Below are 144179 nucleotides of genomic sequence, written 5' to 3'. Positions count from 1 at the left end.
TGAGTGCGAAACTTGGTCACAATCGCATTAATTGTTTGCTCACTTGGTCGATTATGTAGACCATAAATCGGACGTAAAGCGCGAAACACATTTCGAACCGAACACTGATTTTGGTAATAAAATTCAATGATTTCCAAGCGTTGCTCGTTAGTAAGTCTATTCATGATGAAATGTCAAAGCATACTGAGCATCTTTCTCTTTGACACCATGTCTGAAATCCCACGTGATCTGTCAAATACTAATGCATGAAAATCCTAACCTCAAAAGAATCACCCTTTATATATATATATATATATATATATATATATATATATATATATATATATATATATATATATATATATATATATATATATATATATATATATATATATATATATATATATATATATATATATATATTATATATATATATATATATATATATATATATATATATATATATATATATATATATATATATATATTTATATATATATATATATATATATATATATATATACATATATATATATATATATATATATATATATATATATATATATATATATATATATATATATATATATATATATATATAAATATATATATTTACAGACCTTTTAAAACTTTTACGCACACAATGATTGTAATAAATTTAATGTTTGCTGCCAAAATATGCTTTTGACAACCCTGTTATTTTCATTAGAGGTGCGTACCAGCTTACGAAATTGAACGCTAACGAAAATTTCGTTAGCATAAATAGCAATGCATTTCTTATGGGAATGAAATTTTTCGCTAGAGGTGCATACCGGCCTTAAAAATAAGAAAAAAAGTGGGGACTAAGACCAAAAATTGTGCATTGGCTATACACGGCAGTAGTTAGACCTATAATGCTATATGGTGTTGTAGTCTGGTGGCCGGCACTTCAGAAACCGACTTCTTTAGATAAAGTTCAGCGTATGGCGAGCTTATGTATCTCAGGCGCATTTAGTAAGACCGGAACAGACTCCCTTAATGTCATGTTACATCTATTGCCTTTAGACATTTTGGCCATACAGACAGCTGCAACAACGGCTGTGCGGTTGCGCGAGCTATCGCTGTGGTCGGAAAAAATGTACGGTCATAGTTCGGTCCTCAAAATAATGCCAGATGTTCCTAACGTAGTGGATTATACCGTGGCAAAACCACTTTTCGACAAAAAGTTTGAAACTCTAATTCCCAACAGTGAGGCGTGGTGTACACAGACCCCGGGGAATAAAAGATATATAGATTTCTATACTGATGGCTCCAAATTGGATGGACAAGTGGGGTTCGGAGTATATTCTAATGACCTGGAACTTCGAATAGCGAAAAGATTACCTAATCACTGTAGTGTTTTTCAGGCTGAAATATTCGCAATAAGAGAGGTGGCGAATTGGCTGAGAAGTAATGTTCCAAAAAATGTGGGCATTAATATATACTCAGACAGTCAACCTGCAATAAAATCCTTGGACTCTGTGTTCCTCAACTCGAAAACGGCCATCGACTGCCGCAAATCTCTCAATGAGATGGCTGAGCAGTACAATATTCACCTAATATGGGTGCCTGGCCATGGGAACATACCGGGGAAATGCGAAGCGGATGAGTTGGCAAGGCTAGGGACTACCTTACATATTCCAGGGGAACTAGAATTTGTTGGTATGCCCCTAGCTACCTGCAAGCTCATGCTGCGTGAGAAGGCTGTTATGATGGCAAATGTTCGATGGGAGAATTGCAAGGGTTGTAACGACACCAAGCAAATATGGCCCCATTTCAACTTAAACCGCACACTAGATATGCTAATGTTCTCGAGACGTCAGATATCACTCCTGATATCTGCTATAACGGGTCGCTGCCTGATAGGCGATTTTGCAAAAATTATTGGCGCGAAGTATAATGACTATTGTATGAGCTGTCATGATGCGGAGGAAAAAGAATCAATTAAACACCTCTTGTGTGAGTGTCCTGTTTTTTGTGTAAGGCGTAAGCGAATTTTAGGAGCATATAGCTTCAGATTACTGGCGGATCTGGAAAACGTTAGCTTAAGCAGTCTGCTAATGTTTCTGAAACAATCTGGTTGGTTCAACAAAGAAAAATAATCAAGAAGGTTCAGCGGTTAAAACTAGAAGTGCCCATATGTAATAGGTACTTTTAGTTAATGTGGTATCACAATGGACTGAATAGTCTAAGTGAGCCTGAATCTTAATCGGGCTGCCACTTTAACCTAACCTAACCTAACCTAAACATCATATATTTTTACACACTCTATTTTATTTCAATTTCAACAATAAGTAATTATTCCATATTTACATCGTGCCCATCAAATGTACAAACGCAGACATCATGTAACTGCAAATAAAAATAAATGATACCATATAGCAAAATGCAGAACAAACAACAGGTACATTTTTTCAATTACACTTTCCTTTTTTGTCTTCACATAAAACCACGTTTCACTTCTGAATAAATGAATTAACACAAAACAGTAAATGCGTATTCTCCGTCGATTCCAAGAAACAATCAACACTCGATGACGCGCAAAATGAAAATCGTGTGTACCTGCTCAATGTTTTTATAAAATCTTTTTCGCTGCAACAAAATTAAAAAAAAAGTGGTCACGAAAACAATGTACATGGTCTTAAGGCCATGTAATGGTTCTAGAAATGTCTATACCTAACCTATAAAAATACTTTTATCGCTGCAAAAAGTCGAAAAATTGAATGGTTAGGTACATGAGTTTCCCGACCATGTAATGGTCTCAAATTCTATCATTATTTAAATGAAGAACATGTTTGCGGTATTTGAGAACAATTTAAATGCTTATTGTCAACATATATTTTTCTCCGCTCGAAAGTTATTTTTACAAAGACTCTAGATAAGCATTAAATGGATGCGGCAACCATGTCCAAACATGTTTTTTCTGCCTTGTGTCTGCAAATAAATGCCTTTCATAAGGCCTTATGAAGAGCGATTTCAGCCGCTGGGTACGTCCGCATTCACCAAAGCCAGAATTCCGACTAATTCGCCTACGCAAAACGAACTGCTTGTGTGTGACATATTTAATTTATCAACGTCAAAATTGCGAAAATTCTACCAGTATTTTCAAGAGTACATCGGACATTTACAAATGTGATTTTATGGCCCTTTTTGTTATTGTCTGCTACCATCATCTTTTGCTCATTAAAACTCTTTATCCAACCGTTTCCTTTCTCGACAATCCCATCGGCGGTCGCAATTCCCCGTATAGGCCTCAGTTGCATTTCTCTGTATATGCAGAGAAGGAATATGATCACCCCAGATATGCTTCAAGAGAGAAATGTTATTTTTGGACGGTGATATCGATGTCTAAATTTCTGGATTTATTTATAAGATGTTTTACTTAGCATAAGTATCTTTGAGGTACAACAACATATTAAAATATATAATAATAACAATTAAAGAAATTTCCTTGCAGTACAAATTTATTAATATTCCGGATGATGTAACAATGTGTCTTTACTTTACGGTGAGTTCACCGCGAACTTTTGAGCAGTACTTTTTATAGGACAGTATAAAATGAATTGGTTCACTCACTTTATGGTCAATATGGAAATGAATACAGTTAATATAGCTTTGGTGATTCTCCTTTGCATGCCGTACAGTGCCTCAAGTGACATTTACAAGGACTTTGTGTATAATGTGTATAATTATATATTTAATATGGTCGTAACTTCTCACAAGGTGCTATTTGCCTGCAATAATAAAGGTATTTATAAATTATAAATATTTAATATATTTTTTCTTCACCAAAAAAATTAGTCTAGTGCGATTTTATGTCAGACGGGTTGTTTCCTTTGTTTAGCCGATCCTAGTTAATGTTCAGCTACACACAAAAGAAAAAACTTTCCTTTGTCTAAATTTTCTCAGAAGAAACTCTTTCCAACTGAAAAAACAGTGAACCCTTTTCCATTGCAAAATGAACTAAACAATAGTAATATTGACCATGATTTAGCCCTTTTTTTCTGTTTGTCTAGTTTATAATTCTCTTCAATTTTAGTTCATCTATGGCATTGTATTTTAGTTCAATTTTACAACACCGTAATATTTATATACTCCTACCAAGTTAAAAAATCAGTATTATTTTGGTTAACTTGATTATTTTTTAGGAAATCCGATAATAAAATTTGGTTAACAGTCTCTTTAAAATGTCGACGACTAAATTGTTTTTAAATCAATCATTCCACAGTACAAAGAAATTAAATAATTAAGGGAACAACAAATCCTTTTACTATTATGAAAATGTTCATACATTAAAAGTAAACTTTCTTTAAGCAAAAGTACTTTATTATAAAAACTTATGGTGAAAGTTTTTAATACAATGGTTTTTGTGAATATAAATTACGGCCACTCTCAAACACTGAGAAAGATCTCTGTACTACTCTGTAGTTCATCGCATCTTTGTCAAGTCTAACCTTTTCTAAGGTGACGACATCAAAAGGAGGCAATCCCTCTCGAAAGAGATTCAAAGAACGAAGAAATGCTTTGTTTATCCTAAAGAAATTAGGATCAGTCGACCCAAGCACGTTGTCGGCTAAGCAAAGCGATTCCTTAAAATGGGCTCAAGGAATTCTTGAAGCTGGAAAAAGGGAACGATCACCGGATGAGCTGCCATCTTCTAAACGGGATCAAAGATCGTTTGCCTCAGTTGCAAAAGACAGCCTTGTGATGGCTATTATTAATAAAGGAGCATTGGACGGTATGATTCCAAGGCAAAAATGGGGGGAAATTGAGAACGCGATGTCTGGTGTCTACTCAGAGGTGCGAAAAAAGTTTCCCGGACCAAGTCCTCGACGGCAAGATGCTGGATGGTATCAAGGACGATATAAGTTAATAGCTTTTGCAAACCAGAGGTCTATGGATTGCTTTAAAGCTGCATTGATGCTAATTGGTGAAGTTTGGGAAGGAGCCGCTTTGGAGTTAGTCGGTAAAAAAGACATACCGGCTAAACCTAGAGCACATGCATGGATACCGGCAAACCCTCCTGATCCTGACTCAATACTAGAGAGACTAAAAGAATGTAACCCAGATCTTCCAACTGCCGATTGGAAGGTTGGGCGTTTGGATGATGTGGATGGTCCAAGACGACATGCGGTGTTTATATTAAACATAGAGTCGCTGCCACATCTAGCCCAGACCCAAGGACGCGTAAGTTATGGCTTTCATGATATCCATATGAAGGTATACAAAAGCGATCAGCCAAAGGATTCCGAAACGGACAAGCGTCCGGTAGAGTCAGCAGTGAAAAAATCTCCTAGCGAAGCCGAAGGAGACATAAAACCTGCAGACTATGGCGAAAATCATATGCGGGAAGTTTCTACAGGCTCAAGCCTCACCAAAGCTGAACCGCGGATTGTTGCGAGAGTCACCGAGATCTGTGAAGAGGAAGCCCTTGATGACTCAATTGAAGCGGCTGATGTGACGGTGGTTGAAAATTTGGATGGTTCTACGGCTCCTCCAGATAAATCTTCACCATTGTAAGGCCGCTTGTGCTGCCTTAAAAGTTCTCCTGATGAAAGGAGACATAGATATAGTTCTTATTCAAGAACCATACATATATAAGAACAAGATCTGTGAATTAAGCACTCCGGGTTTCAAACTTTTGCATAATACCGGTAACGATATAAATCGAGCATGTATAATTGCTAAAAACGAACTAAACTTGTTTCTGCTTCCTTCATTGAGCAATGCAGACACTGTCGTAGCCAGTCTAGAGATATCCACATGCAACTATTGGGATTCATCGGTCTACATGGGACATGATAGGGAGATGCCACTCTGTGCCGTTAAGACCTTAGTTGAGGAGTCACTAAAAACAAAGACAAAACTCATTATGGGATGCGATGCAAATGCACATCATAGTATTTGGGGAAGTTGTGATACTAATGCAAGGGGAGAGTCGCTAATAGAGTTTATTTTGCGTACTAATCTGGTAGTTTGCAATAAGGGAGATGCACCAACCTTCGTCACCAGGAACAGACAAGAGGTTTTGGACGTAACGTTGACCTCTCCGGAACTGAATGATAAGATATCTGAGTGGCAAGTTTTGAGGGAACATAGCTTCTCAGATCATCGCTACATCAGTTTCAGATTGGCTGTTCGTACTTCAAAGACCATATTTCCGCCAAATGTTAGGAAAGCTGATTGGAATAGGTATAGGGAATCGTTCAATTCGATGATACCGGAAATGCCGGAGACAAATATGAGCACTGTGCAAGATATCGAACACGCAGTGGAGCGGATTACTAAGGCCTTCAACATTTCACTGAAAGCTGCTTGCCCTAGAGGAAAGCCAAGGGGAAAAAATCGGTCGCCATGGTGGACTACGGAGTTAAGTAATATGAGGAAATCCTGCAGGAAGCTCTTTAACAAAGCAAAGTCCACAAGAGCTCCGGAGGATTGGGACACTTACAAGGTGAATCTGAGAGAATATAAACGAGAACTGAGAAGGTCTCAACAAAACTCTTGGGATGATTACTGTAGCAGTATTGAGAATACGTCAGAGGCTTCCAGACTACGGAAGGTACTAGCATCCGCTCACCGCTCCAGGTTTCATTAAAACATCGGAGGGAAATTGGACAACCTCCAGTGAGGAGACGTTGGAGGTACTTTTGGACACACACTTCCCTGGAAATCAGACGGTTGAACCATGTTCCGGCGGTGTAACAGAGGCTCAGCGATCATTTCCTATCGAGGAAATTGTGTCGGAATCTAGAATAAAATGGGCTTTAAATAGCTTTGGACAATTCAAATCCCCCGGACCTGATGGAATTACTCCGGCGGAGTTACAGGCAGTGGCTGAAAGAATTATCCCCTGGTTGACGGTGATATATAAACGATGTTAAACTTAGCATATATTCCAGAAAAGTGGAGGGAAACAAAAGTCGTCTTCATACCTAAAGCAGGAAAAGCTTCTCACTCGAGTGCGAAGGATTTTCGACCAATCAGCTTATCCTCATTCCTACTTAAGACCCTGGAGAGGATGATAGACATGTATCTTAGAACTAGCGTGGATTCAAGTTTGCTCTCGAAACGACAGCATGCATACTCGAAGGGCAGGTCTACGGAGACCGCATTGCATGAACTAGTCAGCTTTATTGAAAGCTCACTATCGTCAAAGAATACACAATCGTGGCGTTTCTAGACATAGAAGGGGAGTTCAATAATGTCTATCCGAGCTCGATATTAAATGGATTGACAACTCTGAATGTTGATCCAGGTATACTTAGGCTGTTAGACGAACTTCTAATAAAGAGACGTATTTCAGCCACACTAGGGGAAGCAAACATACAAAGGTATGTGAACAGAGTCACTCCCCAAGGAGGAGTTCTATCACCTCTTCTTTGGAATGTTGCTATAAACAACCTTCTGGTTTCCCTAGAAAAAGAAAGGATAAAAGTGGTGACATACGCAGATGATGTGGCGCTACCAGTCAGGGGAAAATTCCCATCCACAATCAGAGATATTATACAGAGAGCTCTCCGGATGACTGAGAAATGGGCGAAAGATAATGGTCTTGGTGTAAATCCAGCAAAGACAGAACTAGTCATGTACTGCAAAGATCGCAAAACTCCCACGGTTAGGCCCATTTCCTTAGGGGGTACTGAAATTCCCTTTGGTGAGTGTGCAAAATACCTTGGCGTTATTTTGGACAGGAAGCTGAATTTTAGGCTTAATATTGAAGAGAGGGCGAGAAAAGCCACGGTAGCTTTGTACTCGTGCAAAAAGGCAATATGGAAAAAGTGGGGACTAAGACCAAAAATTGTGCATTGGCTATACACGGCAGTAGTTAGACCTATAATGCTATATGGTGTTGTAGTCTGGTGGCCGGCACTTCAGAAACCGACTTCTTTAGATAAAGTTCAGCGTATGGCGAGCTTATGTATCTCAGGCGCATTTAGTAAGACCGGAACAGACTCCCTTAATGTCATGCTACATCTATTGCCTTTAGACATTTTGGCCAAACAGTCAGCTGCAACAACGGCTGTGCGGTTGCGCGAGCTATCGCTGTGGTCGGAAAAAATGTACGGTCATAGTTCGGTCCTCAAAATAATGCCAGATGTTCCTAACGTAGTGGATTATACCGTGGCAAAACCACTTTTCGACAAAAAGTTTGAAACTCTAATTCCCAACAGTGAGGCGTGGTGTACACAGACCCCGGGGAATAAAAGATATATAGATTTCTATACTGATGGCTCCAAATTGGATGGACAAGTGGGGTTCGGAGTATATTCTAATGACCTGGAACTTCGAATAGCGAAAAGATTACCTAATCACTGTAGTGTTTTTCAGGCTGAAATATTCGCAATAAGAGAGGTGGCGAATTGGCTGAGAAGTAATGTTCCAAAAAATGTGGGCATTAATATATACTCAGACAGTCAACCTGCAATAAAATCCTTGGACTCTGTGTTCCTCAACTCGAAAACGGCCATCGACTGCCGCAAATCTCTCAATGAGATGGCTGAGCAGTACAATATTCACCTAATATGGGTGCCTGGCCATGGGAACATACCGGGGAAATGCGAAGCGGATGAGTTGGCAAGGCTAGGGACTACCTTATTCCAGGGGAACTAGAATTTGTTGGTATGCCCCTAGCTACCTGCAAGCTCATGCTGCGTGAGAAGGCTGTTATGATGGCAAATGTTCGATGGGAGAATTGCAAGGGTTGTAACGACACCAAGCAAATATGGCCCCATTTCAACTTAAACCGCACACTAGATATGCTAATGTTCTCGAGACGTCAGATATCACTCCTGATATCTGCTATAACGGGTCGCTGCCTGATAGGCGATTTTGCAAAAATTATTGGCGCGAAGTATAATGACTATTGTATGAGCTGTCATGATGCGGAGGAAAAAGAATCAATTAAACACCTCTTGTGTGAGTGTCCTGTTTTTTGTGTAAGGCGTAAGCGAATTTTAGGAGCATATAGCTTCAGATTACTGGCGGATCTGGAAAACGTTAGCTTAAGCAGTCTGCTAATGTTTCTGAAACAATCTGGTTGGTTCAACAAAGAAAAATAATCAAGAAGGTTCAGCGGTTAAAACTAGAAGTGCCCATATGTAATAGGTACTTTTAGTTAATGTGGTATCACAATGGACTGAATAGTCTAAGTGAGCCTGAATCTTAATCGGGCTGCCACTTTAACCTAACCTAACCTAACCTAAACATCATATATTTTTACACACTCTATTTTATTTCAATTTCAACAATAAGTAATTATTCCATATTTACATCGTGCCCATCAAATGTACAAACGCAGACATCATGTAACTGCAAATAAAAATAAATGATACCATATAGCAAAATGCAGAACAAACAACAGGTACATTTTTTCAATTACACTTTCCTTTTTTGTCTTCACATAAAACCACGTTTCACTTCTGAATAAATGAATTAACACAAAACAGTAAATGCGTATTCTCCGTCGATTCCAAGAAACAATCAACACTCGATGACGCGCAAAATGAAAATCGTGTGTACCTGCTCAATGTTTTTATAAAATCTTTTTCGCTGCAACAAAATTAAAAAAAAAGTGGTCACGAAAACAATGTACATGGTCTTAAGGCCATGTAATGGTTCTAGAAATGTCTATACCTAACCTATAAAAATACTTTTATCCCTGCAAAAAGTCGAAAAATTGAATGGTTAGGTACATGAGTTTCCCGACCATGTAATGGTCTCAAATTCTATCATTATTTAAATGAAGAACATGTTTGCGGTATTTGAGAACAATTTAAATGCTTATTGTCAACATATATTTTTCTCCGCTCGAAAGTTATTTTTACAAAGACTCTAGATAAGCATTAAATGGATGCGGCAACCATGTCCAAACATGTTTTTTCTGCCTTGTGTCTGCAAATAAATGCCTTTCATAAGGCCTTATGAAGAGCGATTTCAGCCGCTGGGTACGTCCGCATTCACCAAAGCCAGAATTCCGACTAATTCGCCTACGCAAAACGAACTGCTTGTGTGTGACATATTTAATTTATCAACGTCAAAATTGCGAAAATTCTACCAGTATTTTCAAGAGTACATCGGACATTTACAAATGTGATGTTATGGCCCTTTTTGTTATTGTCTGCTACCATCATCTTTTGCTCATTAAAACTCTTTATCCAACCGTTTCCTTTCTCGACAATCCCATCGGCGGTCGCAATTCCCCGTATAGGCCTCAGTTGCATTTCTCTGTATATGCAGAGAAGGAATATGATCACCCCAGATATGCTTCAAGAGAGAAATGTTATTTTTGGACGGTGATATCGATGTCTAAATTTCTGGATTTATTTATAAGATGTTTTACTTAGCATAAGTATCTTTGAGGTACAACAACATATTAAAATATATAATAATAACAATTAAAGAAATTTCCTTGCAGTACAAATTTATTAATATTCCGGATGATGTAACAATGTGTCTTTACTTTACGGTGAGTTCACCGCGAACTTTTGAGCAGTACTTTTTATAGGACAGTATAAAATGAATTGGTTCACTCACTTTATGGTCAATATGGAAATGAATACAGTTAATATAGCTTTGGTGATTCTCCTTTGCATGCCGTACAGTGCCTCAAGTGACATTTACAAGGACTTTGTGTATAATGTGTATAATTATATATTTAATATGGTCGTAACTTCTCACAAGGTGCTATTTGCCTGCAATAATAAAGGTATTTATAAATTATAAATATTTAATATATTTTTTCTTCACCAAAAAAATTAGTCTAGTGCGATTTTATGTCAGACGGGTTGTTTCCTTTGTTTAGCCGATCCTAGTTAATGTTCAGCTACACACAAAAGAAAAAACTTTCCTTTGTCTAAATTTTCTCAGAAGAAACTCTTTCCAACTGAAAAAACAGTGAACCCTTTTCCATTGCAAAATGAACTAAACAATAGTAATATTGACCATGATTTAGCCCTTTTTTTCTGTTTGTCTAGTTTATAATTCTCTTCAATTTTAGTTCATCTATGGCATTGTATTTTAGTTCAATTTTACAACACCGTAATATTTATATACTCCTACCAAGTTAAAAAGTCAGTATTATTTTGGTTAACTTGATTATTTTTTAGGAAATCCGATAATAAAATTTGGTTAACAGTCTCTTTAAAATGTCGACGACTAAATTGTTTTTAAATCAATCATTCCACAGTACAAAGAAATTAAATAATTAAGGGAACAACAAATCCTTTTACTATTATGAAAATGTTCATACATTAAAAGTAAACTTTCTTTAAGCAAAAGTACTTTATTATAAAAACTTATGGTGAAAGTTTTTAATACAATGGTTTTTGTGAATATAAATTACGGCCACTCTCAAACACTGAGAAAGATCTCTGTACTACTCTGTAGTTCATCGCATCTTTGTCAAGTCTAACCTTTTCTAAGGTGACGACATCAAAAGGAGGCAATCCCTCTCGAAAGAGATTCAAAGAACGAAGAAATGCTTTGTTTATCCTAAAGAAATTAGGATCAGTCGACCCAAGCACGTTGTCGGCTAAGCAAAGCGATTCCTTAAAATGGGCTCAAGGAATTCTTGAAGCTGGAAAAAGGGAACGATCACCGGATGAGCTGCCATCTTCTAAACGGGATCAAAGATCGTTTGCCTCAGTTGCAAAAGACAGCCTTGTGATGGCTATTATTAATAAAGGAGCATTGGACGGTATGATTCCAAGGCAAAAATGGGGGGAAATTGAGAACGCGATGTCTGGTGTCTACTCAGAGGTGCGAAAAAAGTTTCCCGGACCAAGTCCTCGACGGCAAGATGCTGGATGGTATCAAGGACGATATAAGTTAATAGCTTTTGCAAACCAGAGGTCTATGGATTGCTTTAAAGCTGCATTGATGCTAATTGGTGAAGTTTGGGAAGGAGCCGCTTTGGAGTTAGTCGATAAAAAAGACATACCGGCTAAACCTAGAGCACATGCATGGATACCGGCAAACCCTCCTGATCCTGACTCAATACTAGAGAGACTAAAAGAATATAACCCAGATCTTCCAACTGCCGATTGGATGGTTGGGCGTTTGGATGATGTGGATGGTCCAAGACGACATGCGGTGTTTATATTAAACATAGAGTCGCTGCCACATCTAGCCCAGACCCAAGGACGCGTAAGTTATGGCTTTCATGATATCCATATGAAGGTATACAAAAGCGATCAGCCAAAGGATTCCGAAACGGACAAGCGTCCGGTAGAGTCAGCAGTGAAAAAATCTCCTAGCGAAGCCGAAGGAGACATAAAACCTGCAGACTATGGCGAAAATCATATGCGGGAAGTTTCTACAGGCTCAAGCCTCACCAAAGCTGAACCGCGGATTGTTGCGAGAGTCACCGAGATCTGTGAAGAGGAAGCCCTTGATGACTCAATTGAAGCGGCTGATGTGACGGTGGTTGAAAATTTGGATGGTTCTACGGCTCCTCCAGATAAATCTTCACCATTGTAAGGCCGCTTGTGCTGCCTTAAAAGTTCTCCTGATGAAAGGAGACATAGATATAGTTCTTATTCAAGAACCATACATATATAAGAACAAGATCTGTGAATTAAGCACTCCGGGTTTCAAACTTTTGCATAATACCGGTAACGATATAAATCGAGCATGTATAATTGCTAAAAACGAACTAAACTTGTTTCTGCTTCCTTCATTGAGCAATGCAGACACTGTCGTAGCCAGTCTAGAGATATCCACATGCAACTATTGGGATTCATCGGTCTACATGGGACATGATAGGGAGATGCCACTCTGTGCCGTTAAGACCTTAGTTGAGGAGTCACTAAAAACAAAGACAAAACTCATTATGGGATGCGATGCAAATGCACATCATAGTATTTGGGGAAGTTGTGATACTAATGCAAGGGGAGAGTCGCTAATAGAGTTTATTTTGCGTACTAATCTGGTAGTTTGCAATAAGGGAGATGCACCAACCTTCGTCACCAGGAACAGACAAGAGGTTTTGGACGTAACGTTGACCTCTCCGGAACTGAATGATAAGATATCTGAGTGGCAAGTTTTGAGGGAACATAGCTTCTCAGATCATCGCTACATCAGTTTCAGATTGGCTGTTCGTACTTCAAAGACCATATTTCCGCCAAATGTTAGGAAAGCTGATTGGAATAGGTATAGGGAATCGTTCAATTCGATGATACCGGAAATGCCGGAGACAAATATGAGCACTGTGCAAGATATCGAACACGCAGTGGAGCGGATTACTAAGGCCTTCAACATTTCACTGAAAGCTGCTTGCCCTAGAGGAAAGCCAAGGGGAAAAAATCGGTCGCCATGGTGGACTACGGTGTTAAGTAATATGAGGAAATCCTGCAGGAAGCTCTTTAACAAAGCAAAGTCCACAAGAGCTCCGGAGGATTGGGACACTTACAAGGTGAATCTGAGAGAATATAAACGAGAACTGAGAAGGTCTCAACAAAACTCTTGGGATGATTACTGTAGCAGTATTGAGAATACGTCAGAGGCTTCCAGACTACGGAAGGTACTAGCATCCGCTCACCGCTCCAGGTTTCATTAAAACATCGGAGGGAAATTGGACAACCTCCAGTGAGGAGACGTTGGAGGTACTTTTGGACACACACTTCCCTGGAAATCAGACGGTTGAACCATGTTCCGGCGGTGTAACAGAGGCTCAGCGATCATTTCCTATCGAGGAAATTGTGTCGGAATCTAGAATAAAATGGGCTTTAAATAGCTTTGGACCTGATGGAATTACTCCGGCGGAGTTACAGGCAGTGGCTGAAAGAATTATCCCCTGGTTGACGGTGATATATAAACGATGTTAAACTTAGCATATATTCCAGAAAAGTGGAGGGAAACAAAAGTCGTCTTCATACCTAAAGCAGGAAAAGCTTCTCACTCGAGTGCGAAGGATTTTCGACCAATCAGCTTATCCTCATTCCTACTTAAGACCCTGGAGAGGATGATAGACATGTATCTTAGAACTAGCGTGGATTCAAGTTTGCTCTCGAAACGACAGCATGCATACTCGAAGGGCAGGTCTACGGAGACCGCATTGCATGAACTAGTCAGCTTTATTGAAAGCTCACTATCGTCAAAGAATACACAATCGTGGCGTTTCTAGACATAGAAGGGGAGTTCAATAATGTCTATCCGAGCTCGATATTAAATGGATTGACAACTCTGAATGTTGATCCAGGTATACTTAGGCTGTTAGACGAACTTCTAATAAAGAGACGTATTTCAGCCACACTAGGGGAAGCAAACATACAAAGGTATGTGAACAGAGTCACTCCCCAAGGAGGAGTTCTATCACCTCTTCTTTGGAATGTTGCTATAAACAACCTTCTGGTTTCCCTAGAAAAAGAAAGGATAAAAGTGGTGACATACGCAGATGATGTGGCGCTACCAGTCAGGGGAAAATTCCCATCCACAATCAGAGATATTATACAGAGAGCTCTCCGGATGACTGAGAAATGGGCGAAAGATAATGGTCTTGGTGTAAATCCAGCAAAGACAGAACTAGTCATGTACTGCAAAGATCGCAAAACTCCCACGGTTAGGCCCATTTCCTTAGGGGGTACTGAAATTCCCTTTGGTGAGTGTGCAAAATACCTTGGCGTTATTTTGGACAGGAAGCTGAATTTTAGGCTTAATATTGAAGAGAGGGCGAGAAAAGCCACGGTAGCTTTGTACTCGTGCAAAAAGGCAATATGGAAAAAGTGGGGACTAAGACCAAAAATTGTGCATTGGCTATACACGGCAGTAGTTAGACCTATAATGCTATATGGTGTTGTAGTCTGGTGGCCGGCACTTCAGAAACCGACTTCTTTAGATAAAGTTCAGCGTATGGCGAGCTTATGTATCTCAGGCGCATTTAGTAAGACCGGAACAGACTCCCTTAATGTCATGTTACATCTATTGCCTTTAGACATTTTGGCCATACAGACAGCTGCAACAACGGCTGTGCGGTTGCGCGAGCTATCGCTGTGGTCGGAAAAAATGTACGGTCATAGTTCGGTCCTCAAAATAATGCCAGATGTTCCTAACGTAGTGGATTATACCGTGGCAAAACCACTTTTCGACAAAAAGTTTGAAACTCTAATTCCCAACAGTGAGGCGTGGTGTACACAGACCCCGGGGAATAAAAGATATATAGATTTCTATACTGATGGCTCCAAATTGGATGGACAAGTGGGGTTCGGAGTATATTCTAATGACATGGAACTTCGAATAGCGAAAAGATTACCTAATCACTGTAGTGTTTTTCAGGCTGAAATATTCGCAATAAGAGAGGTGGCGAATTGGCTGAGAAGTAATGTTCCAAAAAATGTGGGCATTAATATATACTCAGACAGTCAACCTGCAATAAAATCCTTGGACTCTGTGTTCCTCAACTCGAAAACGGCCATCGACTGCCGCAAATCTCTCAATGAGATGGCTGAGCAGTACAATATTCACCTAATATGGGTGCCTGGCCATGGGAACATACCGGGGAAATGCGAAGCGGATGAGTTGGCAAGGCTAGGGACTACCTTACATATTCCAGGGGAACTAGAATTTGTTGGTATGCCCCTAGCTACCTGCAAGCTCATGCTGCGTGAGAAGGCTGTTATGATGGCAAATGTTCGATGGGAGAATTGCAAGGGTTGTAACGACACCAAGCAAATATGGCCCCATTTCAACTTAAACCGCACACTAGATATGCTAATGTTCTCGAGACGTCAGATATCACTCCTGATATCTGCTATAACGGGTCGCTGCCTGATAGGCGATTTTGCAAAAATTATTGGCGCGAAGTATAATGACTATTGTATGAGCTGTCATGATGCGGAGGAAAAAGAATCAATTAAACACCTCTTGTGTGAGTGTCCTGTTTTTTGTGTAAGGCGTAAGCGAATTTTAGGAGCATATAGCTTCAGATTACTGGCGGATCTGGAAAACGTTAGCTTAAGCAGTCTGCTAATGTTTCTGAAACAATCTGGTTGGTTCAACAAAGAAAAATAATCAAGAAGGTTCAGCGGTTAAAACTAGAAGTGCCCATATGTAATAGGTACTTTTAGTTAATGTGGTATCACAATGGACTGAATAGTCTAAGTGAGCCTGAATCTTAATCGGGCTGCCACTTTAACCTAACCTAACCTAACCTAAACATCATATATTTTTACACACTCTATTTTATTTCAATTTCAACAATAAGTAATTATTCCATATTTACATCGTGCCCATCAAATGTACAAACGCAGACATCATGTAACTGCAAATAAAAATAAATGATACCATATAGCAAAATGCAGAACAAACAACAGGTACATTTTTTCAATTACACTTTCCTTTTTTGTCTTCACATAAAACCACGTTTCACTTCTGAATAAATGAATTAACACAAAACAGTAAATGCGTATTCTCCGTCGATTCCAAGAAACAATCAACACTCGATGACGCGCAAAATGAAAATCGTGTGTACCTGCTCAATGTTTTTATAAAATCTTTTTCGCTGCAACAAAATTAAAAAAAAAGTGGTCACGAAAACAATGTACATGGTCTTAAGGCCATGTAATGGTTCTAGAAATGTCTATACCTAACCTATAAAAATACTTTTATCCCTGCAAAAAGTCGAAAAATTGAATGGTTAGGTACATGAGTTTCCCGACCATGTAATGGTCTCAAATTCTATCATTATTTAAATGAAGAACATGTTTGCGGTATTTGAGAACAATTTAAATGCTTATTGTCAACATATATTTTTCTCCGCTCGAAAGTTATTTTTACAAAGACTCTAGATAAGCATTAAATGGATGCGGCAACCATGTCCAAACATGTTTTTTCTGCCTTGTGTCTGCAAATAAATGCCTTTCATAAGGCCTTATGAAGAGCGATTTCAGCCGCTGGGTACGTCCGCATTCACCAAAGCCAGAATTCCGACTAATTCGCCTACGCAAAACGAACTGCTTGTGTGTGACATATTTAATTTATCAACGTCAAAATTGCGAAAATTCTACCAGTATTTTCAAGAGTACATCGGACATTTACAAATGTGATGTTATGGCCCTTTTTGTTATTGTCTGCTACCATCATCTTTTGCTCATTAAAACTCTTTATCCAACCGTTTCCTTTCTCGACAATCCCATCGGCGGTCGCAATTCCCCGTATAGGCCTCAGTTGCATTTCTCTGTATATGCAGAGAAGGAATATGATCACCCCAGATATGCTTCAAGAGAGAAATGTTATTTTTGGACGGTGATATCGATGTCTAAATTTCTGGATTTATTTATAAGATGTTTTACTTAGCATAAGTATCTTTGAGGTACAACAACATATTAAAATATATAATAATAACAATTAAAGAAATTTCCTTGCAGTACAAATTTATTAATATTCCGGATGATGTAACAATGTGTCTTTACTTTACGGTGAGTTCACCGCGAACTTTTGAGCAGTACTTTTTATAGGACAGTATAAAATGAATTGGTTCACTCACTTTATGGTCAATATGGAAATGAATACAGTTAATATAGCTTTGGTGATTCTCCTTTGCATGCCGTACAGTGCCTCAAGTGACATTTACAAGGACTTTGTGTATAATGTGTATAATTATATATTTAATATGGTCGTAACTTCTCACAAGGTGCTATTTGCCTGCAATAATAAAGGTATTTATAAATTATAAATATTTAATATATTTTTTCTTCACCAAAAAAATTAGTCTAGTGCGATTTTATGTCAGACGGGTTGTTTCCTTTGTTTAGCCGATCCTAGTTAATGTTCAGCTACACACAAAAGAAAAAACTTTCCTTTGTCTAAATTTTCTCAGAAGAAACTCTTTCCAACTGAAAAAACAGTGAACCCTTTTCCATTGCAAAATGAACTAAACAATAGTAATATTGACCATGATTTAGCCCTTTTTTTCTGTTTGTCTAGTTTATAATTCTCTTCAAATTTAGTTCATCTATGGCATTGTATTTTAGTTCAATTTTACAACACCGTAATATTTATATACTCCTACCAAGTTAAAAAGTCAGTATTATTTTGGTTAACTTGATTATTTTTTAGGAAATCCGATAATAAAATTTGGTTAACAGTCTCTTTAAAATGTCGACGACTAAATTGTTTTTAAATCAATCATTCCACAGTACAAAGAAATTAAATAATTAAGGGAACAACAAATCCTTTTACTATTATGAAAATGTTCATACATTAAAAGTAAACTTTCTTTAAGCAAAAGTACTTTATTATAAAAACTTATGGTGAAAGTTTTTAATACAATGGTTTTTGTGAATATAAATTACGGCCACTCTCAAACACTGAGAAAGATCTCTGTACTACTCTGTAGTTCATCGCATCTTTGTCAAGTCTAACCTTTTCTAAGGTGACGACATCAAAAGGAGGCAATCCCTCTCGAAAGAGATTCAAAGAACGAAGAAATGCTTTGTTTATCCTAAAGAAATTAGGATCAGTCGACCCAAGCACGTTGTCGGCTAAGCAAAGCGATTCCTTAAAATGGGCTCAAGGAATTCTTGAAGCTGGAAAAAGGGAACGATCACCGGATGAGCTGCCATCTTCTAAACGGGATCAAAGATCGTTTGCCTCAGTTGCAAAAGACAGCCTTGTGATGGCTATTATTAATAAAGGAGCATTGGACGGTATGATTCCAAGGCAAAAATGGGGGGAAATTGAGAACGCGATGTCTGGTGTCTACTCAGAGGTGCGAAAAAAGTTTCCCGGACCAAGTCCTCGACGGCAAGATGCTGGATGGTATCAAGGACGATATAAGTTAATAGCTTTTTCAAACCAGAGGTCTATGGATTGCTTTAAAGCTGCATTGATGCTAATTGGTGAAGTTTGGGAAGGAGCCGCTTTGGAGTTAGTCGATAAAAAAGACATACCGGCTAAACCTAGAGCACATGCATGGATACCGGCAAACCCTCCTGATCCTGACTCAATACTAGAGAGACTAAAAGAATGTAACCCAGATCTTCCAACTGCCGATTGGAAGGTTGGGCGTTTGGATGATGTGGATGGTCCAAGACGACATGCGGTGTTTATATTAAACATAGAGTCGCTGCCACATCTAGCCCAGACCCAAGGACGCGTAAGTTATGGCTTTCATGATATCCATATGAAGGTATACAAAAGCGATCAGCCAAAGGATTCCGAAACGGACAAGCGTCCGGTAGAGTCAGCAGTGAAAAAATCTCCTAGCGAAGCCGAAGGAGACATAAAACCTGCAGACTATGGCGAAAATCATATGCGGGAAGTTTCTACAGGCTCAAGCCTCACCAAAGCTGAACCGCGGATTGTTGCGAGAGTCACCGAGATCTGTGAAGAGGAAGCCCTTGATGACTCAATTGAAGCGGCTGATGTGACGGTGGTTGAAAATTTGGATGGTTCTACGGCTCCTCCAGATAAATCTTCACCATTGTAAGGCCGCTTGTGCTGCCTTAAAAGTTCTCCTGATGAAAGGAGACATAGATATAGTTCTTATTCAAGAACCATACATATATAAGAACAAGATCTGTGAATTAAGCACTCCGGGTTTCAAACTTTTGCATAATACCGGTAACGATATAAATCGAGCATGTATAATTGCTAAAAACGAACTAAACTTGTTTCTGCTTCCTTCATTGAGCAATGCAGACACTGTCGTAGCCAGTCTAGAGATATCCACATGCAACTATTGGGATTCATCGGTCTACATGGGACATGATAGGGAGATGCCACTCTGTGCCGTTAAGACCTTAGTTGAGGAGTCACTAAAAACAAAGACAAAACTCATTATGGGATGCGATGCAAATGCACATCATAGTATTTGGGGAAGTTGTGATACTAATGCAAGGGGAGAGTCGCTAATAGAGTTTATTTTGCGTACTAATCTGGTAGTTTGCAATAAGGGAGATGCACCAACCTTCGTCACCAGGAACAGACAAGAGGTTTTGGACGTAACGTTGACCTCTCCGGAACTGAATGATAAGATATCTGAGTGGCAAGTTTTGAGGGAACATAGCTTCTCAGATCATCGCTACATCAGTTTCAGATTGGCTGTTCGTACTTCAAAGACCATATTTCCGCCAAATGTTAGGAAAGCTGATTGGAATAGGTATAGGGAATCGTTCAATTCGATGATACCGGAAATGCCGGAGACAAATATGAGCACTGTGCAAGATATCGAACACGCAGTGGAGCGGATTACTAAGGCCTTCAACATTTCACTGAAAGCTGCTTGCCCTAGAGGAAAGCCAAGGGAAAAAAATCGGTCGCCATGGTGGACTACGGAGTTAAGTAATATGAGGAAATCCTGCAGGAAGCTCTTTAACAAAGCAAAGTCCACAAGAGCTCCGGAGGATTGGGACACTTACAAGGTGAATCTGAGAGAATATAAACGAGAACTGAGAAGGTCTCAACAAAACTCTTGGGATGATTACTGTAGCAGTATTGAGAATACGTCAGAGGCTTCCAGACTACGGAAGGTACTAGCATCCGCTCACCGCTCCAGGTTTCATTAAAAAATCGGAGGGAAATTGGACAACCTCCAGTGAGGAGACGTTGGAGGTACTTTTGGACACACACTTCCCTGGAAATCAGACGGTTGAACCATGTTCCGGCGGTGTAACAGAGGCTCAGCGATCATTTCCTATCGAGGAAATTGTGTCGGAATCTAGAATAAAATGGGCTTTAAATAGCTTTGGACAATTCAAATCCCCCGGACCTGATGGAATTACTCCGGCGGAGTTACAGGCAGTGGCTGAAAGAATTATCCCCTGGTTGACGGTGATATATAAACGATGTTAAACTTAGCATATATTCCAGAAAAGTGGAGGGAAACAAAAGTCGTCTTCATACCTAAAGCAGGAAAAGCTTCTCACTCGAGTGCGAAGGATTTTCGACCAATCAGCTTATCCTCATTCCTACTTAAGACCCTGGAGAGGATGATAGACATGTATCTTAGAACTAGCGTGGATTCAAGTTTGCTCTCGAAACGACAGCATGCATACTCGAAGGGCAGGTCTACGGAGACCGCATTGCATGAACTAGTCAGCTTTATTGAAAGCTCACTATCGTCAAAGAATACACAATCGTGGCGTTTCTAGACATAGAAGGGGAGTTCAATAATGTCTATCCGAGCTCGATATTAAATGGATTGACAACTCTGAATGTTGATCCAGGTATACTTAGGCTGTTAGACGAACTTCTAATAAAGAGACGTATTTCAGCCACACTAGGGGAAGCAAACATACAAAGGTATGTGAACAGAGTCACTCCCCAAGGAGGAGTTCTATCACCTCTTCTTTGGAATGTTGCTATAAACAACCTTCTGGTTTCCCTAGAAAAAGAAAGGATAAAAGTGGTGACATACGCAGATGATGTGGCGCTACCAGTCAGGGGAAAATTCCCATCCACAATCAGAGATATTATACAGAGAGCTCTCCGGATGACTGAGAAATGGGCGAAAGATAATGGTCTTGGTGTAAATCCAGCAAAGACAGAACTAGTCATGTACTGCAAAGATCGCAAAACTCCCACGGTTAGGCCCATTTCCTTAGGGGGTACTGAAATTCCCTTTGGTGAGTGTGCAAAATACCTTGGCGTTATTTTGGACAGGAAGCTGAATTTTAGGCTTAATATTGAAGAGAGGGCGAGAAAAGCCACGGTAGCTTTGTACTCGTGCAAAAAGGCAATATGGAAAAAGTGGGGACTAAGACCAAAAATTGTGCATTGGCTATACACGGCAGTAGTTAGACCTATAATGCTATATGGTGTTGTAGTCTGGTGGCCGGCACTTCAGAAACCGACTTCTTTAGATAAAGTTCAGCGTATGGCGAGCTTATGTATCTCAGGCGCATTTAGTAAGACCGGAACAGACTCCCTTAATGTCATGCTACATCTATTGCCTTTAGACATTTTGGCCAAACAGTCAGCTGCAACAACGGCTGTGCGGTTGCGCGAGCTATCGCTGTGGTCGGAAAAAATGTACGGTCATAGTTCGGTCCTCAAAATAATGCCAGATGTTCCTAACGTAGTGGATTATACCGTGGCAAAACCACTTTTCGACAAAAAGTTTGAAACTCTAATTCCCAACAGTGAGGCGTGGTGTACACAGACCCCGGGGAATAAAAGATATATAGATTTCTATACTGATGGCTCCAAATTGGATGGACAAGTGGGGTTCGGAGTATATTCTAATGACCTGGAACTTCGAATAGCGAAAAGATTACCTAATCACTGTAGTGTTTTTCAGGCTGAAATATTCGCAATAAGAGAGGTGGCGAATTGGCTGAGAAGTAATGTTCCAAAAAATGTGGGCATTAATATATACTCAGACAGTCAACCTGCAATAAAATCCTTGGACTCTGTGTTCCTCAACTCAAAACGGCCATCGACTGCCGCAAATCTCTCAATGAGATGGCTGAGCAGTACAATATTCACCTAATATGGGTGCCTGGCCATGGGAACATACCGGGGAAATGCGAAGCGGATGAGTTGGCAAGGCTAGGGACTACCTTACATATTCCAGGGGAACTAGAATTTGTTGGTATGCCCCTAGCTACCTGCAAGCTCATGCTGCGTGAGAAGGCTGTTATGATGGCAAATGTTCGATGGGAGAATTGCAAGGGTTGTAACGACACCAAGCAAATATGGCCCCATTTCAACTTAAACCGCACACTAGATATGCTAATGTTCTCGAGACGTCAGATATCACTCCTGATATCTGCTATAACGGGTCGCTGCCTGATAGGCGATTTTGCAAAAATTATTGGCGCGAAGTATAATGACTATTGTATGAGCTGTCATGATGCGGAGGAAAAAGAATCAATTAAACACCTCTTGTGTGAGTGTCCTGTTTTTTGTGTAAGGCGTAAGCGAATTTTAGGAGCATATAGCTTCAGATTACTGGCGGATCTGGAAAACGTTAGCTTAAGCAGTCTGCTAATGTTTCTGAAACAATCTGGTTGGTTCAACAAAGAAAAATAATCAAGAAGGTTCAGCGGTTAAAACTAGAAGTGCCCATATGTAATAGGTACTTTTAGTTAATGTGGTATCACAATGGACTGAATAGTCTAAGTGAGCCTGAATCTTAATCGGGCTGCCACTTTAACCTAACCTAACCTAACCTAAACATCATATATTTTTACACACTCTATTTTATTTCAATTTCAACAATAAGTAATTATTCCATATTTACATCGTGCCCATCAAATGTACAAACGCAGACATCATGTAACTGCAAATAAAAATAAATGATACCATATAGCAAAATGCAGAACAAACAACAGGTACATTTTTTCAATTACACTTTCCTTTTTTGTCTTCACATAAAACCACGTTTCACTTCTGAATAAATGAATTAACACAAAACAGTAAATGCGTATTCTCCGTCGATTCCAAGAAACAATCAACACTCGATGACGCGCAAAATGAAAATCGTGTGTACCTGCTCAATGTTTTTATAAAATCTTTTTCGCTGCAACAAAATTAAAAAAAAAGTGGTCACGAAAACAATGTACATGGTCTTAAGGCCATGTAATGGTTCTAGAAATGTCTATACCTAACCTATAAAAATACTTTTATCCCTGCAAAAAGTCGAAAAATTGAATGGTTAGGTACATGAGTTTCCCGACCATGTAATGGTCTCAAATTCTATCATTATTTAAATGAAGAACATGTTTGCGGTATTTGAGAACAATTTAAATGCTTATTGTCAACATATATTTTTCTCCGCTCGAAAGTTATTTTTACAAAGACTCTAGATAAGCATTAAATGGATGCGGCAACCATGTCCAAACATGTTTTTTCTGCCTTGTGTCTGCAAATAAATGCCTTTCATAAGGCCTTATGAAGAGCGATTTCAGCCGCTGGGTACGTCCGCATTCACCAAAGCCAGAATTCCGACTAATTCGCCTACGCAAAACGAACTGCTTGTGTGTGACATATTTAATTTATCAACGTCAAAATTGCGAAAATTCTACCAGTATTTTCAAGAGTACATCGGACATTTACAAATGTGATTTTATGGCCCTTTTTGTTATTGTCTGCTACCATCATCTTTTGCTCATTAAAACTCTTTATCCAACCGTTTCCTTTCTCGACAATCCCATCGGCGGTCGCAATTCCCCGTATAGGCCTCAGTTGCATTTCTCTGTATATGCAGAGAAGGAATATGATCACCCCAGATATGCTTCAAGAGAGAAATGTTATTTTTGGACGGTGATATCGATGTCTAAATTTCTGGATTTATTTATAAGATGTTTTACTTAGCATAAGTATCTTTGAGGTACAACAACATATTAAAATATATAATAATAACAATTAAAGAAATTTCCTTGCAGTACAAATTTATTAATATTCCGGATGATGTAACAATGTGTCTTTACTTTACGGTGAGTTCACCGCGAACTTTTGAGCAGTACTTTTTATAGGACAGTATAAAATGAATTGGTTCACTCACTTTATGGTCAATATGGAAATGAATACAGTTAATATAGCTTTGGTGATTCTCCTTTGCATGCCGTACAGTGCCTCAAGTGACATTTACAAGGACTTTGTGTATAATGTGTATAATTATATATTTAATATGGTCGTAACTTCTCACAAGGTGCTATTTGCCTGCAATAATAAAGGTATTTATAAATTATAAATATTTAATACATTTTTTCTTCACCAAAAAAATTAGTCTAGTGCGATTTTATGTCAGACGGGTTGTTTCCTTTGTTTAGCCGATCCTAGTTAATGTTCAGCTACACACAAAGAAAAAACTTTCCTTTGTCAAAATTTTCTCAGAAGAAACTCTTTCCAACTGAAAAAACAGTGAACCCTTTTCCATTGCAAAATGAACTAAACAATAGTAATATTGACCATGATTTAGCCCTTTTTTCTGTTTGTCTAGTTTATAATTCTCTTCAATTTTAGTTCATCTATGGCATTGTATTTTAGTTCAATTTTACGACACCGTAATATTTATATACTCCTACCAAGTTAAAAAGTCAGTATTATTTTGGTTAACTTGATTATTTTTTAGGAAATCCGATAATAAAATTTGGTTAACAGTCTCTTTAAAATGTCGACGACTAAATTGTTTTTAAATCAATCATTCCACAGTACAAAGAAATTAAATAATTAAGGGAACAACAAATCCTTTTACTATTATGAAAATTTTCATACATTAAAAGTAAACTTTCTTTAAGCAAAAGTACTTTATTATAAAAACTTATGGTGAAAGTTTTTAATACAATGGTTTTTGTGAATATAAATTACGGCCACTCTCAAACACTGAGAAAGATCTCTGTACTACTCTGTAGTTCATCGCATCTACTGACAATTTACTCTAAGAACAGTATTCGTAAAGGCACATCTGTTTAAGAACGATGAAAAGTTTAACTTAAAATTAACAAAACCTTCTTGAATTATTATCAACCCATTTTTGACAAAAATGTCCATAAATTTAATTACATGTGAACTAAAAATATTACATTGAGAAATATTCTACCAACTATTATTAAATATAGGAATTGCCAGTAAGAAATTGCTATCCACTTTCAAGATAATTTTTCATAAAAAAATATTTTCTGATACAAAACAATCTTATAGTAAATTGCATTTATTTAGAAGGTACTTTACATTTCACAAGTAGTTTTATAGTATGACAATCGAATTTTTAACTACTAGTTAAGACAATTTTTAAGGAAATTTCCATCGTATGTTGTAGGCCATGAACTAAACGATTGCTACTTAAAATTTGTAAAATTTCTTTTCGAATACTTAATTTTCGTTGAAGATACGAAAAATGAACTAAAATTCTGGAAAATTCTTAAATTATTGTAAAAATCTTCTTAAATTTACGAGACATTTTATTTGTGTGCATACAGTTTACTTAATTCACATTATAAAATATACATTGTTTTCATCAATAAAGAAAATTAAGCATTTGTGATCTGAAACGCACACAGAGAAGAGCAAAATAATGTGATAGGCAACAAACCACTGCACTAATGCTGAAATCGCAATTTTAGCGGCAAAAAGTCCAATTTTCAACTTTAGATTTTTAATATTTTGTACACACAGAGAACATATTGGTTGGAAATCGATTGTTGTAATGAAAATTCTGCATTTAGAATAAAATCACAGTTGTGTCAATCTATTTACTTTATTTACAACCATTATTTGATTCCTTCTACCTTTTGGAGCTTATTATAGATTGTTGTTTGAAATACAAGTCAAATGGTTGTCTGAACTAATTGCCTCTCTATAGAAAAATTTTGATCGAATTCGATACGCACAACCTACCTTATAAAACCTTCATAACCGTCATTTAGTATTCAGCCCTTACAATTGATAGTCACAGCCGAATTCCGTTGGAAATATTTTTAAATGTCAATATTGTTATTATCAATTATTCAATGTGGAAGGAAAACGTGTTTTATTTTTAATTTAATCTTCAGGATATTCAATGCTACGAGTCAGATAAACAGTGCGCATCTTCAATTGGTTGGGATCAAATGGAGATCGAGTTATATAAAGTATTATATGTGGAACAATTTTCTTGTGTTAAAGGGCTAAAGTATAAATCATGCAATGACTTTAAAGGGCGTCTAATGGAAAAATCCATCTCCACGTCTTTATTTTATTTATGAAACCCCAGAGGAAGTGACCATGTAGAGTAGATTCTTATTAAATTTTTAAAACTCCACACTAATTTTCTAACTTAATTTGTTGTGTTTTTAGGCAAGCTATGTTGGCCCATTTTTATGCTATGTGCTCAGTTTGGACTCCATTTATAAGTACTAATGTACTAAGAGTCCCAGAGATTTAACTCCCATTGCCTTTCAATTCAACAATCCAAGCTGGCGGCGGGTACTTTTAAAGGTGACAATTTTTGTTAAATTGTTATCAATGTATTGTATTTAGGTATAGTGTGATTTTATGTACCTTTCCATCTTTTAAAAATGTGAAATACAATATTTTGCGGAAAAATTTATTTTCAATTCGGTTAAGGTGCTAATAAAGTTGGGGAATACAACCAAATAAAAAGGGTGTAACGATCAATTGCATCGTCTAGTACAACCAACTCCATATATGGTATTGGTTAGATTTCCCATAATCCGATTGAGTCGACCGAATTTATCGGGTATCACAACTGCCAGAAGATAGTTGATGCAACTGCCAAAAGGAGGTTGGCAATAAATTCGGTCATCACAACCAATATGTATTCTCTGTGTAGATGGGGTTTTTCTGACGAACATATTGATAGTAAAAAATCAAAATAAATTGTTACTTTTGGCAATCCTGTTTATGCACAAACAGCCGTTAATATTGACAAAACTTTTAATAGGTAGTAAAAAGAGTAAAGCAGCGCAATTTTCTTAAAATTAAAACTGTTTTTTAGATAAATATTTTTATAAAAAAATATATATATAAATAAGTATGAGTTCTAATACTCAAGGAGAGTAGTTTAACTATATACAAATAGAATTTGCTAAATGTTTGCATTTCGTAGTTATTTTGATGGTTTTTTGAGTGTACTTTTTTGTGAAATTTTGAAGAGTTTTATCGGTTTTCGTGTTTTGAAGTGTCATGGGAAATTTTTACATATGATTGTTTGTGGAAATCTCCAGTTTTATGCCATGACAAAACTGTCTGCATTTGAATTGGCTAATGAATGAATGAGACATTTTTTTTCAGAAACACTCAGGTTTAAAAAATTTTGAAATCTTTGAGTTTTTGTTGGCAAATAAGAGAAATGATTCGAATTATTTTATAGAAATTACATACATATTGAAGTCTGACGGTTTGAGATATGAATAAGTCATTTGCAGGCGTAGTCTTGGCAGCAAAACAAAACTCAAAATTAAAAGAAAAAGTTTTGGGTCTTCATGTCGAAAAGCCGAAATCAAATGCCAGTGGAAACGGCAAGGACCTTTTAACATCTTTTACTGGTATTAGTATTGGTTTTTAAAACATTTACAGTCAATCTTAATTGCTTTCTCCTCGGAATTTGAAAATGGTACTCAAAAGTCTCGTTGTCATTGCATAAAAATAGTGAAATATTTTTCACAAAATATGAATGGTCCCCGATGTCTGCCAAAATATACAAAATATAAGTATAACTGTAGATTTCCTTGCAGAAAATTAATCTGAGGCCGGAAACAAGTGTTGAAAAAAAGATCGAGCAGGTACCGCTCGTAAGGGTTCAGAGTGCAATATACTTCGCATGCATCTCTGAGCTATGGATAGCTCTGGCTCATGTATTTCTTGTTTACAAGAACCTACACATACCATAATTAAAAAAAAAAAAAACAAAACAAAACAAAAAACATCAAGTTACTCGGAAAGTCACTAAACGTTGTAAATGGTTTGGATTAAAAAAAAACACTAACATTACAAACAAATTTGTTAAGGAGTAATCGTATGAACTTCGTGTGAACTACAAAGTTATTCATAAATATATAGTCTACATTTCTTACATTGATTGTTTGGTAAAAATTTCAATAGTTCATGAGCTATAGTAGGAAAACCGAAAAAATCGGTGAAAACTTTGTATTTTTTTCGACATTTTTTGCGTTTTGAGCATGAAGAAGAAGATTTTTCCGGCTTAATATATTCAGCATTTTTATTTGCCTAGTCAAGAGCTACAATTTTGCTGAAGGACACAAAAACAAATAACACAATTTTACGAGGTATTTATAGCCATTACCATAAAAAGGGGGCGTGGCCCGCCCATTTTTTCTAAAATCCATAACTACAAATCTGCTCACCAAATTTTGTGAAGCTAACTTGGTGCGAAGTATTTTTTGCCGCTAAAATCATGATTTCGCTCATCGTGCACTGCAACGAATACACAAGCAATTACTTCAAACACACGCCACATAATTCGAGTAGTAACTCCATTGTCCATTTCTCAAACGAGTAAAATATAAACCTTGCAAATTGTGAAACAGAACAAATGGAACCCAATAAAACAAGTACCAAACAATGTTCTGAAGTATTCGAATGTAATAGGAATTCCATTCGTTTTATAATTTCCATTGCTGCGTAGATGAAGTTATTTCGTTCTCTCAACTAAAAGAGTATGCTACACATACACTCTACAGTTCAGTTGTAGTTACCGAAGTGCACGGACGCTAGTTAACAACGCGGATAACGAACATATGATTTTTTCGTTTTGTGAAATAATTTTTACAACAACAACAATGGAAAGCCAGAATTCAACAAAAAATATATGCAGCAATTGCAATGCCCCCATAAACCAAACCAATTTTGTCACTTGTCATAACTGCGAGAGAAAATTTCATTTTTCTCCATGCACGGTACTCTCCGAGAGTTCGTATTACTCGATGAGTTCAACAAAAAAACAAGAGTGGAAGTGCCAAGTGTGTAAACCTCGCGTTAGATCGCCCAACAAGATCTACCAAACTTATGTATACCCCTTCCCGACGTGTACGCTCAATTGTGCGGGTAAGTTTAAGTCTCTATAATTTCTTTAATATATGACGTACTGCGATAAGAGCGGCAAAAAATAATTGTGTATGCTCTCTCTTTGTCTAAGAATGTGAAGAAACGTTATAGATATTTGTTTTTCATATTAATTTTGTAGTTTCAGCAGTGTACTTTGCGCATTTATAAAAATGAGTGGAAGAGGTAAGTTTGCAAATAAATTAAAATTATTTAAGTTGTGGAATATTTCATCAAACAAGTGGTTTCAATAAGAAAACATATTAACCCCCATTTTCATGAAGATCCGTTAGTACTACGTTAGCTAACGAACTTTTAAACCGTACTCTGGACACATCTGTCATCTTGCCTATATACTCCATATGACAGTTAGGAACTTAACTGCTAAAAATTGTTCAGTTAAAGTTAACCGGAGAGAAGATATTTCCATTTTACTTTCTGTTAACTGGGAGTTAAAGTCTAACGGAGCTACATGAAAATGGCCGTAAATATTGTATGCAAACAATAACTTCGTGATTATTTTGTGTTTCTTGATATGTTTACGTCCGGACTTTTACCGGAATTTACCGGACTGCAACAATTATGCGTATCCTAAAAAAAGGATACAGGATCAAACTGAACAAACTTAATAATTTAAAATGTTCTATGTACACATAAATAACAGAATTCAAAAATTTAGGAAAATCTATCACGTGGATCGGCTGTAGGTCGGAAAGGGATACAAAGAAACAACAACGAAACCCAAGATTTATCAATGGAGAGTACTCAAAAACAACAAAGAGAGGAAGATGTAAATGTAAACGATACCGCAAAAAGGTTTAGGGAAGCGCTAACAAGCAATAACCCAACTATTACCATAAACAACCAAAACGAAATGGAAGAACTCAAATGCAGAATGATTGATTTGCAAAAAAATGCAAAACTCATTTGAGATGTTTTGCAACAACATAATGCAACAAATGAACGCGAACACTAATGCGTTGACGATTTCTTACAATGAAATCAAACAACAACTCTAAGAAACAACAACTTCTATTAACGAAGCACTCTCCCGATTGTCTGCACAAGTAATTGATTTACAAGAAAAGGATAGAGAAAAAATAAACAAATGAAGATTTGGAGAAGAAGGTACAACAATTAGAACAAAAAACACTCTGCAAGAACATTGAAATAAATAATGTCAACAATCCAAACCTAGAGCCGAATGAGGTAGTAAAAAAAATGCGGAACATGTAGGAATAAAGCTAACAGAAGCAGATATGACCTCTGTTCGACGCATAAAGAAGAACAACAAAATTGTTGTTGAATTCGCATCCATTAGAGTTAAAAAAGAACTCATGGAGAAGCTAAAGGGACATCGAATTGACTCAAGCGTTTTGAGCGATAACAACACAACAACCACAAAAACATACATATATTTTAATGTTGAGCTTACTGCGTATAATAGACAGAAAGTGGATGGAAATTTGTTTGAGTAAACAATGGATATATATTTGCTCGCAAATCCGAAAATATGCCATCAATCATCATAAGCAACGCATCTGATATTGAAAATTTGTCAAATTAATAAAATAAAAATATATATAATTTTTTCGAAAGACTTACAATAAAAAACAAAAGCCAAAAAACCTCTTTTTCATATTTTTTTCTCTTTTTTATTAAAAAATGAATACCTCCAACATGATTTTAAATAATTTCGATGAAATCGATATAAACAATCAACACAATCCATTTACAATTATACATATGAACATAAGATCGCTACGAAAAAATTTTCTAACCCCCTTAACACAGATTAAAAATATAATAAATAAAATTCACATAATCGTATTGAGTGAAACGAACATACAAAACGAAGAAAACAATCTCTACAACATTGCAGGCTTCATATATAGGGATGGAATGGGAGGGGAAATAGCAGTATTCATAAGAGAACACTTCATCTACGAAACAACAACAATTTCTACAATATAATTTGAAACATTGAAAATAGCAGTTAAAACAAACGCAGAAACTTATTTTACACTATTGCCCATGTACAGACCCCCGCAAGCAAAGCATATCTACGTTCATCACTGAACTAGAGCAATGCGTTGTGGACATAAACAAAAAGCAAGACATGATCGTCGTAGGTGATGCGAATATAAACATAAAGGCAACCAATATAACAACAACAAAATATTTGAATATGCTTTCGTCACACGGGTTACAATGTATGGTAAATGCGACAACAAGAGAAAATACAACAAAACACACAAGTACCCAGCAAAAAAAGAGCTTCCAAAAAAGTAGTTTGGATCCCCAATCTGTGATCCGGTAGTAGTACAAACTTGGATCATCTCCAATGAATTTTACATGGGCTTGTCATAGGATGGAAGTACTCCCTTTTTGGATCCTTTGCATTGCTTTAGAAGTTGTGCCCTGGAAGTTAATTTGAATGAAGAAATTTAAAAAGCGAAAAATTTTTTTTTCAACCAATTTCACTTTTTTTTTCATCCATATGTTTTATTACACTATTATTTTCCTATTATCTAATTTTTACAATTTGAAAAACTTTTTCGCTCCGACCAGGGATTGAACCTGGGTTTACTGGCACCATAACAGAACGCCTTAGCACACTCAGCCACAAACGCCATTGAACATAAAGCGTCGAAAGGTCAATTCAAATGTTTGTGATATGATCGTAATACGACACCAAGGAATAACATTCTAATTGCTTCTCGAGATGTTCTTTATTAGTATGAACGAAAAAATAAGAAACGTAGGTTCAAATCTCACCAGCAGCAATTTGTTTATCAAATATTTTTCTAAAAAAATATTTTTTATGTTATGTATCGTTTTTACTTTTTATTTTCGGCATATATTTTCGTATAAATATATTTTTTTCTATTAAAATCAATAAAAAAATTAAAACTTCTCGTAAATTGCAAACCCTTCTCAAAAGAACTTGCATGGAAGCGAAAAAGTCAAACGGCACAGGTTGAAATCCCAGCGGGGATGATTTTGTTTATTATTTTTTTACTTTTTTATGGATTTTCTAATTTTTTAATTTTTTTATTAGTTTTCTATTATTTTATAAAATTTAATTGTCCAAAATTTGCACTTAAAATAGCCTGATTGCGTTCTTTCTAATACTTGTCCACAAGGACTGCACCGGCAGTAGAAAAAAATCATTGGGGGATCCCAAGATGAGCTTTAGAAGAAATGTTTGTGTACATGTCCAAAAGGACTGCATCGGAAGTAGAAAAAAATCATTGGGGGATCCCAAGATGAGCCTTAGAAGAAATGTTTGTGTACATGTCCAAAAGGACTGCATCGGAAGTGGAAAAGAATCATTGGGGGATCCCGCGTTGCTCTTTAGAAGAAATGTTTGTGGACTTGTCCAAAAGGACTGCATCGGAAGTTGGAAAAACTCGATGGGGGATTCTGGGATGGGCTTTAAAAGAAATGTTTGTGGAACAACTTCCAATTTTTTTTGCTGGGTTGTGTAGTGGTCGGATATTGATGTTGCAACAACAACAGCATGTGTGTTATTTTTCGTAAGTAATTGTGAAAAAAATGACTATTTTAGCAGCTAAACTCGATCTTAATGTCCACCTTAACTTCTTAAAATTCAATTCACAAAAGTTCTATAATACATCTTCGGAAGTTTTTTTTTTAGTAGCATTTAATTTTCGATTTTGTGGTGGAAGGTGGTATGTTAGAATTTATAATATATTTTTGGTGCTTTTTGGCCTTGGGGAGTTGGCAACACTGAATGTAACAGAGAAGTTTGCCGAAAGCTTCGACAAAAATGTATCAAAAATATTACATTCATGTAACATTAAAACAATTCTCACGACACGACAAACACTAACAAATACAATGTACTTAAAATATACGAATGAAATAGAAATATTCAATATTCTACAAAGTTTAAACACAAGAAAAAGTGAAGGTGCAGATGGAATTCGAGCAATTGACATAAAAAATAATGCAGCAATACTTACACCTATAATGACAGCTTTAATAAATAATAGTTTACACAACGCAGAAGTCCCTGGTATATTAAAAACATCAATAATACGTCCAATTTATAAATCTGGCAAAAAGTCAGACTACAACAACTATCGACCAATTGCCATTTTATCAATAGTTGAAAAAATTCTAGAAGAAATAGTAGTTAGACGGCTGAAACAGTTTCTAACAAAATATAATGTAATACACGAATATCAGTTCGGATTTCAAAAAGGAAAAAACATTAATCAACTTTTGGGGTACTTCTCGAATCATATATACAAAAACTTAAACCATAATATTAGCAGCCTGGCACTTTTCATTGATTTTAGTAAAGCGTTTGATACGTTGTCACACGAAATTCTATTAAATGCGCTTGAACGAAATGGGATCCGCGGTAACAGTTTACAATGGTTTAGGAGCTACCCAAGTTATCGAAACTACAAAGTAAAAATAGAGAATGAGTTCAGCACAACTAGGCAAACGAAATACGGAGTACCACAAGGCTCAAAACGTGGTCTAATACTTTATATAGTATATGCAAACGACTTAATGAACACTGTTAAACAAAGTACTGCTTTCGCATATGCGGATGACACCGCGCTAGTAGTCTCGCACAAATGCATAAAAACTGCCACAACAATTTTGCAAGACGAGCTTAACACTGTAAACAAATGGTGCCATGATAATGGACTAATAATCAACGCCGGAAAAACAAAAATTATGCATTTTAGGCCACCACATGTTCCTCAATCTGATATTCAGATAACATTCCATGACACGATATGCCTCCATAATAACAAGATTAGAACAAACGATAACTGCAATAGCAATATTGAAGTTGTAACAACATACAAATATTTGGGAGTTTACTTGGACAGCAATTTCAAATGGAAAAATCATCAAGAACCACTGCAGAAGAAAATCCGGAAGTCGGCATATGCATTATATCATCTGAGTCTATGCTCCCCCTTTTATGTCCTTAAACAAGCCTATTTTGCTCTGACCGAATCGTATATTAGACATGGCATTACAGCATGGGGTAATAGCGCAAGTAGCAGCTCCAAGCATCGCAAGATAGGATCGTAAAACTATTATACCGTAACTTCAAAAACACAAACAAATCTCAAATACAAACTGTAAACAATACTAACAATATGAGACATAACAGCAGCACAAATTCTTCAAGAAGTCAACAGAATATCAGCCAAATGTATAGAGATCTTCAAATACTCAACATGAAGGGTTACTACAGAACTGCAATAATACATGAATTCTCTGCAAACACAAATCTACTACAACCAATAAATCATGAGCATTATACAAGAAGAAGACGCGAAGGGAGATACAAAGTACCAAAATATAGGAACAATTATGGAAAATCTTCACTAGATGTCGCTCTGCCAGAAACATTGAACTATTTACCCACAAATTTATTTAATATTACAAATAAGAAAACTAAAAAAAGAGAAATAAACATGGAATAAATTCTATCATAAATTTGTACAAAACAGTACCTGTGATCTAGATTCAAGATATATATAAGATATAAAAAGATATATAATATGCAAGAAAAAAAATCAAAGTCAGCTGAACTGAAATGAATTAATAATCATAATATATCAAATTACTTAAGTCTAGTTAGCCTACAAACAAGCCCTGTGGCTTCATAGAAATAAGTAATTTGTAAATGATTATGTTTGTTAATAAAGAATTTAATTGAATTGAAACATTCCTACTTTGTTTGTTGTTGGCACATATAATAAAATGCACAGACCCGCTCACAGCCTGCATTCACTGACTTCTGCCAATCAACTGATCGACGATTGTTTTTGTGTTTCTGTTGATAGTTACTTCGTGCCGCATACGAAGTTTCGTCTTTGCTAAAGCAAAGTATTCTATCTTCTCCAAAAATGTTATGTTTTACTCGTATCGTGACGATTACAACAAAACCAAAATATTGAAAAGAAATGCACAACGATTCCTTTTGAATGTGATTGTTCGGCAATGCTTGACACTGTAATCGCCTTACAGTGTTTCCCTCTAGTCACGAGAGTAACCAAATGCCACCAACATCTAGTTTCGAAATTAGCTTTTGGAAATGCCTTATTGAGCTGGCTCCATTTTATGCTAGAGGTAATTTAGAATCCAAAAAGGTATGAAGTTCACAAAACTGCTACTAGCTACAGAACTGGGCTCAAGTAATGCTATAGGGAATGCTTTAATGACGTAAACAAGAAATCCATGTACAAATTTCACAATTTTCTTCATGATTTTTTGCAAATAGAGAAACCAAAACAAAACAAAGTACAATTATTCTTGCGTTGAAGGGATGGCTGTTTTCAAAGTCAGTTGAGTTCTATTGGTCTGTTCGTTCGCACCAAAATAAGAGTGAGTAAAATAAAGGTGAAAATATCCAAAAATAGTTAAAAGATATGTACAGGTAGTAAAGAAATATTAATATATTAATGCAACAAAAAGACAATGTCTTCAAAAAAGTAAAAATATGTTCAGTAGATTAAATTGACATTTTTGTAAAAATATATTTTTTAGCTAACGTTTTCAACACATATAGTGTCTCATATTTTATTTCAATGGCAATCCTTTTATTCTATGTAATGGTATCTTGAATCTGTTATTAACAGAACCTTTAATTGCACTCGCTACACTTGATTCTCTCACTATAATATAATCTTTTAGCATAGAATAGTTCATTCGCAACTAATACTTCAATTGTGTAACATCATTCCATTGTATCTATTATTCAATAAGTACTTAATATTAGTAATATCCTTATTCAACGCGTGTTATATTAAATTTCAATGCACAACAACACAGTTTGCATTTTTAGGAGAGCTGGAATTGATGGTGGAATAACATATTTGGAAATCTATAACATATTTTAAGAAAAATTTTATATGTATTTTGTTAAATAAAAACCATTGTATTGACAATTATACTTTTTTTCTTTAGAATAAATACGTATTTCGAAAAAACCTGGTACAATAACTGGTTCCACCGCTGTACTTTAGTAGTTAGTGGTTAGGAAGTATCTCTGTATCTGGTCGTGTTTTACTTATCAGTAGGGAGTTCTTTATAACTAGTTGGGGAGCTAGTTAAATGTAATGCTAATTGGAGGCGACTGACAAGCCCATGTTAAATTCACCAGTTTTTTAAATCGAAAGTAGTCAAATGTGGAACCAGCTCTGCTTACTTGAGATTTAGTTTTTCTACAGGTTTGAAACTAACTCCCGTGCCTACAGAATTCTGTTCTATTCATTAATCGAAATATTCGAAGTATTCGTGGAGTGTATTGCCTTCACTGGAACATCGATTACTTCGAATAGGCTTGTGCAGGCCTTTGATAGGAAATAATATAAAGTAACATTTTCGACTGCAACCATATTGGCTCAAAGAATACAGTTCTAAGAAAAATATAATTGTCCTCATCTACAATATTATGTTATTGATAAATAGTTTTTTTTTTGTCAATTAAAATATCTAATATGTTATCGTATTCGTCAAAAATGTTTTTCTCCGACTTGAAAGAATATGGTCCCCACCTAAAATGTTATGATCTACAAAAAAATAGGTTTGTCCCAATTGAAAGGACATGGTCACAATCTAAAATGTTATGATCTTTACGAAAAAAACTTTTTTCGTTGGCGAACAAGGACGCCAAGAAAACACAGAAGTAATTTATGTTTTAACAAATTCTTTGTTTATTTGTACTTATTATGACGTCCAATCATTTTTTTTTAATTTCAAAGGCATGAATGTCCGACGAAAACAAATCGTGGTTATGTTTGCAGATTGGGCTATTGATTTTCCCAAATTGTAGTTATCCGAACAATTTTATGTAAAGTTGCGCCACACAATAGTTTGTTGTCTTAACAAATTTTGTCGGTTATATTCTGGTAGTAGATGGGACCGAACACACAAAATATTAGGAAAACAACTAACAATTTTGGTCAATTAAGAAATTTGTTAAATTAGCTGAATAAAAACTTTTAGCAATTTGAACCAGTGAAAATATTTGTTAGAATGTGTAATTTTTTTAATGTTCTTTTTAGTAGTTGATTTTAACTTAGAATACTGCTTCAAAATATTTAGTTAATTTAACAATGGCGACGGAAACTAATTTACAATCTTCGATAGTTGAATATTTTATAAAATTTTCGGGTTTATTTCAACAAAATGCACAATTAATCATTTTATTGGACATTTTTTTTAATATTCAAAGCAAATTGTAATATGAAATTTGATGAGCCTTTAAAAAAAAACAATTAGAAATTGTTACCTCTGACATTTTAGTTAATTTAATGTTGTGTTCTGTTGAGGAAAATAGTTGCGGATTTTTCTTCTAGCATTTTAATTTCTTCTTGAAGGTAAGTATACTGAAATATACCATCATAAGCTACGTTTACAATCTACATCTTAAAAGCATTACTGGAATTAAGAATGATTGACAGCAAGCACTTTTCTTTTCTGGCTTAATGTCTCACATAAGACACAGTTTGAGGTTTCGAACATCACTTCCAACTCGTGCGAAAATTGTTGGAATATATTTAAATCTACATTATTACCGTTTCCAAGTGCTTTAGGTTTATTTATTAACTCAGCTAATGGCAGCCGGGACTTTACAAAATATACTTTGAATTATTAATCAATGTAATGTAATGGGCCTGTAGGGACCCTTAAGGTCAGTAAGGACCACAGCGAGTCAGTAGGGACCCCGTTGAGCCAGACAAGGTTTAAATTTGCAGATATCAGAGACAGTAAGGGCGCATCATGTGTTCTGCAATCGGCAATCGGAAGAATATAGCAGGATCAAATGTATAACAATACAGACTTAAAATGGGCCAGAAAGGACCCCCTGGGCCACAGCGAGACTATAGGGACCCCCGCAGTCGGATGATAGTTTCCTTTATGGCTGGAATCGATTCAGATAACGAGAGCAATGTATACACCGAGTTATAGTTTCTACACAAAACGTTAAGTGTATTAAATAATTCATAGTTCTGTCTACAAAAGTCTGTCTTTAAGAGTACAAAGTTACTTGTTAAACGATTAGGAACATTATAGCAAATTTTCGAGGTTACGTAGTATGAATCAATACCTCCATTAATAAGTTTAGTGAGAAATACAATACATTGCATAAAACTTCTACGCTCAAGAGAATGAAGGTCAATCTACATAAATTATAAATTATTCTAACCAAGCCCTCTCAAAGCAAAAATAAGAAATTGCTTCTGGACAGATTCAATACGATCAATAGAACAGCGATAACAGCGATTGGTGACTAGACAACAAATGTATACTCAAATATCGGCCGAACCAGAGTCGTAAAGAGTCTTTTTGTCAAATGAGGATCAACAAACTACTTAGACCATCTCTTAATGAAACCCAAAACCCTCGTAGCCTTATTTACACATTCCTCAATATGAGGACCAAAGTCAAGCCTGGAATAAACGCCTAAATCATTAAATCTAAGCACATTCTCTAGCTTATAGTTCCCAATACAGTACTCAGTCTGTTCACAAACTCTACGAGAAAAGGTCATCTTCTTACACTTTACAAGATTAAGTATCATACAATTAGAAGCACACCATTCGACCAACCTATCAATACAGTACTCAGTCTGTTCACAATACAGTACTCAGTCTGTTCACAAACTCTACGAGAAAAGGTCATCTTCTTACACTTTACAAGATTAAGTATCATACAATTAGAAGCACACCATTCGACCAACCTATCAATGTCATCCTGAAGAAGGAAAGAATCTCTAGAAGAATCAAGTAAAAGAAACAACTTAACATCATCTGCGTACATCAAAATCCTCGATGATACGATAACAGACGGAAGATCGTTCAAATATAGATTAAACAGAACTGGTCCTAAGTGGCTACCTTGAGGAACGCCATATGTCACATGTGTAAGCGTAGATAAACTATCCTTAAATGAAACTCTCTTAGTTCTACCATGTAAATAAGAATCTATCCAGCGGAGAAGAATATGTGAAGATCCCAAAACATCCAATTTGTATAGTAACAGCCTATGATTCACCATGTCGAACGCCTTGCTGAAATCCGCATAGATTACATCCAGTTGACGTCTCTGAGAGAATGATTCGAAGACATGGCCAACAAATTCCAATAAATTAGTTACAGTAGACTTCTCATAAAACCATGTTGGGATTCTGAAATAATATTGGAAAGGGAGTACGAAATTCTCTGTCAGTTCTAAAGGGTGATTTGTTAAGAGCTTGATAACTTTTTTTTTTTTTAAAACGCATAAAATTTGCAAAATCTCATCGGTTCTTTATTTGAAACGTTAGATTGGTCCATGACATTTACTTTTTGAAGATAATTTCATTTAAATGTTGACCGCGGCTGCGTCTTAGGTGGTCCATTCGGAAAGTCCAATTTTGGGCAACTTTTTCGAGCATTTCGGCCGGAATAGCCCGAATTTCTTCGGAAATGTTGTCTTCCAAAGCTGGAATAGTTGCTGGCTTATTTCTGTAGACTTTAGACTTGACGTAGCCCCACAAAAAATAGTCTAAAGGCGTCAAATCGCATGATCTTGGTGGCCAACTTACCGGTCCATTTCTTGAGATGAATTGTTCTCCGAAGTTTTCCCTCAAAATGGCCATAGAATCGCGAGCTGTGTGGCATGTAGCGCCATCTTGTTGAAACCACATGTCAACCAAGTTCAGTTCTTCCATTTTTGGCAACAAAAAGTTTGTTAGCATCGAACGATAGCGATCGCCATTCACCGTAACGTTGCGTCCAACAGCATCTTTGAAAAAATACGGTCCAATGATTCCACCAGCGTACAAACCACACCAAACAGTGCATTTTTCGGGATGCATGGGCAGTTCTTGAACGGCTTCTGGTTGCTCTTCACTCAAAATGCGGCAATTTTGCTTATTTACGTAGCCATTCAACCAGTCGATTATGTAGACCATAAATCGGACGTAAAGCGCGAAACACATTTCGAACCGAACACTGATTTTGGTAATAAAATTCAATGATTTGCAAGCGTTGCTCGTTAGTAAGTCTATTCACGATGAAATGTCAAAGCATACTGAGCATCTTTCTCTTTGACACCATGTCTGAAAACCCACGTGATCTGTCAAATACTAATGCATGAAAATCCTAACCTCAAAAGAATCACCCTTTACTACCTTTCTTGAACAAGAGAATGACATGACTAATCTTCCATATGTTTGGGAAACTGCCAGCTCTCAAGATCCATGCATCCATGAAAGAAGGTATACCATGAGGTCCAGGGCAATACCTTGTAAATAAGGACCTTAATCCGTTGAGAACTAATAAAGGGTGATTCTTTTGAGGTTAGGATTTTCATGCATTAGTATTTGACAGATCACGTGGGTTTTCAGACATGGTGTCAAAGAGAAAGATGCTCAGTATGCTTTGACATTTCATCATGAATAGACTTACTAACGAGCAACGCTTGCAAATCATTGAATTTTATTACCAAAATCAGTGTTCGGTTCGAAATGTGTTTCGCGCTTTACGTCCGATTTATGGTCTACATAATCGACTGGTTGAATGGCTACGTAAATAAGCAAAATTGCCGCATTTGGAGTGAAGAGCAACCAGAAGCCGTTCAAGAACTGCCCATGCATCCCGAAAAATGCACTGTTTGGTGTGGTTTGTACGCTGGTGGAATCATTGGACCGTATTTTTTCAAAGATGCTGTTGGACGCAACGTTACGGTGAATGGCGATCGCTATCGTTCGATGCTAACAAACTTTTTGTTGCCAAAAATGGAAGAACTGAACTTGGTTGACATGTGGTTTCAACAAGATGGCGCTACATGCCACACAGCTCGCGATTCTATGGCCATTTTGAGGGAAAACTTCGGAGAACAATTCATCTCAAGAAATGGACCGGTAAGTTGGCCACCAAGATCATGCGATTTGACGCCTTTAGACTATTTTTTGTGGGGCTACGTCAAGTCTAAAGTCTACAGAAATAAGCCAGCAACTATTCCAGCTTTGGAAGACAACATTTCCGAAGAAATTCGGGCTATTCCGGCCGAAATGCTCGAAAAAGTTGCCCAAAATTGGACTTTCCGAATGGACCACCTAAGACGCAGCCGCGGTCAACATTTAAATGAAATTATCTTCAAAAAGTAAATGTCATAGACCAATCTAACGTTTCAAATAAAGAACCGATGAGATTTTGCAAATTTTATGCGTTTTTTAAAAAAAAAAAGTTATCAAGCTCTTAACAAATCACCCTTTAGAAGTGTTAATAATCAGTTTTTTGGAATTGATTGCAGTTCAATATTGGATCTAATATGCACAGGATCGAAACGTCTAGGCCTGCCTCTAGTGATGAATTCTTTTACCAAAACACCAGAGGGCCAAAATTCACTAGCAAGAATAGTATCAAACAATATTTGTGGAACGGTAATTTTAAACGATGAGATATGACTGGGAGAATTGAAATTAAATTTAAACACATTACAATCGTTTTCATTAAATTTAACACCTTTAGAACGAATGTAAGAAACAATATCAGACTCAGATGTAACAGGCGAAAGTCTAGAAATAAAGAAAGATCTACGCAATCAACTACACAATAATGGGACCACTCACATTCAAATTATCTAAAGGAGTACGACGGCTATCCGGCGCTCCCGGAGAGGGTATATTAACCGGACAAGTCACAGATGTTGAAGAGTGAGAATTGCAGAAATTAAGGAAGTCTGTGCGTGAGAATCTAGATCTGGACCAGATACACACTCGTTAATAGACGGAGTCTTCGGCGAGGGCACATCAATGGTGTCGCGAGGGCTAGGCAATGAAGGTGTAACCTGTACAAGAGCTGGGGGAGAAAGAAAAGAGCCGAGCAAATCACGCAAATCGAGCGAGTGAACATTCACGTCAGATGGAGCCGAAAGAGATGAAGGCTTCTTCCTCTTACTTTGTGGGGATTCCATGAGATGGTCAGGCAATTTCAAGTCAGAAAACGGTTTCTCAAAATTCCTAAATCTCGTAAGAATATATAATAAATCATGAAAAATCTGCGAGAACCCTTTCTTCGATTCCCTATACAATCTATGAAAATCAACATCAATCTTCCTACAATTAATACATGACCAACGTAGTCCACTCGAGACATCAGTAATCTTATCGTAATCCCTTCCATTAAATCCAGCACACTTAAAATGAGATGTACCTTCACATAACCAGCAAGATATAAAACGTTCGTTTACATTTGATACCTTGCAATTAGCAAAACTACACTCCATTTTAACAAGCGCCTAAAAGTAAACTTCGAAAACCGAGGAAAATAGATAATTCTGACCAATATTTGTAGATCCTAAAAATATGCTTTAAATGTCGTATATAATACGCGTAAAATAGAATAACCGTACTAATATTATGTTAGAATATAAATATGCTTCAGATGCCGATTGTTGCCGATAGATGATAATTGAAGCAAACAATGCAAAGTAAACAAAGTATAACCATAGACCAAGAAAATATAGAGACATACTTTGATAATTCGCCATGGTTTTGTTTATTTGCAGTGCGCAGTCATTCCACTCAATTGCGCAGTCAAGTGACTCAATTACTTTTTGGAAAACGAGAATTACCGTACAAATCAGTCAATTTGCATTACAAAACCGGTTTGGATGTATAGAATTTTATATCCTTTTACAATATTTGGTGTTTCATCAAGAAAACAACAATAAAGCCAAATTAAAAAACCACTCAATTGCAGACGTCTACACCCTCAAAAAAAATCGCTTCTTTAGCATATGTTCCAAACATATTTTGCAGGAAGCACATATATTATTGGATACTGCCGAAATATTAATATGTTTGTTTTATGTGAACATATTATATGTTTGGAAGCATTTTGAGCCCAAAAATATTATATGCTTGGAAGAATTTTCCCCAAAGAAGATTGTGATCATTCCCTCACATAATTTTCACTTCCACGAAATTTTTAGTTCTTGGCACCTTTTTCTGTAATACAAATAATGTTGAAGAAATTATTCAATTTTATATTTTTTTTTTTTTAATTTTACCTTTCGCCTGGGCGGAGAATCGAACCGAGGCCCATACAGTTTGTAAGCCAACACACTATCCACTGGGCTACGTAGTAGTTATAGTCACCAGTAGACAATTATCGTTACAAGTTACATTTATATAGCATACTTTGCAGCGCCCACGAGCCCATGCAAACATAACATTATTTAAAAAAACATACATTTGTTGGCCACGTGGAGCAGTGGTTAGCCAGTGTCTGCCTTGCATGCAAAGGGTCGTGGGTTCAATTCTTGCTCCGACCGAACCAATTTTTTTTTTTGCAATTTAGACATTTATACTATATTAAATTTTTATAATGAAACTTCGAAATGTGGGTTATTAAAAATTTACAGTCCCCACATACATAAAATTCTCCTCTCAAGGCGAAAACACATGCTGTTTTTTTTTCAAATCTCTATGCTCTTGGTTCCGAATGTCTATTCTCTTTACTCCGAATACTCATTCTAATATTCAAATTAAATAATATTTAGACTTAAGCATATAAAATTTTTGGCCTTATCATAAAGCAGTTTTCCGAAACAACATACAACCGTTTCACAGAAATTGTAAACATATATATGTTTGCTCGAAATTTGTAAATTTATATATGTTTACATTCACACATATTATTTTTATGAAACATTCATATCCCAAACATAATATATTTTAACATATTAACATATGTGTCCCAAACATTTAGTGTTAGTTTAGGAACATTACATGTTGGCACTTAAATATATTGTGTTTAAAAATTGTGCCCGAAACACATTTTGTTTATATCGAAACATATGAAAAACATATTTTTCTAACAGTGTATGCACACAAAAAATTATCACCAACATTTTTTCAATTAAACACTTAATTGAATTTGGAAACGAATTCAATTAATATTTTAATTGATTCAATTAATTATTTAATCAAATTCGAATAAAAACCAATTAAAAAAATGATTGATATTTGTTAAGTTTCCAATTAAAATATTGATTCGATCAATTTGTTAATCAATTCGGAAATAATTTTCAATTACAAACGTGATCGAAATTTTTTCCGTTTCCAATTACACATGTGATTGATCCAATCACCTTTGTGATTGAAACTGAATAATTTTGAGCAATGGAAAGAGCGAAAAGAAAACAAGAGAATGGGTATTTATTCAACAATGTATGATGGAGTGATCAGTCTGTGGAAGTAACTCTTAACGAACGGTTGGGTTTTTGTTTTTTGCGTAAATTGAAAAAACATGATTGGCGACATTCTGTCTGCTGCATTCAAAATGTGTGCATAAATATGTTGAACGCAACAACAAATCATAGCAAAGGGTTGAAATAAATAAAGTGTTCAACAACAAATGGTCACGTGGTAAAGGTTTGAAAAAATATATGACGAGAACGCATTTGAAATTACCTGTGTTTGTGGTAGTGTGAAAATGGAAAACAATCTACGTTTATTGAAGGTAAGAAATTGTGAAATGTGAATACGGTTTTCCATTGAAGCCTGTTTACATTAAACGGACTAAAATAATATATTTTTATTCATTTCTTTTAGTGACCAATTTTATTTCGTGAAATTTACCAATCAATGCCATCAACTCTATCATTTTACCAAATATATAAGAATATGTTTGCAATAAAAAAGTGGGTACCGTATTGATCTTTTAAAATTATAAATTTGTTTCACGCATAGTTTTCTTAAAACCAAAAGCGGTATGGGTTTGTTGGAAGATTCGCCTTGAAGTTGCGAAGTGGCGTTGGCATTAAATGGCAGTTTTGTTTTGCCTGCCTTTTCCAGTTTGAACCCAAGTAAAGAGCAGTATATCTGATATATAAACTAATGAGCTGAATTATATAATGGTAAAAAAGTTCTTTCTTTTGGATTTAAAAATATGAAAAATATCCGAAAATAATAAAAATATGTATTTTCCATTTATATTTTTTTCTATTTCCAGAATTTGCAAAGTATAATCAATATAATACCAAATATTACTTTGCTTTCCCTTTATTTTTGTCTTTGATTGGTTCAAAATTTAATAGACGATTTCAATGTGTGGAAATTTTGGAAAGGAATTGTTACTAAAATTAAATTACCGAGCACCGAGCGAAAGAAGATTATAAATCTGCAACCTGGAAATAAGAATTGAACTTGATATTCTATGCAGGTAATGTCGAATTATTCTGTTTACTTTCAGAAAAACTAATTTAGCTTACACGCTGCTGATTTATTGGAAATCTAGGCGCATCTACATATTAGAAGGAACATGCTGACATGGTTATTATTATAAGGAAGATAATGATTTATATCATTTATTTTTTAACCCTATAGTTGTTATTGATAGTAATTGTATTTTTAAGTTATGTTAGAACAAAACACAAGAACCACATTTATTTGTCTATTGCATAATTCAAAAAATAATAAAATATTAAATATGTTTTATAAGAAACACATACTTTCTTTTATTTCAAATAAAACTAAATACGATTTTGGGGTCGTAATATATAAATTTTTTGATTGAAATTTATAGTCAATTTTAATTAATTATTTAATTGAATGAATCAAATAGCTGCCCTACATGCCCTAAGTAGTACATGTAGACGACAGACAGAGCATTCTCAATTTCCCTCCATTTTTGCTTTGGAACCATACCGTCCAATGCTTCTTTATTAATGATAGCCATCACAAGGCAGTCTTTAGCAATTGAGCCAAATGATCTTTGATCCCTTTTGGAGGATGGTAGCTCATCCGGCGATCGTTCTCTTTTTCCAGTCTCAAGAATTCCTTGAGCCCATTTTAAGGAATCGCTTTTTTTAGCCGACGGCGTGCTTGGGTCGACTGATCCTAACTTCTTTAGGATAAACAAAGCATTTCTGCGTTCCTTGAATCTCTTTCGTGAGGGATTACCTCCTTTTGATGTCGTTACCTTAGAAAAAGTTCGACTTGTCAGAGTGTCGCCACCTGTCGACCCGTCTACAGGTCGACTAATTGGGCCTAACTCTTGGTCATTGCCCAGATTTATAACTCAAGTCGATACCCGTCCACTGGGCCCTGAAGTTAGCAACGCAGTGGATGACTTGGAATTTCGCTGCATGGTGGCTTAATATCTTAGTAGGTACCTGATATTCTTACTAGGTACCTATTACGATGAGTTTATCCGCTATTAAAAAAACACGTCCGTTCCGTTCGACGGTTGAATAGAAAACTGTGACCGTGACGTTTTTTCCGACGACAGCGATAGCTCGCGCAACCGCACAGCCGTTGTTGCAGCTGACTGTTTGGCCATAATGTCTAAAGGCAATAGATGCAGTATGGCATTACGGGAATTTCTTCCTGTCTTGCTGAATGCTCCTGAGATACACAAGCACGCCATACGCTGAACTTTATCTAAACAAGTCGGTTTCTGAAGTGCCGGCCACCAGACAACAACACCATATAGCGTTATAGGTCTAACCACTGCCGTGTATAGCCGATGCACAATTTTTGGTTTTAGTCCCCACTTTTTCCCTATTGCCTTTGTGCACGAGTATAAAGCTACCGTATCATCCTCGCCCTTTCTTCTATATTAAGCTTAAAGTTCAGCTTCCTGTCCAAAATAACGCCAAGGTATTTTGCACACTCACCAAAGGGAATTTCAATACCCCCAAAGGAAATGGGCTTAACCGTGGGAGTTTTGCGATCTTTGCAGTACATGACTAATTCTGTCTTTGCAGGATTTACCCAAAGACCATTGTCTTTCGCCCATTTCTCAGTCATCCGGAGAGCCCTCTGAATAACATCACTGATTGCGGATGGGAATTTTCCCCTGACTGCTAGGGCCACATCATCTGCGTATGCAACCACTTTTATCCTTTCTTTTTCTAGGATAATCAGAAGGTTATTTATAGCAACATTCCAAAGAAGAGGTGATAGAACTCCTCCTTGGGGAGTGCCTCTGTTCACATACCTTTGTATGTTTGCTTGTCCTAGTGTGGCTGAAATACGTTTCTTCATTAGCAGTTCGTCTAACAGCCTGAGTATACATGGATCAACATTCAGAGTTGTCAGTCCATTTAATGTCGAGCTCGGATGGACATTATTGAACGCCCCTTCGATTTCTAGAAACGCCACGATTGTGTATTCTTTGACAGATAGTGAGCTTTCAATAAAGCTGACTAGTTCATGTAGTGCGGTCTCAGTAGACCTGCCCTTCGAGTATGCATGCTGTCGTTTCGAGAACAAACTTGAATCGACGCTAGTTCTAAGATAAATATCTATCATCCTCTCCAGAGTCTTAAGTAGGAATGAGGATAAGCTAATTGGTCGGAAATACTTCGCCCTCGAATGAGAGGCTTTTCCCGCTTTAGGTATGAAAACGACTTTTGTTTCCCTCCACTTTCCAGGAATATATATTATAAGTTGATACATCCTTTATATATCGCCGACAACCAGGGGATAATTTTGTCAGTTACTGCTTGTAACTCCGCCGGAGTAATTCCATCAGGTCCGGGGGATTTGAATGGTCCAAAGCTATTTAGCGCCCATCTTATTCTAGTTTCCGATACAATTTCCTCGACAGGAAACGACCGCTGAGCAACTGTGGCAACGCCAGTGCATGGTTCAACCGTCTGATTTCCAGGAAAATGTGTGTCCAATAGTACCTCCAGCGTCTCCTCACTGGACGTTGTCCAATTGCCCTCCGATGTTTTAATGAAACCTGGAGGGGAGTTGGTGGATGCTAGAACCTTCCGTAGTCTGGAAGCCTCGGACGTATTCTCAATACTGCTGCAGTAATCATTCCAAGTGTTATGCTGAGCCTTTCTCAGTTCTCGCTTGTATCCACTCAGATTCTTCTTGTAAGCGTTCCAGTCCTCAGGGGCTCTGGTGGACTTTGCCTTGTTAAGGAGCTTCCTGCAAGATTTCCTCATATTACTTAATTCCGTAGACCACCATGGTGGTCGATTTTCCCCCCTTGGCTTCCCTCTAGGGCATGCAGCTTTCAGTGAGATGTTGAAGGCCTTAGTAATCCACTCCACTGCGTGTTCGATATCTTGCACATTTCTCATATTTGTCTCTGTTATTTCCGGTATCATCATATTGAACGATTCCCTATACCTATTCCAGTCAGCTTTCCTAACATTTGGCGAAATATGGTCTTGGTGATATGAACATCAAATTTGAAACTGATGTAGCGATGATCTGAGAAGCTGTGTTCACTTAAAACCTGCCACTCAGATATCATTTCATTCAGTTCTTGCGAGGCCAAGGTGATGTCCAAAACCTCTTGACTGTTTTTAGTGACAAAGGTTGGGGCATCTCCCTTGTTGCAAACTACCAGATTAGTACGCAAAATAAACTCTATTAGCGACTCTCCCCTTGCATTAGTATCACTACTTCCCCATATACTATGATGTGCATTCGCGTCGCATCCCATAATGAGTTTCGTCTTTGTTTTCAGTGACTCCTCCACTAAAGTCTTAACGTCCTCCATGTGCCATCATCCCTCCCTGTCATGTCCCATCTAGACCGAAGATACCCAATATTTGCATTTGGCTATTTCTAAACTGGCAACGACAGTGTCTGTATTGCACATTGAAGGAAGCAGAAACAAGTTGAGCTCGTTTTTAGCAATTATACAGGCTCGATTTACATCATTACCAGTATACTGCAATAGTTTGAACCCCGGAGTACTTAATTCACATATTTTGTTTCTATAAACATATGGTACTTGAATAAGAACTATGTCTGTGTCCCCTTTCATCAGGAGAACTTTTAAGGCAGTACATGCAGCCTTACAATGATGAAGATTTACCTGGAGGATCTGTAGGACCATCGAGATTTTCAACAACCGTCACATCAGCCGCTTCAATCGAGTCATCAAGAATGTCCTCTTCAGAAATCTCGGTGACTCTCGCAATAACCATAGGTTCAACTTTGGTGAGTTCTGAGGCAGTAGAAACCTCCTCACGCATACGGTATCTATCCATGTCTTCAACTTTGGTATCTCCCTCGACTTCGCAAGAGGATCCGCTTACTTCTGATTCAGAAGAGGCTTGTCCATTTCTGAATCCTTTAGCTGATCGTTGTTATACACCTTCATTTGGATATAATGAAAGCCATAACATACACGGCCCTGGGACTTTGCTAGATGTGGCAAAGACTGAGTGTTCAATATAAACACGTCTTGGTCCATCCACTTCATCCAAACGGCCAACCTTCCAATCAGCTGTTGGAAGATCTGGATTGCATCGCTTCAGCCTATTTAAAATAAATTCAGGGTCAGAAGGGTTTGCAGGTATCCACGCATGTGCTCTAGGTCTAGCCTGTATGTCTTTCTTCTCGACTAACTCTAGAGCAGCTCCTTCCCAAACTTCACCAATTAGTATCAGAGCAGCTTTAAAACATTCTATAGATCTCTGGTCCTCAAATGCGACTAGCTTAAATCGTCCTTGATACCAACCAGCCTCTTGGTGTCGAAGATCTGGGAGGGGAACTTTTCCAGCACCTGTGAGTAGACGACAGACAGAGCATTCTCAATTTCCCCCCATTTTTGCTTTGGAACCATAACGTCCAATGGTCCTTTATTAATGATAGCCATCACAAGGCGGTCTTTAGCAACTGAGGCAAACGATCTTTGATCCCTTTTGGAGGATGGCAGCTCATCCGGCGATCGTTCCCTTTTTTCCAGTCTCAAGAATTCCTTGAGCCCATTTTAAGGAATCGCTTTGTTTAGCCGACAGCGTGCTTGGGTCGACTGATCCTAACTTCTTTAGGATAAACAAAGCATTTCTGCGTTCCTTGAATCTCTTTCGTGAGGGATTACCTCCTTTTGATGTCTTTACCTTAGAAAAAGTTCGAGTTGTCAGCGTGTCGCCACCTGTCGACCCGTCTACAGGTCGACTAATTGGGCCTAACTCTTGGTCACTGCCCAAATTTATAACCAGCCGATACCCGTCCACTGGGCCCTGAAGTTAGCAACCCAGTAGATGACTTTGAATTTCGCTGCATGGTGGCTTAATATCCCACCACACTTGAAATTTTTAGTAGGTACCTATTACAATGAGTTTATCCGCTATTAAAAAACACGTCCGTTCCGTTCGACGTTTGAATAATAATTTATTACAAGGTAATAGAACATGTTTCGGCTGGTCCGGAGGTCATATCTGGGGATCGGTTTATATGGGGGCAATATATAATTATGTGCCGATATGGACCAATGGTTGTTAGAGACTATATACTAACACCACGTACCAAATTTCAACTGGATAGGATGCTCCTCCAAGAGGCTCCGGAGTTCAAATCTGGGGATCGGTTTATATGGGGGCTATATATCCTTATGTGGATAATCATAATATTCGACTTTTAATGTATGCCGACGATATCGCAATTTTAGCAGACGAGATAGAAGTACTGCAAGGGATGATACAAAAATTTGAGGAGTATTGTAAACTTTGGAACACGGAATTTAATATGGAGGAGTCAAAAATAATGATATTTCGCAGAGGAGGAAGGATATCTACAAAAGAAGAATGGTATTTTGAAGGCAATTAAATTATAAACACCTCAGAGTATTCCTACTCAGGATTAACATTCACTCCAAAACTCTCACTCAGAAAACATACACTGGAGAGGAATCTGTTGGCACAAAATAGCATCAATGCTACATGGAACTGCTTTTTATCAAGAAAAAATGTATCTTTGTGAACATAATGGAAAATTTTTATGGCTATATGTAGATCTAACAATCATACGGATCTCAATTATGGGGCTTTACGCATTTTGATGAGGTGGATAAACTTGCTCTATGCTTTTTAAAGAAAATACTAGAAATACCCATCTTCACACCCACTTATGTACTTATGTTAGAAACCGGAATAGAATGTGGCCATCTGTACACCCTACAAAGTCATCTGAATTATGTAACACGAATTTTGTATGATTATGCAGAGAATAGACTACCGAATTTACTAGCGAGAAAGGTGATAGAACATGGAATATTTTGGAAAATATCCATGGATACTTTAACGATGGAAAATAGTTTGGATCCTTTTACACTCCAATTAACAAAACAAAATTGGGTACAAAACACTCAACGGCTTGTACAAAGTCTACATACCAAGCAATTTAATAATTCAGTTGCAAAATCAAACAATACCGACAGATTTTACAATAAGTTACAACCTACACTTGGTGGAACATATCTCGTAGAACCTCTGTCACAGGACGAAATGATGTGGATATTTAAAGCCAGAAGTGACATGATTGTACTTAATTCCAACAGTTTCCAATCACACACAAATCCCAAATGTTCCATGTGTAAAATTGATGAAATCGAAAATCTACAGCATTCCTTCGCCGATGTCCAGCACTAAAAGAATTCCGATTGATGTTTTTCCATAAGCAGTCGCTAAATGAATATGAACTAATAAATATTCTTACGGGTGTGTCATTAATTGGAAAAGTTTAGCTTGTTTTTTGAAAATATGTATGCAATATAGAAATCAGTTACAGTCTAAATTCAATTTATTATGTTATAGCATAACATTACACCAAGTTAATGTCATAACAAACTAACTTATTTATTCTTAATCAAATGCTTTATTTATAATGCAATTTTTTTTTCTTAAGACAATGAAATATAAAGAATACAATACAATACAATTTATCGTTATGGACCGGATCGGATGAAATTTGATTCTCTAAGAGGCTCCGCAAGCCAAATCTGGGGGTCGGTTTATATGGAGGCTATGCGTAAAAGTGGTCCAATATGGCCATTTGCAATAACATCCGACCTACATCAATAACAATTACGTATGCCAAGTTTCATGTCGATACTTGTTTCGTTCGGAAGTTAGCGTGATTTCAACAGACGGACGGACATGCTTGGATCGACTCAGAATTTCACAACGACCCAGAATAACATATATATACTTTATGGGGTCTTAGAGTAATATTACGATGTTTTACATACGGAATGACAAAGTTATTTATAGCTCCCATCCTATGGTGGAGGTTATAAAAAGTTGTTGTCGCTAACGAATGAGATGTAACATAGTATTTAAAAAATGTCTGCTGATGATAGAATGTTAGGTTAAGGTAGGTATGTGGCAGCCTGATATTTCAGTATAAAAAAGGAAGGAGTGGTAAGAAAGACAATTGCATTTGTTGCAACTACTGACTTTAGTATAGCACAAAGTTGTTCATAAATGTCGACACAATAGACCCGAATTATTTTTTAAAGTTTATTTATCTAACTATTATAATATATAATATATAAAAATTGACTGAATAGTCTAAGTGAGCCTAAAACTAACCTTAAGTTTATAAGTTTGTTGTATAATTTTTAAAATACACTAAAAAAAGTAAACCCTCTATTTCACAAAAGCCAATTTAACATTATTTTAGTTCATGGAATTATTATGTTTGGACAAAGTTTCCTTGAGTTTTATAATTTTTTGCGTACGTCCGTCAAATGAACTAAAAACGGGAAAAATCATACACAAATGAAGCATAAAGATTAACGAAATTTTTACTTCTCACAAAATAGTTCGTTATTTCTTTAAATTTTTAAATTTTACTACACCGAAAAAAAGTTTACTATTTTTTATGAAAAATGAACTAATCCATAGTAAGAATGACCATGATTTGGCGCCAAAGATTTTTTTCATCGAGATAAGTTCATGATTTTCTTATAAATTAGTTCATGTATTACATCGTATTTTAGTTCATTATTACTATGCTGTGGGAAGAATATAGTTAAACTCATTCAAAATATTCCTGCTATCCGGAAAAATTAACAATTTTTTGGGAAACCTGTATTAAGAAATTGGTTTGAAATAAACTGTTTGTCGGTATAATTTTTAAAAAAGTAGAGAAATTGAGGAATCAAAGGTACAACAAGCCTGTATACAACTAAGAAATTTTTCGTACAAAACAAGTAAATTTTCTATAACCACCAGTATTTTATTTCAAAAAATTATTATTATATTACACAAAACTATGGCTTATGATATACAATAAAGGAAATATTTTTATTAGTACGTTGGACGCATTTACTTGTCGGTAGTTAGTAATTGCTTCTTCAAAAGAGTAACATTCTATGTTATTAGGACTAAACTAATTAATTTAAATTTCCATGTTTTCTATCCATATGAAAGATATATGTGGCATAAGTTGCTATATTCAATTGAATTGTCCAATTTCATCGATTTTGGCTAACTTTTGTTGGGCGGATCTGGCTTATAAGCATCTGAAATTGCAAATTTATACAAAATATAAGAAAAATATTATTAATTAATTAATTCTATCGTTCATATTGATCTTTAACTTACGGTTTTCAAGAGTATTTCCTAGAGCCAATAAGGATATCAGCTTAATTAGTATTAAACAGTAAGAATATTCAAAAAATTACCATTACGAGACCTGTCTACCTGCAAGTGAAAAAAATAATTTTTAATAAATTGAAATTTTGGTTTTATTAAAAACGGACAAAATACCGTTTATAGAATAACTTACCACATTGAAAAATCCATCCAGTAGGTACACTATTGGAATCATATCCATGGACAAATGGGACGTTATTGAAATTATTCTCAGAATATATTTGAAATAAAAAATATTATAAAATTAGACATAATTTCCACTTGTCAGTAAAGCATTTAGTATTTAAGATGGATATTAAGTTCGAGTTTAGCGGCTAAAATTGCAATTTCCATGATAAGTTTTCTTTAATAATCCATTATAAAAAATAATTTTTATAAAAAACTTGATTTGGGCTATTCTCCATCAAGTTATATTTAAATTTGTATCGAAGACGTATAATTTTATACTTTGCTTAGTGATTTATTTTTAATTTTAGCGGCTAAACTCGAACTTAGTACTCACCTGTAGGAATTGCTGTAACATAAAAAATATACAGTATGTCAAGAAAGTGTTTTGACAATAGGATAAAAATTATGTTTTGTTCCAAAATTAAATATAATTTAATTTTAAAAAATATTTTATTATGTATTTTGCAAAGTATACATATTTTATTTTTCTCAAAACGAATTAACAACTCGATTTTTACTTCAATTATTTCTGGAATTTTAAATATTTGGCAATGTCAAAAGACTTTCTTGACATACTGTAGATTCAAAAAAATGGTTTCTTCTCAACCTGTGATCCAGATGTAGAATAAATATAAATCATCCTATTACCACTCATGTTGTATATTTTTTATGTAAATCAAATTAAAATCCGCACTAATTTTAAACTAACATATTAACAGAAATATACAGTTCCTTAATCTGTTATTTGTTTTTTATCAATAAAAAGCGTTTTTGATTCTTCTAACATCACACCATTCACTTCTCAGTTTCTAAAATGTTTCGAAATAAATGTATTTTCATTAATAAACACCAATACCGCACGTACAATTTTGCAAAATTAAATCCACGTGTGCACTTCATAAATGCATCAACATAACTGAATGCAACAATAACACTCAAAGACACAAATAGTCATAAGGGATACATACCTGCCGTAAAGAAAAACAACTCCACACACACACACACGATCCCTTTCTGATCTTGCTATTGCAAAAAAACAACTCTCACCACAAAAGATACCAACAACACACAAGGAACATTCCATTGTCTCTAGAATCAAAACAACCAACAACAGCATAAATGACGCAATAACAAACACAAACAATCATACGAGATATACACAAAATGTCTCTAAAAACTCCCTCGCATGATGCACTCACATTTTCCAGTAGCACGTATATTGATTAGTTGGAATTCTATCTATAAGTTAAGGTAAAATATATACCAAATCTATGAGGAATCTATAAAAAATTATATACACCCGTCAAGGTTTATATTAACTACTTTTTATTATACTTTATCTAAAATTTTCAATGTGAGTAAAAACACTCCAACATATAATAAAAAGGGAAATAATCTGTAGGTAGCCATCGTACGAATCGGTAATGTCGTTAAGTTAATTTTTACTACAAAAATTTTTTTCCATAAAAAATTTTTTCTTAGTAAATTGTCCACATTTCGTAGTAAAATTTTTATATTGCCCATGTATTTTTATAATAGAATCAACGATGCATTAACTACTGTGTTGGAAATTTATTTAAGGAAAAATCCTTCCCATTTCGTAGTTAGTGAACTAAAAAACATTTACTGAATTTTTATAAGTTTTGCTTTAGCTAAGTTAATTTTCGTTGTGGTTACGAAAAATGAACTATATTACAGTAAATTTGTTGAACTATGTGGAAGTCAAAATGGTCCTTAAATTTACAAGACACTTTTTTTTCTGTGTACAAATGGGCCCATCTTGAACTTCGTATGGCACTAAAGACATTCTTGCAATTTTGAACAAAATATGAACAAGTGAACAAAGTTAATAATGTCTACTAAATTTTCTTGAATTTGTCAAAAAATATTTACTTATTTTGTGATGGCAGCGTTTGCAATACTATTTAGTTAATATTTTCTAGAAATAATTAAAATTGTCTAACATTACCGAAAATTTTCTTCCTGGTGGGTTAATTGCTTTTTCAGTGCAGTTATGATAAATCGTTTTCATGAACTATTGATAATTCAAAAGTTTTTTTTTCCTCAATTATTCAACCGTCGAACTGAACGGACGTGTTTTTTAAAAGCGGATTATTTCATCGTCATAAGTACTTATTACGAATTTCACGTGTGGTGGAAAATCAAACCACCATGCAGCGAAATTCAAAGTCATCCACTGGTTTCCTAACTTCAGGGCCCAGTGGACTTGTATCGACTGAAGTTATAAATTTGGGCAGTGACCAAGAGTCAGGCCCAATTAGGCGACCTGTAGACGGGTCGACAGGTGGCGACAAGTCGAACCTTTTCTAAGATAACGACATCAAAAGGAGGTAATCCCTCACGAAGGAGATTCAAAGAACGCAGAAATGTTTTGTTTATCCTAAAGAAATTAGGAGCTGTCGACCCAAGCACGTTGTCGGCTAAGCAAAGCGATTCCATAAAATGGGCTCAAGGAATTCTTGAAGTTGCAAAAAGGGAACGATCACTGGATGAACTGTCATCCTCTAAACGTGTTCAAAGATCGTTTGCTTCAGTTGCAAAAGACAGCCTTTTTATGGCCATCATTAATAAAGGAGCATTGGACGGTATAGTTCCACAGCAAAAATGGGGGGAAATTGAGAACGCGATGTGTGGTGTCTACTTAGTTGTGCGAAAAAAGTTTCCGGGACCAAGTCCTCGACGGCAAGATGCTGGATGGTACCAAGGACGATATAAGTTAATAGCATTTGCGGACCAGAGGTCTATGGATGGCTTTAAAACTGCTTTGATGCTAATTGGTGAAGTTTGGGAAGGAACCGCTTTGGAGTTAGTCGATAAAAAAGACATACCGGCTAAACCTAGGGCACATGAATGGATACCTGCAAACACTCCTGATCCTGAGTCGATACTAAACAGACTAAGGGGATGTAACCCAGATCTTTCAACCGCCGATTAGAAGGTTGGTCGTTTGGATGAGGTGGATGGACTAAGACGACATGCGGTGATTATATTGAACATTGAGTCGCTGAGACCCAAGGACGTATTAGTTATGGCTTTCATGATATCCATATGAAGGTATACAAAATCGATCAGCCAAAGGATTCCGAAACGGATAAGCCTCCGGTATAGTCAGAAGTGAAAAAATCTTGCGAAGCCGAAGGAGACATAAAAACTGCAGACATTGACGAACATCGTATGCGAGAATGAGATCTGTGAAGAGGAAGCCCTCGATGACTCAATTGAAGCGGCTGATGTGACGGTGGTTGAATATTTGGATGGTTCTACGGTTCCTCCAGATAAATCTTCACCATTGTAAGGCCGCTTGTGCTGCCTTAAAAGTTCTCCTGGTGAAAGGAGAGATAGATATAGTTCTTATTCAAGAACCATACATATTTAAGAATAAGATCTTCGAATTATGCACTCCGGGTTTCAAACTTTTGCATAATACCGGTAAAGATAAAAATCGAGCATGTAAATTGCTAAGAACGAACTAAACTCGTTTCTGCTTCCTTCATTGAGCAATGCAGACACTGTCGTAGCCAGTCTAGAGATATCCAAATGCAAATACTGGGTATCTTCGGCCTACATGGGATATGATAGGGAGATGCCTCCATGTGCCGTTAAGACCTTAGTTGAGGAGTCACTGAAAACAAAGACAAAACTCATTATGGGATGCGATGCAAATGCACATCATACTATTTGGGGAAGTAGTGATACTAATGCAAGGGGAGAGTCGCTAATAGAGTTTATTTTGCGTACTAACCTGGTAGTTTACAATAAGGGAGACGCACCAACCTTCGTCACTAAAAACAGGCAAGAGGTTTTGCAAGTCACATTGGTTTCTCCGGAACTGAATGATAAGATATCTGAATGGCAAGTTTTGAGGGAACATAGCTTCTCAGATCATCGCTACATCAGTTTCAGATTGGCTGTTCGTACTTCAAAGACCATATTTCCGCCAAATGTTAGGAAAGCTGATTGGAATAGGTATAGGGAATCGTTAAATATGATGATACCGGAAATACCAGAGACAAATACGAGCACTGTGCAAGATATCGAGGACGCAGTGGAGCGGATTACTAAGGCCTTCAACATCTCACTGAAAGCTGCATGCCCTAGAGGGAAGCCAAGGGGAAAAATCGACCACCATGGTGGTCTACGGAGTTATGTAATATGAGGAAATCCTGCAGGAAGCTCTTTAGTAGCATCCACCAACTTCGCTCCAGGTTTCATTAAAACATCGGAGGGCAATTGGACAATGTCCAGTCAGGAGACGCTGGAGGTACTATTGGACACACATTTTCCTGGAAATCAGACGGTTGGACCATGTCTGGCGGTGCTGAGCGGTCATTTCCTATCGGCGAAATTGTATCGGAATCTAGAATAAAATGGGCATTAAATAGCTTTGGGTCATGCAAATCCCCCGCACCTGATGGAATTACTCCGGAGGAGTTACAAGCAGTGACTGACAGAATTATCCCTTGGTTGCCGGTGATATATAAAGGATGTATAAACTTAGCATATATTCCAGAAAAGTGGAGGGAAACAAAAGTCATACCTAAAGCAGGAAAAGCCTCTCACTCGAGTGCGAAGGATTTCCGGCCAATCAGCTTATCCTCATTCCTACTTAAGACTCTGGAGAGGATGAGAGACATCTATCTTAAAACTAGCGTCGATTCAAGTTTGCTCTCGAATCGACAGCAGGCATACTCGAAGGGCAGGTCTACTGGGACCGCTTTGCATGAACTAGTCAGCTTTATTGAAAGCTCACTATCTGTCAATGAATACACAATCGTAGCGTTTCTAGACATCGAGGGGGTAATCAATAACATCCATTCGAGCCCGATATAAATGGACTGGTAACTCTGAATGTTGATCCTCATTAGCTAAGCGAACTGCTAATGACGAGACGTATTTCAGCCACACTAGGACAAGCAACCATACAAAGGTATGTGAACAGGGGCACTCTCCAAGGAGGAGTTCTATCACCTCTTCTTTGGAATGTTGCTATAAACAAACTTCTGGTTTTCCTAGAAAAAGTAAGGATAAAAGTGCTAGAAAGGATAAAAGAACTAGAATCTGTTGGTATGTCTCTGGCAACCTGCAAGCTCTTACTGCGTGAGAAGGCTGTCATGATGGCAAATGTTCGATGGGAGTATTGAAAGGGTTGTAACCAGGGATCCGGAGAAGGCTGTCTTGATGGCAAATGTTCGATGGGAGTATTGAAAGGGTTGTAACCAGGGATCCGGAGCGGTCCATTTTTTTCGCTCCGCTCCCGCTCCGGAGAAAAGAAAAACGCTCCGCTCCACGCTCCGCTCCGAGAAAAAAAATCGCTCCGCTCCGCTCCTCTTCGAGAAAATTATAGTATATTATATAATTATATAATCTGAACCAATTTGCATAATATTTTGCGGGTTTAATTAATACCACAAAAGGTTACCTTGTGCAAAATTTGAGAAAGATCAGTTAAGAAATGAGGCCTCTACGGTCATAAATAAGGTTATTAGGGGTGAATTTTTCAAAATCGGGCGATACATACATGGGAGCTATACCTACATCTGAACCGATTTCGATGAAATTTTGAACATACCGTTAGTACTATAATAAACTTTGAGTAAGATCGGTTAGTAAATAAGGTTTCTATGGCCAAATTTGGGAAAATCGGGCTATACATATATATGAGAGTTATATCTAAATCAGAACCGATTTCGATGATATTTCGCACATATAGTAAGTGCTATAGAAGATTACATTTAGCAAACTTTGAGTAAGATCGGTTGATAAATAAGGGTTTTAATGCCAAATTTAGAAAAATCTGGCGGTACATATATATGGGAGCTATAGCTAAATCTGGGAAAATCGGGCGATACATATATATGACAGCTATATCTAAATCTGAATCGATTTGGATGAAATTTTGCAGACTTGAAGGGCGATGAAAAAGATTACCTTTTGCCAAATTTGGCGACGATCCGTTTGAAAAAAGCACAGCGTGACCCCATTTGCCGAAATAGGGCGATACATATATATGGGAGCTATATCTAAATTTTATCCGATTTCTTCCAAATTCAATAGCGTTCGTCCTTGTGCCCAAAAAACTCCCTGTACCAAATTTCATCATAATCGGTTAATAATTGTGACCGGAATTTTGTGAACAACAAATACATGGACAGACGGACGGACGAACGGACACCAAGCGCTAGATCGACTCAGGAGGTGATTCCGAGTCGATCGGTATATATTTTATGGGGTTTAAAATCAATATTTCTGGTAAGCACATTTTTTGGCAGATCAAACTTATTATACCCTAACCACTATGTGGTTTAGGGTATAATGACTTTAAAACAATGTGTTGAAACATATTATTAATTTTGAAGATTTTTTTCAGAAATATTAAATCCATTTTGACTTCATTAAAACGGAATTTTCATTCATGTTAGGATACACATTTTTATGTCGAATCACTTAGCTATAAGGACAAACAGACTTCATTGAAAAGTTTAGAGACTTTTAGACAAGGAAAAAACTTTATTTCAGAGAAATACGTCTTGTATTCTAAGCAAAATTAGTATTCGTATTTTAAGCATGTGAAATATTTGGCCTCCCGACAATATTCTTTGCGGTGCACCATCTACTATTTAATATGTGATAGAAACATGGACCAAATTCTGTTTGGTCCGACCATCGGACCAAATTTAAAAATTAGAAATCTTTTGGACCAATTTTGGTCCGATCGGACCAAAACGGCAACGCTGATTGGAATTGAAAGTCTATACACAGAGTAGAAGTAACTACTCTCCGAAAGAGGTTTTGTTATATTTGTAATGTGTGTGTGTGTATGTTTATGTTTGCAACAACCTCCATCGAAATCAGTCCGTGGTATACCTACGAATATTCTTACTCAGATCTAGTGTTACCTAATTTCGCTTTTTTTCCCTTTATTGTAAAAATACATTTTCGAACAGCGTTTTTAAGAAATGTTCGTTCTCAAAAAAAGTAGATAACATGCAATAATACAAATCAAGTCATTAGTTTTCAATGTGAGAAAAAGTTAAAATAAATGTATATGCGCACATTTTTTAACCAAAATTGAAACTATCCATGATTTTAATTAAATTTTCGAGAACTAATATCAGAAATAAGAGAATGCTAGGATATAGTACAATAGTAAAGCAAATATGAATGTCCTTACACTGAAAAAAAACATGCCCGGTTCCAAAGATTTTGTCTTTACTTTAACAGTCTGGGTATTAATTCCGAGCCAAAGAAGCGGAGAATACAAGTAAGGATACTTTAAAGACGCAGTTCTCTTTTAAATTTGGGGGTTATGTCTTGCTTCTAGGAAGCAAATGTTAATTTATCATTTTTTTAGATTTTTTTTGTCAGTTGTTATCAAAATCCTTTAAAAACGAGTTAACGACAATTTTATTTTCCATATTAAGACTCGACTTCCAGTAGAAATTATGCTATGTTTCAAGTAAAAAGCGTCTTTAAAATAAAGTGTTGAAAAACATGTCTTATTTTTTAACGATTTTTTGCTTTGTAGGCAAGATGCAAAAAGGAAACAAATTTAAAGACAATTTTATTAATTTTAAAGAATTTTTCTTAATTATTAAAGTCACGTTGGCCTTACCTCAAAAATTTTATCTTTCATGTTATGATACACATTTTTAAGTAAAATCACTTAATTATAAGGACATTACAACTTCATTCAAAAGTTTATTGACATTTGGACAAGGAAAAAACTTTATTTTAAAGAAATGCGTCTTCCATGCTAAGCAAAATTTGCATTCTTATTCTAAGGACATGAAATCTTTGGCTTCACGACAATATTTTTTTCAGTGTAGAAAACTAAAAAATTAAATAAGATCGTTTAATTGCATTTATTTGACGTTCATTACAAACATCATTGTAGTAATACGGGATGAAATAGATCGAAAGTACTGTTGTTACTTTTACAACACATACTAGAGATATATTTTGACATTTGCCGTTTTTGAAAACAATTACTAAAAAAACACGTTGTGTTCTCCCCAATGTACGTACGTACAAAAATACATATCGTACATTTTAAACCTTTACTCACACTACGCTAATTTGAAATTACCTACACAGTGTAATTTCAAAGTTACACATTTCATTCAAGTTATATTTTATTCGGAGCGGAGCGGTTTTTCCTTTGGAAACCGCTCCGCTCCCCTCCGGATTTTAGAAAAGGCGCTCCCGCTCCGGCAAAAAAGGGCTTGCTCCGCTCTGCTCCGGATCCCTGGTTGTAACGATACCAAGCAAATATGGCCCCATTTAAACTTGAACCGCACACTAGATATGCTAGTGTTCTCAAGACGTCAGATATCACTCCTGATATCTGCTATAACGGGTCGCTGCCTTATAGGTGAATTTGCAAAAACTATTGGTGCGAAGTATAATGACTATTGTATGAGCTTTTATGATGCGGAGGAAAAGGAATCAATTAAACACTTCTTGTGTGAGTGTCCTGCATTTTGTGTAAGGCGTAAGCAAATTTTAGGGGCATATAGCGTTAGATTACTGGGGAAAATTGTGGACAGTGAAAACGAGGGAACTAATTCTATGTTAAAAATATATCAACTCTTGAAAGAAAACAACATTGACGACACATTTCCAAATGTAGAAATCGCAATGAGAATCTTTGCATGATGGTTACTAACTGCAGTGGGGAAAGTTCCTTCTCCAAACTAAAAATAATTAAAAATGAATTGAGAAGTACAATGCTTCAAGAGGGATTAAGATTAGGGAGATCGCTGATGTCCATAGAATCCCAGCAAAAAAAGCGTCGCCAAAAAGTAGTGAAAGTGTGCTTTTTGGATCCGGAAGTGATGAAAAATTGGCACAGAAGCGATGAATTTAACACGGGCTTGTCATAGGACGGATGTCCACCATTTCCACAGTCTGCGTTTGCTTCACTTCTAAAGGTGCAACCAGAGATATGTTTGGTTGCAATTCGATCATTACAATGAGAAGATAATGACAGTAATTTTTTTTACAAGAACAATGTTTTGATTATTTCCCCCATTATATGTTATATCTAACACAACTGTAAAAAAGTTCACAAAATGAAACAGGAATTCCCATAACCATTCAATTGGTTACAATAACCAATGCCGATCAATTTAGTTTTATGTTTCATAAAATTGTTGACCTATCACCAGCATAGTGAGGCCTACAACATGGGAATCAACAAATGGTTAGTATAACCAAAAGTTGAGTATACTAATAGAATTTTAGTTCAATGATGGGACGCACGTAAGGTAGTTGTTGCAACAAATAAATAGTAATGTCAAATTGCAAATTTAGATGGTATGACGCTACAAAAGTTGCAAACGGGGAACAGCGTCACTAAAGTTACTTATTAATAGTCCGCAATAAATTGAATATAATTTCCCGCATTAACAAGTGTAGACAAGAATTTGGGTTATGGTATGTGTTTAAATCTGCAAGCCTTTTTGCAGACTACTCCCAAAATTTTCCAAATAAAAAATTGTACAAAAATATTTTCGAATCAATTGATTTAGGTTAGGTTAGGTTAGGTTAAAGTGGCAGCCCGATTAAGATTCAGGCTCACTTAGACTATTCAGTCCATTGTGATACCACATTAACTAAAAGTACCTATTACATATGGGCACTTCTAGTTTTAACCGCTGAACCTTCTTGATTATTTTTCTTTGTTGAACCAACCAGATTGTTCCAAAAACATTAGCAGACTGCTTAAGTTAACGTTTTCCAGATCCGCCAGTAATCTGAAGCTATATGCTCCTAAAAGTTGCTTGCGCTTTACACAAAATGCAGGACACTCACACAAGAGGTGTTTAATTGATTCTTTTTCCTCCGCATCATGACAGCTCATACAATAGTCATTATACTTCGCGCCAATAGTTTTTGCAAAATCTCCTATCAGGCAGCGACCCGTTATAGCAGATATCAGGAGTGATATCTGACGTCTCGAGAACATTAGCATATCTAGTGTGCGGTTTAAGTTGAAATGGGGCCATATTTGCTTGGTGTCGTTACAACCCTTGCAATTCTCCCATCGAACATTTGCCATCATAACAGCCTTCTCACGCAGCATGAGCTTGCAGGTAGCTAGGGGCATACCAACAAATTCTAGTTCCCCTGGAATATGTAAGGTAGTCCCTAGCCTTGCCAACTCATCGGCTTCGCAGTTCCCCGGTATGTTCCTATGGCCAGGCACCCATATTAGGTGAATATTGTACTGCTCAGACATCTCATTGAGAGATTTGCGGCAATCGATGGCCGTTTTCGAGTTGAGGAACACAGAGTCCAAGGATTTTATTGCAGGTTGACTGTCTGAGTATATATTAATGCCCACATTTTTTGGAACATTACTTCTCAGCCAATTCGCCACCTCTCTTATTGCTAATATTTCAGCCTGAAAAACACTACAGTGATTAGGTAATCTTTTCGCTATTTGAAGTTCCAAATCATTAGAATATACTCCGAAACCCACTTGTCCATCCAATTTGGAGCCATCAGTGTAGAAATCTATATATTCTTTATTCCCCGGGGTCTGTGTGCACCACGCCTCACTGTTGGGGATTAGAGTCTCAAACTTTTTGTCGAAAAGTGGACTCGCCAAAGTGTAATCCACTACGTTAGGCACATCTGACATAGTTTTGAGGACAGAACTGTGACCGTAACCTTTTTCCGACCACAGCGATAGTTCGCGCAACCGCACAGCCGTTGTTGCAGCTGACTGTTTGGCCAAAATGTCTAAAGGCAATAGATGCAGCATGACATTAAGGGAATTTGTTCCTGTCTTGCTGAATGCGCCTGAAATACACAAACACGCCATACGCTGAACTTCATCTAAACCAGTCGGTTTCTGAAGTGCCGGCCACCAGACTACAACACCATATAGCATTATAGGTCTAACCACTGCCGTGTATAGCCAATGCACAATTTTTGGTTTTAGTCCCCACTTTTTTCCTATTGCCTTTTTGCACGAGTACAAAGCTACAGTTGCCTTCCTCGCCCTTTCTTCAATATTAAGCTTAAAGTTCAGCTTCCTGTCCAAAATAACGCCAAGGTATTTTGCACAATCACCAAAGGGAATTTCAATACCCCCTAAGGAAATAGGCCTAACCGTGGGAGTTTTGCGATCTTTGCAGTACATGACTAATTCTGTCTTTGCGGGATTTACCCCAAGACCATTGTCTTTCGCCCATTTTCAGTCATCCGGAGGGCCCTCTGAATAATATCTCTGATTGTGGATGGGAATTTTCCCCTGACTGCCAGAGCTACATCATCTGCGTATGCCACCACTTTTATCCTTTCTTTTTCTAGAGTAACCAGAAGGCTATTTATAGCAACATTCCAAAGAAGAGGTGATAGAACTCCTCCTTGGGGAGTGCCTCTGTTCACATACTTTTGTATGTTTGCTTGTCCTAGTGTGGCTGAAATACGTCTCTTCATTAGCAGTTCGTCTAACAGCCTGAGTATACATGGATCAACATTCAGAGTTGTCAGTCCATTTAATATCGAGCTCGGATGGACATTATTGAACGCCCCTTCGATGTCTAGAAACGCCACGATTGTGTATTCTTTGACAGATAGTGAGCTTTCAATAAAGCTGACTAGTTCATGTAGTGCGGTCTCAGTAGACCTGCCCTTCGAGTATGCATGCTGTCGTTTCGAGAACAAACTTGAATCGATGCTAGTTCTAAGATAAATATCTATCATCCTCTCCAGAGTCTTAAGTAGGAATGAGGATAAGCTGATTGGTCGGAAATCCTTCGCCCTCGAGTGAGAGGCTTTTCCCGCTTTAGGTATGAAGACGACTTTTGTTTCCCTCCACTTTCCTGGGATATATGATAAGTTGATACATCCTTTATATATCACCGACAACCAGGGGATAATTTTGTCAGTTACAGCTTGTAACTCCGCCGGAGTAATTCCATCAGGTCCAGGGGATTTGAATGGTCCAAAGCTATTTAGCGCCCATCTTATTCTAGTTTCCGATACAATTTCCTCGACAGGAAACGACCGCTGAGCAACTGTGGCACCGCCAGTACATGGTTCAACCGTCTGATTTCCAGGAAAATGTGTGTCCAATAGTACCTCCAGCGTCTCCTCACTGGACGTTGTCCAATTGCCCTCCGATGTTTTAATGAAACCTGGAGCGGAGTTGGTGGATGCTAGAACCTTCCGTAGTCTGGAAGCCTCGGACGTATTCTCAATACTGCTGCAGTAATCATTCCAAGAGTTATGCTGAGCCTTTCTCAGTTCTCGCTTGTATCCTCTCAGAATCTTCTTGTAAGCGTCCCAGTCCTCAGAAGCTCTGGTGGACTTTGCCTTGTTAAAGTGCTTCCTGCAGGATTTCCTCATATTATTTAATTCCGTAGACCACCATGGTGGTCGATGTTTCCCCCTTGGCTTTCCTCTAGGGCATGCAGCTTTCAGTGAGATGTTGAAGGCCTTAGTAATCCGCTCCACTGCGTATTCGATATCTTGCACATTTCTCATATTTGTCTCTGTTATTTCCGGTATCATCATATTGAACGATTCCCTATACCTATTCCAGTCAGCTTTCCTAACATTTGGCGGAAATATGATCTTGGTGATATGAACATCAAATCTGAAACTGATGTAGCGATGATCTGAGAAGCTGTGTTCACTTAAAACCTGCCACTCAGATATCATTTCATTCAGTTCTTGCGAGGCCAAGGTGATGTCCAAAACCTCTTGCCTGTTTGTAGTGACAAAGGTTGGGGCATCTCCCTTGTTGCAAACTACCAGATTAGTACGCAAAATAAACTCTATTAGCGACTCTCCCCTTGCATTAGTATCACTACTTCCCCATATACTATGATGTGCATTCGCATCGCATCCCATAATGAGTTTCGTCTTTGTTTTCAGTGACTCTTCCACTAAGGTCTTAACGGCATATGGAGGCATCTCCCTGTCATGTCCCATGTAGACCGAAGATACCCAATATTTGCATTTGGCTATTTCTAAACTTGCAACGACAGTGTCTGTATTGCACATTGAAGGAAGCAGAAACAAGTTGAGCTCGTTTTTAGCCATTATACAGGCTCGATTTACATCATTACCAGTATACTGCAATAGTTTGAACCCCGGGGTACTTAATTCACATATTTTGTTTTTATAAACATATGGTTCTTGAATAAGAACTATATCTATGTCCCCTTTCATCAGGAGAACTTTTAAGGCAGCACATGCAGCCTTACAATGATGAAGATTTATCTGGAGGATCCGTAGGACCATCGAGATTTTCAACAACCGTCACATCAGCCGCTTCAATCGAGTCATCAAGAATGTCCTCTTCAGAGATATCGGTGACTCTCGCAATAACCATAGGTTCAACTTTGGTGAGTTCTGAGGCAGTAGAAGCCTCCTCACGCATACGGTATCTGTCCATGTATTCAAATGTCTTGGTATCCCCCTCGACTTCGCAAGAGGATCCGCTTACTTCTGATTCAGACAGAGGCTTGTCCATTTCTGAATCCTTTAGCTGATCGTTTTTATACACCTTCATTTGGATATAATGAAAGCCATAACATACACGGCCCTGGGACTTTGCTAGATGTGGCAAAGACTGAGTGTTCAATATAAACACTGCATGCCGTCTTGGCCCATCCACTTCATCCAAACGGCCAACCTTCCAATCAGCTGTTGGAAGATCTGGATTGCATTGTTTCAGTCTATTTAAAATAGATTCAGGGTCAGGAGGGTTTGCAGGTATCCACGCATGTGCTCTTGGTCTAGCCGGTATGTCTTTCTTCTCGACTAACTCTAGAGCAGCTCCTTCCCAAACTTCACCAATTAGTATCAGAGCAGCTTTAAAACATTCTATAGACCTCTGGTCCTCAAATGCGACTAGCTTAAATCGTCCTTGATACCAACCAGCCTCTTGGTGTCGAGGATCTGGGCCGGGAAACTTTTCCAGCACCTGTGAGTAGACGCCAGACAAAGCATTCTCAATTTCCCCCCATTTTTGCTTTGGAACCATACCGTCCAATGCTCCTTTATTAATGATAGCCATCACAAGGCTGTCTTTAGCAACTGAGGCAAACGATCGTTGATCCCTTTTGGAGGATGGCAGCTCATCCGGTGATCGTTCCCTTTTTCCAGTCTCAAGAATTCCTTGAGCCCATTTTAAGGAATCGCTTTGTTTAGCCGACAACGTGCTTGGGTCGACTGATCCTAATTTCTTTAGGATAAACAAAGCATTTCTGCGTTCTTTGAATCTCTTTCGTGAGGGATTACCTCCTTTTGATGCCGTTACCTTGGAAAAGGTCCGACTTGTCAAATTGTCGCCACCTGTCGACCCGTCTACAGGTCGACTAATTTGGGTCATTGCCCAAATCTATCAATTGATTTATTCAAAGGTTCTTACGCAACTAACAAGAAAGAATGCAGTAATACTTCATGCAAAGCGGCAAGGGAAAAAAGACAAAAAAAAATAGAAAAACATTTTGAAACAGTTATGAGTGAAGTTGGTATACAAAAGTCAACGAATATTTGCATATTAGATGTGTTATTGTAATTCTATAGCCAGTAATGAGAGTTGTGCTAACGATAGGAAATGATGAGAGCAATAGGAAGTACTGTATGCAATATGTTTTGGTTTGATTGCCAACAGCGACTATGACTGCACTGTACATCCTCCCCCCGTTGGAAGATTCAGTCTTTCAACTCTCTCTTTCAATAGGTAAAACTGCCAATTTTGTTACAGCTCGTTTACATTCACCAGTGCTGGTTTTTATTACTGCGACTCTTGCTGTACCATCTTTTCCATGAATTAGTTCTGAAACACGGCCAAGTTGCCACTTTAGTGGTGGTAAGTTTTCATCTTTTATTAGAACCATATCTCCGTGAGTTAAATTAGTAGTAGTTGCTCGCCATTTAGATCTCTCTTGTAACAGAGAAAGATACGAAGAGTGCCACTTCTTCCAAAAGGTTTGTTGCATGAATGAAACTTTTTGCCACCTGTTCAATATGTTTATATTTAAATCGGTTAAATCAGTTTCAGCGAAAGCTACAAGTGGTCCGCCGACTAAAAAATGCACTGGTGTCAAAACTTCGAGGTCATTAGGATTCTCTGACAATGGACATAAAGGTCTGGAATTAAGAATTGCTGATATCTGGTATACTAAAGTCCTCATCTCATCAAATGTTAATATCGATATTCCAGCAACTCGATAGAAATGGTACTTTACAGTTTTGACCGCCGCTTCCCAGAGGCCCCCAAAGTGCGGCGATCTCGGCGGGATAAATTTCCATTCAATTCCATCGTCTATGCATTGTCGGTTTATCATATCAATATTTGACTGGTCAAAAAATAATCCTTTTAGTTCTGCGAGCTCATTTTTTGCCCCCACAAAGTTGGTCGCATTGTCGGACCAAATACTTCTAGGCTTTCCCCGTAAAGAAATAAACCTTTTCAGGGCCATTAAAAACGCAGGAGTTGACAAATCTTGGACAAGCTCCATATGACAAGCTTTCGTTGAAAAACAAATAAAAATACATATGTAGGTCTTTACTGGGGGCCTATTTCGAACATCGGTTTTATAAAATAATGGACCGCAAAAATCGATTCCCGTTGTGTGAAATGGCTTACTGGCTCGTACTCGATCTTGCGGCAAATTACCCATAATATGCTCGGAAAGTTTGGGTTTTAGACGAAAGCATCTGACACATTTGGAGATTACAGAACTTACTATTTTTCGTCCGCCTAGTGGCCAATACTGTTGTCTTATAGCTGCGAGGAGACACTGTGGTCCAGCATGCAAACACTTCTCATGAAAATATAAAATCATTGATTTAGTTATTGGGTGATTTTTAGGCAAAATTATCGGATGCCTGTCATCAAAATCAAGAAAAGAATTTTCCAGTCGACCACCGACACGAATCAAGCCGAACGAGTCCAATATTGGCGCAAGTGAAAATAGTTTACTTGGTAGTACATTCGAATTTGATAAAAGCGATTTGTATTCATTAGCAAAATAAATACGTTGAATATTTCTTATTAGAAGATGGGTGCCCATTTTTATGTCGTCTATTGTTGAATTATCATAGTTTGTTTTATTTTTGGATGACCCTTTGTTGATGAAACGATACACATAACTGAATATTCTTTGCATCTTTGAAAATGAATTGTAAAATTTACAATTTAGTGACAAATCAACAATTGATGATGTGGTCAATACGATGCGGCCACGCTCTGGCAATTCCGAAATAAAATTTAATTGATGGGGCCAATTAGATGGGCTTTTACGTAAAAAATCTGGTCCATATTTCCATAAATTTGATTTTAAAAGTTCTTCGGGACTGGCTCCCCTTGACAAAATGTCCGATGGATTTAGGGCAGTTGGTACATAGTGCCATCTCATTGATTCTGTTATGCTTTGTATTCGACTTACCCGATTCGAAACAAATACGTTTGATGGGTGTTCGCGTAGCCAAGACAACGTAACCATTGAATCCGACCAGCAATGATATTCGATGTTAGTTGGTAGTGTTTTTGAAATGCTCTCCAATAAATCTGCTAACAGCGCAGCTGCCGACAACTCCAACTTTGGCACGGTGAGCACTTTAAGTGGCGCAACTCGGGATTTAGAACACAACAAGTGGGTGGTAATTTCTCCTTCGCACTCTGCTCTCACGTAAACACAAGCCCCGTATGCTGAGAGACTGGCATCACAAAAAGCATGGATTTGCACAGATGAATTCAGTGCTGAAACGAATCGAGGGAACATAAATTTATGAAGAAGGGAAAATTGAGATAAAAAATTTAACCATGATGAATGAAGCACTTGTGGCAAGCTCTCATCCCAATTTAAATCATGTTTCTATAATGTTTGCATGATGATTTTTGCTTTCGTGATAACAGGTCCAATAAGACCCAAGGGGTCATAAATTCTGGCAATCGATGATAAAATTGTTCGTTTTGTCACCGTTTTAGCTTCTGTAATCGGAATGAATGAAAAGATAAAATTGTCACTTTTTGGATCCCACATCAGACCTAACGTTTTAGTTATGTCAGTACCATCATGAAATTTTAGGAACTGCTCGCAATCGGATGACGGGATTTCTTTCAATACTGTTGGGTCGTTTGAACACCACTTCCGAATTTTAAAATTTCCCTTTGCTAGTAATTCCGTCACTTGCTTTCGAATTTCATTCACTTCTTTTATTGAGCTGCCACCAGAAATTAGGTCGTCAACATAAAAATCTCTTCTTATTATTTGAGATCCTAATGGATGCGATTTTTCTTCATCAAACGAAAGTTGATGCATGGCCCGAATAGCCAAAAATGCCGTAGGCTTTGTCCCATAAGTGACCGTGTCTAATTTATAAATCTTAATATCGTCGGCCGGATCACTTCTCCACAAAATACATTGTAAATAATTATCCGGATCGCTCATTCGTACACATTGGTACATTTTTGAAATGTCCCCACTCAGAGCTATTTTGAATAACCGAAAACGCAGCAATGTGTGGAATAATTTTTGTTGAATGGTGGGACCTACAAAGAGTACGTCATTTAATGATACTCCTGTTGTTGTCTTTGCAGACCCATCAAACACAACTCGCAGCTTTGTTTTTGTACTGTGCTCTTTTAAAACACAGTGGTGAGGCAGAAAATAAACCAGAGAATTTTTAGGTAGTGTTGGAACTTGGGACATATGTTTTAAAGCAAAATACTCATTCATGAATTGAACATATTGTTTTTTCAATTCTGGTTGCCTGTTTAATTTCTTCTCCAGTCCTCTAAAACGCTGCAAAGCATGTTCATATGATTTTCCAAGATCACAAAGATTTTCTCTTTTTGGCAATCGTACAGAATATTCTCCCGTTTGTAAGCGAACAGTAGTTTGCTGAAAATAATTTTCACAAAAGGCATCTTCTTGATTTATAAGGGGAATATCTTCGAAATTATTTTCTACATTCCAGAAACTTTTTAGTACTTTTTCCAAACATTCATTATTGTCGCATTTAGAAACAACAGCTAGGGATGAATATTTAGACGAATTTGTAACTCCGCCTGAAACAACCCATCCAAAATGTGTTTTTTGCAGCATCGGCAAACTGTTGCCCAAACGAATTTGTCCAACACACATTAATTCAAAAAATAGGCCTGCTCCAATAAGTATATCCATACGGCCTCGTTGCCAAAAGTTAGGATCGGCAAGCTTTACGTTTTGGAGAATTTTCCAACTACTTACGTTTAAATTTAAATTGGGTTGGTAATCAGTTATGGTAGGTACGACAACTGCTGTGAAAGAAGTTGAATAATCCCCGTGGCAAGACTTGATGGATAGATTTACCGATTTGTCTGCCACGAAACTTCCGTCCCCAATACCAGAGATGGTGACTGTAGATTTATTTACCTTTAGCTGCAGCTCGATATGTAATAAAATTCAGCTGTGATGCAGAATCTAAAATTGCGCGAAAAGGCATCATAGTTCCATATCGATTCTTTACCATAATGATTGCTGTGGCCAATAATATACTCGTACTTGATAGCGTGTCTGAGGGAGCGGAGCATGAAGACGATGATGACACAAGCGCAGATTGCGGTGATGGCGATGTAATTTCATCTGCTGAAGAAAAGACTGTATATGGCATAGGAGAATTAGTAGCATTTTCAATATGCAAGAGAGAGTGATGTTTTGATGAACAATGTTGGCATGGTCGTGATTTACATTTCTTCGTCATGTGGCCTTTTTTTAAACAATTTAAACAGAGATGCAGCCGTTTGGCCTCCTTGAATCGTGCCAGCGGCTGAAGTTTTTCGAAGCTTGGACAATTAGTGATAAAATGACCTTGAATGTCACACAATGCGCAATTTGTTGGGGATGTTGAAGTGACAAGCGCATTACGACCAGAAGAATTAAATTTTTTGCTCACCTGTTGTTTGGAATTTTGTATACACATGGAGCTCTCTAAATTTTCTAGCATTCTACACCTCCGTTCCAAAAATGAAGCCATTGAACACCATTTTGGTAAAGTGTTTACCGGTAAGTCTTCTTCCCATTTTGCTTGAGAATTAGCATCCAACTTCGAAGTAACCAGATATATCAAAAAGCCGTCGGCAAGCTCCTCCGGTTTACATAACGTTTGTAAAGCTCTCATATGAGAATTCAGCTTATCGCTCAACTGACGAAGACCTGCGGCTGATCCCTTATCAACCACCTTTAGACCAAAAATCTCCCTAATATGCATCTGGAAATTTAATAATTTATTATCAAATCTGGTTTTAAGAAGTTCAAGAGCCTTGTCGTAGTTCTCTTCTGTAAGGTCCAGAGATGAAATTGTGTCTAAAGCGGGACTGCACACACTTACGCGAAGATGCTGAAATTTTTCGATTTTACTCAAATCGCCATCATTATCAATTACCGTCTTAAACATGGCAAAAAATCCTGGCCAATCTGTACACTGTTAGAAAAATATGTTTTTCATATGTTTCGATATAAACAAAATGTGTTTCGGGCACAATTTTTAAACACAATATATTTAAGTGCAAACATGTAATGTTCTCAAACTAACACTAAATGTTTGGAACACATATGTTAATATGTTAGAATATATAATGTTTGGGGCATGCATGTTTCATAAAAATTATATGTGTGAATGTAAACATATATAAATTTACAAATTTCGATTAAACATATATATGTTGTGATATTTTATTCAGAGAGCGAAAGAGAGAGAGTATAGAGAAAGAAATAGAGATAAAAACCGGGAGGGTTGACGAAAGATATCAAATTAACACAGCGAGAGAATCGAAAGAGAGCAATTTCTGTGAAACCGCTTATATGTTGTTTCGGAAACTGCTTTATGATAAGGCCAAAAATTTTATACGCTTAAGTCTAAATATTATTTAATTTTAGTCTAAATATTATTTAATTTGTGTATATTATAAAATTATTTATGTATGTTTATACTCGACCCCACGTTCTTCCTTTGTTAGAGTTTTTGAATTCCTTCCAAAATATCAAACTTTTATACCAAAACCAGTTTTTTATTACAAAATTGTTATTTTTGCAATAAAAAAATAATATTTTATCCAAAAGCTCAGTCCATTTCGTTTATATCAAGCACTGTTTCAGACTGTAAATCTTTAATAACCCACATTTCGAAGTTTCATTATAAAAATTTAATATAGTATAAATATAAATGCGTAAATTAAAAAAAAGAAAAACAATTGGTGTTTGGTCGGAGCAGGGATTGAACCCACGACCCTTTGCATGTACGGCAGACATGCTAACCACTGCTCCACGTTGCCAACACATGTATGTTTCTGTTAAATAATGTTATGTTTGCATGGGCTCGTGGGCGCTGCAAACTATGCTATATAAATGTAACTTATAACGATAATTGTCTTCTGGTGACTATAACAGCTACGTAGCTCAGTGGTAGTGTGTTGGCTTACAAACTGTATGGTCCTCGGTTCGATTCTCCGTCCAGGCGAAAGGTAAAATTTAAAAAAATTATAAAATTGAATAATTTCTTCAACATTATTTGTATTACAGAAAAAGGTGCCAAGAACTAAAAAATTTCGTGGAAGTGAAAATTATGTTAGGGAATGAGCACAATCTTCTTTGTGGAAAATTCTTCCAAGCATATAATATTTTTGGCTCAAAATGCTTCCAAAAATAGAATATGTTCACATAAAACAAACATATTAATGTTTCGGCAGTATCCAATAATATATGTGCTTCCTGCAAAATATGTTTGGAACATATGTTAGAGAGGCGATTTTTTTTTTGAGGGTGTATAAGACCCATTAAATTGTGGAATTTTGAGTTCTGGCAAACGAAGTTTACGTTGAGAGAAACTTTCCTCCATCGAAAATTGACGAACTGTTGACGAAAGTTGAGGATTCCTTTTATTAGCCATGCACCTTGATAAATTTGCCTTAACCTCGAAAAATTGTGCAAGAAATATAAAGCCAATATCATCATCAAAGGCACTACTTTCAGATGCAATAAGAGCTGCTTGTGCACTCTCGAAAGTGGCATGCAGGCCCTCTACATAATCTAGGCGTACAGAAATGTCCGTGGCATCCATTACTGCCAAACGTTCATTGGTTAGCGAGAGTTTTAACATAGTTAATTGCTTTTGAAGAGCCTCCACTTTTCTCTTGAATTTGGATACCTCAGATTCCCTTTCAGTTTGTGATGAGTTGTCGCCTTCAGGCATTTTAGCCGATTTTACAACAATTCTTGTGGCCACGAAATATGATCAAAATGTAATTTTTGCACAAACGAAATTGTTATAGTTTTTGGGAAAAATGACGTTTTAATATCCGAATTGATATTAAATAGAAGACTGTGATGCTTTGTGATCACGTCGGGGTCACCAATGTTTAAATCTGCAAGCCTTTTTGCAGACTTCTCCCAAAATTTTCCAAATAAAAAATTGTACAAAAATATTTTCGAATCAATTGATTTATTCAAAGGTTCTTACGCAACTAACAAGAAAAAATGCAGTAATACTTCATGCAAAGCGGCAAGGGCAAAAAGACAAAAAAAAAATAGAAAAACATTTTGAAACAGTTATGAGTGAAGTTGGTATACAAAAGTCAACGAATATTTGCATATTAGATGTGTTATTGTAATTCTATAGCCAGTAATGAGAGTTGTGCTAACGATAGGAAATGATGAGAGCAATAGGAAGTACTGTATGCAATATTTTTTGGTTTGATTGCCAACAGCGACTATGACTGCACCGTACAGTATGTATAGTACCGATTTAGTAAAAACAGAATTTTATAAAAGTTTCCATAAAATTTGCAGGCTTCATACACCAACAAATACAAATACTTTTTATGGCAAGAGAGCTTTTTTATTGTATTAAGCACATAAAATTCTAGAACGAGTAAACGGCGGTTCTAAGTCGATCTGTATCTATATCTAGAGGCTTAGGGAGGAAATCTCTGGTAAGTATATATTGAATTAGGTTTTGTAGTTTGACCACATAATAACCATCTGCCATTAATGTACAAAAATACCCCTATAAAAATAAACAAGCTTTATTTCGTCCATCTAGGGAGGAAATCTCTGGTAAGTATATATTGAATTAGGTTTTGTAGTTTGACCACATAATAACCATCTGCCATTGATGTACAAAAATACCCCTATAAAAATAAACAAGCTTTATTTCGTCCATCTGTAAATTGATCTCACACATAGGTCAAAAACAGCTGGCACTAAATCTTTATTATATTTATTTTAATAATTTATTATGATTGTAAATCTTGTAATAAATAAATAAAATCTCAATATAATCTGCGCTTTTCTGTCTGCACTGTTAGAAAAATATGTTTTTCATATGTTCCGATATAAACAAAATGTGTTTCGGGCACGATTTTAAACCACAATATATTTAAGTGCGAACATGTAATGTTCCTAAACTAACACTAAATGTTTGGGACATCTATGTTAATATGTTAGAATATATTATGTTTGGGGCATGAATGTTTCATAAAAATCATATGTGTGAATACAAACATATATAAATTTACAAATTTCGACTAAACATACATATTTTGTGATATTTTATTCAAAGCGACAGAGATAGTATAGAGAGAAATAGAGATGGAAACCGGGAGAGTTGACGAAAGATATCAATATAACACAGCAAAAGAGTCAAAAGAGAACAATTTCTGTGAAACCGCTTGTATGTTGTTTCGGAAAACTGTTTTATGATAAGGCCAAAAATTTTATATGCTTAAGTCTAAATATTATTTAATTTGAATAAAGAGAATAGACATTCGGAACCAAGAGAATAGATATTAAAAAAAAAAAACAGCATGTGTTTTCGCCGTGAGAGCAGCATTTTATGTATGTGTGGACATGTGTTTTGTTTATCATTTTGGCATTATGGGCACAATTTTTTTCTTGGTTCGTTAAAAGAAATCAGGGGTCTTCATAAAAATAGCGAAAGGGCACTATACACTTTTTAGAGTTGGGACAGTAAAATGAAATAAGGAGGAAATAGTGAAAAATTACACAGTAAAATGTAAAAAAAAACAAACTTTAGTTCCTCTTTAGTAGTCCACGAGGAGTTGACGGACACCATCAAATATAAAAGCGGGCATTAAGTTCGAGTTTTACAGCTAAAACAATTTAAAAAGTTTATTTTCTTTAAAATGAATTATTAAAGAAAAATAAAAGGAATTTTAGAGCGATGGTGTTAAATGCTAGTAAAAAACTGTTCACTCCTAAATAAATGTATGTTTATATTATAAAATTATGTATGTATGTTTATACTCGACTCCACGTTCTTCTTTTGTTAGTTTTTGAATTCCTTCCAAATTTTAAAGTTTTGTCCAAAAACAGTTTTTTATTACAATATTGTTATTTTTGCAATAAAAAATAATATTTTATCCAAAAATCAGTCAATTTCGTTTATATCAAGCACTGTTACTGACTATAAATCTTTAATAACGCACATTTCGAAGTTTCATTTAAAAAAATTTAATATAGTATAAATATAAATGTGTAAATTAAAAAAAAAAAAAAAAAAATGTTCGGTCGGAGCAGGGATTGAACCCACGACCCTTTGCATGCAAGGCAGACATGCTAACCACTGCTCCACGTGGCAAACAAATGTATGTTTCTGTTAAATAATGTTATGTTTGCATGGGCTCGTGGGCGCTGCAAACTATGCTATATAAATGTAACTTAAAACGATAATTATCTACTGGTGACTATAACAGCTACGTAGCCCAGTGGATAGTGTGTTGGCTTACAAACTGTATGGTCCTCGGTTCGATTCTCCGTGCAGGCGAAAGGTAAAATTTAAAAAATTTATAAAAGTGAATAATTTCTTCAACATTATTTGTATTACAGAAAAAGGTGCCAATAACTAAAAAATTTGAAAATTACGAGTATGTTAGGGAATGAGCACAATCGTGTTTGGGAAAAATTCTTCCAAGCATATAATATTTGTGGCTCAAAATGCTTCCAAACATATAATATGTTCACATAAAACAAACATATTAATTTTTCGGCAGTATGCAATAATATATGTGCTTCCTGCAAAATATGTTTGGAACATATGTTAAAGAAGCGATTTTTTTTGAGGGTGTAACAATTGGTTAGGGTAATAATAAATAACATCGAGGGTGGTTGCACCAACAAACCAAACAAATAATATGAGATTGCGACAACCAATGCAAAGTTGGTCCATGCAGTAACAATTGTCAAATGTTAGTTGTTCTGACAGATATCATTGATAGTTGATGGAACCAACCGCTTTCGGTTATCAAATAATTCGGTTGAGGTAACGAATTTGTTTTCTGGGTGTGTTATCCGAATTCAGTGTTTTAGTACATCCAATTAAAAAAATGTGATACTTTGCCAAAAAAAAAACAATTTTTTTATATTTTTTTATGATTTTTAATGCATTCTAACCTTTGTTCGAAAATTTTGACCTCCAATATTTCCAAAAATTCGAAATTTTTATAAAATGCATTTTTTTTTGACAAAATTTAAATAATTTGTACCATTTTATAAATCCTTACTCTGTTTTTAACCTATTTGAAATAAAAAAAGTTTAAATTACCCTTTAAAAATATAAAAAAGCGAGTTATAAAAAATTGAATTAAAAGAACTTCCTGAGTAGTTAAAATAAAGAACATCTTTGGAGGACGTTTTTTGAAAGTGTTTTTAAAGAAGTACTTCCATTTTTTTCTGGGATGTGATGTGCTAAAAAGCATAGAATTTGAAGAAGTGACTAACGATTTTTCCTTATCAAAATGGACTGAATAATCTAAGTGAGCCTGAAACTTAATCGCATCCTCACAAAAAATCGCTTCATTAACATATGTTCCAAACATATTTTGCCGGAAGCACATATATTATTGGATACTGCCGAAACATTAATATGTTTGTTTTATGTGAGCATATTATATGTTTGGAAGCATTTTGAGCCAAAAATATTATGTGCTTGGAAGAATTTTTCCCAAACACGATTGTGCTCATTCCCTAACATACTCGTAATTTTCACTTCCACGAAATTTTTTAGTTCTTGGCACCTTTTTCTGTAATACAAATAATGTTGAAGAAATTATTCACTTTAATAAATTTTTTAAATTTTACCTTTCGCCTGCACGGAGAATCGAAACGAGGACCATTCCGTTTGTAAGCCAACACACTATCCACTGGGCTACGTAGCTGTTATAGTCACCATTAGATAATTATCGTTATAAGTTACATTTATATAGCATAGTTTGCAGCGCCCACGAGCCCATGTAAACATAACATTATTTAACAGAAACATACATTTGTGTGCCACGTGGAGCAGTGGTTAGCATGTCTGCCTTGCATGCAAAGGGTCGTGGGTTCAATTCCTGCTCCGACCGAACACTTTTTTTATTTACACATGTATATTTATACTATATTAAATTTTTATAATGAAACTTCGAAACTTAAAGATTTATACTCAGTAACAGTGCTTGATATAAACGAAATTGACTGATTTTTGGATAAAATATTATTTTTTATTGCAAAAATAACAACAAAAACTGTTTTTGGTACAAAACTTTAAAATTGGGAAGGAATTCAAAAACTCTAACAAAAAAAGAACGTGGAGTCGAGTATAAACATACATAAATAATTTTATAATATAAACATAAATTTATTTAGGCGTGAACAGTTTTTTACTAGCATTTAACACCATCGCTCTAAAATGCCTTTTATTTTTCTTTAATAATTCATTCTAAAGACAATAAACTTTTTGAATTGTTTTAGCTGTAAAACTCGAACTTAATGCCCGCTTTTATATTTGAAGGTGTTCGTCAACTCCTCGTGGACTAATTATTAATAAAGAGGAACTAAACTTTGTTTTTATACATTTTACTGTGTAATTTTTCACTATTTCATCCTTATTTCATTTTACTGTCCCAACTCTAAAAGGAGTATAGTGCCCTTTCGTTATTTTTATGAAGACCCCTGATTTCCTTTAACGAACCAAAAAAAATTGTGCCCATAATGCCAAAATGATAAACAAAACACATGTCCACACATACATAAAATGGTGCGCTCAAGGCGAAAACATATGCTGTTTGTTTTTCAAATGTCTATTCTCTTGGTTACGAATGTCTATTCTCTTTATTCAAATTACGCCTATTTTCATGTAGCTCCGTTAGGGTTTAACTGCCAGTTAACAGAAAATAAAATGGAAATATCTTCTAGGCAAGATGACAGATATGTCCATAACACGGTTTAAACGTTTGTTAGCTAACGGGACAATAACGGAGCTTCATGAAAATGGGGGTTAACTAATATTTAGACTTAAGCATATCAAATTTTCGGTTTCACAGAAATTGTTCTCTTTTGATTCTTTTGCTGTGTTATGTTGATATCTTTCGTCAACGCTCCCGGTTTCCATCTCTATTTCTTTCTCTATACTCTCTCTGTCGCTTTGAATAAAATATCACAACATATGTATGTTTAGTCGAAATTTGTAAATTTATATATGTTTGCATTCACGCATATGATTTTTATGAAACATTCATGCCCCAAACATAATATATTCTAACATATTAACATAGATGTCCCAAACATTTAGTGTTAGTTTAGGAACATTACATGTTCGCACTTAAATATATTGTGTTTTAAAATTGTGCCCGAAACACATTTTGTTTATATCGGAACATATGAAAAACATATTTTTCTAACTGTGCGGACTGCCACTTTGACCTAACCAAACGATTTTGCCTGTAACTATAAAACTAATCGATTATGTTTTATAGTTACAGTTGCCGGTTTAAAGTGCCATCAACCATCGATCGATTATTATTTAAAATTTTTAATTCTACCTTTGCTCCTAATTTTTCGTATTTTTTAAAAGAGAATTTATAGACTGAAATTTTTTGAATTGTAATATAATTGAATTCTTAAAAGAGTTTTAATCACTAACACTAGGTAACAAATAACAAAATTTTCTCTGTGATTTGTTTCTAGCATATTTTTGCTTATTGATTTCGACCTACGAAACACGAAAATTAATTTTTTTTTTTAATTTTTGGAGGTACACCTGCAATTTTGAGCATATCTTTCGTCTTATTTGACCTATTTGATCCTAGTGCTACTCAAATTAAAGAAAATTAAGCCGTCATTCTCAGAAAATTTTCAAATCGGGTAAGTAGTTTGGATGTTGGCGGCTTAAAAAAGTTAAAAACGGCGTTTTTTTAGTAAAAATGTGGCAGAAAAAAACATATAAAAATTCATATAAAAAAACACGATGCTAACAGCAATTTTGGTTTTTTGCGTATAGCTGAAATTTTTACAAAGAAAATAAGCCCTTACGTAACAAAATCTAACAACAAATAGCGGACTTATAATTTTGGTAAAGTAAAGTGGTAAAAGACCGAAAAGACCAAATCAACGCCCAAAAAAAAAAATGAGTAGAAACAAAGATATAACTGTACTTTTTATGCCATGTGGAAAACAGCGTTGATACGTTGATTTGGTCTTTTCGATCTTTTACCAAAAAAATTATAAGTCCGCTATTTGTTGTAAGATTTTGTTAAGTATATTTTATATGAATTTTTATATGGTTTTTTCTGCCACATTTTTACTAAAAAAACGCCGTTTTTTAACCTTTTTAATCCGCCAACATCCAAACTTCTTACCCGATTTCTGAGAATGAGTTGTAGACGGCTCAATTTTCTTTAATTTTGAGTAGTATTAGGATCAAAAAGGTCAAAGAAAACGAATGATATGCTCAAAATTGTAGGTGTACCTCCAAAAATTTAAAAAAAATTAAAAAAAATTGTATCTCTAAAACCAATCGACAGAAAATTTTTTAAAACGCATTTTCGTGTTTCGTAGGTCAAAATCAATAAGAAAAAATGTGCTAGAAACAAATCACAAAACGACTGTTGGCTAGTGTAATCTGTGAATGCTACGGGAGTTACGTTTGTGGCAAATATTACATTTATCTATTCGCTTAATGCGAGTAGCAATAAAAACCTTGTTTATCTATTTTTTTGTTTATTATAACAAAATAATGATCTCTAAATTTTCCCATATGATTAAGCTATCAGACTTAAGGTGATTTTCCGCAAATAAAAAAGTCTTTTTTTGGCATTGTTCCCAACGTTTCGACAATTTTTGTTGTCTTCATCATAATAATAAATAATGTTCTGTCAAAGTCATAGGGGCCCCATTATACTAATATGTCCAGGACCTCTAAAAGGTTAAAGACGGTCCTGATTTTTGTAGATGTACTTAATAGTTTAATTAATTAATTGATCCAATTAATTTTTTAATTAAAATGTCTTCAATCACAGAAATTATAGCATCAATTAAAAAATTAATTGAAGGTCAATTAAAAAATTAATTGATCCAATTAAAAATTGTTGATTCGATGAGCTACCATCCTCCAAAAGGGATCAACGATCGCTTGCCTCAGTTGCTAAAGACAGCCTTGTGATGGCTATCATAAATAAAGGAGCATTGGACGGTATGGTTCCAAAGCAAAAATGGGGGGAAATTGAGAATGCTTTGTCTGGCGTCTACTCACAGGTGCTGGAAAAGTTTCCCGGCCCAGATCCTCGACACCAAGAGGCTGGTTGGTATCAAGGACGATTTAAGCTAGTCGCATTTGAGGACCAGAGGTCTATAGAATGTTTTAAAGCTGCTCTGATACTAATTGGTGAAGTTTGGGAAGGAGCTGCTCTAGAGTTAGTCGAGAAGAAAGACATACCGGCTAGACCAAGAGCACATGCGTGGATACCTGCAAACCCTCCTGACCCTGAATCAATTTTAAATAGACTGAAATAATGCAATCCAGATCTTCCAACAGCTGATTGGAAGGTTGGCCGTTTGGATGAAGTGGATGGGCCAAGACGGCATGCAGTGTTTATATTGAACACTCAGTCTTTGCCACATCTAGCAAAGTCTCAGGGCCGTGTATGTTATGGCTTTCATTATATCCAAATGAAGGTGTATAAAAACGATCAGCTAAAGGATTCAGAAATGGACAAGCCTCTGTCTGAATCAGAAGTAAGCGGATCCTCTTGCGAAGTCGAGGGAGATACCAAAGTTGAAGACAGGGATAGATACCGTATGCGTGAGGAGGCTTCTACTGCCTCAGAACTCACCAAAGTTGAACCTATGGTTATTGCGAGAGTCACCGATATCTCTGAAGAGGACATTCTTGATGACTCGATTGAAGCGGCTGATGTGACGGTTGTTGAAAATCTCGATGGTCCTACGGATCCTCCAGATAAATCTTCATCATTGTAAGGCTGCATGTGCTGCCTTAAAAGTTCTCCTGATGAAAGGGGACATAGACATAGTTCTTATTCAAGAACCATATGTTTATAGAAACAAAATATGTGAATTAAGTACTCCGGGGTTCAAACTATTGCAATATACTGGTAATGATGTAATTGGAGCCTGTATAATTGCTAAAAACGAGCTTAACTTGTTTCTGCTTCCTTCAATGTGCAATACAGACACTGTCGTTGCCAATTTAGAAATAGCCAAATGCAAATATTGGGTATCTTCGGTCTATATGGGACATGACAAGGAGATGCCTCCATGTGCCGTTAAGACCTTAGTTGAGGAGTCACTGAAAACAAAGACGAAACTCATTATGGGATGCGATGCGAATGCGCATCATAGTATATGGGGAAGTAGTGATACTAATGTAAGGGGAGAGTCGCTAATAGAGTTTATTTTGCGTACTAATCTGGTAGTTTGCAACAAGGGAGATGCCCCAACCTTTGTCACTACAAACAGGCAAGAGGTTTTGGACATCACCTTGGCCTCGCAAGAACTGAATGAAATGATATCTGAGTGGCATGTTTTAAGTGAACACAGCTTCTCAGATCATCGATACATCAGTTTCAAATTTGATGTTCATACCACCAAGACCATATTTCCGCCAAATGTTAGGAAAGCTGACTGGAATAGGTATAGGGAATCGTTCAATATGATGATACCGGAAATACCAGAGACAAATATGAGCACTGTGCAAGTTATCGAACACGCAGTGGAAAGGATTACTAAGGCCTTCAACATTTCACTGAAAGCTGCATGCCCTAAAGGGAAGCCAAGGGGGAAAAATCGACCACCATGGTGGTCTACCGAGTTAGGTAATATGAGGAAATCGTGCAGGAAGCTCTTTAACAAAGCAAAGTCCACCAGAGCTCCTGTGTATTGGGACGCTTACAAGAAGAATCTGAGAGGATACAAGCGAGAACTGAGAAAGGCTCAGCATAACTCTTGGAATGATTACTGCAGCAGCATTGGGAATACGTCCAAGGCTTCCAGACTACGGAAGGTTCTAGCATCCACGAGCTCCGCTCCTGGTTTCATTAAAACATCGGAGGGCAATTGGACAACGTCCAGTGAGGAGACGCTGGAGGTACTATTGGACACACATTTTCCCGGAAATCAGACGGTTGAACCATGCACTGGCGGTGCCACAGTGGCTCAGCGGTCGTTTCCTATCGAGGAAATTGTATCAGAATCTGGAATAAAATGGGCGTTAAATAGCTTTGGATCATTCAAATCCCCCGGACCTGATGGAATTACTCCGGCGGAGTTAAAAGCGGTGGCTGACAGAATTATCCCCTGGTTCTCGGCGATATATATAGGATCTATCAACTTAGCATATATTCCACGAAAGTGGAGAGAATCAAAAGTCGTCTTCACACCTAAAGCGGGAAAAGCCTCTCACTCGTATGCGAAGGATTTCCGACCACTCAGCTTATCATCATTCCTACTTAAGACTCTGGAGAGGATGATAGATATTTATCTTAGAACTAGCGTCGATTCAAGTTTGCTCTCGAAACGACAATATGCATACTCGAAAGGCAGGTCTACTGAGACCGCATTACATGAACTAGTCAGCTTTATTGAAAGCTCACTATCTGTCAAAGAATACACAATCGTGGCATTTCTAGACATCGAAGGGGCGTTCAATAACGTCCATCCGAGCTCGATATTAAATGGACTGACTCTGAATGTTGATCCAGGTATACTTAGGCTGTTAGACGAACTTCTAAGGAAGAGAAGCATTTCAGCCACACTAGGACAAGCAAACATACAAAGGTATGTGAACAGAGGCACTCCTCAAGGAGGAGTTCTATCACCTCTTCTTTGGAATGTTGCTATAAACGACCTTCTGGTTTCCCTAGAAAAAGAAAGGATACAAGTGGTGGCCTACGCAGATGATGTGGCGCTAGCAGTCAGGGGAAAATTCCCATCAACAGTTAGAGATATTACACAGAGAGGCCTCCGGATGACTGAGAAATGGGCGAAAGATAATGGTCTTGGGGTAAATCCTGCAAAGACAGAAATAGTCATGTACTGCAAAGATCGCAAAACTCCCACGGTTAGGCCCATTTCCTTAGGGGGTATTGAAATTCCCTTTAGGGAGTGTGCAAAATACCTTGGCGTTATTTTGGACAGGAAGCTGAACTTTAAGCATAATATTGAAGAAAGGGCGAGGAAAGCAACGGTAGCTTTATACTCGTGCAAAAAGGCAATAGGGAAAAAGTGGGGACTAAAACCAAAAAGTGTACATTGGCTATACACGGCAGTGGTGAGACCTATAATGCTATATGGTGTTGTAGTCTGGTGGCCGGCACTTCACCAGCCGACAAGTTTAGACAAAGTTCAGCGTATGGTGTGCTTGTGTATCTCAGGTGCATTCAGCAAGACAGGAACAAACTCCCTTAATGTCATACTGCATCTATTGCCTTTAGACATTTTGGCCAAACAGTCAGCTGCAACAACGGCTGTGTGGTTGCGCGAGCTATCGCTGTAGTCGGAAAAAAGTTACGGCCACAGTTCGGTCCTCAAAATAATGCCAGATGTGCCTAACGTAGTGGATTACACTTTGGCGAGTCCACTTTCCGACAAAATGTTTGAGACTCTAATTCCCAACAGTGAGGCGTGGTGTACACGGACCCCGGGGAATAAAAGATATATAGATTTCTACACTGATGGCTCCAAATTGGATGGCCAAGTGGGTTTCGGAGTATATTCTAAAGATCTGGAACTTCGAATAGCGAAAAGATTACCTGATCACTGTAGTGTTTTTCAGGCTGAAATATTAGCAATAAGAGAAGTGGTGAATTGGCTGAGAAGTAATGCTCCAAGCAATATTGGCATTAATATATACTCAGACAGTCAACCTGCAATAAAATCCTTGGACTCTGTGTTCCTCAACTCGAAAACGGCCATCGACTGCCGCAAATCTCTCAATGAGATGGCTGAGCAGCACAATATTCACCTAATATGGGTGCCTGGCCACAGGAACATACCGGGGAACTGCGAAGCAGATGAGCTAGCAAGGCTAGGAACTACCTTACATATTCCAGGGGAATTAGAATTTTGGTGTGCCTCTGGCTACCTGCAAGCTCTTACTGCGTGAGAAGGCTGTCATGATGGCAAATGTTCGATGGGAGAATTGTAAGGGTTGTAACGACACCAAGCAAATATGGCCCCATTTAAACTTAATCCGCACACTAGATATGCTAGTGTTCTCGAGACGCCAGATATCACTCCTGATATCTGCTATAACGGGTCGCTGCCTGATAGGCGATTTTGCAAAAACTATTGGTGCGAAGTATAATGACTATTGTATGAGCTGTCATGATGCGGAGGAAAAGGAATCAATAAAACACCTCTTGTGTGAGTGTCCTGCATTTTGTGTAAGGCGTAAGCAAATTTTAGGGGCATATAGCTTCAGATTACTAGCGGACCTGGAAAACGTTAACTTAAGCAGTCTGTTAATGTTTTTGGAACAATGTGGTTGGTTCAACAGAAGAAAATAATCGAGAAGTTTCAACGGTTAAAACTAGAAGTGCCCATATGTAATAGGTACTTTTAGTTAATGTGGTATCACAATGGACTGAATAGTCTAAGTGAGCCTGAATCTTAATCGGGCTGCCACTTTAACCTAACCTAACCTTGGGCATACACTGGTAGTAAAAAATTTTAATGAAATTTACTTTGTGTGGATATATTTTTAAGGCGCCAATTGGTTACTTCCATTATTTTACTTGCAGCATACTCTCTAGGTCTCTCTTTCTTTATAGGCTATTTCCAAATTAATATATATTTGCATCTAAGCATATTATATTTACAAATATTTTATGTCCCAAACATAATATGTTTAAACATATTAACATATATGTCCCAAACATGTTATGCTAGTTTATGAACATTATATGCTTGCACTTAAAAATATTGTGTTAAAAAATATGAGTTCCAAACATATAATTTTTAAACCCAAACATATGAAAAACAGTCTTTTTCGTCTGTGCAATTGCGCTTATTTCAGCACCTGTATATCTTCGCATATTTTTGTGGGGCGCTCAATCGAGCGATATAAATTAAGAACATTCTTGTCGACTTGTTCAGGAGAAATAGCGCAAAATTCCGCGCAGCATAGAAGTGCCTACCGTCTCCATCTTTATTTGTCCTCTCTCGCTCTGTCTGACGTTTCTAAATATATATATGTTTACACGAAATTTCTAAATTATTATATGGTTGCTTCCAGAAACATTAAAATTAAGAAATTGTGATGTTCCAAACATAATATATTCTAAAGTGTTAACATATATGTCCCTGGGATAAAACATTTTTGTCGATATATGGTAATATTTTAGATGTCTGTGCAATTGCGCTTATTTCAGCACCTGTATATCTTCGCATATTTTTGTGGGGCGCTCAATCGAGCGATATAAATTAAGAACATTCTTGTCGACTTGTTCAGGAGAAATAGCGCAAAATTCCGCGCAGCATAGAAGTGCCTACCGTCTCCATCTTTATTTGTCCTCTCTCGCTCTGTCTGATGTTTCTAAATATATATATGTTTACACGAAATTTCTAAATTATTATATGGTTGCTTCCAGAAACATTAAAATTAAGAAATTGTGATGTTCCAAACATAATATATTCTAAAGTATTAACATATATGTCCCTGGGATAAAACATTTTTGTCGATATATGGTAATATTTTAGATGTGTTTTTTATTATTTAAAATAAAAATGAAAAAATCTAAATTTGATTCGTTTTTGTCCAAATTCAATAGCATTCGTGCTTGTGCAAAAAAAAAAAAATAAAAACACTATGTACCAATTGTCATCGATATCGGATAATAAATGCGACCGGAATCCTGCGAACACCAAATACAGATCGAAGATCGACTCAGAAGGTGATTCTGAGTTGATCGGTATATATGTATCTTATTGTGTCTAAAATCAACATTTTTGGCAGACCAAAGTTATTATACCCTGACCACTATATGGTTTAGGGTATAATTATTTATAAGCTTAAGACCCTAGCAGCCAAAGCTTACTATTTTATTAATAATTTTTATTGTAAATGTAATTAATCGACAAATAGCTAACTAATTATTTATGTGGCAATAATAATAAATAAATAAATATTTACATCCAAAACATTCAACGTCAAACTGAACGGATGTTTGTTTTAAATATCGGATTAATAACATTAACATTAAGCCACCATGCAGCGAAAATCAAAGTCATCCACTGGGTTGCTAACTTCAGAGCTTCGACCCAATTAGAAGACAAGTGGACGGGTCGACAATTTGGCAAGTCGAACTTTTTCTAAGGTAACGACCCTTACACCAGATCCTGTCTACCATTGACCCATGCTACCATTTATTCCGGCCATACTCAGTGGATGGGGGTTGTTCTTGTCCTGGTAGATAAATCTCGGTCCGTTACAAAATCAATAAAATTTTAAAGGTAGCAAATTAAAGAAACGACCGACGGTTGTGCATTAAAGAAATAAGGAAGGATATTTGTCAGCCCTGTAAGCATTCTCTACGCTGCGATCTTCAGTTTCGAAAGAGAAAACACCCGCTTAGAATTTCATTATGTACAAGTAGATATATTCAACAGATATTTAAATAATAACAACGCGAAAACAGGACAATTAGGATGTGAATAGGTCAATATGTAAGTTTAATATATAGAACTAAAAATTATTATTCAAATAATGGAAATATGAAAATATCGAATGTATATAATTATACATTCGATAATGCAAATTCTTTTGTGTACAGTAGTTTTAAATTTAATAGTGAAATAGATATCATCTATATAATTTTAATCATTTAATACTCACAGATTTCCGGTATCGACAAGCGCTTGTGGACCTATCTTCTCTGTAAATGCAAACTGCATAATTGTTTTTTCTTTCTTTTTTTATATATTGATGATACTTTCCGTAGAGTAGTTGATGTGTTTCGTATTATATGTAATAAAAAATTGATGTACGTATATTAATGCGAGAATTGCCGGTTGTTTGTCTTCATCACAAGCGCTTATTTGTTAAAATATTTTTTGATCAGCTTCCATCAATTATTCGGTTTCTTTATACGTATATGGATCGCTGTAATTCTATATATTCTTCATGTTTGATGAAATTTATAATACATTTGTAGCTTGACTTTTTTCCGAATTTTGGTGTTTTTTTCGATGGCAAAACAGCATCTTAAATTTATTTTATCTTGCTCTGGAATCTGTTTTCTGACAGTGGGATAAAAATCCCACCGACAGCGAAATTGTGTTATCGAACACTAGATGGTAGCTGCCGAGATCTGATATATAAACACCGTTTATTTCAGCTTATCTCAATCAATTAAACTGAACTTACCGTGAGATAAAGCAGAGATATTCTTGAATTCTTTATTTTTTTTCTTTTAATATAAATGAATCCAAAAGAAAAAATTTTGAAATGTATAATTTTTTTTTTTGATTTTTCCTTCTTGTTTGAAAATTTTTTCAGAATAACTCAATTCGATTGACATAGAAATAATATGTAGCTTTTTGTTATACACAACAAATTATAAATACCTATTATACTAACCACTACTAACTAACCAAAAAAAAACATTTTTACTTCCAGATGTCCTTGGCGTGATATATCCCACTGCCACTTCCGTCCTCGTCCTGTAGTTCATAATACACATTACTTAATCTTTTGTTTACTATCGCCTTTTTGCCAATTGGAGCCAGTTTTGAGCTAAAACCATCCACCTTCGAACTTTGGACAAAATTCCTTCTTATGACCTCTTGTCCCACCTCAAATTCCTTCGGTCTTGTTCGTAAATTGTATAGTCTACAATTTTTCTTGTAAGCCTTCTCTAAATGTTTTCTCATCGAATCCCTAATAAGCGCAAAATTATCGTGTCTTTCTATGTGTATATCGCTCTCAGCTAATAAGTTTAAATTTCTTAGAATGGAGTAATATTTGCCATGTGTCAACATTGCCTTCCAAATACGATTTCATATGGCGTTCTACCAATACTTTCGTGATAACTATTTCGTAGGGCACAGTTAACACTACTCAAGTATTTATCCCATTCCCTTTGGTCGGATCTCACGTATGATCGTAAAGCTTCATTCACTACACGGTTCACTCCTTCGCTTGCATTAGCCAGTGGGCTGTATACGGCAGTATACACTCACGCAGTAACTTCTCAAAATTCCTGCTTCGAAATTGGGACCCATTATCGGTCACGATAACCTCAGAAACTCCAAAGCGGGTAAAAATATCTGATCTTAAGTATTCTATCATAGGCTTAGTCTCAAATTTCTTTAATGGTTTCAAGAAAGTATATTTTGAAAAATGGTCCAAAATTATTAATATGTCGTTGTAGCCAGACTTGGATCTTGGTAAAGGTCCAATGAGATCCATGTATAGTCTTTGGAATGGCCTTTCTGTTTCAATCATTTGACCTAATGGAGGTCTTAATGTAGTGGTTGGCGTTGTAGGGGTTTTGCACTGTTCACAATTTTGAATATAATGTTTGACATCCTTAACAAGACCTGACCAATACATGTAACGCATAATTCTTTCTAGTGTCCGAGATATGCCAGAATGTGCCGAATTTGGAACATGATGGGCCGTATATATAACTTTGGTCAGCTGGAACCAAAAGTGTCCATCTATTTGTTTAGTTTTTAGTCTCTCATCGCTCTCAAAATTAATTCTTTTATGAATGTATTTTCCTACCACTTTGAAGTATACGAAGCTGAGTATACGAATGTCCATCGAATGCCTCTGAGTTTAAGCCAATTGCCGGCAAAGTCTCTATATTTATTGCTTCTATGGCCACTTCTCCGTCGTAAATTCGTGACAGAGTATCAGGTACTATACTCTTTACGATGTCCAATGGTAAATTTAAAACCCTGTAAATTTAGAGACCATCGCGCTAGGCGTCCTGACAAGTCCTTTTGGCTCTTAAGCCACTTTAGGCTTGTGTGACCCGCTATCACTGTTGAAGCCACTTCAACAACATATTTATTTTCGAATTTATTATTTAATATTGAAGTTTGTGTATAATGAATTGAATACTTTGAATTATCATTGAATTAAAGTTTATCTTATATATTTCCTAAGTATAGTATTACTGGAAAGCGGCAACCCTAAATTTACGAAAAGAAAGCTTTCACACAATTTAAATCCTAGAGATATTTGTGTCCCTTTCTATTTATTAAATGAATTGCTGAATTTATAATTGAATTATTAATATGTCTGACGGTTGCCCGCTGTACTTTGTAACATTACTTGTGCTGCGACATTGAGCTTGGTAAGCTGCAACTCTCCCAATAAACTCGTCCACAGACTTCTAATTCTTGCGTTTTTATTTGCTCTTGTCTTTCCTTTTTACTGATTTACAATTCCTGGAGCCTTTTAACTGAAACTCAAATACAGTCCATTGCAGAAAAGCCTGCTAGGAAATTGTATATGGTCCTTCTAAACCTCTAAGGAAACCAGAACAAAATACCTGAGGAACAATCTGGATCACGTCTATATTGCTTCGCGTGTGACATTATTTACCACGTAAAAATGGAAACCAGGTATGTAAGATTTATTGTGTTGTGAACGGATGAGGACAAGTAGTTTAAGAAGTGTTTGGCGAAAACTCGGTTACTTGGAAATTTGGGAAGAAATTGACATTGTGAAAGTTGGCAGTTGGCGTTCTGTTGGTGTATTGCTCTTTACATTGTGTTGCAGGCACAAAGTCAAAATTACTCTTCATTTCATAAGCTTTTCACGAAAGCACTTTGCCCATATTGCGACCATACGAATGTCTTTTTGTGAATTGTTAGGTGCTTCACGAGTGCCGCAATAGTTTATTTCTTTCTTTGTGAAGATCAGACATTCTGACAAATAGGAAACGTACACACGTACATATTGACGTTAGTCTTGTTCTTCGGACATAGATTTTGTAAGAAGGACTTGGATAAGTCTCTCACAACAACACGACATTGTCACATAAACGTTTGTATTCATATGATTTGCAAATAATAATACAAAACGACTAGTTCTGATTCCACTTATACCATCCATCAGTACGGAATTTGGAAGTTAAATGTTACAGTGTCAGGACTATTGAGACACACGATGATCATTGTTTTGTTACTCTTCATCGCTGTTGATTGAAATTTGTCAAATTCCGTAGTCATAACGATATTATACCACAACATTGTTTTATATTGTCTGTGGCTGCTTTGGTAGCCACGCGAGGAATCTTGGTTCTCTTTGTTAAGAGTGGATGCAAAATATAAATGCTTATGACAGTCGTTTTTATTGGACTTTGAATAATAAGAGCATACTTTCTCTTAACATTTATATTGGACACTGTACACTGTAATTCTCTTGTAGAATTTCAGTCCTACTGCCTGTATTGGGTCCTCTCTCTTCACAGTATAGAGCTCTGCCATAGAGGTGTGCACGTGACACGAAATTGTCGTGACTCACGAAAATTGCGATCGGAACGTTTGTAGTACAGCAAGGCCACTGTGAGGAATTTTGTTGTGGATGCCCAATGCCCGAGGAAAGTGGTTGTTTTGGGATTTATGTGTCGTGGACAAACGTGGAGCACTAGAGGACATACGTTCCCCACTATCAGTGTGACCAGCATGACACGAGTCGTTGCGATAACGGCAACCAGATTCCAAAGGGGACGAGGCACTGGCAAAGATTCTTTGTGAGGGGCAGTGATGCCAGGAAGTTTTTTGAAAATTCCCTACGCGGCTCCTAAATATTCCCTTTTTTCCCTACGCCCAAAAATGTTTTCCCTGCATTTTTTGCTACGGTAAAAAATTGACTAAATTCAAACAAATATGACAAATTGGGGAAGCCATCTCCTGCTTATGTATCTAAGGGAGCCACCGTGGTGCAATGGTTAACATGCCCGCCTTGCATACACAAGGTCGTGGGTTCGATTCCTGCTACGACCGAACACCAAAAAGTTTTTCAGCGGTGGGTTATCCCACCTCAGTAATGCTAGTGACATTTCTGAGGGTTTCAAAGCTTCTCTAAGTGGTGTCATTGGAATGTTGAACGCCGTTCGGACTCGGCTATAAAAAGGAGGTCCCTTGTCATTGAGCTTAACATGGAATCGGGCAGCACTCAGTGCTAAGAGAGAAGTTCACCACTGTGGTATCACAATGCACTATGGGCGGAAATCGCAAAACAGCGGCAAAAAGTCAAATTTTCAAAATGAAAAATTATTGGATGTTCCAATCGAAATTACTATAGAACATATTGGAAAGTACAAATCGAAAGTTAATTTGAAACTTGTCAACCCTGTTCAGAAGAAAAAAGCTGTCAATGCTTACCAAAATTTATGCAAGTTGCGTGTAATCAAGAAGAGCAAAAAATTAAAAATTTCACGCTTAAGTTTTTCCAAATAAAAATGAAAAAAAGAAAACTTTAAATGTGGATTCTAAGAGGGGATTAGTAGTTCAAGATGTTGTAAACACTTTAAAAAATATTCTTGTTTTTCAACTTGAATTTGTGGATTCAACAGTGCTGTTATATGTGAAAATTTTAGTACATACGTATATTTGCGAGGAATAGAACTAGAAATGTTAACGATTGTTAATGAAAATCTTTGCTTATCATTGTCCGTGAGGAAGTATACTTTTACGTGCTGTAAAGTTTGTCTGCCCAAACTTGTCCATACTAAAATAAATGTTATTTTTCTAGGAAATAGTGATGATAAAAATAGCGAATTATTCTCATTTTGTCTGAAAAACAAACAAGATAAAAATGCTATCTTTTCTTTCTGGAAAACTAAAATACCACATAAAATCGACGAAGAATTAAGCAAATTAATTAAAACACATATAAGTACATCAAAATGAAGTGTGAAAACCACAAGATAACCAAAATAAAGATCCTATGGCCAAAATTGGGAAAATTGAGCAATACGTGTATATGGGAGTTATATCTAAATCTGAACCGATTTCGATGATTTTTTGCAGGTATAGTTAGTACTACAGAAGATTACATTCTGCCAAATTTGAGTAAGATTGGTTAATAAATATGGATTTTATAGTCAAAATTTGGAAACATATATATGGGAGCTATATCTAAATCTGAACCGAATTTGATGAAATTTTGCTCACTTTAAGGGTACTAAAAAAAATTACTTTGTGTTAAATTTGAAGACAATCGGGTAGTAAATAAGCACAGTACGATCTCATTTGTCGTAATCGGGCGATACATATATATGGGGGTTATATCTAACTTTGATCCATTTTTTTCCAAATTCAACAGTGTTTGTCCTTTTACTAAGAAAACATGTTATACAAAATTTTATCAAAATGGGTTAATAATTGCAACCGGAATCCTGTGAATAACAAATACAGACGGACGGAATTAGACTTAGATAACAAAGAACGTGATATTTCTTTAATCTTAATAAAATTAATTTAATAAAATGACAACTGGTTTTTACTTTTTACAACAAGTTCTGAGGAGAAGGCGCTTTCTTAATAAGGAAAATAAGCAAGTATAAATTAAACTCCATCTATGAGTATACGTATTCCATAGTATTCCAAGTGAAATTAGAATTTCGACCCCTCTACACACAAAAAAATATTTTTCTGATTCAATCACGAAATTAATTGATCCAATTAATTTTTTAATTGAAATGTCTTCAATCACGAAAATGATAGTATCAATCACAGTTTTAATTGGGCATAGAAAAAATCCTTGATTAAAAAATTAATTGATGTCATTAGCAATTTTCAATAAATTTTTTAATTGATTCAATTAAAAATTTAATTGATTTTGAATGCAAACCCCAATTAATTTTTTATTTAAAAAGGTAACTAGTTTCAACTACTTTCTGAATTGGCTTAGAGTTTTTATTTTGATTAAGAAATGTTCATCACTTTTTTTTAACTGACTTAGTCTTCTGAATTTGATTAAAAAGTTAATTCTATCAATTAATTTTTTAATTTAAAATTTTCAATCATTGACTTAATTAAGCTAATGTTTCTATCTTGAATAAAAAGTTAATTGTATCAATGAATTTATTAATTGAAAAAATATTCAACTTCAATTAACTTTTTAATTGGAAATATTCTGGTGATATTTTTTTTCTGTGTATAGTAACGCACCTGGAATAAGGGGTTTGACTCCCTTTTTGTTGGTAACATTTGATTTTGATAAGAAATATCGTTATACCATGTATGAAGATACTAGATTGATTGTAAATAATTTTTGCCGCAAATTTTCAATTTCCGCCAATAGTGCAATGGACTGAATAGTCTAAGTGAGCCTGATACATCGGACTGCCACATAACCTAACCTAACCTAACATATGTACCTAAATGGAAGCGTTCATTCCTGCAAAAGTAAATCTATTTCATGTTATAAAGTACCAATGCAAAAAAATCTTAACGATACCGCTGACCTTTTCTAAATAATATCTTTACAATAACATCGCTGACGGTGAATTACGTATTCAATTAGTTGATGCCTTGACTACCATATATTTTGGATCTTATATATATTTGAAATATTAAGCAAAAGTACTCTTCTTGTTGCGAAGTACAGTAAAATCTGAAAATTAGAAACATTCCCTACATTTGTATAAAAAATTAAAAATCTGTCCTTTTTTTCCTACAGTTATAATTTTAGGAAAAAATCCCTACAAAAAAGGATTTTTCCCAACACATGGCATCACTGGTACTGTAAAAACTTTAGCTTACGACTGACTTGACTACTCTCTCCGCTAGGGGTTTATATACCGAGATATGACGATTTCGAATGTTCTCGCTAATTGGCATACAACCTTCTGGATTAATCTACTACCTGGTAGATGTCGCACGGGCGACATCACACATATTTATCGACTTATGTTCATTGTCTCTGCTATCTAGAACTTTCTATGGGGCGTTATTGTACAGGTGATATGGCACACATACTTTTAGGCTTATTCTCATCTTGGCTAGTGCATTCTACCTTCTGGTATATGTCGTGCAGGCATAAGGGATTATGGACATATTACCGATAATTATAACAGTAGAACAAAAGGCGTTACTTTTACAATGAACGAAAAGATGTTTAGGAAAGTAATAGAAAATAAAGAAATGACTCTAACAAGTTATGACGTAATTTTATCGTTACAATTTGAAATTTAAATTAACGGAAACTAATTTAAATAAACTTAAATCTAGAAATATCAAATTCGTAACAGTATTATTTTTTGTGTGTAACTGTCAATGAATACACAATTGTGGCAATCAATAACGTCCATCCGAGCTCGATATTAAATGGATTGACAACTCTGAATGTTGATCAAGGAATACTTAGGCTGTTAGACCAACTTCTACCGAAGAGACGTATTTAAGCCACACTAGGACATCTTGTTCTTCTGGTTTCCCTAGAAAAAGAAAGGATAAAACAGATGATGTTGGTCTAGCAGTCAGGGTAAAATTCCTATCCACAATTAGAGATATTATACAAAGAGCCCTCCGGATGACTGAGAAATGGGCGAAAGAGAATGGTCTTGAGGTAAATCCTGCAAAGACAGAATTGGTCATGTACTGCAAAGAACTCAAACTTTCCACGGTTAAGGTCATCTCCTTAGGAGGTATTGAAATTCTCTTTGGTGAGTGTGCAAAATACCTTGGGGTTATTTTGGACAGGAAGCTGAACTTTTAGCTAAACATTGAAGAATAGCTAGAAAAGCCACGGTAGCTTTGTATTTGAAAAAAGGAATAGGACGAAAGTGGTGACTAAAACAGAAAATTGTGCATTGGCTATATACGGCAGTTGTTAGGCCTATAAAGCTATATGATGCTGTGGTCTAATAGCCTGGACTTAAACCGCCGGCAGGTTTAGATAAAGTTCAGCAAATGGCGTGTGTGCATCTCAGGCGCATTCAGTAAGACAGGAACAGATTCCCGTAACGTCATGATGCATCTATTTCGGCCAAAAAGTCAGCTGCAACAACGACTGTTCAACGACTCTATTTTAAGAAATAATTTTTCAACGATGCGATAGCACTTGGTACTATTTACCAATGAAATTTCTAATGAGTTTACAAAATACGACGCTGTCTGCAATCAGAAGGCATCGGTTGACGTTAGCGAAGTGTTGTATACATTTTTATTAATGTAATTTCTGCATTGCATAGTAGTTAGCTTAAAGTTGGTCTATACAAGCGAACATAAAGTTAGTGTTTTTGTAGTCAGCTACTCATTTGAAGGCAGGGTGGCCACAGGAACATACAGCGTAGCGGATGAGTTAGCAAGGCTAGGAACTACCTTACATATTCCAGTGGAACTAGAATCTGCAAGCTCTTATGAAATGGGAGAATTGCAAGGGTTGTAACGACACAAAGCAAATATGACCCCATTTAAATTGAAACCCAAATTTAATATGCTAGTGTTCTCAAGGGGTCAGATATCACTCTCCTATAATGGGTCGCTGCACATTGATTCCAAATCGCTTTTTATACCCTAAACCACATAGTGGTCGGGGTATAATAACTTTGATCTGCCAAAAAAATGTGCCTACCACAAATATTGATTTTAGACCCTATAAAATATATACCGAACGACCCAGAATCACCTCCTGAGTCCTTCTCGTCCCTGGTGTCCGTCGGTCCTTGTGCCAAAAAAACGCCACATACCAAATTTCATCAAAATCGGTTCAGATTTAGATATAGCTACCATATATATGTATCGCCCTATTTTCTCAAATTTGGTCATAAGTCCCTTATTTATCAACCAATCTTACTGAAAGTTGGCCAAATCTCTAAAGTACTTACTATATGTGCAAAAAATCATCGAAATCGGTCCAGATTTAGCTATAGGTCCCATATATATGACCATAGTGGACTCATTTATTAATCGATCTTACTCAAATTTAGCACAAGGTCACCTTCTGGGGTTTCAACCAAATATACACCGCTCAATTTTCCCAAATTTGGCCATAATACTCTTATTTATTAACCAATGCTACTCAAGTTTCGGAATTTAATGTATTATCCGATCGTATTTAGACTCACATGTAACTCTTACATATTAAATTGCCCGATTTTCCCGAATTTTGATTTATTACCCACATTTATTGAACGATTTCCTCTTTTTTTAATAATGGATTCGATATTAGTTATATACTAACTCTGTATATAACTAATATAATATAATTTCAAAAAATATCGAATTTTGAACATTTTTTAGAAAAAGACACACACACATTCTTTCTGTCGCAAAATTTTTTTATAGATTTCTCCCAATCTTTTTTGCTTGTTTCTTATAGAACACCAAATAAGGATACGTTTTAAGCTTTTATCATTCATTTCAAGATTTTATCATGTCATTTTGGTCAAGTATTATAGAAGTTCTTCTTCCAAAATCGGCAATTTTTCAAAAAAGAAAAATTGTTTTAAAAAATTCTCATTTGGCAAATCACCGATTGCTAAGCCGATCTCTTTTCCAAAAAGACCCATGTGTCCACTAACTAACTATAAAAGGTTTCAACATCCTACCAGAAAACATCTGAGAAATATGCAAATTACAAATAATATCGTTTCTTAACATATGTCCCCACTTTGGCGATATTTGATACCGATTTGGTGAATGTTATATTCAGCAATATTTATTAAACCAATTTTCCCAGAAAAAATCATAAAGATATCAAAATTAGTTCAAAAGTTATTAAGGTTTCAATTCATATTTTTAATTCCCAAAAAATCGAATTAAAAAAAACAAAAGTTCCTTGCCCCAAATACTTCAAATTTTCGTAATTTTTCTTTTTTTCAATTACATAAGAATAAAGTTCTCTCAATTATATTTATACCGGTGCTCCAAATGCTTGCACTAAACGTCACTAACATTTGCATTTTTGCAAATGTACGTTTATATGGTGATATACCTAAATCTGAACCGATTTAAATCAAACTCGGTACACTTGATGATACTATCAAACATACTATCACTTGTGCAAAATTTGAAACAAAAAATTTGGCTTCTGGAGCTATATAAGTGCATATCGGGCGTAAGATATATATGGGGGCTATGTCTAAATCTGAACCGATTTCAACCAAACTCGGCATGCGTATCTAGAATGTTAATTCTGCCATCTCACTATGGGCGGAAATCGCAAAACAGCGGGAAAAAGTCAAATTTTCAAAATGAAAAATTATTGGATGTTCCAATCGAAATTACTATAGAACATATTGGAAAGTACAAATCGAAAGTTAATTTGAAACTTGGCAACCCTGTTCAGAAGAAAAAAGCTGTCAATGTTTACAAAATCTATGCAAGTTGCGTGTAATCAAGAAGAGAAAAAAATTAATTTTTTCCAAATAAAAGTGAAAAAAAGAAAACTTTTAAATGTGGATTTTAAGAGGAGGATTAGTAGTTCAAGATGTTGTAAACACTTTAAAAAAATTCTTGTTTTTCAACTTGAATTTGTGGATTCAACAGTGCTGTTATATGTGAAAATTTTAGTACATACGTTTATTTGCGAGGAATAGAACTAGAAATGTTAACGATTGTTAATGAAAATCTTTGCTTATCATTGTCCGTGAGGAAGTATACTTTTACGTGCTGTAAAGTTTGTCTTCCCAAACTTGCCCTTACTAAAATAAATGTTATTTTTCTAGGAAATAGTGATGATAAAAATAGCGAATTATTCTCATTTTGTCTGAAAAACAAAAAAGATAAAAATGCTATTTTTTCTTTCTGGAAAACTAAAATTCCACATAAAATCGACGAAGAATTAAGCAAATTAATTAAAACACATATAAGTACATCAAAATGAAGTGTGAAAGCCACAAGATAACCAAAATAAGGGTCCTATGGCCAAAATTGGGAAAATTGAGCGATACGTGTACACCCTCACAAAAAATCGCTTCTGTAACATATACTCCCAAACATATTTTGCTTCAAGCATATACATTTTTGGGTATTGCCCAAACATTTATATGTTTGATCTCTACCAATATATAATATGTTTGAAAGCATATTGGTCTAAACAATTTATGTTTGGGTAGTCTAAGTTCCAAACATTTTGTATTTTTGCATCCAAATTCAATAATGTTGTCTTCCAAAAAACAATATGTTATTATGTGACCATATAATATGTTTGGAAGCATTTTGCACCCAAAAATATTATATGCTTAAAAAAAATTCTCATTGCCCAAGGAAAAATAAAATGTTAATTTTGTAATAACAAGCAACAACCACCAACTTAATTCAATATCGCTCCCTGTTAAATAGCGCTCCAAGCTACTAAACACATATATGTTTATAGGCTATTTCTAAATTAATATATGTTTGCATCCAAGCATATTATATTTACAAACATTTTATGTCCCAAACATAATATGTTCTAACATATTAACACATATGTCCCAAACATGTTATGCTAGTTTATGAACATTATATGCTTGCACTCAAAAATATTGTGTTTAAATATTTGTGTTCCAAACATATAATGTTTATAGCCAAACATATGAAAAACAGTCTTTTTCATCCGTGTATACACTCAAAAAAAAGTGAACTCTCTATTTCACTAAAGCCAATTTAACTTTATTTTAGTTCATGGAATTATTATGTTTGAGAAAGTTTCCTTTACTCTAATAAGTTTTTGTGTACGTTAGTTAAATTAACTAAAACCGAGGAAAAAAATATACTCAAATGAAGCATAAAGATTAACTAAATTCGTGCCTTCCACAAAATAGTTCAGAATTTCTTTAAATTTGTAAATTTTACCAAAAATGGATCCATCATGAACTTCGTATGTCACTAAAGACATTCTTGCAATTTTGAAATCCAAGTTTTTCCTTCAAACTACAAAATTTTCTTTAACAAGTGAAAAAACTTAGTTATGTCTAATAAATTTTCTTGAATTTGTCGAAAAATATTTACTTATTTTTATGACCTCGGCGCGATGCAAACGTTTGTAATACTGTTTAGTTAAAATTTTCTATAAATATTCAAAATTTTCTAAAATTAACCGAAAGTTTTCTTCCTGGTGGGTTCACTGTTTTTTCAGTGTATGGGTGTTATATCTAAATCTGAACCGATTTCGATGATTTTTTGCAGGTATAGTTAGTACTACAGAAGATTACATTCTGCCAAATTTGAATAAGATTGGTTAATAAATAAGGATTTTATAGTCAAATTTTGGAAAATCGGGCGATACATATATATGGGAGCTATATCTAAATCTGAACCGAATTTGATGAAATTTTGCTCACTTTAAGGGTACTACAAAAAATTACTTTGTGTTAAATTTGAAGACAATCGGGTAGTAAATAAGCGCAGTACGATCTCATTTGTCGTAATCGGGCGATACATATATATGGGGGTTATATCTAACTTTGATCCATGTTTTTTTCCAAATTCAACAGTGTTTGTCCTTTTACTAAGAAAACATTTTATACAAAATTTTATCAAAATGGGTTAATAATTGCTTTCACCTAATTACGTTGATATCGTTATCCGTTCAAAAATTGTAGAATTATTTCCAAAAAAGCGATTTGGAACCACTACTACATTATGGCTTGAAGTATACCTCAATCAGAAATTCTGATGGTTATAAATATTGAGTGTTGTTGTTTTTGTAACAGTTTATTGTGATTTCACCCATTTTTATGTTATACGTTCTGGTACTTCAACTTGTGGCCAGATCGAGGAACTCTGCGACGAAGGTGGGGTGCGTCCAGAGTGATCTGGTAGTATGTCGGGTTGGTTTAGCAGGGCAAGAGAAAAGATGACGCATGTCGTGTGGCCCTTGGTTGCAAATTGGGCATACGTCAGCTACGCTGCTATCAATCACTAATAAGTAGGAATTGAGGCGGTAGCACTTGCTTGATCTTAATTGGGCTAAAACTACCCTAGTCTGCCGTGGGAGGTCTCTTTCCTCCGGTGCTATGGGCGGTGGACGAACTCCGAGAACAGGATTAACCTTGTAGCTTCTCACCGCTTCAGCTACACTATCCTCATGAATCCTGTTCAAACCTGCCTGGTACGCTGGATCTCACACTCTAGATGATGTATATCAACCCTTACGTTCCTGGGTGATGGATGTGTATCCATGAGATGGTGGTTTGGATGATTACTGCGATAACAACCCAGGAGATACTGTTTTGACAACATGTAATTGTGTCTTCGCACAGGGATGATCTTTGTCTCCACATAAAGGTGATCCAGGGGTATGCTGCGGAGACAACCAGTCGTAGTTTTAAGGGCAGCATTCTGGCAGGTCTGTATGTTATACCACTGCGTGTTACTGGTCTGCGGTGTCAACACTGGAGCTGCATAGTATACCACTGACCGGCCAGTGGCAGGGTTAGCACGCCGGCGTTCATCACGCTCGTCTGCGAGTCCCGCCGCTTCAGCTGGGAAGTTAGGCCTCACTTGGGCAATTCGACCAGCTGGAATGAAGCCAGCGGCGCTGCGTTGATGATGTCCCGGAACGCCCTCTGGGCAACATGAACATGAGAGGCGGACGGGAGCTCACTGAAGCGGCGATCTGTATATTCTCTGAAGCCTTCCCAGTTGGATTTCTTTTGGTTTATGAACGTCCGGCGTTCAGAGGTTATGAAATCGGAAGGTCGGTTAATGGTGAGAATTATGGGGAGGTGGTCTGAACCCAATGAAATGACAGATTGCCAGGAAACGTCATTTATCAGACCAGACCAGGCGATACTATGGATAAATCTGGCGAACTGCTGCAATCACCCATAATTCTCGTGGGGGCCTCTTCGTTCGCCGTGCAAAATGTGGAGTCATCTATCTGCTCTGCCAAAGCTATGCCTCTCTGGCCATTACCCAGGAGAGAATGTCAAAGTTCGTGGTGGGCATTAAAGTCTCCGGCGGTATATACACATTGTATAGCTCTATTTCGGCAGCCCCAGACTTGACTGCTACCCCCATACATTCCATGTAGGGGTCACTAGTGTCTGGCACAAGCGGGATAGACCTATACTGCACGGAACGGTGTAATATGAAAGCTAAGCCACCTCCATTCCTAGTGCGATCCTTACGCAGCACATTGTACCTATCACAATGGCGCAGCTACAGGTCTCATTTAGCTTTGTCTCTTGGATCGTCGCGACCTTGATCCTCTTCCGATTCATAAAATCTACTATTTCGCTAATCTTAACTCGGAGCCCTTTGCAATTAAATTGCAAAAATGATGCACTTTCCGGAACTGGTACAACAATATTCGGTGTTAGATGCTTCGGCGGAGAATATTGTTGTGCGGTAGATGTCGGGCGGGTCGCATAGTCTGATGACCCACTGCTGCTATCACTGGCACAGCATCCTGCCACGTGGTCAGTATGACTATACTCCCGTAGCGACGTTAGGCCGGAACAATTCCGGAAGTGCACCCATTCCAAGCACCGGTTACACCTCACCGAAACCGAACGATGGCGAATTTGGTTTCGGCAGACCGAACAGTGCCATTGTCCGGTGTTCTGCTCAATCCCGGCTTTGACCAAAAGCAAACGGAGAAGGTTTCCCGGGATGCACCTCCTCCAACACAAATAGACGGACGAAACAACGCGTACACTGGTGTGACAGCCGCTGATATAAGTGAAGAGAAGGGGTGTCTTACTTTAAATGAGGGCAAGTGAAATATGTGGTGAACAATGATGAATATTTCTATAATAAAATATATTTCTATAATAAAAAGAAAGAAAAGTATATTGCCTAAATGCAATTTAGACAATAAGTATATATTTTTCAACTAATTCAATAATTTTTTAGACATAATTATTTTTTTCACATGTTGAAGATAGTTTCGTTGTTTGGGGGAAAAATTGGAGTTCAAAATTGCAAGAATGTTCTTTTCACATTTTTAGTGTACCTTTGGTTTTGAGACTGCTTAAATTAACGTTTTCCAGATCCGCCAGTACTCTGAAGCTACAAGTTGCTTACGCTTTACACAAAATGCGGGACACTCACACAAGAGGTGCTTAATTGATTCCTTTTCCTCCGCATCATGACAGCTCATACAATAGTCATTATACTTCGCGCCTATAGTTTTTGCAAAATCGCCTATCAGGCAGCGACCCGTTATAGCAGATATCAGGAGTGATTTCTGACGTCTCGAGGGCACTAGCATATCTAGTGTGCGGTTTAAGTTTAAATGGGGCCATATTTGCTTGGTGTCGTTACAGCCCTTGCAATTCTCCCATCGAACATTTGCCATCATAACAGCATTCTCACGCAGCATGAGCTTGCAGGTAGCCAGGAGCATACCAACAGATTCTAGTTCCCCTGGAATATGTAAGGTAGTCACTAGCCTTGCCAACTCATCCGCTTCGCAGTTCCCCGGTATGTTCCTATGGCCAGGCACCCATATTAGGTGAATATTGTACTGCTCAGCCATCTCATTGAGAGATTTGCGGCAGTCGATGGCCATTTTCGAGTTGAGGAACACAGAGTCCAAGGATTGTATTGCAGGTTGACTGTCTGAGTATATATTAATGCCCACATTTTTTGGAACATTACTTCTCAGCCAATTCGCCACCTCTCTTATTGCTAATATTTCAGCCAGAAAAACACTACAGTGATTAGGTAATCTTTTCGCTATTCGAAGTTCAAGATCAAGATGGAGCCGTCAGTGTAGAAATCTATATATTCTTTATTCCCCGGGATCTGTGTGCACCACGCCTCACTGTTGGGGATTAGAGTCTCAAACTTTTTGTCGAAAAGTGGACTCGCCAAAGTGTAATCCACTACGTTAGGCACATCTGGCATTACTTTGAGGACCGAACTGTGACCGTAACTTCTTTCCGAGCACAACGATAGCTCGCTCAACCGCACAGCTGTTGTTGCAGCTGACTGTTTGGCCAAAATGTCTAAAGGCAATAGATGCAGCATGACATTAATGGAATTTGTTCCTGTCTTGCTGAATTCGCCTGAGATACACAAACACGCCATACACTGACCTTTGTCTAAACTTGTTGGCTGGTGAAGTGCCGGCCACCAGACTACAACACCATATAGCATTATAGAAATAGTCAATGCCGTGTATAGCCAATGCACAATTTTTGGATTAGTCCCCACTTTTTTCCTATTGCCTTTTTGCACGAGTACAAAGCTACCGTTGCTTTTCTCGCCCTTTCTTCAATATTAAGTTTAAAGTTCAGCTTCCTGTCCAAAATAACGCCAAGGTATTTTGCACACTCACCAAAGGGAATTTCAATACCCCTAAGGAAATGGGCCTAACCGTGGGAGTTTTGCTATCTTTGCAGTACATGACTAGATCTATCTTTGCAGGGTTTCCCCCAATACCATTGTCTTTCGCCTATTTCTCAGTCATCCGGAGGGCTCTCTGAATAATATCTCTGATTGTGGATGGGATTTTTCCCCTGACTGCCAGAGCCACATCATCTGCGTATGCCACCACTTTTATCCTTTCTTTTTCTAGGGTAACCAGAAGGTTATTTATAGCAACATTAAAAAGAAGAGCTGATAGAACTCCTCCTTGGGGAGTGCCTCTGTTGACATACCTATGTATGTTTGCTTGTCCTAGTGTGGCTGAAATACATCTCTTCATTACAAGTTCGTCTAACAGCCTGAGTATACATGGATCAACATTCAGAGTTGTCAGTCCATTTAATATCGAGCTCGGATGGACATTAATGAACGCCCCTTCGATGTCTAGAAACGCCACGATTGTGTATTCTTTGACAGATAGTGAGCTTTCAATAAAGCTGCGGTCTCAGTAGACCTGCCCTCCGAGTATGTATGCTGTCGTTTCGATAACAAACTTGAATCGATGCTAGTTCTAAGATAAATATCTATCATACAATACAATTTCCTCGATAGGAAACGACCGCTGGGCCACTGTGGCACCACCAGAACCTGGTTCAACCGGCTGATTTCCCGGAAAATGTGTGTCCAATAGTACGTCCAGTGTCTCCTCACTGTACGTTGTCCAATTGCCTGCGATGTTTTAATGAAACCTTGAGCGGAGTTGGTGGATGCTAGAACCTTCCGTAGCCTGGAAGCCTCGGACGTATTCTCAATGCTGCTGCAGTAATCATTCCAAGAGTTATGCTGAGCCTTTCTCAGTTCTCGCTTGTATCCTCTCAGATTCTTCTTGTAAGCGTCCCAATGCACAGGAGCTCTGGTGGACTTTGCTTTGTTAAAGAGCTTCCTGCACGATTTCCTCATATTACTTAATTCCGTAGACCACCATGGTGGTCGATTTTTCCCCCTTGGCTTCCCTCTAGGGCATGCAGCTTTCAGTGAGATGTCGAAGGCCTTAGTAATCCGCTCCACTGCGTGTTCGATATCTTGCAAATTTCTCATATTTGTCCTGTTATTTCCGGTATCATCATATTGAACGATTCCCTATACCTATTCCAGTCAGCTTTCCTAACATTTGGCGGAAATATGGTCTTGGTGGTATGAATATCAAATTTGAAACTGATGTAACGATGATCTGAGAAGCTGTGTTCACTTAATACCTGCCACTCATGTATCATTTCATTCAGTTCTTGCGAGGCCGAGGTGATGTCCAAAACCTCTTGCCTCTTTTTAGTGACAAAGGTTTGGGCATCTCCCTTGTTGCAAACTACCAGATTAGTACGCAAAATAAACTCTATTGGCGACTCTCCTCTTGCACTAGTATCACTACTTCCCCATATACTATGATGCGCATTCGCGTCGCATAATGAGTTCCGTCTTTGTTTTCAGTGACTCCTCAACTAAGGTCTTAACGGCACATGGAGGCATCTCCCTGTCATGTCCCATGTAGACCCAAGATACCCAATATTTGCATTTGGCTATTTCTAAATTGGCAACGACAGTGTCTGCATTGTACATTGAAGGAAGCAGAAACAAGTTAAGCTCGTTTTTAACAATTATACAGGCTCGATTTACATCATTACCAGTATACTGCAATAGTTTGAACCCCGGAGTACTTAATTCACATATTTTGTTTCTATAAACATATGGTTCTTGAATAAGAACTATGTCTATGTCCCCTTTCATCAGGAGAACTTTCAAGGCAGCATATGCAGCCTTACAATGATGAAGATTTATCTGGAGGATCCGTAGGACCATCGAGATTTTCAACAACCGTCACATCAGCCGCTTCAATCGAGTCATCAAGAATGTCCTCTTCAGAGATCTCGGCGACTCTCGCAATAACCATAGGTTCAACTTTGGTGAGTTCTGAGGCAGTAGAAACCTCCTCACGCATACGGTATCTATCCATGTCTTCAACTTTGGTATCTCCCTCGACTTCAGACAGAGGCTTGTCCATATCTGAATCCTTTAGCTGATCGTTTTAATATACCTCCATTTGGATATAATGAAAGCCATAACATACACGGGCCTGAGACTTTGCTAGATGTGGCACTGAGTGTTCAATATAAACACTGCATGCCGTCTTGGTCCATCCACTTCATCCAAACGGCCAACCTTCCAATCAACTGTTGGAAGATCTGGATTGCATCGTTTCAGCCTATTTAAAATAGATTCAGGGTCAGAAGGGTTTGCAGGTATCCACGCATGTGCTCTAGGTCTAGCCGGTATGTCTTTCTTCTCGACTAACTCTAGAGCAGCTCCTTCCCTAACTTCACCAATTAGTATCAGAGCAGCTTTAAAACATTTTATAGACCTCTGGTCCTCAAATGCGACTAGCTTAAATCGTACTTGATACCAACCAGCCTCTTGGTTTCGAGGATCTGGGCCGGGAAACTTTTCCAGCACCTGTGAGTGGACGACAGACAGAGCATTCTCAATTTCCCCCCATTTTTACTTTGGAATCATACCGTCCAATGCTCCTTTATTAATGATAGCAATCACAAGGCTGTCTTTAGCAACTGAGGCAAACGATCTTTGATCCCTTTTGGAGGATGGCAGCTCATCAGGTGGTCGTTCCCTTTTTCCAGTCTCAAGAATTCCTTTAGCCCATTTTAAGGAATCGCTTTGTTTAGCCGACAACGTGCGTAGGTCGACTGATCCTAACTTCTTTAGGATAAACAAAACATTTCTGCGTTCCTTGAATCTCTTTCGTGAGGAATTACCTCCTTTTGATGTCGTTACCTTAGAATAAGTTCGACTTGTCAGAGTGTCGCCACCTGTCGACCCGTCTACAGGTGGACTAATTGGGCCTAACTCTTGGTCATTGCCCAATTTTATAACTCCAGTCGATACCCGCCCACTGGGCCCTGAAGATAGCAACCCGGTGGATGACTTTGAATTTCGCTGCATGGTGGCTTAATATCTTAGTAGGTACCTGAGATTATTAGTGGGTACCTATTACGATGAGTTTATCCGCTATTAAAAAACACGTCCGTTCCGTTCGACGGTTGAATAGAAAACTGTGACCGTAACGTTTTATCCGACGACAGCGATAGCTCGCTCAACCGCACAGCCGTTGTTGCAGCTGACTGTTTGGCCAAAATGTCTAAAGGCAATAGATGCAGTATGGCATTAAGGGAATTTGTTCCTGTCTTGATAAATGCTCCTGAGATTCACAAGCACGCCATACGCTGAACTTTGGCTTAACTTGTCGGCTGGTGAAGTGCCGGCCACCAGACTACAACACCATATAGCGTTATAGGTCTAACCACTGCCGGGTATAGCCGATGCACAATTTTTGGTTTTAGTCCCCACTATTTCCCTATTGCCTTTTTGCACGAGTATAAAGCTACCGTATCTTTCCTCGCCTTTCTTCTATATTAAGCTTAAAGTTCAGCTTCCTGTCCAAAATAATGCCAAGGTATTTTGCACACTCGCCAAAGGGAATTTCAATACCCTCTAAGGAAATGGGCCTAACCGTGAGAGTTTTGTGATTTTTGCAGTACATGACTAGTTCTGTCTTTGCAGGATTTACCCCAAGACCATTGTCTTTCGCCCATTTCTCAGTTATCCGGAGGGCTCTCTGTAAAATATATCTAACTGTTGATGGGAATTTTCCCCTGACTGCTAGCTCCACATCATCTGCGTATGCCACCAATTTTATCCTTTCTTTTTCTAGGGAAACCAGAAGGTTGTTTATAGCAACATTCCAAAGAAGAGGTGATAGAACTCCTTCTTGAGGAGTGCCTCTGTTCACATACCATTGTATGTTTGCTTGGCTGAAATGCGTCTCTTCCTTAGAAGTTCGTCTGACAGCCTAAGTATACCTGGATCAACATTCAGAGTTGTCATTCCATTTAATATCGAGCTCAGATGGACGTTCTTGAACGCCCCTTCGATGTCTAGAAACGCCACGATTGTGTATTCTTTGACAGAAAGTGAGCTTTCAATAAAGCTGACTAGTTCATGTAATGCGGTCTCAGTAGACGTGCCCTTCGAGTATGCACACTGTCGTTTCGAGAGCAAACTTGAATTGACGCTAGTTCTAAGATAGACTCCTCTCCAGAGTCTTAAGTAGGAATTATCATAAGCTGATTGGTCGGAAATACTTCTCATTCGAGTGAGAGGCTTTTCCCGCTTTAGGTATGAAAACCACTTTCCTGGAATATATGCTAAGTTGATACATCCTATATGTATCGCCAACTACTAGGGGATAATTCTGTCAGCCACCGCTTGTAACTTAGCCGGAGTAATTCCATCAGGTCAGGGGGATACGAATGGTCCAAAGCTATTTAACACCCATTTTATTCTAGATTCCGATACATATTCCTCGATAGGAAACGACCGCTGAGCCACTGTGGCACCGCCAGTACATTGTTTAACCGTCTGGTTTCCAGGAATATGTGTGTCCAATAGTACCTCCAGCGTCTCCTCACTGGACGTTGTCCAATTGCCCTCCGATGTTTTAATGAAACCTTGAGCGGAGTTAGTGGATGCTAGCACCTTTAGTAGTCTGGAACCCTCGGACGTATTCTCAATGCTGCTGCAGTAATCATTCCAAGAGTTATGCTGAGCCTTTCTCAGTTCTCGCTTGTATCCTCTCAGATTCTTCTTGTAAGCGTCCCAATCCACAGGAACTCCGGTGGACTTTGCTTTGTTAAAGAGCTTCCTGCACGATTTCCTCATAATACCTAACTCCGTAGACCACCATGGTGGTCAATTTTCCCCCATTGGCTTCCCTCTAGGGCATGCAGCTTTCAGTGAAATGTTGAAGGCCTTACTAATCCTCTCCACTGCGTGTTTGATAACTTGCACAGTGCTCATATTTGTCTCTGTTATTTCCGGTATTGAACGATACCCTATACCTATTCCAATCAGCTTTCCTAACATTTGGCGGAAATATGGTCTTGGTGGTATGAACATCAAATTTGAAACTGATGTAGCGATGATCTGAGAAGCTATGTTCACTTAAAACTTGCCAATCAGATATCATTTCATTCAGTTCTTGCGAGGCCAAGGTGACGTCCAAAACCTCTTGCCTTATTGCAAACTACAAAACTAATACGCAAAATAAACTTCCCCATATACTAACATATGATATGCATTTGCATCGCATCCCATAATAAGTTTGTCTTTGTTTTCAATGACTCCTCAACTAAGGTGTTAACGGCACATGGAGGCATCTCCCTATCATGTCCCATGTAGACCGAAGATACCCAATATTTGCATTTGGCTATTTCTAAACTGGCAACGACAGTGTCTGTATTGCACATTGAAGGAAGTAGAAACAAGTTGAGCTCGTTTTTAGCAATTATACTGGCTCGATTTACATCATTACCAGTATACTGCAATAGTTTGAACCCCGGAGTACTTAATTCACATATTTTGTTTCTATAAACATATGGTTCTTGAATAAGAACTATATTTATGTCCCCTTTCATCAAGAGAACTTTTAAGGCAGCACAAGCAGCCTTACAATGGTGAAGATTTATCTGGAGGATCCGTAGGACCATCGAGATTTTCAACAACCGTAACATTAGCCGTTTCAATCGAGTCATCAAGAATGTCCTCTTCAGAGATCTCGGTGACTCTCGCAATAACCATAGATTCAACTTTGGTGAGTTTTGAGGCAGTAGAAACCTCCTCACGCATACGGTGTCTATCCATGTCGGCACCTTTCGTATCTGCCTCAACCTCGCAAGAGGATCCGCTAACTTCTGATTCAGACAGAGGTTTGTCCATTTCTGAATCCTTTAGCTGATCGTTTTTATATACCTTCATTTGGATATAATGATAGCCATAACATACACAGCCCTGAGACTTTGCTAGATGTGTCAAAGTCTGAGTGTTCAATAAAAACACTGCATGCCATCTTGGTCCATCCACTTCATCAAAAAGGCCAACCTTCCAATCAGCTGTTAGAAGATCTGGATTGCATTGTTTCAGTCTATTTAAAATAGATTCAGGGTCAGGAGGGTTTGCAGGTATCCACACATGTGCTCTAGGTCTAGCCGGTATGTCTTTCTTCACGACTAACTCTAGAGCAGCTCCTTCCCAAACTTCACCAATTAGTATCAGATCAGCTTTAAAACGTTCTATAGACCTCTGGTCCTCAAATGCGACTAGCTTAAATCGTCCTTGATACCAACCAGACTCTTGGTGTCGAAGATCCGGACCGGGAAACTTTTCCAGCACCTGTGAGTAGACGACAGACAGAGCATTCTCAATTTCCCCCCATTTTTGCTTTGGAACCATACCGTCCAATGCTCCTTTATTGATGATAGCCATCACAAGGCTGTCTTTAGCAACTGAGGCAAACGATCTTTGATCCCTTTTGGAGGATTGCAGCTCACCCGGGGATCGTTACCTTTTTCCAGCCTCAAGAATTCCTTGAGCCCATTTTAAGGAATCGCTTTGTTTAGCCGACAGCGTGCATGGGTCGACTGATCCTAACTTCTTTAGGATAAACAAAGCATTTCTGCGTTCCTTGAATCTTTTTCGTGAGGGATTACCTCCTTTTGACGTCGTTACCTTAGAAAAAGTACGACTTGTGAAAGTGTCGCCACCTGTCGACCCGTCTACAGGTCGACTAATTGGGCCTAACTCTTGGTCATTGCCCAAATTTATAACTCCAGTCGATACCCGTCCACTGGGCCCTGAAGTTAGCAACCCAGTGGATGACTTTGAATTTGGATGCATGGTGGCTTAATATCCCACCACACTTGAAATTCTTAGTAGGCAACTATTACGATGAGTTTATCCGCTATTAAAGAAACACGTCCGTTCCGTTCGACGGTTGAATAATATACAGTCTTAGTACAGTCTTAGTTCGGTCTTCAAAATAATGCCAGATGTGCCAAACGTAGTGGATTACATTCTGTCGAAACCGCTTTTGGACAAAAAGTTTGAAACTCTAATTCCCAACAGTGAGGCGTGGTGCACATAGACCCCGGTAAATAAATGTTGTATAGATTTCTACACCGATGGCTCCAAATTGTATGCACAAGTAGGTTTCGGAGTATATTCTAAAGACCTGGAACTTCGAATAGCTAAAAGATTATCTGATCATAGTGGTTGTCAGGCTGAAATATTAGCAATAAAAGAGGTGGCGAATTGGCTGTGAAGTAATGTTCCAATAAATGTTGGCATTAACATAATATATACTCACACAAACAACCAGAAATAAAATCCTTTGGCTCTGTGTTCCTTAACTCGAAAACGGCCATCGACTGCAACAAATCTCTCAACGAGATGGCTGAGCAGAACAATATTCACCTAATATGGGTGCCTGGCCACAGGAACATATCGCGGAACTGTGAATCGCAAGGCTAGGCACTACCTTACATATTCCAGGGGACCAGCATCTGTTGGTATGCCTCTGGCTACATAAGCGTAGGAAGGCCTCTAGGGAGGGGGCTTAGACTCCCAGAAAAATGTTAGCCCCCAGAATTTGAAAACCTATTTACGATTTTCCATTGCTTTTATATAATATTAAACAAGTAAATACTGCCGCACAAAGTTCCGCTAAAGACTTTCATAGTAGCAGGTGCCGATGGCAATATATACACCCTCAGAAAAAATCGCTTCTCTAACATATGTTCCAAACATATTGTGCAGGAAGCACATATATTATTGGATACTGCCGAAACATTAATATGTTTGTTTTATGTGAACATATTATATGTTTGGAAGCATTTTGAGCCCAAAAATATTATATGCTTGGAAGAATTTTCCCCAAAGAAGATTGTGCTCATTCCCTCACATAATTTTCACTTCCACGAAATTTTTTAGTTCTTGACACCTTTTTCTGCAATACAAATAATGTTGAAGAAATTATTCAATTTTATAATTTTTTAAATTTTACCTTTCGTCTGGACTGAGAATCGAACCGGGAACCATGTAATTTGTAAGCCAACACACTACCACTGGGCTACGTAGCTGTTATAGTTACCAATAGACAATTATCGTTACAAGTTACATTTATATAGCATAGTTTGCCCACGAGCCGATGCAAACAAAACATTATTCAACAGAAACATATATTTGTTGGCCATGTGGAGCAGTGGTTAGCATGTCCGCCTTGCATGCAAAGGGTCCTGGGTTCAATCCCTACTCCGACCGAACACCAATTTTTTTTTGTATTTATATTTTTATATTATTAAATTAAATTTTTACAATGAAACTTCGAAATGTGTGTTATTAAAGATTTACAATAAGAAAAGAATAGTGTTTGATGCAAAAATAACAATTTTTTAACAAAAAACTGTTTTTGGTATAAAAGCTTGAAATTTTGGAAGGAATTAAAAAACTCAAACAAAAGAAGAACGTGGAGTCGATTATAAACATACATAAATAATTTTATAATATACACTTAAATTTAGTTGGGCGTGAGCAGTTTTTTACTAGCATTTAACACCGTTTTAAATGCATTTAAAACAGTTTTCGAAACAACATACAAGCAGTTTCACAGAAATTGCTCCCTTTTGATTCTATATATTGATATATATATATATATATATATATATATATATATATATATATATATATATATATATATATATATATATATATATATATATATATATATATATATATATATATATATATAATACATCAGCTCATTAGCGTAGCTAGACAATTTTCCTAGGGGGGGCTATAGCCCCCCTAGCTAAAAATGTATAGACTGAACTTATAGATTCAATTATTGTTTTATTTCATTAAAAAAAAATAAAAAAATAGACATCAAAATAATATATAATAAAGCAACTAAATTTAGTTCCACACTTTTCCCAGCAAAAAAAATTGGGATTTGTTTTAAAGGCACAACTTTAAAAGCACTTCCAAAAATGTCCTCACAAGAAGTTAATTATATTAACTACACAGGAAGTTTTTTACTTCAGTTTTTTCATATTTTAATACGTAATTTTTATTTTCGTTTTTCAAATAGTTTAAAAAAAGAGTAAGAATAAATAAAATGGTAAAAATTATTCAAATTTTGCCACAAAAATGCTAAATCCATTATAGAAAAATAATTTTTGAAAATATTCAAACAAGCGTTAGAATGCAATAAAAATCATAAAAAAATATAAAGATTATTATAAATTAATGTTTCTTGAAGCTCGAGGTCTTTATAAATATTTATATAATTCTAACAAAAGGTCGACCAAAAATCAAATAAAAAACGAATAAATAAAAATTATTTATTTGAGAAAATATCACACAATTTTTTAATTCAGATTCAAAACTCTGAATTCGGATCACACCGTTAGAAGTGATGTAAATTTATTACAGCGGCTGTTGAAACGGTGGACATTCATTCTATGACGAGTTCCTATTACATCCATCGCTTCTGCAATACAAATAATGTTGAAGAAATTATTCAATTTTATAATTTTTTAAATTTTACCTTTCGTCTGGACTGAGAATCGAACCGGGAACCATGTAATTTGTAAGCCAACACACTACCACTGGGCTACGTAGCTGTTATAGTTACCAATAGACAATTATCGTTACAAGTTACATTTATATAGCATAGTTTGCCCACGAGCCGATGCAAACAAAACATTATTCAACAGAAACATATATTTGTTGGCCATGTGGAGCAGTGGTTAGCATGTCCGCCTTGCATGCAAAGGGTCCTGGGTTCAATCCCTACTCCGACCGAACACCAATTTTTTTTTGTATTTATATTTTTATATTATTAAATTAAATTTTTACAATGAAACTTCGAAATGTGTGTTATTAAAGATTTACAATAAGAAAAGAATAGTGTTTGATGCAAAAATAACAATTTTTTAACAAAAAACTGTTTTTGGTATAAAAGCTTGAAATTTTGTAAGGAATTAAAAAACTCAAACAAAAGAAGAACGTGGAGTCGATTATAAACATACATAAATAATTTTATAATATACACTTAAATTTAGTTGGGCGTGAGCAGTTTTTTACTAGCATTTAACACCGTTTTAAATGCATTTAAAACAGTTTTCGAAACAACATACAAGCAGTTTCACAGAAATTGCTCCCTTTTGATTCTATATATTGATATATATATATATATATATATATATATATATATATATATATATATATATATATATATATATATATATATATATATATATATATATATATATATATATATATATATATATATATATATATATATATATATATATAATACATCAGCTCATTAGCGTAGCTAGACAATTTTCCTAGGGGGGGCTATAGCCCCCCTAGCTAAAAATGTATAGACTGAACTTATAGATTCAATTATTGTTTTATTTCATTAAAAAAAATAAAAAAATAGACATCAAAATAATATATAATAAAGCAACTAAATTTAGTTCCACACTTTTCCCAGCAAAAAAAATTGGGATTTGTTTTAAAGGCACAACTTTAAAAGCACTTCCAAAAATGTCCTCACAAGAAGTTAATTATATTAACTACACAGGAAGTTTTTTACTTCAGTTTTTTCATATTTTAATACGTAATTTTTATTTTCGTTTTTCAAATAGTTTAAAAAAAGAGTAAGAATAAATAAAATTGTAAAAATTATTCAAATTTTGCCACAAAAATGCTAAATCCATTATAGAAAAATAATTTTTGAAAATATTCAAACAAGCGTTAGAATGCAATAAAAATCATAAAAAAATATAAAGATTATTATAAATTAATGTTTCTTGAAGCTCGAGGTCTTTATAAATATTTATATAATTCTAACAAAAGGTCGACCAAAAATCAAATAAAAAACGAATAAATAAAAATTATTTATTTGAGAAAATATCACACAATTTTTTAATTCAGATTCAAAACTCTGAATTCGGATCACACCGTTAGAAGTGATGTAAATTTATTACAGCGGCTGTTGAAACGGTGGACATTCATTCTATGACGAGTTCCTATTACATCCATCGCTTCTCCGCCAATTTTGCACCACTTCCGGACCCAAAAAGAAGATTTTCACTTCTTTTTTGGCTACGCTTTTTTGCAGCATTATTAAGATATTAATTTATGAAAGAACCAAATAAACACAAGTATTGGAGAAATGCTTATATTCAATACCCTTTCAAACATTTTTTCAAAGAATTAGATTAGAATTCAATTTGAGAAATTGTTGAGAAAATCGGGTTCTCAACAAAAAACAGACATTACCCTCAACAGTAGAATTCAACACCTTAGCAACAATTTCTCAACATATTAGCAACAACTTTTCAAACTAAATTTCAGTTTAATGCTTCAAACCTATTGGAAAATTTATTGAACACAAGCAATTTGCAAGGCCGTTTGAATTAATGTTGAAGATGGGATTCACTATCAAATTTATATGGCGGTACCTATGAAAAATGCTCATCCTCATTATATAAACAATTTATTATATAAACAATATAATAAAGGAGCTTTACAGCCTGTTTCTGTATGTCGAATGAGCTCTGTCGATCGACTAAAATGGAAACAAACAGCCGAATTTATAACCAAAAAACAGCTGTTTCTATGCATTTCAGTCGATCGATTGAACTCAACTAAACCATAAGTCCAATCACAGCTCTATTTCATAAATATCAGACTGCAAACATTGCCATCGGCAACTGCTACCACAACCCAAGTAATTCGATTGTGCATGAAAGTCTTTAGCGGAACTTTGTGCGGTTGTATATACTTGTTTAATTTTTATAAAAATGTAAAATCGTAAATAGGTTTTCAAATTCTGGGGGGGGCTAAATTTTTTCTGGGGGGGTCTAAGCCCCCTCCCCAAAGGCCTTCCTACGCTTATGCATCAGCTGCCATCCTCAAAAAGATATCAACGATCTTTTTTTTTTTGTAACACATCGAAATATTGCTCTAAGACCCCATAAAGTATATATATTCTGGGTCGTGGTGACATTCTGAGTCGATCTAAGCATGTCCGTCCGTCCGTCCGTCCGTCCGTCTGTTGAAATCACGCTAACTTCCGAACGAAACAAGCTATCGACTTGAAACTTGGCACAAGTAGTTGTTATCGATGTAGGTCGGATGGTATTGAAAATGGGCCATATCGGTCCACTTTTACGTATAGCCCCCATATAAAGGGACCCTCAGATTTGGCTTGTGGAGCCTCTAACAGAAGTATATTTCATCCGATCCGGCTGAAATTTGGTACATGGTGTTGGTATATGGTCTCTAACAACCATGCAAAAATTGGTCCACATCGGTCCATAATTATATATATATACACACAGATACGATACATGAGAATGTGGTTCATTTTTATTTTGTCTATTGGGATATTAAAAACTGAAAAAATGTGTCTTAAAGATTAAAGTAAAACTTTGAACGCGCAACTTACACGATATAAAGGACATATAATTAAGGACAAATAAAGGCATTTTAATTGAAAAAAGCACATTTTGCGTCAAAATTTGAACAATTATTAAATAAGATTGTTTTTTCGAATATACAATAATTTTCCGTCGGCACAATACTTTGGTGGCCAACCCAAACCTTTTTACTTGATATTTTCTCTTTAGAATGCACCATATACACCCAATATGCATGTTTCGTCTTAAATTTTGTAAAAAATGCAACCACTTTTCGAAAAAGTGGTACAATATTTGAATATTCAACGATCGATATCTTGAAAACTAAGCATTTTGGGCAAAATGCATACTTAACATTTTCTCTTTAAAATACAACATTTAATCCTAATATTCATGTTTAGTTTAAAATGCTGTAAAAAATGCAGGCAGTTTTCGAAAGTGCTAAAGTACTTAAATTTTCAACGATCGATATCTTGAAAAATAAGCATTTTGGGCAAAATGCGTACTTAACATTTTCTCTTTAAAATACACCATTTATTCCTAATATGCATGTTTAGTTTAAAATTTTGTAAAAAATGCAGTGATTTTTCGAAAGTGCTAAAATATTTATCTTGTAACAAAAAAATACAGTCATTTTTCGAAAGTGCTAAGATATTTAAATTTTCAACGATCGATATCTCGAAAACTAAGCATTTTGGGCAAAATGCGTACTTAACATTTTCTTTTTAGAATCTACCATATACCCAATGTGCATGTACTGTCTCATGTTATGTAAAAAATGCAGCCATTCTTCGAAAGTGCTAACATATATGAATTTTCAACGATCGGTATCTCGAAAACTAAGCAGTTTTAGCAAAATTTGTACTTAATATTTTCTGTTTAGAATACACCATTTATTGTTAATATGCATGTTTTGTCCTAAGTTTTGTAAAAAATGCAACAATTTTTCGAAAAAGTGGTAAAATATTTGAATTTTCAACGATCGATATCTTGAAAACTAAGCATTTTGGGCAAAATGCATACTTAACATTTTCTCTTTAAAATACAACATTTAATCCTAATATCCATGTTTAGTTTAAAATGCTGTAAAAAATGCAGGCAGTTTTCGAAAGTGCTAAAGTACTTAAATTTTCAACGATCGATATCTTGAAAAATAAGCATTTTGGGCAAAATGCGTACTTAACATTTTCTCTTTAAAATACACAATTTATTCCTAATATGCATGTTTAGTTTAAAATTTTGTAAAAAATGCAGTGATTTTTCGAAAGTGCTAAAATATTTATCTTGTAACAAAAAAATACAGTCATTTCTCGAAAGTGCCAAGATATTTAAATTTTCAACGATCGATATCTCGAAAACTAAGCATTTTGGGCAAAATGCGTACTTAACATTTTCTCTTTAGAATTCACCATATATACCCAATGTGCATGTATTGTCTCATGTTATGTAAAAAAATGCAGCCATTCTTCGAAAGTGCTAAAATATTTGAATTTTCATCAATCGGTATCTCGAAAACTAAGCAGTTTTAGCAAAATATGTACTTAATATTTTCTGTTTAGAATGCACCATTTATTCTTAGTATGCATGTTTTGTCGTAAATTTTGTTAAAAAAGATGCAGCCATTTTTCCACAAAATGGTAAAATATTTGAATTTTCAACGATCGATATCTCGAAAACTAAGCATTTTGGGCAAAATGCGTACTCAACATTTTCTCTTTAGAATGCACCATATATACCCAATATGCATTTATTGTCTCAAATTTTGTAAAAAAAAAATGCAGCCATTCTTCGAAAGTGCTAAAATATTTGAATTTTCAACGATCGGTATCTCGAAAACTAAGCAGTTTTAGCAAAATTTTTACTTAATATTTTCTGTTTAGAATACACCATTTATTGTTAATATGCATGTTTTGTCCTAAATTTTGTAAAAAATGCAACCATTTTTCGAAAAAGTGGTAAAATATTTGAATTTTCAACGATCGGTATCTCGAAAACTAAGAATTTTGGGCAAAATGCGTACTTAACATTTTCTCTTTAAAATACACCATTTATTCCAAATATGCATGTTTAGTTTAAAATTTTGGAAAAAATAAGTCATTTTTCGAAACATCGGTAAAATATATGATTTTCAACGATCGATATCTCGAAAACTAATCATTTTTAGCAAAATTTTTACTTAATATTTTCTCTTTAGAATGCAACACTTATTCCCAATATGAATGTTTCGTCTTAAATTTTGTAAAAAATGCAACCATTTTTCGACAAAGTGGTAAAATATTTGAATTTTCAACGATCGATATCTCGAAAACCAAGCATTTTTAGCAAAATTTTTACTTAATATTTTCTCTTTAGAATGCAAAAGTTATTCCCAATATGAACGTTTCGTCTTAAATTTTGTAAAAAATGCAACCATTTCCCGAAAAAGTGCTACAATATTTAAATTTTGAACGATCGATATCTCGAAAACTAAGCATTTTTGCTAAAATTTTTACTTAATATTTTCTCTTTAGAATATATACCCAATATGCATGTTTTGTCCTAAATTTTGTAAAAAAATAATGCAGTCATTTTTCGAAAGTGCCAAGATATTTAAATTTTCAACGATCTATATCTCGAAAACTAAGCATTTTGGGCAAAATGCGTACTTAACATTTTCTGTTTAGAATTCACCATATATACCCAATGTGCCGTATTATCTCATGTTATGTAAAAAAATGCAGCCATTCTTCGAAAATGCTAAAATATTTGAATTTTCATCGATCGGAATCTCGAGTTTTAGCAACATTTTTCTTAATATTTGCTGTTTAGAATACACCATTTATCCTTAATATGCATGTTTTGTCCTAAATTTTGTAAAAAATGCAGCCATTTTTCAAAAAAAAATTAAAATATTTGAATTTTCAACGATAGATACCTCGAAATCTAAAATTTTTGCTTAACATTTTCTCTTTAAAATACACTATACCCAATATTTTTCAATTTTGTAAACAATTTGTGGAAAATTCCCGTGATTTTTTCGAAGTTAAAGACCGGTGTTGAGTTCACATTATCATAAAATATCAATTTTACTTTTCTTTAAAGCTCACATTAAAGAAAATAAATTTTTTCGGTTTTGCCCATCATGCTATTGTAAAATTCGCCCAAAAAGATTTAAAATTTCATGCGCCGTTAATTTTATAAGTTTTTCATTAAGAAATGTGGGGCCAATTGCTACCATTAAAAATTGTTTTATCGATCACATTATAGTGTGTCTAATATCTCAAAAAGTTGAACACGGGCATTATCCGTGTTCCGATAAACTTATAATCTGAACGACGTATTGCAGATTTATTATATATATATATATATATATATATATATATATATATATATATATATATATATATATATATATATATATATATATATATATATATATATATATATATATATATATATATATATATATATATATATATATATATATATATATATATATATATATATATATATATATATATATATATATATATATATATATATATATATATATATATAATGGGTGATTTGTTAAGAGCTTGATAACTTTTTTTTTTAAAAAAAAGCATAAAATTTGCAAAATCTCATCGGTTCTTTATTTGAAACGTTAGATTGGTCCATGACATTTACTTTTTGAAGATAATTTCATTTAAATGTTGACCGCGGCTGCGTCTTAGGTGGTCCATTCGGAAAGTCCAATTTTGGGCAACTTTTTCGAGCATTTCGGCCGGAATAGCCCGAATTTCTTCGGAAATGTTGTCTTCCAAAGCTGGAATAGTTGCTGGCTTATTTCTGTAGACTTTAGACTTGACGTAGCCCCACAAAAAATAGTCTAAAGGCGTCAAATCGCATGATCTTGGTGGCCAACTTACCGGTCCATTTCTTGAGATGAATTGTTCTCCGAAGTTTTCCCTCAAAATGGCCATAGAATCGCGAGCTGTGTGGCATGTAGCGCCATCTTGTTGAAACCACATGTCAACCAAGTTCAGTTCTTCCATTTTTGGCAACAAAAAGTTTGTTAGCATCGAACGATAGCGATCGCCATTCACCGTAACGTTGCGTCCAACAGCATCTTTGAAAAAATACGGTCCAATGATTCCACCAGCGTACAAACCACACCAAACAGTGCATTTTTCGGGATGCATGGGCAGTTCTTGAACGGCTTCTGGTTGCTCTTCACTCCAAATGCGGCAATTTTGCTTATTTACGTAGCCATTCAACCAGAAATGAGCCTCATCGCTGAACAAAATTTGTCGATAAAAAAGCGGATTTTCTGCCAACTTTTCTAGGGCCCATTCACTGAAGATTCGACGTTGTGGCTCGTTAGTAAGTCGCATACTGAGCATCTTTCTCTTTGACACCATGTCTGAAATCCCACGTGATCTGTCAAATACTAATGCATGAAAATCCTAACCTCAAAAGAATCACCCTTTATATATATATATATATATATATATATATATATATATATATATATATATATATATATATATATATATATATATATATATATTGAGCCTAAACGCATATGAAAGAAGTGTATTGAAATTCCATCCGTGACTACGAAGGTGAAACAAAAGAAATTGTTTTTTCACAGATTCTATTTTATCCGAATTAATGTTGTATGCCGGATCCCAAATAACAGATCCATATTCAAGATTACTCCGAACAAGGGATATATATATATATATATATATATATATATATATATATATATATATATATATATATATATATATATATATATATATATATATATATATATATATATATAGGGAGCCACCGTGGTGCAATGGTTAGCATGCCCGCCTTGCATACACAAGGTCGTGGGTTCGATTCCTGCTTCGACCAAACACCCAAAAAAGTTTTTCAGCGGTGGATTATCCCACCTCAGTAATGCTGGTGACATTTCTGAGGGTTTCAAAGCTTCTCTAAGTGGTTTCACTGCATGTGGAACTCCGTTCGGACTCGGCTATAAAAAGGAGGTCCCTTGTCATTGAGCTTAACATGGAATCGGGCAGCACTCAGTGATAACAGAGAAGTTCACCAATGTGGTATCACAATGGACTGAATAGTCTAAGTGAGCCTGATACATCGGGCTGCCACCTAACCTAACCTAACCTATATATATATATATATATATATATATATATATATATATATATATATATATATATATATATATATATATATATATATATATATATATATATATATATATATATATATATATATATATATATATATATATATATATATATATATATATATATATATATATATATATATATATATATATATATATATATATATATATATATATATATATATATATATATATATATATATATATATATATATATATATATATATATATATATATATATATATATATATATATAAGTAGAAGTAACATTCTAGCTATACGTGTCAAAGTTGGTTGAAATCGGTTCAGATTCAGATATAGCTCCCATATATATCTCTCGCCTGATTTGCACTCATTTGACCATAGAGGCTAAAGTTTTACTCCGATTTACTTGAAATTTTGCACAGGGAGTAGAAGTCACATTCTAGCTATACGTGTCAATATTGGTTGAAATCGGTTCAGTTTCAGATATAGCTCCAATATATATCTTTTGCCCGATTTGCACTCATTTGACCACAGAGGCTAAAGTTTCACACCGATTTACTTGAAATTTTGCACAGGGAGTAAAAATAACATTCTAGTTATACGTGTCAAAGTTGGTTGAAATCATTCCAGATTCAAATATAGCTCCCATATATATCTCGCCCGATTTGCACTCATTTCACCACAGAGGCTAAAGTTTCACACCGGTTTACTTGAAATTTTGCACAGGGAGTGGAAGTAACATTCTAGCTATACGTGTCAAAGTTGGTTGAAATGGGTTCAGATTCAGATATAGCTCACATATATATCTTTTGCCCGATTTGTACTCATTTGACCATAGAGGCTGAAGTTTCACACCGATTTACTTGAAATTTTGCACAGGGAGTAGAAGTTACATTCTAGCTATACGTGTCGAAGTTGGTTGAAATCGGTTCAGATTCAGATATAGCTCACATATATATCTTTCGCCCGATTTGCACTCATTTGACCATAGAGGCTAAAGTTATACTCCGATTCACTTGAAATTTTGCACAATGAGTAAAACTGACATTCTAGCTACACATACCAATGTTGATTGAAATCTCTTCAGATTCAGATATAGCTCCCATACATATAGTTCGCCCGATTTACAATCAGTTGACCCCATAGGCCAAAGTTTTACTCCGATTTACGTTAAATTTTGCACAGGGAGTCGAAGTGCCATTCTAGTAATACATGGAGAAATTGGTTGAAATCTGTTCAGGTTCAGATATAGCTCCCATATATACATTTCGCCGGATTTACACTCATAACTACAGCGGCCACAGTTTTACTCCAATTTACTTGAAATTTTGCACAAAATGTAAAACTGACATTCTAGCTATATATGCCAATGTTGGTTGAAATCGGTTCAAATACAGATATAGCTCCTATATATCTCTTTCGCCCGATTTACACTCTTGTGACAACAATGCCCAAAAATTTACTCCGATTTACTTGAAATTTTGCACAAGGAGTAAAACTGACATTCTAGCTATACATGCCAATGTTGGTTGAAATCGGTTCAGATACAGCTCCCATATATATATCTTTCCCCCTATTTAGACTCATATGACCAAAATTTTACCCCTATTTACGTTAAATTTTGCACAGGGAAGCGAAGTATCATTCTAGTTATACATGGAGAAGTTGGTTAAAATCGGTTCAGGTTCAAATATAGCTCCCATATATATCTTTTGCCCAATTTGCACTCAGTTGAGCATAGAGGCTAAAGTTTCACTCCTATTTACTTGACATTTTGCACAGGGAGTAAAAGTTACATTCTAGCTATACGTGTCAATGTTGGTTGAAATCCATTCAGATTCAGATATAGCTCCCAAATAATTTTTTCTCCCGATGTACACACATACGAACACAGAGGCAAAAGTTTTTCTCCGATTTACGTGAAATTTTGCACAAGGAGTAAAAGTGACATTCTAGCTATACATGCCAATGTTGGTTGAAATCGGTTCAGACACAGATATAGCTCCCATATATATCTTTGACCGATTTAGACTCATTGACCACAGATGCCAATGTTTTACTCAGATTTTCGTGAAATTTTGCACAGGGGATAGAAGTGGCATTCAGGTATGCATGGGAAAGTTGGTTGAAATCGGTTCAAATGTAGATGTAGCGCCCATATTAGTCTCATATGACCAGGTAGGCGTAAGTTTCACTTGGATATACTTGAAATTTTGTAGAGAATGTAGTCGTATGACACACATACGAAATGTTGACAATGATCCATGTTTGACGTAGCCTCCATTTACAATTCACAATTTTGCTTTATAAAGGCCGGAATGCACCCATAGGGGAATTTTCGCTACCCATGTATTGAATAGATACTTTACATTACAATAATTTCCATGAGGTATATTTATCAATTATTTACATTCTTCTCCAAAATTATATTATTGACACACGTGCGAAATATCCGCTAGAGGTGCATTCCGATCGTAAGCAGCAATATATTAAAATTTGCGTTGTCGAACCAAACTTTATTGCATAGAAGTGGTTTGTTTACATTGATTGATTTAGTGACATTGGGAATATCAGAGACGATAACTATTAAGAGAAGAAACGGCGCCAATGGTGCAATCGTATTGTTAAAACGTGGCAACATCTTTTTGAAAACAAAAAATGAAAAAATAGGAAAATTAATAGAAATCATTTACAAATAAATATAAAAAGACCAAAAACCACTTTAAATATGATAGGGCTGTTGATTCCAATAAAAACCTCAAAGCGAATAGTTTACATTCTTTTCGGTATGTAATCCACTCTAAAAGTGAGAGGATTTACGTACACTTGTACGTTGTTTATTAACATATCTGAAATGTAGTTTAAATATGACGCGCAATTTGACAGTTGTTTGTTATTTTTAAACCAATTTTTTCAGATTCTAAAAACTTCATTGACTATTTGATGGCGTTCAATGTATTTATGGAGCTGCATGATACCAGAAGGAGCTTTAATTTAGAATTGTTACTAACTCATAAAGCTAACGCCAACATATCAATCCATGTTGATTGCAACTGCACCAATGCTGTCCCATTATTGTCAAGAGCATCTGATGCATCACTTTTCAATAAAACATATAATTGGGTTGTGTGGGATAAAAACAATGCTTGTTTAAATAATCTTCTTTCATCAAAATTTAAATACTTCGGACCTAATGCCCAGTTGCTTGTTGTGGCTATGGAAAACTCCACGTACAGAGTATTCGACTGTCATTCCAAAGGAAGACATTTGGGCGCGCCTGTAGAAATTTCTGAAATAGTAACATTCAATGATAAACGACAAGCAGCTATTCTTTCTGAATCAATTACTAAAATGATGTACATGCGTAGTATTTACTACAGAGGAAATTTTAACGGATTAATTCTAAGAGGCGCAGCAGTGGTAAGTACGAATGTAACGGTAGCTATACCATGGTATTTATTAGAATGATATGACATATAATATTTGTTTAGATGTGTGTGCGTGACACAATTGAGTCTCGCGTGAATTGTGAATAAAACCAACTCTCATGGATGTGCGTTAATGGGACTAAATGGAATATGCCGTGCGTGATCGTGAGAGAAAACTTAAACTTTGCTTTGGACGCTTATATATATATATATATATATATATATATATATATATATATATATATATATATATATATATATATATATATATATATATATATATATATATATATATATATATATATATATATATATATATATATATATATATATATATATATATATACGAATCGAATAGTTTGGGGACACAAAAAATTTTAACTTTTAAAACCAAAACTTAATTTAAAACTATTATAAAAATCATTTAAATTAAGTTGCACAAATTTTCTTCAGCTATTTCCTTCCCAAAAACCATTTTATTGTACAACGCTTTGTTTGAGGCCAAATCAGTTATGTACCGTTTAGTTTGAAGACATGTCCTGAAATTGATCAATATATAAACCACTGAGCAGGGTTGCCCACTTCTTTTTAATTGATGGCCATGCGCTCTCTTCACACATACCATGACAAAAATATTACGCGGCATTTTGCTCTCACACACGGGTATGTTATGTTAGAGTACGAAACTGGTTTTTTATAATACATGTACCAAATTAAGTGTGCATTTTCAAAATATTCTTTAGTCTCGCTTGACCAGCCAATCGAAGAGGTCGCCTTTTCGGATGGTGGTTAGCAAATAAGAATAATGACGAAATTCATATTGGTTTCGTATATTACACTACATAGAACAAAATCCAAAGCGCGTTGTGAATGGGACTAAAATAAATACGTCGTGTTTGAGGGTAATTTAAATAAAATTCCAAAGATACGTGTCATAAATTTAAAATAAACGTCTTTAGCGCAACTACTATATACTTTCTTTAATTAAAACTCCCTAACTTTAAAGAAATTTGTCCATGTTGTTGTAATGTTAACGTAAATTGCATATTCTAAATTTAGGTTGCACAATTAAACGAAATTTTAAAAAATAGAAAATAGAAAATGAAATAGAAAACTTGAAAAAATTTATAGAATAGATTTCTAGATTTTTAACGCAAATAGAAATTTTGGAAAAACTTTTTTATAAAAGTAAAAATTGAAACTGAATTTTCTATTAAAATAGAAATTGTGACATTTTTTTATAGAAATGGGAGAAATTTGACAAAGCTTTTTATTGACATTTTGAATAATAATTAATTGTAAATAAAGATTTTGACAATATTTTCTATGGAATTAGAAATTGTTGGCCAAATTTTCTGTAACGGGTATATACCCTCAAAACAATCGCTTCTGTAACAATACTCTTGATTCCTTTTAATATATAATATGTTTGAACGCATACACAATATAATATTTTGGAACTTGTATTAACAATAATGTGTGTCTATATAATTTTGTTCTGGTGCTATTTTTGAGAAGATAAATAAAATTGAAAAATATATTTTTTTTTTGGATTAAGATGCTTTTATTTGATTTGTTTTGAATTGTTACATATGAAAATAATACAAAAAAAAAATAAAAAAGATTCACGAAAAATTTCATTTTTTTCGCTCCATTGAGCATTTTTATCCAATTTAACCCTACACTGAAAAAAAACAGTGAACCCACCAGGAAGAAAATTTTCGGTTAATTTTAGAAAATTTTGAATATTTGTAGAAAATTTTAACTAAACAGTATTACAAACGTTGGCATCACGCCGATGTCATAAAAATAAGTAAATATTTTTCGACAAATTCAATTTTTTTCACTTGTTAAAGAAAATTTTGTAGTTTGAAAGAATAATTTTGAGTTCAAAATTTCAAGAATGTCTTTAATGATATACGAAGTTCATGATGGACGCATTTTTGGTAAAATTTACAAATTTAAAGAAATTCTGAACTATTTTGTGGAAGGCAGGAATTTAATTAATCTTTATGCTTCATTTGAGTATATTTTTTTCCTCGGTTTTAGTTAATTTAACTAACGTACACAAAAAATTATTAGAGTAAAGGAAACTTTCTCCAAACATAATAATTCCATGAACTAAAAATAAGTTAAATTGGCTTTAGTGAAATAGAGAGTTCACTTTGTTTGAGTGTAGCTTATGCACCAATTTAAACCAAATTTGGCATGCATAGTAAGAATGTTAAGTCTACACCCTGGGCAAAATTTCACGTAACTCGGAGTAAAATGTAAGCTTCTGTGGCCATATCTGTATAAATCGGGCGAAATATATATATAAGTGGGAACGATATCTAAATCTGAACCGATTTCCACAAAATTTGGCATGCATAGTAAGAATATTAATTCTACTCCCTGTACAAATCGGGAGCAAAACTTTGGCGTCTATGAGTGTATATCGGGCGAAAGATGTATATGGGAGCTTTATCTAACTCTGAACCGATTTCAATAATGTCGAACAGATAATGTTCAATAAACAACAATATTTTTTTCTGTAGCGAATATCAGAATGTAAAACAAACATAAAAAACCGGTTATTAAGTTAAAAATAACAAATGAAACAAAATATTTACATATGTAAATAGTGGCAGATAATGTAGAAAAACATTGGTGCCTAAGCTAGGGTTAACTGCAGTTCACGAAATTACATCCTCTCGTAGAAGAATCATATGAAAAATTTCGTTTGCGTTAGTTCATATTGAACTTATGTGTATGGTCGTTGAACTTTATACCCACGTTTAGCTCATAAAATAGAAATGGAAATTGTGATTATATTTTTTAGAGTAAAATTTTTTTATATATTCTCTCTAGGATAAAAAGTTCTCACAGAAATCGAAATATTGCGAATTTTGTTTTTCAAATGAAAGTTTTAAATTTTTAACAAAACATTTTTCTTGCAACCATGTTATTTCCTTGAAAATGATGTTCCTGATTTCAGCAACCACGTAACTTTTAGCCGAGAAAGCAATATCTTTGCGAGAAAAATGTTCCCTCTTCCGGTACCAACCGTTCAAAAATAATATTTTGCTCTTGAAACATGTTATTCCTTCTCTGCGTGCAGAAATTAAAATGTTCGCAAACTTTTGTAAAGAAAGAATAATATTAACCACATTTTCAACATATACAAATTTATGCTTTTTTTATAGAACAAATAGACAGTCATCGGACAGAATTCAGAATTTGACGATTAGCGTACAACCTTGGGACACTGAAGTTCCTTAGGGGAGTTGCATACAAATCCACAAATCTATTTTTATCGAATTACCCGACAAACTTAGCGGTTGACGACTGAAGAACATTATAGAATTCATTCCAATTGCTTTGGGCACAATAATTGTCGCTGCCGTTAGGAGGTATTAATAAATATGCAAGACGTCCAAATAAACATTTTTATTTTGGTGTTATGATATCAATATTCTTTCAAATATAAATCAATTTTATTTAAAATTTGTTCACAGTTTTAGAACACAAATTCGTTAGTCGCCTACCGCCAATGATGTGTTTACCTTTTAAACCTATATGTATGTAATATTTGCTTCTCTCATATTGATCTGTGAGAATGAGTTATTCTCAAAACTAAAAAGAGAGTATGTGAGCGAGCAACTTAGTAGATGCCAATGATGGCAAATTGTGAAATTAAATGGTACTAAGCAAGCTACGAAAAAGTACTTTTCTGCTCTGATTTAGACTGTGGAGGACAATAAATATCAATCATATGTATCATCGTATTTTTGTGATATTTTGAACACGAATTTGTGTTAGAATCATAAATATTGATGCTAAAAAGTACATCTTCCGATAGTATTTATAACGATATATCTGATACAAAAATAAATATTTAAGTATTGCTAATACAGCTGCATGTATAGCAGTGTAGACATCGAACCGATTTAAATTCTTTAAAATTCTAATATCAGAATACCTAATTTGTTAGTCTATATCTAAATTGATAAAGCAGACTCATCTATTTCCATATTTCTTGGCGATTTTTCTAACAAATTTGGTTTCTTTTTCCGGTGACTTTTATTTGACGAGGTAGCCATTTTCCTAAAATATTTATATAATCGATATCTCGAAAACTAAGCATTTTTGACTAAATTGTTACTTAACATCTTCTCTTTCAAATACACTTTTTATGACCCTTTTGCACTTTTTTGTTACATTTAGAGAACAATGGAGCTAGACATATTTAAACTTTCAATGATCAATATCTCGAAAACTAAGCATTTTTCATCAAATTGTTACTTAACTTTTTCTCTTTAAAATACACTTGTTTACTCAATATGAACTTTTTTGTTACATCTTGTGAAAAATGTAGCCTTTTTCTAAAAAAAAGCTAAATATCTTAAAACTTTCAATGATCGATATTTCAAAAAATAAACATTTTTGACAAAATTGTTCCATAACATTTTCTCTTTAAAATACATTTTTTATGCTCAATATGCACTTTTTGTTACATTTTGTGAAAAATGTAGTCATTTCCTTAAAAATAGTTGATAATATTTAAACTTTCAATGATTGATATTTCAAAAACTAAGCATTCTTGACAAAATTGTTACTTAACATTTTCTCTTTAAAATATACATTTTTACCCAATATGCACTTTTATTACATTTCGTGAAAAATGCAGCCTTTTTCTGAAAAGGCTAAAAATATTGAAACTTTCAATAATCGATATATCGATATCTAAAAATTTTTAACAAAATAGTTTCTTAACATTTTCTATCTAAAATACATTTTTATACCCAATATGCATTTTTTTGTAATTTTTGGTGAAAAATGCAGCCATTTTGCAAAAAGGTAAAATTATTTAAATTTTCAATGATCGATATCTAAAAAATTAAGTAGTTTTGACAAAATGGTTACTTTCGCTTTAAAATACACTTTTTCTGTCCATTATGCACTTTGTTGTAACATTTCGTGAAAAATGCAGCCATTTTCTGAAAAAGGCAAACAATATTTAAACTATCAATAATCGATATCTCGAAAACAAAGTATTTTTGACAAAATTTTTACTTAACATTTTCGCTTTAAAATACACTTTGTTTACCCCATATGAACTTTTTTTTACATTTTGTGAAAAACTGCAGCAATTTTCTAAAAAACGCCAAAAATATTTAAATTTTTAATGACATATATCTCGAAAACTAAGCATTTTTGTCCAAATTGTTACTTAACATTTTCTCTTTAAAGTACACTTTTTATGCCCATTATGCACTTTTTTGTTACATTTCGTGAAAAATGCAGCCATTTGCTTAAAAATAGATACAAATATTAAAATTTTAAATGATCAATTTCTCGAAAACTAAGCATCTTTGACAAAATAGTTACATAACATTTTCTCTTTAGAGTATACTTTTTGACCCAATATGAATTTTTTTGTTAAAAATGCAATCATTTTCTTAAAACAGGCAAAAAATATTTAAATTTTCAATGATCGATATCTCGAAAACTAAGCATTTTTAACAAAATGATTACTCAACATTTTCAATGGGTATTTAACCAATATGCACGTTTTTGTTACATTTTGTGAAAAATGCAGCCATTTTATAAAAAAAGCTAAAAGTCTATTTCTGATAGCTGAATTCTACTCTTCGCTCACATACAATACTAAAATCAGCTAAATCTCTAAGCTCTATCTAAGCGATAAGTGAGACGAAAATCAATGGGAACGAAGCCAAAACTTTACCATTAAAATTGGGGTTCCCTAACTCCATTCGTTCGCCTTTTGTCGAACGGATATGTCAAATCCACTCACTTTCCACAAACTTTTTGTTTTGTGGAAAAACACGTTCATATATAAGAAAACAACAAATGATAAATTGAATAAAGCTTTTCAGTGCAAATATATGATAAAATTGGTTTATATTGGTTTATATATTTTTCAAAATAGACCGGAAAGGAAATTCTAAAACCAACAAAAAACTAAAAAAATGATGACAAAATTGTTACTAAACATTTTCTCTTTAAAATATACTTTTTATATCCAATAGGACTTTTTTGCTACATTTTGTGAAAAATGCAGCCATTTTCTAAAAAAGCTGAAAATATTTAAACTTTCAATGATTGATATTTTGAAAACTTAGTATTTTCGACAAAACTATCGTTTTTAAAATACACTTTTTATCCCGAATTTGAACTTTTTTGTAACATTTTGTGCAAAATACAGCCCTTTCTTAAAAAAATCTAAAAATATTTAAATTTTCAATGATCGATATCTATAACTAAGCATTTTTGACCAATTTGAAACTTAACATTTTCTCTTTAAAATACACTTTTTATGCTCAATATGCACCTTTTGTTACATTTTGTGAAAAATGCAGTCATTTTCTAAAAAAAGCTAAAAATATTTAAAATTTCAAAGACCGATATCTCGAAAACTAAGCATTTTTAACCAAATTGTTACTTAACATTTTCTCTTTGAAATACACTTGTTGTACCCAATACGCACTTGTTGGTTACATTTTGGGAAAAATTCATACATTTTCCAGAAAAGGCAAAAATATTCAAATTTTCAATGATCGATGTATGTCTCGAAAACTAAGTAGTTTTTAATACAAAATGTATTGTATAATAAATATATGAATAAGTACTTGAAGTTGAGCCATTTCAAGTTGAATTCATGTTTAAAATGAATTCAAACTTAAAAAATGTCACATTTGAATACAAAATTGATAAATTGGCAGCACTGACACTAACGCGTTGTATGATGTTATCAGTGATGGTATTTATAAAATGTGTGGCACAAGTTCAAAGGGTATTTTTATGCGTATACAATCATCACCACTGATTCGATATTTTTATTTTATTGTTGCTACACATAAATTTGATACTCTATAGTTAGAAAATGATGCTTTTCTTGCGTTTGACAATATGCAACAGTTTCAACATTTTTGTAGTGAATTATGGGCGGACAATATTTCAATTTGAAGGGTTACATTATGTAACAAATGCAGCCATCTTCTTAAAAATACAACACACTTTTTACCCAATATGTACGTTTTTGATACATTTTGTGACAAATGCTGCCATTTTCTCAAAAACTGCTAAAAATACTTAAACTTTCAATGATTGGTATCACGAAAACTAAGCATTTTTGATAAAATTGTTACTTAACATTTTCGCTTTAAATACACTTTTTATACCCACTATGCACTTGTTTGCTACATTTTGCGAAAAACTGCAGCAATTGTCTAAAAAATGCCAAAAATATTTAAATTTTTAATGACCGATATCTCGAAAACTAAGCCCTTTTGACAAAATTGTTACTTAACTTTTTCTCCTTAGAATATACTTTTTATGCCCAGTATGAGCTTTTTTGTTACACTTTGTGAAAAATCCAGCCATTTTCTAAAAAATGCTAAAAATATTTAAATTTTCAATGATCGAAATCTCGAAAACAAAGATTTTCTAACGAAATAGTTACTTAACATTTTCTCTTTAAAATACACTTTTTATCCTCAATATGCACATTTTGTTACATTTTGTGAAAAATTCATTCATTTCTAAAAAAAAAACGAAAAATATTTAAATTTTTCATGATCGATATCTCGAAAACTAAGCATTTTTGACAAAATTGTTACTTAACATTTTCTCTCTAAAATACACTCTTTAACCCAATATGCACTTTTTTGTTACATTTTGTGAAAAATGCAGCTATTTAAAAAAAAAGGTAGGTTCTTTTAAATTTTTAATGATTGATATCTCGAAAACTAAGCCCTTTTGACAAAATTGTTACTTAACTTTTTCTCTTTAGAATATAAAAATACACTCTTTTACCCAATATGCACTTTTTTGTTACATGTTGTGACAAATTCAGCTATTAAAAAAAGGGTAGGTTCTTTTAAACTTTTAATGATTGATATCTCGAAAACTAAGCCCTTTTGACAAAATTGTTGCTTAACTTTTTCTCTTTAGAATATACTTTTTATGCCCAGTATGAGCTTTTTTGTAACATTTTGTGAAAAATGCAGTCATTTTCTAAAAAAAGCTTCAAATATTTAAATTTTCAATGATCGATATCTCGAAAACTAAACATTTTTGACAAATGTGTTACATAATATTTTCTCTTTAAAATACACTTTTTATGCCCAATGCGCATTTTTTTGTTACATTTTGTGATAAATGCAGACATTTTCTTAAAAAAGGCTAAAAATATTTAAATTTTCAATGATCGATATCTCGAAAACTAAGCATTTTTCACAAAATTGTTACTTAATATTTTCTCTTTACAATACGCCTGTTTACGCAATATGTACTTTTTTGTTACATTTTGTGAAAAATGTAGCCATTTTTGAAATAAAAAGCTACATATATTTAAACTTTCAATGATCGATATCTCGGAAACAAAGCATTTTTACAAAATTGTTACTTAAAATTTTGAAAACTTAGTATTTTCGACAAAACTATCGTTTTGAAAATACACTTTTTATCCCGAATTTGAACTTTTTTGTAACATTTTGTGCAAAATACAGCCCTTTCTTAAAAAAATCTAAAAATATTTAAATTTTCAATGATCGATATCTATAACTAAGCATTTTTGACCAATTTGAAACTTAACATTTTCTCTTTAAAATACACTTTTTATGCTCAATATGCACCTTTTGTTACATTTTGTGAAAAATGCAGTCATTTTCTAAAAAAAGCTAAAAATATTTAAAATTTCAAAGACCGATATCTCGAAAACTAAGCATTTTTAACCAAATTGTTACTTAACATTTTCTCTTTGAAATACACTTGTTGTACCCAATACGCACTTGTTGGTTACATTTTGGGAAAAATTCATACATTTTCCAGAAAAGGCAAAAATATTCAAATTTTCAATGATCGATGTATGTCTCGAAAACTAAGTAGTTTTTAATACAAAATGTATTGTATAATAAATATATGAATAAGTACTTGAAGTTGAGCCATTTCAAGTTGAATTCATGTTTAAAATGAATTCAAACTTAAAAAATGTCACATTTGAATACAAAATTGATAAATTGGCAGCACTGACACTAACGCGTTGTATGATGTTATCAGTGATGGTATTTATAAAATGTGTGGCACAAGTTCAAAGGGTATTTTTATGCGTATACAATCATCACCACTGATTCGATATTTTTATTTTATTGTTGCTACACATAAATTTGATACTCTATAGTTAGAAAATGATGCTTTTCTTGCGTTTGACAATATGCAACAGTTTCAACATTTTTGTAGTGAATTATGGGCGGACAATATTTCAATTTGAAGGGTTACATTATGTAACAAATGCAGCCATCTTCTTAAAAATACAACACACTTTTTACCCAATATGTACGTTTTTGATACATTTTGTGACAAATGCTGCCATTTTCTCAAAAACTGCTAAAAATACTTAAACTTTCAATGATTGGTATCACGAAAACTAAGCATTTTTGATAAAATTGTTACTTAACATTTTCGCTTTAAATACACTTTTTATACCCACTATGCACTTGTTTGCTACATTTTGCGAAAAACTGCAGCAATTGTCTAAAAAATGCCAAAAATATTTAAATTTTTAATGACCGATATCTCGAAAACTAAGCCCTTTTGACAAAATTGTTACTTAACTTTTTCTCCTTAGAATATACTTTTTATGCCCAGTATGAGCTTTTTTGTTACACTTTGTGAAAAATCCAGCCATTTTCTAAAAAATGCTAAAAATATTTAAATTTTCAATGATCGAAATCTCGAAAACAAAGATTTTCTAACGAAATAGTTACTTAACATTTTCTCTTTAAAATACACTTTTTATCCTCAATATGCACATTTTGTTACATTTTGTGAAAAATTCATTCATTTCTAAAAAAAAACGAAAAATATTTAAATTTTTCATGATCGATATCTCGAAAACTAAGCATTTTTGACAAAATTGTTACTTAACATTTTCTCTCTAAAATACACTCTTTAACCCAATATGCACTTTTTTGTTACATTTTGTGAAAAATGCAGCTATTTAAAAAAAAGGTAGGTTCTTTTAAATTTTTAATGATTGATATCTCGAAAACTAAGCCCTTTTGACAAAATTGTTACTTAACTTTTTCTCTTTAGAATATACTTTTTATGCTTTTTTTGTTACATTTTGTGAAAAATCCAGCCATTTTCTAAAAAAAATGCTAAAAATATTTTAATTTTCAATGATCGAAATCTCGAAAACAAAGATTTTCTAACAAAATAGTTACTTAACTTTTTCTCTTTAAAATACACTTTTTATCCTCAATATGCACATTTTGTTACATTTTGTGAAAAATTCATTCATTTTCTAAAAAAAAAAACGAAAAATATTTAAAATTTTCATGATTGATATCTCGAAAACTAAGCATTTTTGACAAAATTGTTACTTAACATTTTCTCTCTAAAATACACTCTCTTACCCAATATGCACTTTTTTGTTACATTTTGTGAAAAATGCAGCTATTTTAAAAAAAAGTGTAGGTTCTTTTAAACTTTTAATGATTGATATCTCGAAAACTAAGCCCTTTTGACAAAATTGTTGCTTAACCTTTTCTCTTTAGAATATACTTTTTATGCCCAGTATGAGCTTTTTGGTAACATTTTGTGAAAAATGCAGTCATTTTCTAAAAAAAGTTTCAAATATTTAATTTTTCAATGATCGATATCTCGAAAACTAAACATTTTTGACAAATATGTTACATAACATTTTCTCTTATAAATACACTTTTTATGCCCAATGCGCATTTTTTTTTTGTTACATTTTGTAATAAATGCAGACATTTTCTTAAAAAAAAGCTTCAAATATTTAAATTTTCAATGATCGATATCTCGAAAACTAGACATTTTTGACAAATGTGTTACATAAAATTTTCTCTTAAAAATACACTTTTTATGCCCAATGCGCATTTTTTTGTTACATTTTGTAATAAATGCAGACATTTTCTTAAAAAAAAGCTACAAATATTTAAATTTTCAATGATCGATATCTCGAAAACTAAGCATTTTTGACAAATTTGTTACTTAACATTTTCTCTCTAAAATACACTCTTTTACCCAATATGCACTTTTTTGTTACATGTTGTGACAAATTCAGCTATTAAAAAAAGGGTAGGTTCTTTTAAACTTTTAATGATTGATATCTCGAAAACTAAGCCCTTTTGACAAAATTGTTGCTTAACTTTTTCTCTTTAGAATATACTTTTTATGCCCAGTATGAGCTTTTTTGTAACATTTTGTGAAAAATGCAGTCATTTTCTAAAAAAAGCTTCAAATATTTAAATTTTCAATGATCGATATCTCGAAAACTAAACATTTTTGACAAATGTGTTACATAATATTTTCTCTTTAAAATACACTTTTTATGCCCAATGCGCATTTTTTTGTTACATTTTGTGATAAATGCAGACATTTTCTTAAAAAAGGCTAAAAATATTTAAATTTTCAATGATCGATATCTCGAAAACTAAGCATTTTTCACAAAATTGTTACTTAATATTTTCTCTTTACAATACGCCTGTTTACGCAATATGTACTTTTTTGTTACATTTTGTGAAAAATGTAGCCATTTTTGAAATAAAAAGCTACATATATTTAAACTTTCAATGATCGATATCTCGGAAACAAAGCATTTTTACAAAATTGTTACTTAAAATTTTCTCTTTAGAATATACTTTTTTACCCAATATGAACTTTTTTGTTACATTTTGGGAAAATGCAACCATTTTGTGAAAAAAGCTAAAAATATTTAGACTTTCAATCATCCATGTTTCGAAAACTAAGCCCTTTTGACAAAATTGTTACTTAATATTTTCTCCATAAAGTACACTTTTTATGCCAATTATACACTTTTTTGTTAAATTTTGTGTAAAATGCAGCCATTTTTGAAAAGAAAGCTAAAAATTTTTAAACTTTCAATGATCGATATCTCGAAAACTAGGCATTTTTCCCAAATTTGTTACTAAACGTTTTCTCTTTAAAATACACTTTTTTACCCAATATGAACTTTTTGTTACATTTTGTGAAAAATGCAGCCATTTTCTGAAAAAAAACTGAAAATAGTTAAACTTTCAATGATCGATATCTCGAAAACTAAGAATTTTTTGCAAAATTGTTACGTAACATTTTCTCTTTAAAATACACTTTTTTCCACAATATGCCCTTTGTTGTTACGTTGTTAATACAAAATGTATTGTATAATGAATATATGAATAAGTACTTGAAGGTGAGCCGTTTCAAGTTGAATTCATGTTTAAAATGATGTTTACAATCAAACTTAAAATTGTTACATTTGAAAACGCTCATCTTGTGTTTACTGGGAAGCTAAGACCAGAAATAACTACAAAATTGGTAAAGTGGCAACAATGACACTCACTCATCGTGTGATGTTATCAGTGATGGGAATTATAAAATGAGTGGTACAAAGTCAAGGGGTACTTTTGTGCGTATACAATCATCACAACTTATTCGATATTTTTATTTTATTGTTGCTATACACAATTTTGATAGTCTATATTTAAAAAAATCTCTAATGCTCTTTTTGAGTTTGACAATATGCAAAAATTTCACCATTTTGGTAGTGAATTATGGGCGTACAATATTTAAATTTTGGATGGTTATATTTTGTAAAAAAGCAGCCATTTTCTTAAAAAACGGCTACAAATATTTAAATTTTCAATGATCGATATCTCGAAAACTAAACATTTTTCACAAAATTGTTACCTAACATTTTTGCTTTAAAATACACTTTTCTACCTAATATGAACTTTTGTGATAAATGCAGCCATTTTCTAAAAAAAAACTAAAAATATTTAAACTTTCAATTATCGATATCTCGTAAACTAAGCATTTTTGGCAAAATTGTTACATAACATATAGTGCCCAATATGCTTTTTTTTTTGTTACATTGTGTGAAAAATTCAGACATTTTCGAAAAAAGCTAAAACTATTTTAACTTTTAACGATGGACATCTCGAAAACTAAGCATTTTTGACAAACTTGTTACTTAACATTTTATTTTTAAAATTTACTTTTTATGCCCAATATGCACTTTTTTGTTACATTTTGTGATAAATGCAGATTAAGAATGCCCTTTCAACAGAAGTGTTAAAATATAACGAAAATAACGCTATTGCATACACGCTTGTATTTAGGAACTTGGGTTGACTTCCCGCATATTTTTTCTCAAAATTATTGCCAGAAGTGTTGCGAATTTGGTTGAGAATTTCACCACTTCATTAGGTCGAAGATAATTTTTTACCCCCAAAAATACCCCTAATAAATTTTACCCCTAAAAATCCCTTAAACGTGCGAAACCCTAACCTGGAAACACTGCATACAACAAATCAATTTCTCTCTTCGGTGAAATCAATTCACTTGCAAAAGTTTTGGTGAAAGTTAAATTATGTTCAAGATGTATTTCCGGTAAAAAAAAACTACTTGCGTAAAAAATTTGAAATGTTTTATATTTAATACATGAGTTTTACTAAAACTGCGTCATTTTTAATTAAAAAAATAATAAATTATAATAAGTCTTTTGATTCCACTTATTTTGATTTCCGCCTTAGTGATTTTTTGGGTGATTTATGCAACCCAGCTGGTTACAGAAAAGTTCAAAAAAGAACGTGGAATTAAGAACGCCAAATTTTCACGTTCGTGGATTTGACGTGAATATACTTTTTCATAGAAAAATTTGTATTTCAATAATTCATAGTAACGTGTATTTCTGTAAAAAAAACATTAATGAAAATACATCTCATTATGTAGAAAACTTTGATCAAATTTTCTAATTCTGTAGAAATTAGTTTTTTAATTTTTTTCTATCGAAAATTTTGTCATAATATCAACTTTTAATATTTTTTTGTTAAAAAATATATGTACAACATCATTGGAAAGATTTTACCTTGTCGAAATAGTTTTTGTGGCGGGACATGGTATGTTAGCATTTATAATATATTTTTTGCCTGCTTTTTGCCTTTCGAGAGTTGTCATCACTGATCTAACGCTTATATTTTACTGTCAATTCGTAGCGCCATATTCGTAGTTTGTATTGTGCTTCTCTCTTGTTTTCCTATGTATGTGTACTGTTGTGTTTATAAAGAGAGTATAAGTGTGAGCAACATGATAGACAGTGTTGCCAATTATTGAGAAGCAAAAATAGCTAAATCAAGAAAAATTTATAGCAGAAAATAGCTACATTAAAAAAAAAAATAGCCAGAAAAAATAGCTAAATGAAATTTCTTTATTTATGTCCAAAAAATATATAGCAGAAATAGCTAAATCAAAAGGATCATAGCCGGAAAAAATAGCTAAATGAAATTTCTTTATTTATATCCAAAAAATATATAGCAGAAATAGCTAAATCAAAAGGAACATAGCCAGAAAAAATAGCGAAATAAAATGTATTTATTTGTACATCAAAATAGACAATTTTAAACAAGTAGTACGATGCTATCTAAATCAACAAAGTCTTCATTGGGGGTGTTGTTATAGGATTCATTAGTCCCAATCTTTTTAAGGTAGATTTCTGGTACAGTGTAACTGTAACAACACTTTTCATGTCTACGGAGGCCATATCTATGGAAATGAAATATATTGAAATACATAAATCTGCCAAGATGTAAAAATTACCTTATAAACAAAATAGAATTAAGAGTATCGATATTCATCCTATTTCTCAACTTTGTTTTAACAATGTTTACTTGGCTGAATACTCGTTCAACTTCTGCATTGGACCAAGGCAAAGAAAGAATACTTATAGCAAATTCTGCTAACAAAATGAAAGGATTATGGCCTGAGGAATCCTTGTACTTTATCACCTCTGACCAAAATGCCACAGTATCATCATTATTGATCCATTTAACAAAATTTATGTTATCATATTGACATTTAATTTCGTCAATATTTGGTAAACCAAAATGTTCCAAAAGCTCTACAATTCTTTCTTTTTTAGTGCATAGAATTTTGTCAACCGAAAACATTTCGACTTTTTCCAATACCTTAAAGTTATCTGGGAGCCTGAAAATACACAAGATATTCTAAAAATTTTACATTTAGCATATGGCTTCTATTACCTTTGTTTAAGTTGTTTTACTAATTCAATTATGAAATTGATACATTCGTCTCTTATTCTTTTTTCTACTGATTCTTCAAGCTTCAATTCTTTCACCTTGTTTTCGAAGTCGTACCCCAAATAGAGATCTCGTTGTACAAAATTTTCGAAGTCATATTGAATTATATCAATATCCAAGTCGGTAGGTATAATTTTAGAACGAAGAGAGTTGATAGCCAAAATTAGATCTTGCAATAATTTTGTAGAGTTCGCATTGTTGCTCTGGAAACTTTTGTTAATACGTTGCATTTCTTTTAATATAGGTTTAAGAAATAGAAGATATAAGTGAATATGCTCGTCGTTATATAGATCGCCTAAAATTTTTGCCTTGTGGCATTTTTCGTTATGAGAGGCCAACTTGAAGTGTAATTTTAATTCAATCCATTGCTCAAACACTCTGCTAACTGTCCCTTCAATAGAAAGCCATCGGGTATCACTTACTCTAGGGATTTTTAGAGGATCCTTAAAAATTAAATATAAAGTTTTACTTTTGAACCAAATATAAATGTTTATTTAGTCTCTTTCAAACTGTATACAATTTGTCCTAATGTTAATGTTGTTATTATTTTATTTTTCTAACACCTAAAATAAATACCTAATAACTTAAAATATAAAGGTTTGTTTAGTTTCATTCAAAATATATATCGTCATATGCAATAAAAAAACGTAACTTGCATTGCAAACAATTTACAGGTGAAGCAAAAAACTAAGTTAAAATTCCTTGCGCTTGCTTATTACGCTTTTATAATTTTGATAATAAAATGGTCATTTTTTAGTCCTATGACGTTAAAACTTTACAGGTACGTGTATTTTGATGCGGTTCGTTGTAATCAATCAAAAAGTTGACTTTGAATTTTTTGTAACATACCTTTTTTTATTTCATATGACGATATATAATTTGTCTTAATGTTAATGTTGTTATTATGTTATTTTTCTAACACCTAAACTAAATAACTAGTTATCTAAAATAATTTATTAACTACTATTTTATTTATGGTTATAGTTATGTACCTTATCATTATTTATGAGTTGATAGATATTCTTATACGCTAATTGACGATTCGAACTCTTTGAAAACCAATTGTATGTTTCATATATTAAAAACTCAAGTGTGTCAGGAAGAAACTTCCCACAAGAATAGTTTACGGCAAGTTGCACAGAGTGGCAAACACATCTAATTAAAATAAGTGATGGTATACGTTTTTTTAATTCTGCGTAGACTCCTCGATTTCTTCCCGTCATAACACTTGCATTGTCTGTTCCGATGCCGATTAAGTGTTTTGGGTCTAGTTTCCAGTTGTTTAACACTTCTAGTAATGCATTTACGATGCCTACAGCATCTCCACTATCTAGTTGAACTAGACCTAAAAATGTTGATGTGATTTTACCTCGTTCCATTGAAAAATAATTGATCACAATGCCTTCAAAGAAAACGAATTACTATTTTGTTAATATACTAGTTATTTCCCTTACCAAGAAGTTTTGTTACACTTATGTCTGTTGACTCATCCAGCAGAATACTAAATTTGCTTTTTCCAATGTCATTACGCAAATCTTCTTTGAAGTGAGGCGATAAAACATTTCTAATTATGTTGGCACATTTCGTTCTTTGCATTTTTATCACTTCAGCTGAGTTCGATTTGTAGAAGTTTTGAATACACAATTTTGTTAAATGGTCAATGGTTCCAATTGAGGTATGCTCTGCAACAAATAAACAAAGAGCTGCCTCTTGCTCGGCTGATTTGGTTAACGTTGGTACAAAATTTAACTTGTTGCTTTGAACAAAACAATTTGCCCGACTTATATGCTTTTTAGTCTTTGCATGAGCTCTTAAATCAAAAACTTTTGCATTAATACTGCATTTGCAGTAAGTACAAAATGCCTTCGTTTCGTCTGAAGCATCCTTTGCTACCCAATCTTTAAATTCTTTCTGCTGCATCCAAGAATCTCTAATTTTTTGTTTGTAAATTATTTTCGGATACATTTTCACAGAACACACGATTGCAGTTACTTTTTTTGAAGTTTTTCCGATTACACAAAGGAAGAGATTAATAATCAAAATTTACACGTACTTGGTGCTTCCAATCGATATCTAAAAAATCGAAATCCTTTATCGTTTTGCTTTTGATAACGAAAACTCAACATTGTTGCCATATTTAAAAAATAGCCAAAAGTAGCAAAATTGAAATGAAAAATTGCTAGATTTCTAGCTAATAGCAATTATAAACGTTTTCTAGCAGATCAAAATAAAAAATAGCTAGATCTAGCTATAAAATAGCTAAATTGGCATCACTGATGATAGATGCCGAGGATGATATACAATAATCCCTCAATTTACATCATCTTGGTTTACGTTTTTCGATTCACGTCGACAAATTTTTTGTTCCATCAAACTTCGATTTACGTCGCCATTCGATTTACGTCGTCGATTTTGTGCCCACTTTATCAGAAACGCCTTCCATAAGTAAAATAAGTATCAACGATGATGATATCGAAACATTTTGTTTCTGAAATTCTTACCACAATTACTGAATTACTTTT

General features: G+C 35.2%; 2 protein-coding genes and 1 long non-coding RNA gene across 3 annotated transcripts; 1 reads left to right on the top strand and 2 right to left on the bottom strand.

Annotated features, from left to right (window-relative positions):
* Positions 1-24359: 24359 nt before the first annotated feature.
* On the top strand, positions 24360-126637 carry LOC142224819 (uncharacterized). Its single transcript, XM_075294603.1, has 3 exons — positions 24360-24614; positions 126019-126521; positions 126593-126637. Exons 1-3 carry the CDS (start codon positions 24425-24427, stop codon positions 126635-126637), a joined length of 738 nt encoding a protein of 245 aa, XP_075150718.1. The 5' UTR covers positions 24360-24424.
* LOC142223372 (uncharacterized) lies at positions 53416-54104 on the bottom strand. Its single transcript, XR_012718700.1, has 3 exons — positions 53993-54104; positions 53809-53907; positions 53416-53726 (listed from the first exon to the last, which is right to left on the bottom strand). It is a non-coding gene; the product is annotated as an uncharacterized LOC142223372 (long non-coding RNA).
* Positions 126638-142120: 15483 nt separating the features above from the next.
* LOC142225816 (E3 SUMO-protein ligase KIAA1586-like) lies at positions 142121-143687 on the bottom strand. The gene is made up of 2 exons (XM_075295630.1): positions 143112-143687; positions 142121-143059 (listed from the first exon to the last, which is right to left on the bottom strand). Exons 1-2 carry the CDS (start codon positions 143620-143622, stop codon positions 142626-142628), a joined length of 945 nt encoding a protein of 314 aa, XP_075151745.1. The 5' UTR covers positions 143623-143687; the 3' UTR covers positions 142121-142625.
* Positions 143688-144179: the final 492 nt, after the last annotated feature.

This window comes from Haematobia irritans, chromosome 2 (genome assembly GCF_050003625.1).
Source record: "Haematobia irritans isolate KBUSLIRL chromosome 2, ASM5000362v1, whole genome shotgun sequence".
NCBI lineage: Eukaryota > Metazoa > Arthropoda > Insecta > Diptera > Muscidae > Haematobia > Haematobia irritans.
The sequence above is the reverse complement of the archived record's forward strand: the minus strand, read 5'-3'. Positions and strand labels throughout refer to the sequence as shown.

Coding starts and splice junctions, on each gene's coding strand:
- LOC142224819 (XM_075294603.1), top strand. CDS start 24,425: ATGAATTGGTTCACTCACTTTATGGTCAATATGGAAATGAATACAGTT. Junction 24,615..126,018: donor ATTTGCCTGCAATAATAAAG/GTATTTATAAAT, acceptor CAATTTTTTCAG/ATTCTAAAAACTTCATTGAC. Junction 126,522..126,592: donor TTCTAAGAGGCGCAGCAGTG/GTAAGTACGAAT, acceptor ATATTTGTTTAG/ATGTGTGTGCGTGACACAAT.
- LOC142225816 (XM_075295630.1), bottom strand. CDS start 143,622: ATGTATCCGAAAATAATTTACAAACAAAAAATTAGAGATTCTTGGATG. Junction 143,060..143,111: donor AAGTGTAACAAAACTTCTTG/GTAAGGGAAATA, acceptor TTTTCTTTGAAG/GCATTGTGATCAATTATTTT.